The 139,625-nt window shown below is 45.4% G+C and overlaps 1 protein-coding gene and 2 pseudogenes across 1 annotated transcript; 1 reads left to right on the plus strand and 2 right to left on the minus strand.

Annotated features, from left to right (window-relative positions):
* Nucleotides 1-34,390: 34,390 nt before the first annotated feature.
* Nucleotides 34,391-116,172, minus strand: FGF1 (fibroblast growth factor 1). Its single transcript, XM_008140918.3, has 4 exons — nt 116,109-116,172; nt 57,625-57,827; nt 42,066-42,169; nt 34,391-37,641 (listed from the first exon to the last, which is right to left on the minus strand). Exons 2-4 carry the CDS (start codon nt 57,791-57,793, stop codon nt 37,447-37,449), a joined length of 468 nt encoding a protein of 155 aa, XP_008139140.1. The 5' UTR covers nt 57,794-57,827; nt 116,109-116,172; the 3' UTR covers nt 34,391-37,446.
* On the minus strand, nt 68,169-68,293 carry LOC114233536 (small nucleolar RNA SNORA36 family; annotated as a pseudogene).
* On the plus strand, nt 84,533-85,091 carry LOC114231779 (60S ribosomal protein L9-like; annotated as a pseudogene).
* Nucleotides 116,173-139,625: the final 23,453 nt, after the last annotated feature.

The raw sequence follows: 139,625 nt of genomic DNA on the forward strand, positions 1-139,625 counted from the left end.
ACAACAAATACCTTAAGTCTACATCTATATATTATATTTTTAAAATAACTTCTACTTGGAGCTATATATATTTTTGGATTAAAGAACCTGGGCAGTTAACAGTTTGACAGATGTTGTCAGATTGTCCTTCAAAAAGTTTATGTCATTTTAAACTCCAGAGGGAATGTGGGCAAATGCTTGGTTTTGCACACCATCGCATATACCTGTACAACCAAACTTTTAACTTTGCCAAGCTTAAAATAAGTGCATTCTATTATTATTTAAATTAATATTTCCTGAAGAGTGAGCTTCCGATCTTATTCCCAAATAATCACCTTTTTTTTTTTCTGTGAACTTTCTACTCGTGTACATGCAACCATTTTTCGATTGTATTATTTACCTATGTCTTATAGATTTGAAGATCTCTTTATATATAAAGGAAAAGAGCCCTTTTCTGTTATAGGTATTTTCAATAGTTCCCCACTTTATCACTCATCATTTGGTTTTATTTATGATGTTTTTCCCATATAATGTTTGAAATTTTATTTTAATAGCAAATTTCTCTCTCTCTCTTTGCTTCTGGACATGCTTAGAAAGTCTCTCATAAACTAATTGTTTTTTGGTTTTGTTTTTAAGTGACCCATGTTTTCTATTTTTTTATATTTAGATCTTTAATCCAACTAAAATTTTGGGGGAAGAATAGATCATGCAATAGAGGTCAACTTTATTTCTCACTCACCTAATCAGTTGTCCTCATACTGTTTATTAACTAGTGCATCTTTTTTGGGTACTTTAAAAATGAAACTTCTTACCCTGGCCAGTGGGTTCAGTGGTTAGTGTGTTGGCCTGTGTACCGAAGGGTCTCAGGTTTGACTCCCAGTCAAGGGCATGTACCTGGGTTTCAGGTTCGATCCCTGTCCCTGGCTGGGGCTCATGTGGGAGGCAACCAATAGCTGTGTCTCTCTCACATCAGTGTTTCTCTCACTCTCTAAAAATCAATGGGAAAAATATCCTCAGGGGAGGATTAACAAAAAAAAAAAGAAACTTCTTAATATAAACAAAACACTTACTTATCATGATGGCTTCCCCACTCTGTGAAGCTCTTTAGAGAAGAAAGTAATGTGATCCTCAACTGACTAACCTTTTGCACTTGGATGTCGAGTGTGACTCGACACGGTTAGCATTAGAATAAAGGAATCGAGAAAAAATCAAGCGAGTGCAAAGGGTTAAAGATGCTGAGACCCATCTTCCAGAAAGAAGCAGAAATTCATTGCTGGTATTTGACATGTCTTTGGGAAATGCGTGAATCATAAGATGGATTCCGGAGGCCGTTTTCCATTCACTCAGGAAAGGAGCTCTCATGGCCTCTGTGTGCAGTGGCCTGTGGATCTCAGAAATGATTATAAACAAGATGTGCCCTCAGGGAGGTTATAATCTAATGGGGGAAGCGGCAGGTCTTTCGCTTTGTGATGGCATGCGTGCCTTTACAGCTCTTTAATGTGCCCTGCTTCCTGGGGCCTTGAAAATATAAGAAAAGGAGATCCAAGATTGTTGAATGGATTCTTTCGAGAAATGAGCTATTGCCGAAACCGGTTTGGCTCAGTGGATAGAGCGTCGGCCTGCGGACTGAAAGGTCCCAGGTTCGATTCTGGTCAAGGGCATGTACCTTGGTTGCGGGCACATCCCCAGTGGGGGTTGTGCAAGAGGCAGCTGATCGATGTTTCTCTATCATCGATGTTTCTAACTCTCTATCCCTCTCTCTTCCTCTCTGTGAAAAATCAATAAAATATATTTTTTAAAAAATGAGCTATTGAATAATTTAAAGTTGCAACAGGACATTAGAAAATATTTTGAGGTACCCGTATTTTAGGAAAGTATACGCTGCGTTTATTCCTGTGTCTTAGAAACAGTCTTTCTGAGGAGAGCACCCCTTGGGGTTAGAACCTCAGAGTTGGGGGAACAGGAAGGAGAATAACCATGCATTATTATCCCATTTCACTGAACTAAAGCTCTGTATTTCCCCCAATCCGAAGTAGCAGAGGTAGAATTGTGATCCAGCTCTTCCTTCAGGTGTCGTCAGGACTGTCTTCTCCTGAGGCCTGTCCCTTGGCTTACAGATGGTGGCTTTCTTGCTATGTCCTCATAGGGTCTTTCCTCTGTGTGCATGCATCCCCGATGTTTCTCTCTGTGTCCACATTTCCTCTTATAAGGACACCAGTCACATTGGATGGATCAGGGCACACCCTAATGGCATCATTTTAACTTAATCCCCTCTTTAAAGACCATGTCTCAAAATATAATGACATTCTGAGGTACTGGGGTTTTAAGGCTTTAACATATGAATTTGCAGGGGAGAGGGGGAGGCGGGCAGGGTAGACACCATTCAGTTCATAACAAAAACCAAACCTAGTTTGGCCATTGAAACCTGAGAGGAGATTTAAACGGAGTGCTACTCGGATGGATTTTCTTCCCAGATCCACAGGCCCTTGTGAAGAGAGAGCTTTTATCCTCCTGCCTGCCTCTTCAGCTTAGGATGCTGATGTCTGGCGCTGTGGCAGCTGTCTTGTGATCATGAAGTGGGAAAAAAAAAGTGCATAAAACGCCTCTGTGCTGGGTATGATTAAACAGAAGGATGGAAAGACCTGCAACCTTCACAAAATTGCTCAGTTGCTGAATGAATCCCGAGATCATCCATTTCCAGACTTTTTGTTAAGTAAAGAAAAAAAAAATGTCCTTATGGTAATTCTGCCATTGTTTATTAGGTTTTCTGTTATTTGCCATGGGAAACATTCCCAACTAATATGTACTTTATTATTTCCTTCACTGAACTATACTGATTCCCAGGGAAAGCATGGCTGCCCTGTCTCATGTCAATTTCAAAATACTGGGATGCTGCCGAAACCTCTCCAGCTTCCCTCCACAGCCTGCTGGTACTCATCAGCCAAGAATTCATCTTCAACCTTCCTGAGCCCTTTTACCTTTTCTGTTCATGCCAACTCCCCCGAGAGAGAGTTTTAGGAGTTCACTTCGTGCTAAGTAGAGTATGGCTTTTGTTTATTTCTGAAACTTCTCCAAAAGAGTTCTAAGGCCATCGGGATTCTCAAGTTCAAGATTTGATGAACAAATCTATATTCTCTCTGTACATTAACACTGTTTTTTAAAAATATATATATTTTTATTGATTTCAGAGAGGAAGGGAGAGGAAAAGAGAGAGAGAAGCATCAATGATGAGAGAGAATTGAGTGATGGGCTGCCTCCTGCACGCCCCCCACTGGGGATCGAACATATAACCTGGGCATGTGCCCTGACTGGGAATCGAACCATGACCTCCTGGTTCCTAGATCGATGCTCAGCCACAGAACCATGCCAGCTGGGCTGAACATTAACTGCGATTTTTATGGACCTTAAACATAGCCCTTCTTACTCTGATCATTAGAACTAGAGGTTGTGTATTCTGGGAGGGTTTTTATTTTCATTTTAGGTCCTTCTTTATAGTGTTATCATGTTCAGTTATTACTTTTATAATTTAAGATATGAATATAAATTGTGATAACTTGGAAAGGGGGGAACAGAGCCTATCTCTCCATCTCCCTCTTTCTAAATGAGCTCTTACATGTTTACTCCTTTATTAGATGTTCTTTCATCTCTTTGAGTTAGTGTCCAAGTAAGTGTTTCCCCATATTGTGAGGCGAAGAAATGGTGGAACAGTAGGTGCTATGGCATGGCAAGTAAGAAGCAGTCTTTGGAGTTACTCTGTCTAGGTCTGAGGTCTACCCCTGCTCCTACCAGTTTTGTGATTGGACTGGTTACCTAGCCTTTCTAAGCTTCAGTTTTCTCATCAAAGAAATGGGGATGTAATTAGGATTCATGTCGTAGAGTTGTTGAGAGGATTTGATATCCACTGTCAGTCAAGGGCTTGGCTCAGTGCCTAACATATCATAAATGCTTGCTAAATATCTGCTATTCCTCTTGCTATTAGGTTTTTATGCTGTGCCATCATCATGGGTTTTCTTTTTTTCAGATTTGCATTTTTAAAACATTTTATTTTGGTATAATTTTAGGTTTAAAGAAGAGTCACAAAAAAGTACAGATAACTTTTGTGTACCCATTATTAACTTTTGTATGCCTCATTTTTAAATCTTACATTACCAAGGTGCATTTGTCAAAACTACGAGACGTCGGTACATTCCTGCGAACTGAACTCCAGGATCCAGCCCAGGCTAGCACACTGCCTTCAGCTGCCATGTCTCCCCAGGCTCCTCTGGTCTGAGAGCTGCTCAGTCTTTTCTTGCTTTTTATGACCACAGTTTTAAGGAATGAGTCCTGGACTTTTTCTGCGGGTAGAAGTAGAACAATCCAAACCAATTCTCCTCTTTCCGGAGTGTTTGGAGCCCACAGACGAGAGTAGAGAACACTGACCAAAGGAGGTGAACTGGGTCCTTTCCTCTGAAGGTGCACATCTGCCTTTGGAGGAGATCCTCTGAGAAGACTCCGCTTGCCGATAGGTTCTGTATATCAATGGAGGGCAGAATGGAGATATGTGGGCAAGATGGAGAGTCCCTGGGGGAAACTTGGATGTATTTGTGGTAAGCTTGGTAACAGGTAACTCTTGCTTCTTATTTCTGTTATGTCCTGGGCAATGTCAGAAGCTCTGTCCACCATCACTTCTCCCCACCCCACTCCTGCCTTTGCCCCTCTTGGATAGCCCTACAGCTATTCCCTTTCAGTTGTAGGTGTGCAGAGGGCAGAATTTGTCCCTAAAGGAAGAAGAAAGTCTCCCATTGAGCAGATCCACAGCCATGAACACTACTACCTTCTGGGGCTTAGTACTTTTCCATTCATGGTCATGTTCAGACAGCCCTGAAAGACATCTGAGGCCCATTAAGTCCAGATTTACATTCTTCTCCAACAAATGGCAGTGATTCAGAAAGTTTGTTTATTTAACATAGAGTGCAATTTAAAAAAAGTGTTAGCCCCTAGGGTATAGGACTTGATGTGACTTTATGGTCCTCTTTCCGGGGTAGAATAAACAAGACAGGGGAATGGCAAAGTCTACAGGGTTTTTCCTCCTTCCTTGTGGATGGCTGGCCTTTTTTGTTTATGGTACTGTGGGGCAAAACTCCCATATAGGAAGGAAAAGGAAAGATTGTTTTCTCTTGAGCAGAGTTGTTTGTGTTCATATTTATGGAAGCTGATTAGTTTTGGAAAACCTAATTCTTTCCTTATCACTTTTCAGTTAACTTTATTGTTTCTACTTCAAGTTGGGCAATTTTCTTGCCTGTGTTTGTGTAAAGTCTTGGGATGGATCTTAGAACTGGTGGAACCGAATTATTTAAAGCTCTTCCTGGTGCACTCATACACACATGCTTGACTTGTTCTTCTCACTGGGGTTCTGTCATAGCTGCAGGGTTATCCGTTCCAGCAGAGCTTTTTACTTAACCAAACCCAGAGTAAAGAGATATCCCTGCAGTCAGACAATCCTTGCCAAAGTGAATTTCAGAGATTTAAGAAAAGTTTTGGACAGCTTTATTGAGGCATAATTTATATAACATAAATTCACTTTTAAAAATTGAGTTACAATCAACATATAACATTATATTAGTTGTACAACATAATGATTTGATATTTGTGTATATTGTGAAGTGATCGCCACAATAAATCTAGTTAACATCTGTTACCCAGAGCTTTTTTAAAAGAGTCTTTGAGCCAAGAGATGCCATTTTGGGATGGATCGGTGATCAAGATAGAGGAACAGAGAGATGGCATGTAAATAACAAATGATCATAATGGTATTTAAAAGAGAAGTAGGTCTTGATATTAAATGTCTCCAAGTGCTATACAATTATCAGTCATTGATGAGACTAATGTGTTAAAATTATTCAATATCTGAGTAGAGAGTTTTTCTCCTCAGTATTAATAGGTCAAATTTAACATTTAAAAAACTCCAAGGAATTATCAGACTCCTGGGTGGTACCAGAGTTACGTGGTATTAAATGGTGCCAGAAATGAGCGGGTCCTGGGAAGAGCTGGGGATTGTGTCTGTTGCAGTTGTACTACAGTATTGGGATTTGGTCTATGTGGAACCAAAACTTCCTGCCAACACAGCTTCGTTAAAATTCACACATCTGTCCAAGGTTTTATAATAATATGAACAATTGTCTAGTTCTCCCTGCAGAGATGCGGGGCACAGATTGAGAGGCGTGGCGTGAAGTCACGTAGCAAATTGTTGACAGGCACAATTCCTGGCCACAGCCCCTTTACAGGGCTCCGAGAAGCCGTGTTCTGAGCTGCTTTCCTACTCTCGAGCCTGCTGTCCTTCATACATAGCACGAGGAGCGAGACTGGGGACCTACGGGTCCTGGAGGATGAGCCATGATTGCTCTTGGAATAAGCAGTTGGGGCAGGTGAGGTATGTGGAGGGAAGAGCAGGTCCTAGTGTGAAAGTGGTCAGCCTGGAGGTGGGTCCTCACTGCCCCCATCCCCGACCTCAAGGTTCTAGGCGAGGGTGTAAAAGAGCCTCCACCCTTTAACATCCTTGCCATGGAGACTCGCAGTCTTGTTTTCTTGCTGCTTTCTCTAATGTCTTTCGTTGTGATTCTAATACCATTATGCCAACAAATTATCTTTGAGAGTCGTCAGAAAGGCACCACTTTTGGAGAGTGTTCCACGGGAGAGCAAGGGTGTCTCCTCATGCCACCCCAGGCCCCGTGGCTCCTTTCCCTAAATGAATCTGTTTAATGAGTCAGAAATATTCCATTAACCAAATGGGTGCGGTTGCCAACAGGACTGTTCCAAAGAAAATAAATGAAAACTTGTCTACTTTGTACTGTTTTGATGGGCAGTCTCTTTTTAAAATCATGGTGCCCGGCTGTTTCTTCTCAGGTTGTAGCATATTAGAACAAACTTACACTGAAAGGCCTGGAAATGTTTTTATTCAGTGATAATTCACAGTTCAACATTTACAGTACTTTATACTCCTCTTTTCTTAGTGCCGAGAACACTGCTAGGTAAGAAACTAAACATTGAAGAAGGTGCCTTAACTCTTGGAGTCACTGGCTTAAAAATCTAAACACTGAATGCAATTACAACAGCAACAACAAAACACTAACAACAATTATTATTTAAAGATGTTATCTGTTGATCAGACCTTATATAAATGCTCTCATATCTTTTAAAATGACAAGTCCTTGTCAACTAAGTTGGAAGGAGCGGAGAAAACTCCATCAAATGACCAATGACATACTTTTCTCCACTTTAGAGAATATGGGATTCTCTTGGTAGGAATTGATGACTCTAAAGCTGTAATGTTGGAGGGACTCATGCTCCTCTTCAAGCTCCAAACTCTCCTGCTTAGTATTATCCCTACTTTTCAGACAAGGAACCTACTTATATTTAGCTAATTAGTCATGAGAGCCCATGTGGTGAAGTGGCTATGAGTCTTGAGTTGGTCTCAGGCAGACCTGAGTTCAAGCCCCAGCTCCGTCACCCCCATCTTATGTGGTCTTGAACAAATTATTTCACCTCTATGAGCAAGCATTTCTCCACCTATAAAGGGCACAGCTATGAGAATTAAACAAGGTCATATATGTGGACTTCCTGGTTCATGGGTTGAACCTCAACCACTGAGCCACACTGGTCTGGCCCTGGTCTGTAATTTTCTGAAAGGTCTGGTTTTGGTATCAAAGTAATACTGGTCTCATAAATTGAGTTGGGAAGTATTTGGGACATTTTGTTGCTATTTTCAGATGACTTTTCTTGTCAATTTTTGGGCATTGTTTCCCCAAGAGGTCCAAAGAAGTCCTTCAACAAGTTTTTGTACTGGGAGGGCCCTCGGAGTTTTGTGGCTTAGCAGCAATTCTTCATTCCTGTTTGGGGTATGGCACGTCAGTAGGGCACAGATGGTCCAACACCAAATCTCAAAAACCCGCACCTTTCAGAGAACTTCAGCCACCCTCGAGTCTGGCTGCTTCTGCTTCTCTGGTGCAAGGCAGAGGCCTACATCCTGCCTCTGGGATGATCGAATACAATCCTCCTAAATGAAAAAAGCAGTGTAGTTGTAGGAGGAAGAGGAAGAGAGAGGGGAGGGTAGTGGGAAAGGATGACGAGAGGGATAGGATGCTCACACCTTTAAGAAACAAATTCAGGCCCTGTCCAGGTGGCTCAGTTGGAGCACCATCCCATACACCAAAAGTTTCAGGTTTGATCCCCAGTTGGGGTGTACACGGACGGCAACTGATTGATGTTTCTCTCTGTCTCTCCCTTCCTAGCTCTCTAAAAATCAGTAAAAACATATCCTTGGGTGAGGATTAAAAAAATAAATAAAGAAGCAAGTCCAGGCCTGGACTGAGAGTAATGGGGAAAGGAGACACTTAATGCTCCATTGTAAGTACCCGGAAGCAAAAATTCAAGAAAAAGTTACTCCTCCTCTGAAACATTCTCTGTCAAACCAAGGACAATTTAGATCCCTATATAAACTTCCAGGAAAGGAATTTTACATATCATATAATGCCCCTCCTCAGACATTTATTCTTTACAAATGTGGAGGCTGTCCCTCATCTCCATCCCTCAGACATAGCCAGAGATATTTGAACTACTGTTTTATGAGGTTTTGGGGGCTCCAGGCAAATAAAATTCCTGCTGACCTAGGCTGATTCCCCAGATATCCTGAGCTGGCATGCAGATTGGGCTCTGAGTCTGGCTAACAAAATCAGGACAAGGAACACATTATGATGACTGACAGCCCAGGATGGAGTTTACTGCATCATGCTGTGTCAATCCCATGATCTTCAAGTGCCTTTGTTGATATTTTTGGCCAAATATTACAGCAAGAGTCATCATCCTCAATATATAAGTTCTAATTCTTTTTAAAGATTTTTTATTGAGAGAGAGAGAAGGAGAGAGAGAGAGAGAAACATCCATGTGAGAGCAAAACATCCATCAGCTGCCTCCTGCATGCCCCCTACTGGGGATGGAGCCCATAACCCGGGCATGTGCCCTCACCAAGAATTAAACCAGCAATCTTTTGGTGCATGGGATGATGCCCAACCAACTGAGCCACACTGGCCAGGGCAGGTTGCAATTCTTACTGTGTGAGTTTGTGTGTGCATAAACACACATACATGTGCATATAATTAAGGCATACATTTCTTGAGAATGTTGTTTGGGAGACTCACCTTAGAGTCCTACAGAGGCTGGAACAAGTTACCTGAACCATGGCCATTCTTAGAGACTCAAGGATGTCAGTCCCCATTACCAGGTAACTCCACTGTACACCAGGCATGTTGCTTAGATAGGAAGCCAGAACTGAGCGGCAAGTTTATCGGATTCATTTGTTAGAGGGGGTGGGATCTGATTGTGAATATAGCAAGATATTTGGGTGAACCAGTTCTCAGGAGCCAAGGAACCAAGATGGTGCTGGGAGGCCATGTAGTAGAGAGGCCGGGAGCCGGGAGCCTTAGGCTGGAGGGAAGGAACAAGGCCTTCTTTTTAATAGCAGTAGCTTGAGAGAATGAAAAGTATATAAGATGGGGAGGTAAGTCACCAGGTTCAGGTCTGCCTTTGCCACACTGCAGTTTTGTGGCCGTGGGCCTTCTCTACTTACTCTCGCTGGGCATTCGTTTCCTCATTTAGAAAAAGAAAGTTAGAGAGGCTGGTGATTAGATTATGTCTAGATTTCAAGTTCTAAGACTGTGTGTGAGGACATGTGTTCTTTATTATTGTTTGCTTGTTTGTTTTAGCATTTTCTTTATAAAGTTGTCAACTGGGTTGAGATGTTATAAGTGGAAACAAAGGAGAATTTTGTCTGTGCTTCAATTAGAGGCAGGGGCCATGCACAGCAGAAGACCCTCAAAGAGGGGGCAAGAGTCAGAGGCTGTTCCACATTCATTTCATCTGGAGGATTTTTCTCACTTTCTTTAGAAGATTTTGTATTTTATTTAAGCATATGGTGACTTTACTGAAGAAAGCTAGACATCCCAATACTTAAGCAAATTCCATATAAATGTTGTAATTTTCCTTATAACCAATAAGGTAGGTCCTATAAACAATTAGTACTGAACAGAAATATTGACAGCTCTTAGAGTTTGCAACATAACATTCCATCAACCTTCCCAACTTTCATGGAATCATGTCTGTCTCCTGGGAACTGCTCCCTAACCCATGTCCCCCTAGCCTCCCCACACCCATCAGGGAGAGCAGGCATATCTAATACAATGCGGTCACCCTCTGGCCACCTTCCTGCTGGAAATCTGTTTGTTTTGAGACTGAGCAAGCATCTCAGGAATCATTCTGGAGTAATTTTTCCTCCAGAGCTCAGAATTTTAATATCTGAATACAAGAGGAGGAATGGATTTGGGTCTGAAGAAGGGACAGCTGATGACTTTCAGGATGTTTGCCGATCATCCACCTGGCAATGTCCAGTGGGCAGTTGAACTTACTGACCCATAGCCCCCAACAGAAGTACAGACACCGCTTGGGAGTCATCAGGGAGCAGGCTCTCTTGTCAAGCGAGGGAGCAGCTATAGTGACCCAAGGAGAATGGAAGAAGCCAAGAGCAGACCCTTCTGCAAGAGAAGAGGAGAAAAAAACAGCCAAAAGAGATTGCAAAAGATGGTCAGGGCTGTGGGCCAGGCCTGGGTCACTGTCCTTTACTCTCTGAGGAGCCAGCCTCTGTCTCACTCGTGTGCCCTCTGTTTGTTCTACAGTCACCAGTTTTTGATATTTTGTGTCTAGGATGTCAATGTTTCCAGGATATGTTAGTGTTCCTGCTTGTCTAGCAATCTGTCCACATGCACCATTAATTGCTAACGAGGTGAGATAAATATCTGGCCTTGCTGTGTTGGCCACATTTAGCATCCTTCTGTCCTGTGCAGATTGAAAGGTACCCATTAGACGTTTTGGAAGGGATCCAAGTGACTGGACAGCCCTGGTAACTTGCTCTAGGCCAAAGATAATAGGTAAGCATTAGAATCTATCTTTTAGACTCTTAATTTTTTATTGTGATTGGAAAAAATGGGCTCTGTAACTTTCTTCTTTAAAAAAAATATATTTTTTATTGATTTCAGAGAGGAAGGAAGAGGGAGAGAGAAACATCAATGATGAGAGAGAATTGATTGGCTGCCTTCTGCATGCCCCACACTGGGTATCGAGCCCACAATCTGGGCATGTGCCCTGATGGGGAATGAACACTTCTGGTTCATAGGCCGACGCTCAACCAATGAGCCACGCCAGCTGGGCTACAACTTTCTTCTTGTAGGGAACCAACAAAGGAAGAGATTCTGGTTCTTGTGATTAAGTGAGAATGTCAGAGATTCAGATAAGACCTAGGTCCTGCCCTTGGCCTTTGTGAGACCCATTGAGACGATGTCCCTAAGTCTCAGCAGATTCTACCAGGAACAAGATGGAGTTGGATGCCTTGCTCTGATAGAGCCAAGTATTTGCCTCCCATTTCCACGATACCGGCAGACTCAAACACATAGAAAATACTGGTTTGGTTGGGTGAATATTTTTATATTTCAGTTCACCAGTCAGGAAAAATAAATGGACATGGTTTCAGTTTGAACCGTACCCCTAGGGCTTATTTATGCGTATAAAATAAGTTTAGTGTGCCCTTGAGTCAAAAATAAAAGGAATACTTGGACTCAGTTCAAAAATTCAAAAAATGTGCCATTTGGGGTACACAGTATGGTTCAAATCCCAAGGTGTCTCCTTCAGGGAGAAGTTGGGTAACATCTTTCCCTTTACTACAAAGGCCTATGAAAAACAGCTTACTTATTATTCCTACTGCATTTTCCTCTGGGTAAAGGTGCATACAGGCAGTCCTCGGGTTACGTCGGACTCGACGTACATTGTTTCGTGGTTACATCGCCATCTCCCATTTATTTATTTTTTAAAAAGTTCCATCATTTTGACATATGTACATATGTACTTTATGTTTTCTATTATTTATTTACCACAAGTAAAGGTCAGGAATTGTTATCTCTTTTTAAATTTTTTTTACTCTTTCACATCATTACTGCTGTGTATGTGCTCCTTGTGAGGGACATAGGTGCTTATGTAGGTGGGTTCTGACTTACGGCGAAAATCGCGTTATGTGTCGCCATAGGAACGGATCTCCTATGTAACCCGAGGGCCTACTGTATTCCTAAATTTAGTAAGTCTAAGTAGATCTTCTCCTTGTCTTGTCCTTCCTGTTTTGTTCGTGATCTGGCACAACTCTTGAGGTCAGATGGGGGGTTATTTTTCAGGCGCAAAGTTGCTATCTCTTTTTTCTGCTTAAGGGTTCAGGACACAACCTGTGTGGTAATTCCTGAGACTCCTGCCTTCAACAGAACAGTGACGAGGTTAACGAGGCGTCAGAAGATGGCAAGACCAGCTCCCGTGCTACGTACGCCTTTCAACTTTTTAATTAGGAGTCCTGATGAATGGCTCGCTTATAAAATATTCTTTCACTGGGTGACCCCCCAGCAAGGAGAGGTGAGGAAACACATGATGAGATAAAGCAGGGCCGTCCATCTTTGTCTGCTTTCTCCCAAGTTTGCCCAGGGCCTGGAGCTGCCATAAATAATGTCCTGGGGGCTTCCAGAGGCTTTCAAAGGCCACCGCTGCCAGTGTGACCGGAATTACCATGGAAACATGAGATAGCTGGGAGCTCACCGTTTTTCTCCTGCAGACCATTGGTTTGGATACAGAGTTTCCCCACAGCGTGATTGTGTGTTTATTCGATGAAGCCTTGCATTTGGACCTTTGTGGGACTGGCTGCTTCCAGGTACTCACAGGCATGAAACCAGAAGGTTTTCTGGGGCCATTATTATTAAACGACCGAGGGGACTTTCACTGGGAGGACACACATTTTGCCAAGTTTATTCCTCAGAGGAAGCACTCTGAGTGTTCCCCTCATTGTGCTGTGATGGATGTGTGTTCCAGTAATTCCCAGGACCCCAGGGACGTTATCACTGGGACACAGCCAGGTTTCTTTTTCCCAAGTGAGTCAAGGTTTTTCCAGGAAAGGCATCAAGGCTAGAAAGACACCCAGAGTGATTATATGTGCATGGATGAAGTGCAGGGAAAAGGAGCCCTCCTAGGAATAGAAATATGGACCTTTCTTCATCATTTTACAAAACATGTTTTCCAGACTGATCTTTGGACATTTTAAGAGCTAGAGAAATCCATGGGAAACGCAAGGGGGCTTGAAGGAGGAAGATGTAACCAGTGGGGATGGAACAGCGATAGTCTTAGTGTCATTTCTCCTCTCCCACATCTTTGACTTTTAGGAATTTTGATTAGTTCTGAAGTTTCACATATGTATGGATTAATGTAACCACCAGCACAATCAGGGTACAGAATAGTCCCAGCACCCCCAAAATCTCCTTGTGCTGTCTCTGCATAAGCACACCCTCCCCTGCACCCCAACCCCTAGCAACTACTCATCTGTTCTCCATCCCTGTAGTTTTGTGTTTCTGAGAATGTCATACAAATACAATCATACAGTATGTCACCTTTGGAGCCTGGTTTCTTTCATTCAGCATAATGCCCTTGGGATTAATCCAAGTTGTTATATGTGTCAATAGTTTGCTCCATTTCATTACAACATATGGCTGGATGCACCATCATTTGTTGAAGGTCATTTGGGTTATTTCTAGGGATTTCAGTACATCATTTAAAAAAATTGACATAAAATATGTATAACATAAAAGTGGTCCCATTAACCATTTTAAGTGTATAGTTCTATTGTATGAATTACATTCACAGTGTTGTGCAGCCCTCACTACTATCCGTTTCCAAAGTGTTTAGTCACTATACACAGAAACTGTGTAGCCATGAAGCAATAACTCAGCATTCCCTCCAGCCTCGCGTAACTTCTAATCTACTTCCTGTCTCTATGGATTTGGCTATTCCAGATATCTCATAAGAATGAAATATACCGTATTTGTCATGCTGTGTCTGGATGATTTCACTTTGTACAATGTTTTCAAGTGCCGTAGCATGTGTCAGCACTCTGTTCCTTTCTATGGCCAAATAACACGTGTCCATGGTATGTATATGCCACGTTGTGTTTAGGCACTCACTTGGGTTGCTTCCACTTTTTGGCTAATGCAAATAATACTACTATGAACATGGGTGTGCAAGTATCTAAGTCCCTGCTTTCAATTTTTTGGCCACCTTCCCTTTTTGATTGGGCGGGGGGTGGGGGGAGGATATGTGTCTGTAAATTCCATTTTCTAAGAATCCGGTATTTTGTCTGAATCTTGTCATTGTTCTTTGTACTTGATGTTCCTCGAGATCTGAGGAATCCCACCAGTTTTTTGTTTATTAGTCTCCTCAGTATCCCGGGAGAAGGAGAAAGGCAGTCACAATTCGGGAATGGGGAAAGTGGGCTCCGAATGGGCTAAGCCCGTCTGTGGAGCTATCCTCTGTGCGTGCAGCTTTCTCGGGGAGGTGGTAGAGTGGCCTGCTTGGGTTGCAGTGGTCTTTGGTGTTTCACATGGTCTGCTTTATCTGGCCTTGGCTACATTTCACCACAGAGCTTGCTGTGCCATCAGACGAAGACTTAAGGATAGGGCCAACGAGTAGCAAGTGAGAAGTAACTCTCTCACTCGGCAGGATCTGCTTTTTGTAGAATATGCCCGAACCTACCCAGACTCAGGCAACCCAGCTGATCCCTCACCCACTTAGAATAATTGGAAATAGGCCAAGTCTGAACTATAAGAAATTTATGATTATGTTCAAGGATACATCTTTGGGACCAAGAGCTTAATAGACTTTCCTTAATTAAGAGCTATCTCAGATTTATTTCTATTTTTTTTTTTTTTTTTTTTTTAAATTTCTTTATTGATTAAGGTGTCACATATTTGTCCTCATCCCCCCATTCCCATCCCACCCCTCTCCCCACGCATGCCCCAATCCCCTGTTGAACTTAACCGTTGGATAGGCTTATATGCATGCATACAGGTCCTTTGGTTGAACTCTCCCCCTCCCCCCACCTTCCCCCTACCCTCCCCTATCCTCCCTCTGAGGCCCGATAGTCCGATCGATGCCTCCTTGCTTCTGGTTCTGTTCTTGTTCCTCAGTCTATGTTGTTCATCATTTCCCCTAGATGAGCGAGATCATATGTCACTAGATATATACTAATAAGAACTGAATGCGAGACGAGCGATGATAGTGATGCTGACAGGCAAATGAATCAATCTGTAGCGAGCTTCCCCCTGGACCAACAGTTCTTTTGAGACCCAATTTCAATGTCCAGTAGTTCCTTATGTGTACATGTCAGCACTGACCCCTCAGCTCTGGATGGTGGACAAATGGTGGTAATGGAGGTCCGACTCCCTCTGGTTTGGTCTCGGCCGAACCCAGGGGCACGGCGTCACCCAGACTAAGGGGCACGTGGCCTCACCCTTACCCAAGGGGCGCGTGGTCACACCCGGGCCTGGGACCCAGCCTCACCCGGATGGATCCAGGGGCGCACGGCCTCACCCGGACCCAGGATCTGGCTTCACCCGTACCCAGGGACGCTTGGCCTCTCCCAGACCCAGGGGCACGTGGCCTCACCCGGGCCTAGGTGCACGAGGCCTCATCCGGATCCAGGGACACATGGTCGCACCCGGACCCAGGGACGCTTGGCCTCTCCCAGACCCAGGGCCACTTGGGCTCACCCGGGCCTAGGTGTACGAGGCCTCACCCGGATCCAGGGACACATGGTCTCACCCGGACCCAGGGACGCTTGGCCTCTCCCAGACCCAGGGCCACTTGGGCTCACCCGGGCCTAGGTGCACGCGGCCTCACCCGGATCCAGGGACACATGGTCTCACCCGGACCCAGGGACGCTTGGCCTCTCCCAGACCCAGGGCCACTTGGGCTCACCCGGGCCTAGGTGCACGAGGCCTCACCCGGATCCAGGGACACATGGTCGCACCCGGACCCAGGGACGCTTGGCCTCTCCCAGACCCAGGGCCACTTGGGCTCACCCGGGCCTAGGTGCACGCGGCCTCATCCGGATCCAGGGACACATGGTCGCACCCGGACCCAGGGACGCTTGGCCTCTCCCAGACCCAGGGCCACTTGGGCTCACCCGGGCCTAGGTGCATGCGGCCTCACCCGGATCCAGGGACACATGGTCTCACCCGGACCGAGGGACGCTTGGCCTCTCCCAGACCCAGGGCCACTTGGGCTCACCCGGGCCTAGGTGCACGAGGCCTCACCCGGATCCAGGGACACATGGTCTCACCCGGACCGAGGGACGCTTGGCCTCTCCCAGACCCAGGGCCACTTGGGCTCACCCGGGCCTAGGTGCACGAGGCCTCACCCGGATCCAGGGACACATGGTTGCACCCGGACCCAGGGACGCTTGGCCTCTCCCAGACCCAGGGCCACTTGGGCTCACCCGGGCCTAGGTGCACGAGGCCTCACCCGGATCCAGGGACACATGGTCGCACCCGGACCCAGGGACGCTTGGCCTCTCCCAGACCCAGGGCCACTTGGGCTCACCCGGGCCTAGGTGCACGAGGCCTCACCCGGATCCAGGGACACATGGTCGCACCCGGACCCAGGGACGCTTGGCCTCTCCCAGACCCAGGGCCACTTGGGCTCACCCGGGCCTAGGTGCACGCGGCCTCACCCGGATCCAGGGACACATGGTCTCACCCGGACCCAGGGACGCTTGGCCTCTCAGACCCCGGGGCACGTGACCTCACCCATGCCTGGGTGCACGAGGTCTCACCCGGATCCAGGGACACATGGTCTCACCCGGACCCAGGGATGCCTGGCCTCCCCCAGACCCAGGGGCACGTGGCCTCACCCGGGCCTAGGCGCACGAGGCCTCACCCGGATCCAGGGACACACGGTCTCACCCGGACCCAGGGGCGCCTGGCCTCCCCCAGACCCAGGGGCACGCGGCCCCACCCGGACCTAGGTGCACGAGGCCCCACCCGGATCCAGGGACACATGGTCTCGCCCGGACCTAGGGGTGCGTGGCCTCTCTCAGACCCAGGGGCACGTGGCCTCACCTGGACCTAGGTGCACGAAGCCACCCGGACCCAGGGGCGCGTTACCTCTCTCAGACCCCTGGTCGCGTGGTCTCACCCGGATCCAGGGGCTCACGGCCTCACCTGTACTCGGGACCCAGCCTTACCCGGATCTAGGGGCCCACGGCCTCACCCGGACCCAGGGTTCAGATTCGCCCGGACCCAGGGGCACATGGCCTCACCCAAACCCGGAATCCAGCTTCACCTGGACCCAGGGGCGCGTGGCCTCACCCAAACCCAGGGGCGTGAGGCCTCACCTAGACCCAGGGGCGTGTGACCACATCTGAGCCCAGAGGCTCGCAGGCTCTCCTGGACTCGGGTCTCAGCGGGGTTTCGTCTTCTTGATCCCAATTCCTGTTGGTCAATTCCCTCTCAGCAATTCCTTCGGTCATTTTCTCAGAGCTCCAGGGCGGCTGCCGCAGAACTCGTTGGGCGGCGGGCTCGGCAAGGCTCCGGTGTGCCCGGTACCCGGCGGTGGGCTGGTCCGGTGTCGCTGCGTCGGCCCTTGGGTCTGCAACGGTGGCCAGTCGCTGAGCGTGCGCACCTGGCCACTTCGGGGCATTGAGATTCTTGAAGGACTCGGAGGTCAGCAAGCACGGAGTCTCCCACCCCATGTCTCCCAGGGGCTCGTCTGTCCGTGCTCGGCAGCGAGTGGAGCCGTCCCCTCAGCCGGAGACCGCCGGGGGAACTGCGCCGAGCACGTTCCTGGCCACCATTGTGTCGCCTGAGCCATAGTTCTTAAAGTGTGGACTTTGGGTCACCGGCATCAGCATCATCCTGCGTACCCCTCTCTTTTATTCTAGTTGTAGAGCATCTGCTCAGCCAGCCCCCCGGTCTTTCTGGCTGGTGTCTGCTCTGCTCTCCCGTCGTAGTCTCAATATTGTTGTGGTAGGCAACGATCAGGCTGCCGCCCTATGTCTCCATCTTGGTCCTCCTTTGTACAGTTAAGTCTTGATTGTTGTTGGTGTCACTGGGAGGAATTGTCCTCCAGGCCAATTGGCCGTGAGGACCCTCTTTGTCCATATAGGAAGAGTTGCTGTGCAGGAGACATGTTTGTGGGCCGGGTCTTGATGCAGCAATGCCTTGGCACTCACTGAGTCTGCCTCTAGAATGCCTCCCTTATGCAAGTGATTGAAATCTGGTGTCATCTCCCACCAACCACTAGATGCCCTCGTTTCTGGGTCTCCAATGAAGTGTGGGTCAGCCACTACCTGAGGCACTCAGCAGGAAAAAGCTTCTGCTCAGCTTGGCTGGGGCGGAGCTACAGGGTGGAGCCTACAACCTTGGCTTCCTGTCCGCCCCGCCCTATGAGGCTCCTGTGTCTGTGTCCCTCTGTATTCCTTGCAAACACCTCTGAGAGAAACGCGCCCTGGAGTTTCGCCCACTGCCAAACAGTCCAGTCCCTCCCCCAATGAATCTGGACTCCCAGATTCTCGCCTGGAACTGGGCCTCAGTGCAGTTGGAACTGGGTCTCAGCGCAGTCTGGCGTCCCTGTCTCCTTCCCAGCAGGGCCACCCAGTGGCGCAGGCAAAAGTTCGTCCTCTGCGCACCTTCCAGTGCGCGCGTCTGGAGCCGCCGCTTCTCTGTGCCTCCGCCACCACAGCCCAAATTCATTCCCCCAGCGTGCGCCTGGCTTCCCAGGGATTCGCCCGGAACTGGGGTTCAGTGCAGTCGGAACTGGGGTTCAGCACGGTCCTGAGCTTATGTCTCCTTCCCGCTAGGGCAGTTCAGTGGCGCAGGCAACAGTCCGTCCTTTGCGCCCCTTCCCGTGCGCGCCTCTGGAGCTCTGCCTTCCCCCGCTCCTCTGTGCCTGCGCCCCACAGCCCAGATTCATTCCCCCAGCCTGCGCCTGGTTTCCCAGGGTTTCGCCCGGAACTGGCGCTCAGTGCAGTCGGAGCCGGCGCTTAGCGCACTCCGGAGCCTTTATCTCCTTCCTGCCAGTGAACGCCGGCCAGGCCGTCAGCCGCCCCTTCCTCTCCGGCTCCATCCTCCCCGCAGGCGCGCGTGCTCGTGTCTCCGCCAGTTTCTCCATACCTCAGGCTTTTACGGCTCCCCCGACCGTCCCCGTGGCCTTCTCCTTCCCCCCATCTGTGGGCATTTCAGTCCGCCAGCTCTCCTGTGGCTCTGGACGATGTCCGTTCTGACCTCTAGTTGTGCCTTTGAAATTGTTGTGCCCGGCTGCAGGCTAGGTGTTTCACCTATGCCGCCATCTTGGTTTATCTCAGATTTATTTCTAAGTAGCTGCCTTTGTATACAGTAGGGGCTAACGTCGTTTAAAAATGGCTGTATTTTTAGGCAGTGAAAAGTTTCTCCTTCGGTGTTGCTCATTTGTTCGTTAAATTTCTCTTGATAAACATTGTAGAGATAGTTCAGCCCAACCTTTCTTATCCTAAATTGCCATCCCATAAAACGAATAAGGCTTTATTCTGTACAGACTGGCTTGCCCTCTGTGTAGATTGAATATATAGTGGATTTTTAAACAAATGTTATAAGCATTCTGTTGTTCCTAAAGGTTGACAAGCTCTACCCTTCACCCGCCTCCTTCCACAGCCCGCCGCTCAGATAATTCTCACCCCGGGAGTAACCCCTTTGGCTTAAAACCCTTCACATTTCCAGGAAGTTGTTAAATCTAACAACCCCGTGACTCAGTCTGGCCTCACTCTTTTAGTTCCCAGGTTTGCATGGGAGTTTATGCTCACTCTGGGGCCTAGGGAAGGCCATTGCCATTCCCAGTGCAGAGCAGAATGAAGAGAAAGCATGGTGTGCAAATTGAGTCATAGGGGGCTCCCACTGACAGAGGCATTCCAACCACAAAAGCCTGGTGTGATGGGCACCTTTTTCAGTGCTCCTGAGGATGCAGCAGAGGGATAGCTTTGTAGGTCCCAAGTTCATTAGGATTTTTTTTCTTAAATGGAACTTTTGTGTTATTATGTTTGGGGGGTACCTCATCAAATTGATTAGTCTTTCAAAATAATGGAATAGAAATGAAATTAAATTTATCAAAAGGGACAAATTAAAACAATAACATATAAAGCCCTTTTTATGTGCAGGCACACTGGGCTAAGTACTTTCCTTGCATTGCTGCACTTAATCCTCACAACATCCCTATAAGTAGGTACTCACTATCTTTGTTTTACAGAGGAGGGCTGGAGACTTAGAGAGGTTAAGTCACTTGCCAAAATCACACAGTGGGATTTCAACGCAGGAAGTCTGACTCCAAACCCATCTGTCTGGGCCTCCCCCTGTGAAACAAAAGACATACACCTACATCTTTCTGCTATTAAGCACAATTGCAGTAATTTAATCTCAGCAAAATAGCATCATCTGTCACTTTTATATCAATATTTTGTATTTTATTGGCATAGTAATTTCGTTTTTAATTTTTTATAATTATATATATATATATTTGTTTTGGTTTAATAGTTGTATGAGAACTACAAGCAAACACATTTATACCTAGTTTTATATATTTGTGCATATTTACGTAATATTATAATTAAAATGGCTTAGGTCAACACTGGCAGTCCACAGTATTAAGTCATTAACACCCTCAACACATTAACACTGTTTACTTTAAATAAAATCCCTTAATAGTTTAAGAGACTGGACATATTTTGATAGACTGGGAATGACGAGGTAATGGGAAGTCTCAAAACAGAAAGCGCTGTTCAGTAATGGCTCTGCCGCTAGTTATGAGATACCAATAGGGAGCAGTTGACATTTACTTTATATCAACATTTTGAAGACCAGATTCTACTCTCTCTTGCCCACTATTGGGTTGAAAAGTCTGCTGCCAGTATAAAGGCCACTTTAAAAGGTAATTGCTCTATTTTTTTAAAATTCCCATTCCCCACTCCCCTCCCCTTTGGCAAACATCTTGTTTTCTGTATCTATGGGTCTGTTTCTGTTTTGTTTTGTTTGTTTTTTAGATTCCATATATAAGTGAAATCATACGGTATTTGTCTTTGTCTGACTTACTTCACTTAGCATAATGCTCTCTAGGTCCATCCATGTTGTTCCAAGTGGCAAGATTTCATTCTATTTTATTGCTGAATAACATTGTATATACCACATCTTCTTTATCCATTCATCTATTGTTGGACAACCAGGTTGCTTCCATATCTTGGCTATTACTAGTAATGCTGCAATGAATATAGAGGTGCACATGTATTTTTGAATTAGTGTTTTTGTTCTCTTTCTTCAGCTGTTTTTAAGATATTCTCTATGGCATTCTCCATCCTCACAACTGTGTGTCTAGATGTGGATACAGTGTAATTTATACTACATAGAACTCTATGTGCTTCCCGAACTTTAGTGTACATGTCTTTCATCAAAATTGAAAAATTCTTACTGAAAAATTTTCCCAACACCACTGGTCCACATATCCTCTCTCTCTCTTTTTTTTAATATTACAACTCCTCTCATTCTATTTTGTGTGTGTTTCTTGACCTCTCACTGCTTGCACCATGTTACACTCTGGTTAATTTCTTTCAGTTAAATTTTCTGTTTACCCTTATTCTCTCTTCAGATATATTGAATATAATTTTAACTCATCCATTAAGGTATTTTTAGTGGAAGGGATGGGTGTATTTCATCTTTCCATTTTAATCAAAGCACACCCATTTAAATTGTATAATTAGATGTGATTTGATGAATGTATACATGCTTGAAACCACAGTTAAAATACAAAACTTTTCCATCACTCTTAAGAGTTTTCTTTTGTCCCTTTGAGAAATTTTCAGTAATTATTTCTTCAAATATATATTTTTTCTCCTCTGCCTCTGGAACTCCAATTATGTATGTATTGAATATTTGGATATTGTTCCCTCAGGTTTCTGAGGTTCTCCTCATTTTCCCTCAGTCTTTATTCTGTCTCTTGTTTGGACTGGACATTTCTATTGCTCCACCTTCAAGTTCACTGATTCTTTCTTCTGCCATATCCAATATGTCATTGAGCCCATCTAGTGAACTTTTAAGTTTTAGTTTTATACTTGTCAGCTCTAGAATTTCTATTTTAAATTTTTAGTTTTCATTTATCTATTGAAAGTTTCTAACTGTTCATTCAAAATGATGCCATATTTTTCTTTAGTTCTCTGAACATATTTATAATAACTGCTTTAAACTCTTTGATAAATCCAACATCTAGAGCCAGTCGGTCAGTTTCTATTGACTGCCTTTTCACCTGAGTATAGAACACACTTTAATTTTCTGGTTGAAAATTGGGCCATGTGGATAATACATATGGCAACTCTAGATTCTGCTATCTTCTTCTGAGGTTCATTGTTTCTTTGTTCTATGTATAATTAACTTGTCTGGACTCTAATTGCAAACTTTGTCACCCTTGGATATGCAGCAGCTAATAACTCTGTCCTATGGTTTCCTATTGCTACTTTTTTTTTTTTTTAACCTGGCCCTATGGGAGTTTTCCCTGTTTCTGTGTAATTTGGGGGTTACTCAAGGATTTTAACAGATGAAAAGCACTCTTTTTTATTTTTTTGTTTCTAGAGATTCCCCCCTCTGTAATTTTTAACTGTTTGATTTTTAGTTCTGTCTTTGACAGTTCAAGCCTATAAGATGAAACTTTCTGGCACCTGACTTGTGCATGGTTGGAAAGTTTACTCAGTTTAAAAACATACAAACAAAAGGCACCCTGAGTGGTGGCTCAGTTGGTTGGAGTGTTCAGTTGGTTGGAATGTTCCATACACCAAAAGGTTGTGGGTTCAATTCCTAGGTTGCAGGTTTGATTTTCAGTCAGGGCACATATAGGAGGCAACCAATCTCTCTCGCCCTCTCTCTCCCTCCCTAAAAATCAATAAAAAACTTATCCTCAGGTCAGGATTAAAACAAAAAAGGCAGTGAATTCACAAATGGGGCAACACATAGCTCTATTATTCAATAGCTGACTTCTTTCTAATTACTGTGCACTTTTTCACCAAGCCTTCTATGGCCTCCTCCCACACATGCGTAGTTTAGCTCTTGGCCTAAGATTTGGGTAAAGTTTATACTCAGGGTTTAATATTCCTTCTGTGGGTTTTCTGCTGCTAGCACTTTTCCTGTAGATTTTTAGATATGTTTTCAGCCTTGAACTCTGATATCTGGTACCTTGGCTGGTAAGGCTGTGGTTTTCCACTGCTATTATTTTTATAGCAATAGCTGTAAGAGTTGGGCATCACTGTCAGGCCAGGAAGACATAAACTCAATTCTTACCCCTTCCTGTGGCGGATTTTTGAGATTAAACTTTCCTTCTGCTTCTGTATGAGTTTGGACCTTCTCCAGGGTCTTTCAATAGTTATTCTTTTTTTAAAAAAACAAAGACACCTTTTTAAAATCTTGTTTTTGTCATTGTTTTCTCTGGGAGGGTTTCATGACCACTTCACTCCTCTGACATTTTTGGAAGTAGTTTACCCATTAGATTTTTAATTTAAATATTTCTGTTTTTCATTTGAAGTTCTGTTTAATTCCTTTCTGATTAAATGTGCTTTGTGTTCATGATAGTCCTTTTATTTCTCACATAAGTTATTTTTGAAAAATGTATTTGATTACTTTAAATATACTTATTTTACAGTCTATGTCCAGTTAATATCCAATAATTTCAGTATGTGAAGTTCTTAGGTGTTCAGTGGTACCATTTGTTGTATCTGCTGACTCTTCTCATTCAACTTTTTATAAGTAATTTTTGGATTATGAGTGCATTAAATATGGAAACACCACTTGGGGGGTTGAATATACAGAGAGGGTTTGTTTGCTTTTACCTGGTGTCCAAAGAATATCAGAGACCATTGTCTTTTATTAATTTCTAAGGCTAGGGGTTCCTAGGCCAGGAAGGTAATGTAAATTTATAGCCCAATTCTACTCGAGGACAGATTCATGATTATACATTCTTAGAGAGAAACCTTTCCTTTCCTTTTCATGATAAAGAGCTGAGGATAGCCATATCCCTAGACCAGTGGTCGGCAAACTGCGGCTCGTGAGCCACATGTGGCTCTTTGGCCCCTTGAGTGTGGCTCTTCCACAAAATACCACGTGCGGGTGCGCACGTACAGTGCGATTGAAACTTCGTGGCCTATGCGCAGAAGTCGGTTTTCGGCCTGAGCGAGTCTATTTTGAAGAAGTGGTGTTAGAACACTCAAGGGGCAAAAGAGCCGCATGTGGCTCGCGAGCCGCGGTTTGCCGACCACTGCCCTAGACCAATGGTAGACTCCCCTCCCCTATACACACCCCTGTTCCATCCCTTCACTGATAGTGTAGCTCTGAAAATCCTGGTTAACAGTAGTCTCAATTATAGTCCGTACTTACCCTCCAACTCAAGACTTTGTCTCCTGCACCTGGGAGCTTTTAAAATCTCATTTAACGATTACCATGAGAAATGAGGTGAATGCTAAATCTGCGAGTTCTCACTTACTGCTCTGATTTTTCATTTTCTCATTTAATTTGACTCTTTATTCTGGGAAATTCTGAACATAAAGGTAAAAAGAAAAGTATCATACATACCCATACACCCATACTCTACATTTATTAGTTATTAACGTTTTGCCATATTTACTTTATCTCTGAGTGTATGTGTGCTTGCTGAACCATTGTAAAGTAAATTATATACATCATGACATTTAACTCCTAAATACTTCAACATGTAGTATCAAAAAATGAGGCTTTTTAAAAACACACACAAAAGTATTACTGTTTTTATCTTTAAAAAATTGTATTAATCTGGATTTTCCAGAGATGTGTGTGTGTGTGTGTGTGTGTGTGTGTGTGTGTGTGTGTGTGTGAGAGAGAGAGAGAGAGAGAGAGAGAGAGAGAGAGAGAGAGAGAAAGAGAGAGAAATAAGGGAGAAAATGAACTAAATAAGTGGAAAGGAGAAAATTATCCAAGAAATTTTACCAGAAAATTTCCACACTAAAAAAATCATCATCATCACCACCACCACCATCATTATCACCACCAATGCAGGTTCTTATTATCTTGAAACCAAGCTCTAACAGTAGCCTACCTACGAGATTTCTCATCTTCTTTCCACTACAGCCAGTGCTATCTGAGTTTAATATAAATGTGGAGTTATGACTTCCCTGGTTAAAGTCTCCATTGGTTTCTTCTTGCCCAAAGGCAGAGTTTAAGCCTAGTTCCGCCATACGGAACCTTACAAATTCTCCAGAGCAGTTCACTTTCCTTTAAACACACCATTCTTCTTTGCTCTTCTGCATCCTAACACATGCTGTCTCCTCTGATTGGAATAATAATAAACATCCTCCCACCTGTGCTCCTGTATGAATTTTTTTAGTGCTCTCCTATGTTGCATTTTAATGATTTGTTTATATGCCACGTTCCCCAGCTATGTGTGGACTCCTCAATAGAGCCCGTTTCATTCTTCATTCTCAGGAGTTGGATTACAGTCCCTCCTCCATAGCGGGGATTCAGGAACTATCTTCTTTGTTTGGTTGTCAGGAAGGCAGGTCCCTGTGCCTTCTAGAAAAGGGAATGAAATTAATTCAGAGTGGCTGCCAGATAGCATCAGTCATGTTTCTTACAGAATTCAGAATACTGAAAATAATCTATTCTCTCTCTATTTGCTTTCTGCCTCTTGGGTTTCTTTGTTCTTTCTAGGAGGTCACTTTTGACCATAGGACTTTAAGAAGTCAGTAACTGCAGGGCAGGGTGGGCTACTGAGTTTTCCTCATTAGGTCTGTGTAAACATGTTTATGTTATCTCTTTCATAGCCAGATTCAGACATCTCCAGCCAGCAAGATCCCTCCCCAAACCCTGAGAAGGGCACAATCTCCGAAGAGTGTCCAAGCTGCCCTTCTGTTTTTCTATCTTGTGAAGAGTCTGGCTTTGGTTGTGTGATTCTTTTTAAGCCGCTTCATTTGTTTTTGGACTGATTAATAGCATAGCTATCCAAACTTGGACAGAAATATCAAAATTCAGAATTTCTGGAAGCACAGAAATCAGAAGCTACTGAGTTCAGGTTTTCCATCTGAATGAGACTCAAATGCACAACCACTGCTTCCTTCTTTTATCTCTCACCCTTGGCTATGCTGGCAAACCTTGCTTTTCCTTTTGGATATAAGGGATTTATTGGGAGCAAAAAGCATTTTCCTGTACTCCACCTGCTGGATGGAATGAATGAAAGCCTCGGGGAAAGATCTAAATATTTAGCGAATATAACCTCAGCCCCCAAAGTTTCAAGTCTGGAATACATTTCACAGTCTCAGATTTGAACCCAAGCCAAAAACATGCATGTTGATACTGATTATTTGTGTCCTTTGGCAGAGGGTTTCGGAAAGTGTTATAATTCAGTTACATGGGGAGAGAGAGTGATTATGTACATATAGCTTCCACCTGGTTATCTATAGATGTTGGAGAATGGACTCCACCTAACTTCCCTCATCCATCACCTTGCTGTTTGGCCTTAGTTCACATCCTGCCCCCCACCCCTTGCTCTCCACATTTGAGTCTCACTGGTATTGTGTTTCTTCCTGCTATAGGGCCTTAGCATATGCTACTGCCTCTATCCAGAATGCTCTTCACAATCCATAATCCATGTCACTACCTAGCCAACTCTTACTCTTCCTTCAGATATCAGCTCATTTCCTCAGGGAAGCCCTGGAGTGAGTTCAATCCCCTATTATATATTTTGAGGACGCTGGATACTTCTCTTTTGTAAGCACCTGTCACACTTGCAGCTTTACATTTCTCTATGGGATCCTTTGTGTAAATTGCTTCCAAAGGGTAGTATATGTATATGACACAGATAATATGCAGGTGTTCATTTTTTTATTTTAAAGTTATATGTTTATTTTAATGGGTATTAAAAAATATTTCTAGAGTAAGTGGTCGATCCTTTTGTGAACATTTTTACTTACAATGGGCCTAACGTAGATTAAACTGTGAATCTGCCTTCCATAAGCCATATGAATGAGAAGTACCATGGTCAGGCAATGGGAATATAGGCAACCATTTTAGAGGCAATATGCAAATGACTGAAATTTGGGAAATAATATGTTCATATATTTCCCTTCACTAGATTGTAAGCTCCAGGAAAGAGCTTTTTTTTTGTGTACCATTCTACCCACTAGGCCTGGTACATATTTGGGCCTTAATAAATATTTGTTGAAAGACTGGACAAGTGATGGAATAAACAGTCTAATGACTCAACAAGGCCCCCTCTCAAGTGACACCAGGCCAGTCATAGGTCAGATCATTAGAACGAAGGGTGAGGTTTCTTTTGAGGATCATCCACATGGATTGCACACAGTAGAGACAGGTTGGAACTTTGTAGACTTAAAACATTCAGCTCCAGATACCCAAAGACTTTGTGGAATCGTAAGGCCGTAGGGGACCTTTGCAGTTATCTTGCTCAGAGTAGTGCCTCCAGCAGCCCCGACAGGTATTGTCACTGGCTAGGCTCCCTGGGAAGCAGACTCTGAGATGAAGATTAGCATGCAGGACGTTTATTAGAAATCTTGAGATCACACTTGTGGAAGAGAAGATAGCAGGATGGGGCAGAAAGAGAAGTTGAGGCAGTTTTAATAGAGGCCTCAGTGGACATTATGAGAAATTCTGAAACTGGAAAGATCCTTAGAACTGTCCAAAGTTGAGGCAAAGGGACCAGGCTGTAATGCATCTGTGCAGACTACCCAGAGGGGCGTGCAGCTGTCCTGACCAAGGACATCACTGAAGGGTGCTGATGGCAAAGGCCTTTGCAGGAGGTAGTCTCAGCAGCTGGGAGGGTCACTTCTGAAGGGGGAGTGGAGGACACTTCACAGAGTCTACCACAGGTGTCCTTTCAGGCTCTGTATGAAAAACTCCCAATCACACTACCTGTGGCTGGGCCTCCACCACAGTTGGAATGCTCTAGTTGTTAGAAATATTTTTTCTTCATATTAAACCAAAATATATTGCCTTGACAAGTTCCAAATACCTATACTCATTTTGACTACCAGAGCAAGAAAAACAGAGTGACTCGAGCTATCTGAAGAGAGCTCTGGTATCTCATTTAAAATTTTCTCTGAACTAAATACACCCAATTTCTTCAGTTGTTTGTTTTGTGTATATGCTTTTCTACCTCTTATATTCAGCTGTTACCCTCCACATAACATTTTTCTTTATTTGTAAAACTTCATTTAATATGCTAGAATGAAGTACAATGGCCTATATGAGGCCTAGACAGTTTAAACGACAGCAGGACAATTACATCCCATAAGCTGAGCCTTATAGAAGGGAGCTTGGAGTCAACCAAGATCTGTATATCTCTTTCAAAGGAATTGCTGTGAAGCAAGATCTCTCCAAATATGGATTTATAAAATAGATCACTGGGAACCTAAATGGAAAATCTAAAAGATCATTTTTAGCCATAACTTATTATATAATATGCATAATTATTTTTTTCTAAAAAATAGCAAATGTTTAGTTAACCCTTATCATATCTAGGTATTGTGCTAAAAATACTTGCATATCGCTGTAGCTGGTTTCATTCAGTGAATAGAGCATTGACCTGGATACTGAAAGGTCCTGGGTTCAATTCCAGTCAAGGGCACATGCCCAGGTTCTGGACTCGATCCCCTGTAGGGGGCATGCAGGAGGCAGCCGATCAATGATTCTCTCTTATTATTGATGTTTCTCTATCTCTTTTCCTTTGCCTTCCTCTCTGAAATCAATAAAAATATATTAAAAAAATACTTGCATACCATCATTTTATTTGATGCTCCCAATAACCCTGTGGGGTTGGGACTATTTGTATCCTTATTTTGTAGAGGAGAAAATGGAGGACAGATAGACTAAGTAACTTGCCCAAAGTTACAAGATCAGTAAGTGGAGGAACCAGGATTTCAACTCAGCCAGTGTGGCTCCAGGGCTATCTTCTTATGTATATGTATATTACATGGATTTGGGTTCATTTAAATCAGGGAATGACTTAGCAATATGTACTTGACCATACATGGTGGTTTTCAGAGAAGCTCAGAGGGCTTAGAAAGACAGTAGCTTTTCAAAACAGGAAACAAAACCAAAAATACTTGATCCTGAATTTCATGTAGAGACTTTCTTCACCGCAATAAGCTTTTAAAGGGAAAAGGACCACATTTATTTATCTTTTAATACTGTGTCTAGCAGAATATCTAAATCATGGTTATGCCCGTTATGTATTGCCTATGCTCCAAATCCATTCTTCTTGGCCACATTTTGTGACACTGGACCTGGACCCTCCTTTGCCAGCTGATGCAACTTCAGGTTTGTCAGTAGAGGGCACTGGAGGGACACTGCGAGAGCAAGGGGCTTTTCTTCGGGGTTCTTGTGCTTCTCTTCTTGCTCCTGTGACACAGTGGCCAGGGGCAGCTTCCTGTGGGAGACCTAGTGGTCCACAACCCCAGCAAGTTGCTTCCGGAGAGTTTCGCTGGTGCTGCAGTGGGAAGCTCCTGGAAGCACTGCAGTGAGATCCTCCCCTGGCCTGTGGGCCACAGCCATACCTTCTCCCATGAAGTCTGCATCTCATCCTCGAGAGGAGACCAGCTCTCAAGCTTTCCTAAGCCTTGGGGATACTACCTGCTTCCCTACACCTGCTGTTCCAAGATCTTTAGAGAGCTCTTTACCCCTCTTAGTAGTTAACCATTCTTCCCATTAAAGTTTCTCCACTCACTGCCCTGGCTGGTTTTGTTCAATGATTAGAGTGTTGGCCCGCAGACCGAAGGGTTGCAGGTTCAAGTCCCAGTCAAGGACACGTACCTGGGTTGCAGGTTTGATCCCCGGGCCCCTGGATGCAGGAAGCAACATCAATATTTTTTTCTCTCTCCCCCCACTTTCCTTCCTTCCTCCCTTCAACTCTCTCTAAAAATCAATAGAAAAAGAGTACCCTTGGGTGAGGATTGACACACATACACTCACAAAAAATTTCCCCATTCAAATTGTTGGTGTGGTTTCTATCTCCTGATTGGACCCTGACTGACACAATGGTAGACACTCAATAAATGATGGATGGATGGATGCGTTAGTGAGGGAACTGAGGAAAGAGGCTTCTTTTTCACTTTATTGATGCTGACTGTTCTGGAGGTCTAGACTGTTCAGTGTAGCCCTCTGCCCTGTCATACTCTTCCCAGATGTTCAGGTTGCTTGGGAGTTACACATTTTCAAGCAATCTATAAAATCCATCTCTCTTCTTCACTTCAATTAAACATCATGTGACAGATTCCAGTAGCACCAAGAATAGAGAAACAAGTTTTTCCTCTCTGCACAGCTGTCCTGGATTTGAGATTTTGTCCCATATTATGAGAAACAATCTGGCCAGCCCTAAAACCTGCACCACTTCCCAGGTCAGAGTCAAGGCTTCTAATGCAGGTGTTCTATTTTGAGAAAGCCATATATTTTACTGTTCATTTCTACAGGAAATTGCTGAATTCTTCACAGTTGACATTCCCAGGCTACAAATAGTCCTACTTTTGCAATGCTCACAAAACAAGTTAGTATATAACAACATTCCTGTAACTTATTTTGGAGAAAAAGTTTTGGGCTAAGGCATATCCTACCTAATAATAGAGTAATATGCAAATTGACCATACCTTCGCTACACCCACAAGCCACACCCACTAGCCATGCCCACCAGCCACACCCACCAGGAAACCGTTGCAGGGACGCTGGGGTGCGGCCAAGCCCAAGGCCGGGAAAGCCTCGGGCAGAGGCTTTCCCGGCCTTGGGCACCAGCGGGGAGCCTGCATGGATCGCAGGCAACCTCCGGGGGTCGGCTCCTAAGATCCGTAGCAGGGAGGCTGGGGTGCAGCCAAGCCCAAGGCAGCCGCCCGGGGCCAAGCCCCGACCCTGAAAGAAGGCAGAAGGCGGTGGCCACAGCCAAGGCCTGGGTCCCCGGTGCCAGCAGAAAACTGGTGCAGGCAGCCAGGTGAATGAAGGTCTATTGCACGAATCTTCGTGCAAACAGGCTGCTAGTTAGTAAAATAACCTAACATCTTGCCCTTATGTATCTCTGTGTCAGACCAAAAAAAAAAAAAAAAAAAAGTTTTCCTAAGGCAGGAAAACATGAAATATGAAAATCACAATGAAGTGTGTTTCTGTGATGATTTGCACAAATCGCCTGCCTACAGCTACCCACCGCCCTCCCTCCCCCGCCCCCAAACAGCAGCCAAGTGACCCAAACCTGAAGCTGAACACAGTTACACACAGGGAATGCTCAACCCTTCATTAAGGTTGTTAGAAAAGCGCATCAAAGACACGGTGAGGTTTTGCTTGTTTATGTAATAAAACAGACACCAATGTTTAGTTGCCGAATGTGTAAATTTAGCCTGTGTGATAGTGGGAAGCTAAGGGAGAAGGAAGAAATTTGGGAAATGCCTCCTCCTCACATCACAAACATCCTCAGACCCATCAGAAGACCCCAAAACCAGATCCTGCAATATATGCATTTCATAAAGCAAAACCACCCTCTCTAGCTTCAGGCCACGTGTGACCTGGTTTCTCTTTTTAATTTTTTAACTAGGGCAGAAAGCTAACAGTGTAGTATATACAGTCAATATGTCAACCGCAAAGTAGGTACAATATTACAGAAGGATCCCATAGTCGTTAAGTAAATTTCCCTTCTAACTTGAGAGAATGTTGGGTGAATCCCTGGGATCTAGAGCGCCTGCTGTCAGATCCCCACACCTCAGGTTCTGAGTTCTTGAGATTTTAGAGTCAATTTTAAGTACAATGGCAAAGGGAGTTTCTTTCCAGGGGTGGAGGGCAGGTTTAAGGAGCAGAGTAGGAAGGGCGAGCACCACTCATTATGAGCCGTCATTTTAATTTGAACAGTAGTTGTCAAACCCCTAGTAATTTTGAAATGGAGAACATACAAATCCCACTGCTGGGTTGGGCTTAAGCATTCCTACATTGCACTACTGTTCCTGAAAGTAATTTCTGTTAATTTGTGAAAGTGCAGTTGAAGGCACATCTTCGTTTGACGTGTCATTATTCCCATACTTGTTAATATATCAACCCCTAGTGCTAAGGGTTCAGGATCGCCCTCCCCTGCCCACCCCATGGCTGACAGGACATCTCCCGGATAAAAAGTGATGACTTCATTTCTGTTTTTCTCTTCGTGGCCCAACTCACCTATAAGAGGCCAATGCTCAATTACCCTAAGCCCCTCAAACATTTAGGGCATGGAGTTACTCTTTTTAGTTGATTGAGCAAAGATGATAATTTTTAAATCCCTGGCTGGCTAAGATACATTCCAGTAGTAATGGCATTTATCTTATGACTGAGTCATGGATGGTAAAACCTCTTCTTTGGGTAGATAGAAAGGTAATTTCCAGAAAGTGACGGAGGCTGGTTTTCTAGCCTTTTTTCTGGCTCAGTCTACTTTTCATGTCTTATTTAGAAACTAGAGGCCTGATGCACGAAATTCGTGCACAGGGGTGGGGTGTCGCTCAGCCCGGCCTGAGCCCTCTTGCAATCCGGGACCCCTCGGGAGAAGTCTGACTGCCGGCTTAGGCCTGATTGGGCCTAAATCAGCAGTTGGACATCCCTCTCGCTCCTAACTGCCCACATGCTCACTCCTTACCGCTTGGCTCGCTGCTCCTTAGTGCTGCCGCGTAGGCGGGAGAGGCTCCTGCCACCCACACTACTCTCACCAGCTGTGAGCCGGGCTTCTGGCTGAGCAGCGCTCCAGCTGTGAGAGCGCACTATCCACCAGGGGGGCAGCTCCTGCATTGAGCATCTGCCCCCTGGTGGTCAGTGTGCATCACAGTGACCAGTCATTCTCGACGTTCTGCCATAACAGTCACTGGGCTTTTATTATATAGATGGTTGTGAAGTAGGAATTTTGGGGGGGAAACGAAGAAATGACATGAAGATTGTGGGAGTTAGGGAGGGAATGGCCCAAAGTGATGACAATTCCAAAGGAGTTAAAGTCCCCAGGGCTGTGAGAGCAGAATTCTGCCAGGACCAGCAGTAGAGGCAGCAGCAGTATCTGTGGAATCTGCGACAGTGCATTCATTTTGCATGATTCGCAGAAAACCAGCTAAGAGAATTCACCGAACCCTTAGGACAGATGGTTTCTGGGTAGCAGGGTGTTTCCTTGTCTTGTTTCTTCAAGAACAAACTGTGTCTTTGAAAACACTAACATCATCACATAGGATTCTAATTGAGTCTCATTGTCTTTGGGAAGGAGTATGTTTACTTTAAGCCACGTTTCAAACTTTCATTGTGACCCAAACTGTTGTGTCTCAATTTAATTGATCTTGACCAGCATATTTTAGTGGAATGTAATAGAAAAATCTGAGTGCATCTCATATATGTAGCTTTGTGACATTTTTTGTTTCAGTTGTAAGTATGTACAAGAGTATGTATGTGCTGGGTTGTGATGGAAAAAGTCATTCTTAGTGTGGATCAAGCTCTAAAAGGAAGAAAAATACTGCTTTAGGCAACTTGAAAAAGAAACAGAGGGATTGATTGTGGTGTGTAATTAGCAGAGTGAGCAAACACTGCTCATCTTTTGTTGTTGTTAATCCTCACCTGAGGACATTTTTCCATTGATTTTTAGAGAGTGTAGAAGGGAAGGGGAGAGACAAAGAGAAAAACATCAATGTCAGAGAGACACATCAATTGGTTGCCTCCCACATGCATCCCAACCAGGGCAGGGGATCAAGCCTGTAACCAAGGTACATGCCTTTGACCAGAATCGAACCTGGGAGTCCTTCAGTCCGTGGGCCAATGCTCTTACCCACTTAGCCAAGCCGGCTAGGGCTGCTCACCTTTCTTTTATTGGTTCACATGCATGTGTGCGTATGGGTGTGTTTGCACATGTGTAAGTGCAAATGTGTATGTGCGTGTATATACATGTGAGTGAGTGTGCATGTGTGTGATCTGATCCTGCCATGATGTTTAGGCGACTGAACTTTCTCCTAAGAATAAGGAGTTATACGATTCAGAAGTTTAAGGAGACGTTGCTTAGTATAATAATTTCAGAAAATCTGCTGGGGGAATAGATGATCTCACATCAAGGCTCTTGAGACGTAAGAGATGCGCTTCTGACCATTGACTTAAAATTGTAAATACATCCTTGAATTTTTTTCAGGTGACAGTACCTTTGCCTAAGCATAAGCTGGTCAACTCTACAATAGGTAGGAGCATAATTTTGCATGACTTATACTATGAAGCTAAAATGTCAACTGAGTTACTTATGGTGCTTGGCTCTTCAGGGGGCAAATTTCCTGAATATATTTCTCTAATGGGTCCCTAGGAAAGCACCAGTATTGCCTTAGGTTTCCAAACAAAATGAAAAATGTTGCTGCCTTACCTTTTCCTATCAGCCTTAAAGTTTCTGGCGAAAGAGCAGCCACACCTCAGGGATGCCAGGGAAGTCCTTCCGTAGGGAGATGAGACACGTGATGCAGAGAAACTCAGAGACATTATTACCTATTAGAACATTTATTAATACTTGTAAGGTGCACACACAAAAAAAGGAGACAGTGATGTAAAATGACAGGCATCTTCTTCATCAGAGGTCTGCTTTGCAGCCTAGGATGGTCTCGGCATCGTGTTCTATAAGGCTGAGGGCTTGGGCTCCATCGCCTCCGACGCAGAGCAAGTACCCAATCTTCAGTAACACAAGATGCTCTGGTCAGTTTTTGTAAGTGCACACTGTTGGCCATAGGAGGCTTGGCTATCATCCATTCCAAGGAAACAGATCACCACCACCTCCACCAGCACTGAACAGCCCCGAGCACACACACTCCTGATGCTTTGTACAGAATGTCAGGCAACTCATAACAGCTGGCCTGAAGGTGAACCCACGCAAGAGGCACGTGACAGACAGAGGGCCACAAAACGGACTCCAGAAAGAGAGAGAGCAGCAGGGATGCTCCATGTTTAAGGAACTAGAGCGTGTTCAGACGGAGTGGGGAACTGCTAACCACTCGCTTCCTACCAGATCTGACAGGCTCTTTGCCTGACATGGTCCTACAGGTGCAAATGTTAGGTTTACCTTGCCAGGTCCTCTGACACTTTGATAGTCGCTTATCTTATGCTGGGGGTTGCTAATTCTTCCCAAACCTGGGTTTCTGGGACTAACTGTTTATTCAGCAGGAACCTACAAAAGTCTGTTTTTACTTGATGGATGGAAATGAACCCACAGCATCTTTCATCCTACATCTAATGCCCTGGAGAGAACACAGCAGCAAACCAGGCAGACAAGGTGCTTTGAGGCCTCAGTAGCCTGTACAGTGCCAGGCACACAGTGGCACTTAAGTAATCATTGAACGAATACACGAGCGATGACTGGCCTTGTGGGGGTCGAGGTCACAGTAGTGTTTCTTCTACAATGCTTTGGGTCTCTGAAACCACAGACATCTGCCTCACCTGTTAGCAACAGTATTTACATGTTCTTGGCCAATGTTATACTTGAATTTGATTCACATACTAAAAATTATGGACCGTTATAAATATCTTGGATTTCCTCTCTGGGTACCTTTTTCTGGCCAAATCTTCATAGTAAATAGATGTTAAGCCACACTGTACTACCCCCAACTTGCCTGCAAAGATTTACTAATATAAAATGGAATCGTCTTATCCAAGTTACAAAAAAAAAAAAAAAAAAAAAAGCAATCATTTTGCTGTAGAAACAAACGGAGGATGGTATTATTCACAATCGTTTTAACCCGGTTCAGTTCTCAATTCCACTACTGCTTCGAACCTTCACAAATTGTCATTTTTCTTCCATTCTCCATATGATGGAATTGTTTTTCAATTAATAATCCCTTCCATTCCTTATAAAACATGAGCTAACACTCTCATCAGTTTTCATTCACAATGGTCACATCATTGCTTAAGAAATTCCCATTTTCAAAGGAAAATGTCTAACAGCACAGTGGGAAATAAAGGAAAATCTCATTTTACAGGTAAATGGAGTATAAGTGGTAGATAATTGAGTAGCTTATACATCGTATCCTATTATTGTCATTCTCAATGGCTGGATGCTAATCAGTTTAACTGCCTTTGCGCTATATATTTTTAAATGTGATTAAAACATACAGTCTCACAGTAAATTTAAATGGCTTATTAAAGGCATTTACAGGGCAACGGTATCATATGTCAAAGATGAATGGTGTTTCTAATTTGCTAGCCACTTGGGTCAGGTTTACTTTAAGCAGGAAGCATATTTATACAAGTAATCGTAACACAAATGGTCTCTTGGGAAAAGCTGTTGGTGAGGGTTTAACATTTTTGAAGTATGCTTTTGTTTATCTTCTAAACGGGCATTTTATAGGCAATGGGCCAAAGCGCCTTAAATACCTGCTCCGTAACAACTGCGCCGATGTGCCTGAATGCTACAGTGTTTTTAAGGATGAGGAGAGGGGGTGGGGGAGGGAAGGTTGAGCCACCTTCACTTGACTGACATTCTCTCAGGACCACGACGTAACGTACGGTGGGCGTCAGCAGCAGCATCGACACACCCGGAGCTTGTTAGAAATGCCAAAACCGCACCCCAGTCCCACTGAACCAGAATCTGCATTCAAACAACTGCCCTGGGACCCCAGAGCCTCTGCCTCCAGGTGGCCAAGCACACCTCCTGGCGTCCCTTTCTCTTTCTTTCTCACTTCTAGAATCATCCTCTTTAGAGGACAACCACCCCTCGGCCCCGTTTCCCTTTCTTTCTCATCACTCCCACACCCACTCCCAGGACCCAAATGAATGTCCCAACATCCGATGCCCTTGAACCAAGAACCCACTTCTCACGCTGGCCACCTGACCTCACCCAGGGGCTCCCTGTTGCCTAATCGCCTTCGGAAAGTCAGGGCATCGTCAGGACTTTCAAGGCGCTGCGTTCATCTGCTTTCCCGTGCCTGAGCCCCCCATCCTTCATCGATTCCGCACTGAGATCCCTTCCTTCTCAGCCGTCACCAGCATGCAGTCTCCCCTTGCCAGTGCAATCCCTTCCGTTCTCCTGAAAGGACTTCTTCATCCCTGTTTCTACTCAGGGGGCACTGCCTTCCTCTAACCTAGCCATAAGCTTCTCTCTAATATTCGTGGGGGGTCGAAAGGATGGAAGGGAGTCCTGCCCGCTATTTGGGGGAACTGCTTCGGACAGGGTTTACTCGGTGGAGGGAACCGGATGCAGTTACTAAATGACCCACTCGGCAGCCCCCAGAACACACTTCCTTTTGGCCCCACTTTTGCCTTGAGAGGCTCAGCCTGCAGCAGGTGCCCAGAGGCAACTGGACCTCCAAACCAGACCAAGACTGGCCAGCCGATTGGCCCCTAGAAGCAATTTGGTCCCCTCTGTTCCAAACTGGTTGGGGGTAAAGGGCTCTGCAAGAAAACGAACTGGGCATTTTAGAAGCGCGTTGCTTACAAAGTCAGGCTCTGTGGGCCAGGGGTTAGCGCAGCCAATGGTCAAGGGAACAATCTGGGGTCAGCCGGCGAGGACCCCTTCAGGCTCCTCTGGCGTGGTCAGCACCCAGAACAGACCTCTTTAATCAGAGGAGACTGGCAGGGGGAGAAACAAGATCGCTTTCTGTCCATAATGAGTCCGAGGACCACGCTTGCAGCTTCCGTTCTTCTTGAGCCCAACGAACCAATTCTTCTCTGCGTGCTTCTTGGACGTGTAGGTGTTGTAATGGTTCTCCTCCAGCCTTTCCAGGAACAAACACTCCTCGCTGGGTGTTTGCTACAAAGATACAACCAAAAGAGAGGAGGACTGTTAGTGAGTGGTTTAGGCAGGGTTCCTCTGCTTAAAGCTGTGTGACCTTGGGCAAATTACCCAGGCTCTCTGGGCCTCAGTTTCTTCTTCAGTAACATTGGGGTAATAATAGAGCCTATCTTTGGGGATGGTAATGAGGACTTAAAACAGGACTCAGCACACCTTCAATGCACACCTGCTGTTATTGTAAGGTCCCCTTCCATTTGTTGTCCTCAGGATCCTATAGTCTGCCCCTGGGGAGTTCCTGAATGACTATAGGCACCCCAAGGGGGGAGGGGGCTGGGCTTTTGTCTCTGTAGAGGCCTGGCACCTAGATAGGCATGGCCATGAAAAACGTCTCAAACAAGTAAAAGCAGATGGCGATGCAGTGAGAGCTGTTAAGTTTGGACTTAAAGAATAAATGAAAGATTGCTAATATTATTTTTCATCCTGGTGATTTTCATTAACAATAGCAGGATAGTACCTTAACGTTGTTAAGACCATCAATGCTTGCACAAAATGTGCCCTAAGCCCAAAACCTATCCTGAGATCTAACGTGTGTGTGTGTGTGTGTGTGTGTGTTTTTTAAATGAAAATAGCTTTATCTTCTATTATTTATAAAAAGAATTGTACTTTTTAAAACTTAAAATTTTACTTAAGGGGAGGTGGGGGGAAGAGATCAACCAATGAACTCATATGCGTATATGCATAACCCATGGACACAGACAGTGGGGTGGTGAAGGCCTGGGATGGGGGGTGGGGACAGGATAGGAGAGATCAATGGGGGGTAAAAGGGGGGCATATGTAATACTTCCAACAATAAAGATTTTAAAAGTTTGTTGGGTTTTTTTTTTGTTTTTTTTTACTTAAAAGAAAGAAAGAAGAAAAGATAAAAACCGCCCAAAGCCCGCCACCCAGATATAGACAAGGGTTAACAGGTGATAAGCATCCTTCCTTGCATCCTTATGTACGTAGGCACAGAGAGTAGATAAGACTGGATGGATATAGACTTAGGATGCTATCAAAATGGCACACTATGTCTGCTGTTTCAAAAACTGGCAATAAGCCTATGAAAACATTCAATTTCGCTAGCAAGAAAACGCAAATTTAAAAAATGATTTAACATGTTGGCAATGATATCTGCAAGGAGAAAAAAGACAAGTCTGAGTATTGGTGAGAAACACGCATGCTCCTGCGCTGTTGGTGAGACGCATTGGTGGAGACTTGCTGAGGGTAGTTTGACAATGTGTATCAAAGGTTTAAATATGCACTACCTTTGACCCAGCAATTTCACTCCTCGGAACAGTTAGGAGATAGTTAGCAAGTGTAAAACTATATTTTCAAGGATGTTCATTGGATATAATGGTAACGAATTGGAAGCAACCTAAATATGCATAGAAAGGTGATTGGCTAAGTAGGTAGTAGTACATACACACAGTGGAATCCAATTCAGTTGTAAATTTATTAAGGTGGAAAAGAGTTCCAATATATTCAATAGGCCAGTCATTATCAATAATTGTTTTTTCACTTGGAATGCATCTGTTAGAGAGTGGGAGGAACCCCAGTTATTTGAACTTCCTATTTGTCAGGATTGTAGAAAACATTTATTATATTTGGATAGAAACCAGTTAGGTGTACTAAAATACTTATGCTGTATATTGACTTGGCTCCAATTCCGAGTCGCAGGGTCTCCATATTATCTCTTCACCCACAGTGGTTGGGGAGCCCCTTTCTGTTGTGCAGTGTTGCCTGTTTGTGGGCACGTTTGCCTATGAGACTGTAAGCCCTCCTGAGGGAAGAGATGGGACCTTGTCAGCCCTCTGTCTACAGCCAGACTTAGAACCTTGCAAGTAGTAGGTGCTCGCCAACGAGGTGGTGCATCGAACTGGACTCCTGAGATCAGGTAGAGGCCTCAGGAAAGTTATCTTTGATTAGCAAGGAACTCCGTAACCGGAAGCCCACTGCTGCTTATTCATCTGTGGTCTAGAGCAGTGACAACTGCTAGGGGTGAGACACTGGATCACGTTAGAACAAGGTGGGACATAGACGGAATAGTTAATTGGGTGACTCTGATGCCTCTGAAGGAACGTACCCAGACATTGGTGTTTGATGCACATTGTCAGGGGTGGGAGGAGGTTGGCAGTTTGGGATCTGTGTGGGTTGCCCACTCCCCCGTAGGGAGGGCTCACCCCATGACACCCCTCAGTGGGCATCAGGCCCCTGATCTGTGACAAAGTAGAGGACGGCCACACCCCGCACCTGATGTCTCTATTCCACCACAGCAGTAGACACACAGAACAGCTGAGTCAGAGGCTGAGTCAGCAGGCCAAATCGGAGGTGCTGCCTCTGGCCTCCAAACAGGATTTGTCAGCTCTCGTTATGCATCTGGAGCAACGCCAAGGGCCTGGGGAGTGACAGCTGATTCATGGCAATTGTTTTCATTATTTTCTTTTTTATATTTAGCATGCTTTCCTCCCAGTTACATAGGTGACATATACCCACTGGAGAAAATTTGGAAAACACAGGAAGGCATTCACATATTATAAAGTTAGCCTTTTGCCACTTCCAGAGATAAGTGAATGAATGTTTTGGGATATAGCCCTTTGAAGTTATTTTTAAAAATAAATATGTCCTTTCCACACACACATAAATTTGTACCAGGATGGACTGATGCCAAATATCGGTTAAGAGTACGAGGCAGAGCTCTGAGATATGTTAGAACTTGTCCTTATCAATGGGAAATACAAAAACGTTGAGGCCTCATATATTAAGATCACCGCCTGAATATTTCAGGTGAATTACAGTGACGGCCAGGATGATGGGGGTTGGGGATGTTTGGAGCCTAGAGAAAATCAGATTTGAGCAGTCTCCCCCAATATTTTTATATGAGTAAAAGGAAGTTATAAACTTCAAAACTGATTTAAAGGAGGAAAAAGCCACAAAACTAATATATAACCTATGAAATAATGAGGGCAAGGGATGTATAAACTGAATGTTTCATAGCCCTATTGATGGAGCGTCTTCCGTGAGCCAGCCACGCTGGTGGGCGGGTCTGTTCATTGTCTCCCTGCGGCCTCTCAGCCCTGTATGCGGGTCGGTACTGTCCATTACTGTCCTCATCTTAGACAAGGCTCAAAAGGGGAGTAACTTGCCAAAGTGGCAGAGGCATGAGATTCAATTATGAGCCTGCAAGTGAATGACTGATTGGTCAATTGATTTCATTACCAATTGGAAGAACTACCTTAAAACACACACCACCTACTCCCTATGTAGCAGCCACTGCCTGGCTCCAAACCCTTTAAAGTTGTCCCACTTGGTCTGTATTTCAGTAAACAGCTTAGTAGAGGCTATCTATAACTGATGATCCCATCTCCTGACCCCTAGTGGGGAGCATGAAAAAAGCTGAACTTCATTCACATCCCAAATTCTGGCTGATGATGGCTTCAGAGAGGGTTTCCTGTGCCCACTGCCTCTTGACAATTCAGTATAAGTTAAAGGGAGCCCCAGACTACCCCCCCGCCCACAGCTGCCTTCCTGTAGACATGCATCTTACTAAAAAGGAAGAAAGGAGTTTGGCTTGGGCTATGAGTTACAGCCAAGCCTTAATTATCAGTTGTTAGGATACAGAGAAAGGGTCATTGAAATCCAGAAATAATTTCAGGACCTGGGGCCATTGGCTTCAGCTCTCTTTCTCATCAAATTTTTTTACCAGAGACACCAGTAAGGGAAAAAAAATCAGATTTCCTCTGTTTCTGTTCTTTTCTCACAAAGACCACCATTAACAGAGTCAAACCTATATAAAGCACTAACCAGAAGAGGGCTGGAGAAGGCGATGCAGAGGATGTTAGCTACTGAATAAATTCTTTGTGCCTCTCGAGGGCAGGGATGTGGTTCATTCACCTTCACCTCCCTGTCGGTACCTAACTGTACTTAGACACAGGAGGCATTTGATAAATGTTTGCACAATTGGGCTATGAAATGTTTTATTTAGGAGACCCTTTCCAAGTGTTGTGCGTGACATGTTCACTACTAGGATCTGGGCTCTGCAGTTCTTATAAAAAGCACAGGGGACACACCTATAACGTGCAGTGGGGACTCAAGAAAGATTTCTGGAATGCGTGAGTGAAGTGGAGCTAGGTATTCTGGGATGAGTGATGGATGACTTACCAAAATTTCAATCAATGTCTCCTCTATGTGATAATACGTTTGAGTATTTTGAGAGAATACCACAAGAAACTCTTTTATGTTTGTGCCTAAAATAAGGCAGGGTAGAGGGCGGGAACCCTACTGGGGGAAAAAAATAACAAACAGAGACTAATTGTTGCTTTATAGTGTGTATCACTCAACGTAACAAGATTTCTGGAAACCTCAAACCTTGGCCGAGTCGGGAAGCTTGTCAGCCTCATACTTACCGAGCCGTACAAAAGCCCGTCGGCGTCCATGGCCAAGTACTGGCCACTCTCGGTGCTCTTTATATACACCTCCCCCACGCTCTCCGCACTGAGCTGCAGCTGAACTGGAATAAAAATAACACGAGCAAAAGTAAATAAACGCGAGGCCTTTGCCAACAGGGCCTGGCGGCCAGGACAGTTAGCCACGGAAAATTCTGCTCATTCATTTCAGGGCCTCAAGGATGAGCCTCAGATTAATCAAAACATAGAAATACAGTCCCTTTTTCTTTGCCCTCCAAAGAAAGCTGTCCACTGGGAATTATGTTCTTGAGAGAAGGAGAGATGAAGTCGGGGTGCCCGCCCATCCCCGTTTGTTACAAAATCACCTGGGGCGCACTTTTCACGGAGCCTCGCTCCTGTCTCTCTCTTTGTCACCTGGAGGGAGATAACCACGGGAGGAAGCCGCATTCACTTCCCTGGGCTCCTGGTGTGGGGTGCTGTAGTGTGGGCAACTGGGCAGCCTGAGTGTGTTCTGCCTCAGATGTCAACCTGCTTTGGGGGTGTCTTTTTACAGCCTGGGCCTTCTAGGAATAGGAGCTGCTTGTGGACAGGTTGAGTCAACCCCCCATCCTCTGAGACAGTCCAACGGGGTAGAGGCAGAGGGAAACCCTGGCTTCTCATTGGGAGAATGACCCACTTACCTGGAATTGCAGGGATACAAAACAGTGGTTCTTACCTGGGGGAGATTTTGGTATGGGGGGGGGTGGAGAGGGACATTTGGCCATGTGTGGAGACCTTTTTGGTTGTCCGACCTGGAGTGGGATGGTACTGTTAGCATCCAGAAGGCAGAAGTTTAGCAGCATCCCACAATGCACAGGGAAGCCCTTCTCAATAAGGAATTATTCAGCCCCAAAAAGTCACTAGTGCCGAGGTTGAGAAACCTCGAGGTTGAGGGCAAGGATGTGAATTACCCTGAGTTACTCTCTCCCCATTTACACCAACTGCCCACTGCTGGGTACCTAAATGGAGTCCAATGTCATCTGATCATTATTCATTTGTCCATGGTGGCTGTGATGGTTCACACGTGGGAATCAGAATTAATTTTGGACTCTTCTGGACAATTCTTTGGTCATCAAAACCATCGTTATGACTAGGAGTGGAGTCTAGACCAGGGACCAGTGAGCACTCAGTGGTTGCACCAGAGGATGAGCTGGCCTCTCTGAGGCTCAGTTTTGTCAGAGGCCAAGGGGCAGGGGGAGCTGGAAAGAACACAGGGCTTTGGTTGGCCCATGTAGACCCCTCATTACTTTTTCTTTATTTTCCCTTTTTATTTAATTTCTTTGAATAAGAATTATATTCCCATGTTTCAAATCTGGAAACAATATAAGAGGAGACTGTGAAAAGCCTCCCCTACCCTGTCCTAGTCTCCCATTTGCAACCAATGGGGGTGCAGCAGTAAATAGGACAGATGAGACCCTTGTCCTTCCTCCCAGAACCTTCTCCTGGGGAGACAAAGACAACAAGGAAACCCCTCCTAGATATATTTGAGGTGAATCCTTCTACTCAAATTTGGTGAATATATGAGCAAATACATGTTTTGTCTCCTGCTTTTTTTTTTTTTTTTTACACAAGTGGTAAGATCCTAGACGCACAGTTCTACAGGTTGGGTTTTTGTTTGTTTGGTTGGTTGGTTGATTTCCGGCTAACAGCTAATTGGAAATCTTTCCATTTCAATACTGAAGGATTTAACCTCACTCTTTTTTTTACCAGTTGAATTGTGTTCCATTATGTGGCTATACCACGACCATTTAACCACATCCCTATTAACATGCCTGTATTTTCTCATGTCCCTCTGTTTCCACTTCAAGGGCGATACGTAGTTACATTACCCTACTGAAGATGCAACTTTCTTGTCCCTGGAAGTCTTTGCTACAGAGACTCAGGTAAATGTAGTTTATCTAATTCATAGGAAGGAAAATGGAAGCCACCGGCCTTCTTTCCCTCAGGCCCTCCTAACGTCAGTTAGCTCTGAGAGAACAGGCCGAAGGATCTCCATTGTGACCTGGGCCCTCCCTGTTTTAGCTTCAGATCACAGCACTCGCTTCATCCATCAACTCCTTCAACACACCCAGCTTTTTGCCACTTCAGGATCTCTGCACGTGCTCTACCCTATGTCTGGCACCTTCTGCGCCCTGATACTCATAAAGTTGGTCCTTCTCCTCTTCCAGGCCTCAGCCTAACAACACCCTCTCCTCAGAGAGGGCTTTCCCACCCAAATACCCTATGACACTCTATGATACCCTTCCCACCCCCACCTCACTATTCCTGCCACTGCCACTGCCATTGCCACCTCGGTCCCCACATCATCATCTCTTTCTGCCCCTTGTTTGTTTTTTTTTTTTTTTTTTTTTTTCATGGCACTTTATACAAAGTACAATTTTTAAAAATTACTTAGAGGGTTACTCATTTATTTCTACCTCCCCAGGAGAATGTGCAGAAATCTTGTGTGGGAGAAAGGGCAGGGCTCTTGTCTGTCCTGTTCCCAACTAGGTCTTCAGCACCTCAGGCAGTGCCCTGCCCTCTGGGGACAGCCAGTATATATTTGTTGAATGAATAATGTTTTGCCAATATTTACAGAGACGACTCTGCTGGTCCATCACCAATAAGCTGTGAGCTTTGAATTATGTTTCCAACAACGCCTTGTAGAGTGAAGTAAGACAGGACCAAGTTGAGAGTTGTGAGTCTCAAGGCTTCTACCACCCACCCTCCGTGTGACCTTGGCCAAGCTATTTAACCTCTAGGCCACAGTCTCCTTACCAGTAAAATGGGAGGTATATGGATTCAGTCTCTACAGTTTTTCTAGCTCTAACAGTCTACGAAGCAAGTAAATATGGTTGATAGCAATACTGTATACAATAGGATATTATTGGCAATAAAAAGGAACAAAGTACTGATGCATGCCACAATGTGGATGAACCTTGAAAACATGCTAAGTGAAAGAAGCCAGTCACAAAGGACCACAGATTTTATGAGTCCATGTGAATGAGATGTCCTAATAGGGAAACCCACAGAGACAGGAAGTAGATAGTGGTAGCCAGGGACTGGGGAGGGGAGTGGGGAGAGAGAAGGGAGAATTATGGTTAGGAGGTAAAGGGCTTCTTTCTGAAGTGACAAAAATGTCCTCAAATTGATTGTGGAGATGGTTGAATACTTTGAATGTAAAAAAAACCAACTGAATTGTTTACGTTAAATGGGTGAATTGTATGGTATGTGAGTTTAATCTCAATAAAGCATTTAAATAAATTCCCTACGTTTTCATTTATGGTTTTCAGAGAGCTTGCTATCAATTTCTCAGCATAATCCTGTACGTTTAAGAGAGACCAAAGGAGGGGGGTAACCATTTTTGCAGCTGCAAGGTGCCAGGCAGCAAGCATCCACGTTTCTATCTTGGTATAGATAGTGTCAAATTAGAGTGTAGGCTCCATAGTCAAACTGCATGGATTTAAATTCTGGCTCGGCTGTGTGTTAGCTGTGTGTTACCTCTGTTTCCTTATCTATAATGATAGAACCTGCTTCATGGGGTTGTGAGGATGAAATGATCCAATGCATGGACAGTGCCCAGTACTAACTGTCATTTTCACTGTGCTTAGGTGACTTCATCGCTCCTCACAGCATCCCCTGGAGGAAGGTGGCACTGCTCTGTCCTACAGGTGAGAAGACTTAAGCTTGGTTGCAGCATGGTTTATCCAATGTGATACTTATAATTAGGGGTAAAACCATGACCCAGGTCTAAGCATTCCAAGTATCCTGCTTTATCCTCCCTTTCATAAAACTCATTGAGCTCCAGGTCTGGGAAACATTTGTCCAAATGAAGCTGTACTCATTCCCCTCATGGACTCCCTTGTGTTCAGGGTCAGACATGTGCAAGATGGCGGTGGTCATCCATGATCCCTTTTGTAGCCATAGCACATGGAGTGACATTAGTCCCTGGGACTTTTTTCCATCGAGCATCTCCATTTGTCAGTATTTAGTTAAACACGTTATAGATGCAACAGAAACCCCAAGGAGCAAACCCTTTGAGGCAATCAAAGAAGATGTTTTCTTAAAATAGACTTTATCTTTCAGAGCAGTGTTAGGTTCACAGCAAAACTGAGCAGAAGGTACAGAGATTTCCCATATACTCCCTGCCCCACAAATGCATAGCCTCCACCACGATCAACGTTCCCCACCAGAGTGGTACATTTGTCATGACTGATGAACCTGCATTGACACATGTTATCACCTAGGAAGATTTTTATAAAGCTCTTGATTTCCTAGTTCATTTCTGTTCTATGCCCTAAATAGTTCCCATTCATCTTGCTGTGAGGTGAGCGAGTTGACTTTGCCGTCTGTGGAGTCCCCTTCTGGCTGTGTGAAGGCCTCACAGAGCATGAGCCAGCACTGCTTGGCACACGAGCCAGTTCTCAGCCATGAGCCTCAGCACCAGGGTTGTTACACTGGTGAGAGTTCGTCTCAAGAGTTTCCTCTGTAAATATTATTTCTCCAGGATGTCCAAGTTTCATAGCTCATTTTCACTGAATTTCTTTCTGGCTAAGTTTCCTAAACATATATCCTTCTGCAAGCAGGGCTGGCAGGAAGGAGTAACACCCAGCCCGAGCTGCTCGTGTAACCGACTAGGTGTCCAGCTCCCTAGTGTGACTTCATTCCAGTTTTCCAAGCCTACATCCTCCTGCAGTTGCTGCCAAGGAAGAGTGGGAAGGAGAGAGCATGAGAAAGGGGCTCAGAAAGAGGGAGGAGCTGGCCACACAGCCTGGCTGTAGCCAACTGGAGCTCCTCCCTCTTGGAGCCAAGGGGAAAGCCATTCAGTTAACACGTATTCATTAACTTCTGTGGTGTGCTGGGAACTGAGCTCAATGTCGGACAATGGCCCTGCCTTCAGGAGCTGATGCCTAGTTGGTACAGATGACCCTATGATAAAGCAACACAATAGCAAAAATACCACTTGTTTTTTAGCTAAAAGCAAACAAAAGTACAGCAACTACAACAAAAACTCTCTCCTTTTCTCTCATTTTTACATACACACACACACACACACACACACACACACACTAGAGGCTCGGTGCACGAATTCATGCACGGGTAAGGTCCAGCTGGCACTAATTGGGACCGATCAGGTCAGGTCGGCTGGGGGTAGGGGCCTTGGGTGGTTGGCAGGCCTGCCTGCCCCCTGGTTGAACTCTGGTTGAACTCCCAGTAGAGGGGACAATTTGCATATTACTCTTTTATTATATAGGATATAATTTTCCTTCAAGGAGAAGCAGAAAATAATATACAGTGAAAAGAGCAAATTACAAAATAATATTTAGCACTGGCTAGTGTGGATCACTGGTTGGTTGGGCATTGCTCCATGCACCAAAAGGTTTCCAGTTCAATTCCCAGTTAGGGCACATGACCAGGTTGCAGCTCAATCCCTGGTAGGGGGCGTGCAGGAGGCAGCCGATTGATGTTTTTCTCTCTCTCCCTTTCCCTCCCTCTCTCTATAAAAATCAATAAAAATATTTTTAAAAATAATATTTGTAGTAAATCCTTAATGAAAATTTTATGAAAAATACAAAACAATGTGCATAACTCATGAATATATAGGGAGTGAAATAGAAAAATGTACCCCAGTACAGACCAAGTTCATATAGCAGCAGCTCTGGGAAGGATGAGAAGGATAAGACTGGGGAGGGGAGTAGAGGGAACTTCCCCTTCATCCTAACTCTTCATTTCTTTTGTTTGTTTGTTAATCCTCACCCAAGGATATTTTTCCATTGATTTTTTTGGAGAGAGTAGAAGGGAGGGGAAGAGACAGAGAGAGAAACATCGATGTGAGAGAAACACATCAATTGGTTGCCTCCCGCATGTGCCTGGACAGAGGCCGAGGATTGAGCCTGCAACCGAGGTATGTGCTTTTGACCAGAATCGAACCCAAGACCCTTCAGTCCTTGGGCCGAAGCTCTAGCCACTGAGCCAAACCAGCCAGGGCCTAACTCTTCATGTCTTTAAAAACACAATTCTGAGGCAAGAACAGCCAGCTGGTAACACTGGTTAACTCTGGGTGATGGGCTGCTGGTGTTGGTAGAATTCTCCTTTGTACTTTTGGGGGGATGATGAACATAGCCCAGTTCTAGGCAATGGGCAAATACTGAGCTCTGGCCAAGACGTCCATTTCTTGCTCCTGATAACCCCCGTGATGCTCTAGGACTCAGCTCAGGCTTGACCCCCGGGACCATCTAGTTCTAAACATAGGAATCCATAAAGGTGAGTCTTGTGCAGGCAGGCAGGGGCCCAGGAAGGCTGGTGAGGCAGGACTGGCGTGAGGGACCACTTTCCTTTTCAGCCTCTTCCCCCAGGTTAGCACCAGAGCAGGGCGGAGCAGCCCCTCTTTATCCCGTCGGGGAAGCTAGGACTTGCTATCTGTGCGCAGGAAGGTCAGTGGCTTTAAACCACCCCAAGCCTGAAGGGGCGAGTACTTTTTGAAAAAGGATATGTCGCTGAGTCCATAGGGTCCTTATTGTTCCCCAGTTCTGAACCGGGGACCGCGACTTTTGACTTAGCTGAAGAAATGCAAAGCACTATTTGAAAAGGTGGTACTCTTGTGTTAGACATAAATTTCTTAAAGGAATCCCATTTACAAAGCATTGCAACAACGTGCCGTAAGAAGGCTGGAGATGTTTGCTTGGTGGATTTGTGACCGTATCGTCAATAGAATCCAGAGGCCTGCTCCCTTACTAGGAATAAATACATGCGGGTGTGCAGGCGTGGGAATGGCCTGTTTGTCAAAAATAAATGTCAGTTTACTGAAATGTGCACGATCGCCTCGTGGATCGCGCTCCTCCCTGTCCCCTGCCCATCGTTGGGACCGCTTCCTGGGTCTTTACTTAGAGGAACCTACATGAAGGGGAGCCGAGCCCTTTGAGTGGCTATGCCGGCCCCTAACGAGGTGTTCTACCTTTTCTTCTGAGCAACCGTGAGCCTGTCTCTCTGGTTTTCTCTTCTGCTCCCCAGAGCCTTCCATTAGCTCTTAGCCGTGGTTTATTTGCAGTAAGATATGTGACTCCTACTTTCCAAGGACAGAAAGGAAAAGGTGTTAGGAGCCTGTCGGCGCCTAGAGAGGTGAGCTTTTGGGACCCTGCGCCTGGTATCTCAGCCCCAGGCCACCCTCACGCTCCTCTTCCTGCTCCGTTCTAGACATTTTTAAAAATGAGATCACAGCTGGTGCGTTTAGTGAGACAAACGCGCCGAGGGAAGTTTTGCTTCTGTAGCTCCGTGGCCTTTGAGCCGCTTTCCACTCCTGCTCTCCAACCAGAGGCCAAAAGAGATTATGTGCCTGGTTTATTCTGGGTCGAGACTTCCTGTCCTTTGCCGTGTTTACCCAAAGTGAGGTCAGCCTCATTCAGAGCTCTGTGAGGTTGTTTTATGTCAGTGGCATTTATAATTAAAGCGTAGCCACAAGCCGGGCTCCGCAAAACATTAGAGAAAGATGGTGAAGGAAAAAAAAAAAAAAAAAAAAGGAGTTGATGGAAAAAAAATTCCAGTGGTTTGGAATACATATATATCTGAAAAAGACTTTTCTTAGAGTGTGTCAAGGCGTCTGCTTCCCCTTTAGGGTCTGAAAGAGGTGCCTGGAAAATTTTGTTACAGTCCATGGACTGTGCGTTATTAAAAAATAAGAAAAGTTTATCTAGAAAAATCCCTCCTGCGTAACCAGATAAGGGGTGCACGGGAGGAGGGGCAGGGAGCCTTCTGGCATCACATGGACCAAGGTGAGAACCCCGCTGGGAGAGCTCCCTGCCTGGCCGGAGGGTCTGCTGTGTCCACCCGAAAAGCTGTCTTGATTTCCAGCCGGATCTGGTGGGGAGCAAAGTGCCTTTCCCGGTAGGTAGGTGGCGGTCCCGGCAAACCCGAGGAAGGAAGTCTGGCTGCCTGGAAAAGAGGGGCGGGCGGACTTCACCAGAGAGAGGGAGTCTGCCCTTTGGAAAGGGCTGCACAGTAAAGTAGCATTCTTTGGACCTGCCAACTACCCTAGCGCCTTTAGGATGTGGTTTGATTTATAAATATTTGATTGGCACACACTTTGCTCAGAACATTTCCATCTGTGTGGTGAGCGGTGCCGGTAAGCCTGCTCCCCACGCAGCCTCTGCGGGGCTTGGGAGGTGAGGGGTGCAGGCTGCAGGCGGAGGCGGCGGCTTTGGGGCTCGCGTGAGCTGACGATCTCCAGTTAGCGTTCCCGTTAGGAATCCCATCCAGGACGAAGTCAGGGTCCCCGTCACCAGACAGGAAACTCTAGAAGGAGGAGTGGAATCAGACACGGAGCTTTCCCTGCTTTCACAGAGATGCTTGCTCTGCGGGGCAGAGTTACCCGGGCAGAGCTTGCTGGGCCAGTGCTTGGCACAGGAGACCCACATGCCAGGCCTTGGGAGTGCCGAACCTAGAGAGTCTCAGACACTGAGAGGAAGAGTCACCCTCGGCCTAGCGAGCAAACACAGCAGTTACTTCACTTAACAGTCTGCAACCATCAGATGGTGAGAGGAGGAAGGCCAGAGGCCCTTAGGGATGAGGGCGAGGAGGGTGAACAATGTGCCCGGTGGTGTGTTAAACACTTGTACAAACATTATCACACTTAAAACTCCTACTTTCTTATGAGATGGGTACCTTGTCATCCTTGTTCTTTTAAAATTTAAATTGGTTAATTTAAGTATAGTTTCTATACAATATTACATTAGTTGTATTATTTTGAGGTGTACAATATAGCGATGTGACATTTTTAGACCTTACAATGTGATCACCCCACGAATTCTAGTGATCATCTGGCACTGTATAAGCGTATCACAACAGTATTGATTATATTCCCCTTTACCTTTTTCACCCATCCTGCCATCCCCCTCTTTTCTGGTAACCGTCTCTTTCCTCTCTTTTTCAATGAGTCTGTTTTTGCTTTGTTTATTCATTTGGTTTTTTGATGTTGTTGATTGCACATATAAGTGAAACCATACAGTATTTGCCTTTCCTTGTCTGACTTATTTCACTTAGCATGATACTTTCTAGATTCATCTATGTTGTCACAAATGGCAAGGTTTCATTCTTTTTTGTTGCAATGTAATATTCCATTGCACATATGTACCATATCTTTATCCATTCATCTATCTGTGGGCACCTAGCTTGCCTCCGTACCATGGCTATGGTGAATAATGCTGCAATGAACATGGGGGCGCATGTATCTTTTTGAATTAGTGCTTTTGTTTTCCTTCGGATAAAAACCTGGAAGTGGAATTGCTGGGTCATACGGTATATCTATTTTTAGTTTTTTGAGGAACCTCAATACTTTTCCTTCGTGGCTGCACCAATTTACACCACCATCGGTGCATAAGGGTTCTCTTTTCTTTACATCCTCGCTAATGCATGTTATTTGTTGACTTTTTGATTACAGCCATTCTGACTGGTGTGAAATGACACCTCATTGTGGTTTTAATTTGCATTTCTCTGGTGATTAGTGATGTTGAGCATCTTTTCACATGTCTGTTGGCCATCTACATGTCTTCTTTGGAGAAATGTCTATTCGTGTCCTCTGCCCATTTTTTCTATCATATTGTTTATTTTTTGTTATTGAGTTATATGAGTTTCTTATATATTTTGGATATCTACCCTTATCAAATATAATATTAGTGAATATATTCTCCCATTCAGTGGGTTGTCTTTTAGTTTTGCTGATGGTTTTGTCATCCTTGTTTTTAAAATGGAAACTGAGGAACGTGGAGAGGAGATGACACCCTCAAGGTGACATGGAACTAGTAAGTGGTGATGGGACCTGCGCCTACATCCATCTGACCCACATGACAGGTTGTGTGAACCCAGTATGTTTATTTAATATGTTTGTGGGGGGAAACCAGAGTCATGGTGTTGATGTTGGGGCAGCAGTAGCATATGGAGAGAGCCTTAGTCATAAAGAAGCTGGGGATTCTGTGTGGAGCTTTCCCAGTTGCTTGCTGGTCATGGGCCCTGTTAGCTCTGTGTTCACTGAATGATGATAATTTGTAACCTCACGGGCTTGTAGCTAGGCAGAAATGGAAGAATCTAGTGCAGAGCCTGGCCCTTCCAGGTGCTCAGTTGGCATTTATATAATACTAGAGGCCTGGTGCACGAAATCCATGCATGGGTAGGGTCCCTAGACCTGGCTGGCGATCAGGGCCAATCAGGGCCTTCCAGCTGCTGGCAGGGGCCTTCCTTCATTTCACGCTGCCCCCTGGTGGTCAGCACACACCATAGTGAGTGATCGAATTCCCGGTCTTCTGGTCGAGCTTCCGAGGGGACACATGTCATATTAGCCTTTTATATATAGACTAGTGGCCCAGTGCACGAATTCATGCACATTGAAAGGAAATTAATTAGCCCTGACTAGTTTGGCTCAGTGGATAGAGCATTGGACTCTGGACTCAAGGGTCCCAGGTTCGATTCCGGTCAAGGGCATGTACCTTGGTTGTGGGCACATCCCCTGTGGGGAGTGTGCAGGAGGCAGCTGAATCGATGTTTCTCTCTCATCGATGTTTCTAACTCTCTATCCCTCTCCCTTCCTCTCTGTAAAAAATCAATAAAAAATATTTTTTTAAAAAAAGAAAGGAAATTAATTAGAAGAAATGTTTTAATATCGCTATTTGCCCTTTCTCTATAATAGAAGTGTCAACCAAATTCACAAACAACAATGACAGATGGAAACACATGCGTGCGATTGGCGCCAGTGAGAGCTTTATATGTATTGTGCCTGTGCAAGTCAACTTAGCCTTTTATAGATATAGAATAAACTTGCTTAATTAGACCTGCTTTCTGATTTAGCTAAACTTTTTCCAGCCCAGTGAAGCAGCCCAACTTCTCTTTCAGGTAATTGTCAGCAACACAACAGTAAATATCAATACGAAGTAGATTATTATTATATATCATGCAGGAAGAACAAAGGGCAAAATACTTAACTGCAGCAGTGTTTGACTATATTCTGCACAGTGAGAAAACCTTAGGTCGTTTTCAAGGTCCACCATTTCTTACTTCTTTTCAGTCAGGTGAAGTTTCTAAGCTTTCTAAACCTCTGCTTTCCAGCTAATGAAAAGAAAATAGGATTCCACTGAGTCTCCTATCTACCTACTCCAGGACTTCTGTGAGGATCAAATGAGATGAGGCACGTGAAAACGTTTCACAGACATTTGGTTAAAGTGTAAAATGTTTGCACCTGGCTATAAAGCAAGTTGTGTTCCTGGGCTGAAGAAACTCCAAGGAGGCGAGTCACTAGGGAGAGTAAGATGGGCATTGCTACATGATGTCATTACCTGGAGCCCACAGCAACCATTTCCGGGCTGGGCTGGGCTGTGGGCTGCATTTTGTGCCATGGGGTCTTGGCAGTGTTGGTTGAGATTTGGCGGGGTGTCACTCTGGGGTGATGGTGGGGCCTGTGTCCCACTTGGAGGAAGCCAAGTGTTGGTTAGTTGGTGCCAGGTCCGTAGTGCCAACCAGTGCACGTCATGGCAGCTCCTGCATTGAGCATCTGCCCCCTGGTGGTCCATGCACATCATAGCAACTGGTCAGATGGCAGGAGGGACACTTAGCATATTAGCCTTTTATATATATAGATATTGTGGAATTTGGATCTATCTACCACCAATGCAGTTCATTCACTAATCAAATTAATGTTTATTGGACATTATATCAACTGTCAGGCAATGTGCTAGCCACTAAAATTGCATTGTTGGACTCTAAGTCCTCATCCACATGGGGGAGAAAACCATTAAATAGCCACACAGTTAAATGTGGAATTACAACTCTAAGGAGAGCTGCCTGGTGCACAAGGCACTCCTCAAATGTCTTTCCCTACACCTGCTCCTCTTCCAGGATCCTCTCTCTCATGGTGACATCTCCATTTACCCGTCTCCCAAAGGGAAGTCCTGAGAGTCAACATGAATTTTCTGACAACCAGCACCCATGCCCCTTCTCACAATGGGCAGCTCTTGCTCTCTGCATTTCCTGGCATTTGGAAAATGGTAATGGAACAAGTGCTCACAGCCCATAGTGGTACTGCCCACCATGTAATGCGAGGAGTTGTAAAGGGGCAAACCAAAACATCTTCTCTACAGGCCCGAGATCCCCACCAGTGGAGACATTCCACTTAGGGCTGCATTACAAAGGCCTGTGCACAAGCATCCCTTGTAGGGTCATGCCACTCCAGGAGGGGTCCTGTGTGAGTACTTGGGGACTTATTCTCCTGGAGGTAGAAGACCAATTTTGAAAACTTCCCAATTTTGCCCAAGGCAAATCCGCTGGTTGGGGATAAAGAGAAGCCATGAAAGGAGTTGTTGTTTTTTTTACATCGGAGAGCTGGCAGGCATACAGTTCTATCGTGCATGATTTATGTAGATTTATTTAAGTATTTGATTGGCTTTTAGAAATCATTCTTCCTGAAGGAAGTCATAGAATGTGACTCTACTTGTGACCACAATCTCTAATTGTACTCAAACTAATGACCAAGGGATATTAATCATCCCCTCACTAGACTGTGCTAATCAGTTAGTCAGGGATCACACACTCCATGCCTCTCCAGGTTAATTATGTTTCTGAATAATAATCCTTGCAATTCACAAGGGTTGTGGCAGTACTGCCACTGGGCAGAAGAGGGCGACGTAACCACATACAGTGGGTGCATTCAAGCCGGGGAGTCCTCTGGGCTGCTGGACCTCATGAGTTTTCAGCCTTGTCAAGTACCCATGGCAGTGCTATGATTCCCATTCTATAGGTGGGGAAACTGAGTCTCAATATGTTCCACAAGGTCAGACAGCTGGAAACACCAAAGATATCTAAAGTTCCAGATGGGAGGGGATGTTTGGAAGGGTCATGGGGCTGGGGGCCCAAAGCTGCCTTTGCAGAGCACTTGATGCAAAAGGAGAGAATGGTAACTTCCCAGGGCTGCTCCAGTTAAGGGGCAACGCAGGAATGTGAACTCGGCTTTCTGACTCTTAATCCCAGGCCCCTGGCTCTGCCAAGCGCGTGTAGATTACCCAGTTCTCCCGGCACTGATAGGCACAGAACCACTCACCCCACTGACTCTGATTTCTGTCCTCCTTGACCTTTGTTCTTAGTCCTAGAATCAGTAAATAGACCAACACACCAACTCTGCATGTTGCCAGAAAGGCATTGAAGCAAAACCTGAAATTAGACTCCCTGGCCTTCCTATAAGGCAGTATGTTTGAAGAGAAAAAACGAGGGGAGGCCCTAAGTATTATACTGGATTTCTATATGCTGGGTCGAATATACGTAAATCTCGATGATGACAACAATAGCAATATTAACCAACATGTGCTTACTCTCAGCCAAGGGACTGTGCTGAGAACTTTCACCATATTATCTCATTTAACCCTCTCAGGAAACCTGTGAGGCAAGAAATATTATTTTATAAATGAGAAAACTGAGGCAGAAAGTTCAAGTAACTTGCCCTTGTTCACTTGCCAAATAGTTAACCAAGCATTACTTGTATACAGACCTCCTCATACACATCCTAAGGCTCCTTTATGCTGCATTCCAAGGGCCCTGGCATCTTAGGTGAGGTGACTCAGCACTATTCAGAAGTCCCAGTATTACCCACTCAGAGTGCAGTCTCTATGTGGATGATGGAATGACAACAATGAAGACATATGCCATTTGCACAGAAATTCCAGTACATGGAAATTGGCATTGTCACCTCTTGTTACCCCAGAATTCAAGGTTTCCCGAAACAGACAGCTTAACCCAGAGGACTGTTTCACCAAGGTTATCTTTCCCCTGAGAGTCCGAGCACCAGAGAACATTTCCATTGGTTCAGAAAACTGGTAAGACTTATTAGAAATGTTTAAAACTTCAGAGAAATTAAAGCTCATTTCCCTTATGTTGAGTGGGGCAGATCACACAAATTGTGTGACTTGCCTTACACAACAGACTCCAGTCTAAGTCGATTTATTGTCAGTAAATGTTGCTTCTGTACAGTTGGCATACTAAATAGAGTCGTTTTCGCCTCACTCTGGTGCCTATGTTTCATCGAGGATCAGGCATTCAGAAGGCCCATTTGAAGACAAGCCATCAAAACAAGGCCCAATACATCTAACTCTGCAGCTGCAAGCCCCAACCTCAGCCTTCCTGCTCCTCACCTCAAGGTGGCTGGGAGGGAAGGGACAATGCCAGTCGGTTCATAAACGCCAGCTCCCCTCCCCACTGCCTGTGCATCTGAGGGTAGAGAGTGAGCACAGTGCGGTGGTCATTTGTACTTAGATCCTGCTGCATGGGTATATTCCATGAATAATGAAGACTATCTGATATATACACCATCACATTGAAACCAGTGATGTGCGTTCCAAAATTTTATTTTTCCTTTTAAAGATTTTTAATTGATTTTTAGAGAGAGGAAGGGAGAGAAAGAGAAACATCAATGTGAGAGAGAAACATCGATCAGCTGCCTCCTGCACACCCTGCTGCTGGGGATTGAGCAACTCCAGCATGTGTCCTGACCAGAAATCTAACCAGCAACCTTTCAGTGCACAGGACAATGCCCAACCCACTGAGTCACCTGGGCTAAACCTGTGCATTCCATGTAAAAGCCATCCTATGGAACACGACTCTCTACCTGTGCTATATTCTGTGTCTCCTAATTTCATCCATACTCTCCTTCTCCTGACTCGTGACACGTTTGGCCCATTTGACCCTCTTTGCAGGGACCAGATCTGACTTTTGCCTTCTCTGCAACATCTAGTGCCTCAGTGGTAACTCAGGGAGTTCCCGGTTACATCACAGAGGACCCAGACACCTAATATCAACACACACCAACACCTGAAGTACTAAAGCAGAAGGAAGACATTTTTATTCCAAGGTAGTCAAGAAGATTCTTTTCTCCGAAGTTATAACTCCATTTATCAATACCGTCTGAGAGCTGGGCTGGCAGGAAAGCCCGGAAGAGATGCTCTGCTTTTGGCTCGAATCTCTCCGGCTCTAATTTCTATAAGGTCTGGAGAATGACTTTACCCCTCCCGTTACCACAACCACGTCTGCACGATATGCAGAGCGGAAGCTGCATAATTTATGATGTGCAAGCTGCGATTCAAACCAGGATTTCACAAACCAGTCCCAGTGGAAAGGTAACCTGGAGAGTCAGTAAACTTGAACCTGAGCCCATGTCTTTGTGGGAAGGTTTACCCACCCCGCCCCATGCAGCTCTTCCCCGCATGGAGCTAACAGGACCCTGACCAGCCTGGAGGAACAGACCTCTCACTACTTACAGAAATCTGAACACTGGCCGCCACATCTGATCTCGAGGCAGTTGTGTAAGTCAACAGAGAGTTTCCTTTAGGCAGCCTGTGGCCCTCACAACTCGAGTTTCCACACCCAGACCCTTCCCACATTTCCGTTGCCCTGCCTTTGAGAGTGTCATGCCTGGAGAAGAAGGTACCAATGTTTACATGTCCTCCCTTCCCCGACCCTTGACTAAGGGAGACACCAGAAAGGGGAGGGGCTCCAAGAAGGATGCACGGGTGCTTACTGTGCTGGTCGCTCCTGTCCCTTGTCCCGTCCACGGTGCCATCTGGGAGGATCCGCAGGAAGTGGCCCCCGTTGCTGCAGTAGAGAAGCTTGGGCTTCTTGTAGTTCTCCAGAGGCAGATTGAACCTCTCGGTCAGGGCCGTGAACGTGGTGACTTCCCCCTCAGCCATGGCTCAGCAGCGGCCGGTTAGGGTGCTCTCAGGGCTGTAAGGAATTGAACAAACCTGTAGAATGTCCTTCCAGCAAAGGTGCAACGTACAAGCAGGGTAAGAGAGCCTGGGGTGCAGGGCTCTGGTCGGCTGGGAACCACAGACTGGCCAGGTGATGCCCACAGTAATGGGCCCGTGCGGGGGCCGGCGGCTAAGGAAGGATAGTCCTGGCAGGGGAGGGATTGTCTGGCCATTTCTCATTTCCAATTGGACACGGCTCTGGATCAAGCTGTGTGTTTTTTAGAACTTTAAATTTAATCATTTGGCCAAGGGAAAAGAAAATAATGTGTTGGTCCCTCCTTCTGATCCACACACATCCTCAAATTAAATACCGAAGTTGCACTAAAATAACACCCGGGTCCTGGCTGGAACCCACAAAAGCCGAGAGGCCGGCGCTGAGGTTTTGCCCTCTATCCTCCCACGGTTTTGACTGGACACCGCCAGGCCCAGGTGCAGAGATAGCAGAGAGCCCAGGCTCAAGGCCTGGAGGACTTGCATGGCGGCCTCCCACAATAGTGACAGCCAAGAGTTAATGTGTAAAGGAAAATTCTGGGTTTGCTGGTGGGAACAGAACAGGAACTGGGGAGCAGCACGTGGGGGTGTTACATGGGGTTTTTAAAGGGCAAACGCTGTGCCAAGGGAAGTTTTTTGAGACAGATCATTATGAAGGCTATGCCAGTTGTTGCCTGCTTCCACAGCTCTCCACACATCCTCATGACACACAGAGAAGGTGTCCCTGTGCAAGGCCATCTTCATCCTAATTACTGTCTAATGAGACATACTTATGACACAGAAACCACCACATTGCATATTATAATCCTCTAAGGTCCTCCATGCCCCTATATACAAATTTGTAACATATTAGTGTAAAAATGTGTCAATTATGCCTCTAAGGATTAAAAAGCAAAGCCAATAGACACTAGAATTTTAAAGCATCTACTTGTCCCCACCATTTAGGAGAATGACGTGCTGGTGACTCAAGGACTGTACAAGGCAGAGGCGAAGAGACCAGGATCCTGACATGGAACCCTCGTAAGTGTGAGTAGATGCTGTTTGTACACATTGGTTATCAGGTGGCCTTATAATAATAATGATCATCATCATTATCATTGTATTCTGGGCTACAAGCTGATTCATATAGTCCTCACTACCACCCTTTGAAACAGACAATAATATCACCCCCATTTTGTAAATAAAATGTAGCCAAACCGTAGAGCTGTTCAGTGGTCTGTCCAAGGTCAACAGCTGGTAAGCGGTGTCCCTGAGCCTCCAGATGGGGTTCTTGAAACAAAGCCCTAATGTGCCCTTACTCACCAGGAAAAGGTTCAGTGACCTCACTGATACTGCAGTGTTATAGTCATCCCGCCCCCTCCACAGTTTCCCTCTCTGTGGCTTCAGTTACCCAGGGTCAACCGTGGTCTAAAAATATTAAATGAAAAATTCCAGGAATAAACAATTCCTAAGTTTTAAATTGCGCAGAGCTCAGAGTAGCCTGGTGAAATCTCACGTGTCCCGCTCCGTCCCTCCCAGGACATGACTCTCCCTTTGTCCAGCATATTCATGCTGGATACACACCCACCTGTTGTCTCTTAGTGGTCGTCTCAGTTATCAGATCGATTGTTGTGGTATCAGTGCTTGTGTTCAAGTCACCCTTACGTTATGGCCATTCACCTCACTTCCACTACAGGATATTGGTATAATTGTTCTATATTATTCTTCATTATTGTTGTTAGTCTCTTACTGTGCCCAATTTAGATATTAAACTTTATCATAGGTATGTATATGTAGGAAAACGTAGTATATAAGGTGTGGTGCTGTCTGTGGTTTCAGGCAAAAATTATTTATTTGTGACCCAGACATTGGTTATCACCATCACCAACAGCCTCGGCTTTTGCCCCCATGCCAACCTTGCAGTGGGACTCCGGTGTCTCTCATTCCCCAGCAGAACCCACATCACTAGGTGTTAAGGAGCCCTGGGAATGTCACAGAAAGCTAGCCAGCCCCCAGCATTCTCCACACTCACCATCCATCCATCCATCCATCCATCCATCCATCCATCCCTGGAACAGCCTCATGGAGCTGCTCCACAGAAATTAATTCCGCTGCAAATGGAGGCAACAATGTGGATAATTTGTCCTGGCGACTTTGGAATTAGGAATCATTTTGGAAGCGTCCATTTGTTTTCTCTGCTCTAGGCATTTTAGTGTTTCTGGTACATCTCTTGCTATCTGCAGCCACATGGGCCAGTCACACTATCCCCACTTCCAGTTAATAGTTTGATGTCCCTCCACAAACCCCCAAAGAGAATTTTGCATATACCATATAAACACATATTTAAAGTCAGAGCATCCCAAATATGCTCTTCTCATATGGTAAAACTCTGTCCAGCCCTTTCACATAGGACAATAACAGATAGAAACTTAATTCTGTTGACATTGATTTCACAGGGAAGACGGCAGATTTTACCTTGCACAGCACATTGTGTTTCCTTCTCAAACCCCCATTCTTTCTTCCAGATCCTTTGCTTTCATCCGCTAACCTCTACGTCTCTGTGTCCACCTCTGTTTTGTTTTTGTTTTTTCTCTCTCTCTCTGTCTCTCTCAGCCCTTTTCCCACCCAGCCTCTTCATCTCCCTCTCACTCCGCTTGCTTCTGGATCCCTTCTGATATAAAGCACTTTGGTTCTTCCAAACATGGCCCTCTTCACCCATCACCTCCCCATTAGCATAGAATAGATGCCCCTTCCTTCAAATACAACTAAGAGATCATTAATATTCTTTGTTTTACCCATTTTTTTTCCAAGCACTTACTAAGTTATGTCCTCAATTTGTTGCAGGAGATAATAATTATATACTAGTGTTGTCATTTAACTGTACAAATAGCCACTTGTCACGTCAGTCTTTAGTGGGCAGACTTTTGTTTCTTGTTGTGCCTGGGTTTTCTCAAATGGAAGTCCCATGTGCCCCTGATTGTGCATGTTAAGGAGGCTGCCCTTCTAGATCCAGCACTCATGGAGAGTCTCCATTAGGACATTTTCTAAGTGTTGGGTATGGATTTGGCTCTATTTGCATTCTTGCTTCCATCCCATTGGGATGAAGGGGAACAGATGCACAGAAGGCAGACTGAGGCTGGAGGCAGCAGCTCTGGCCAAGGACTGTACTAATGCTCCCCCTCCCAGACTTCCTCACTGCGGGGCTCTCTCCAGCTAAACACCCTCTGCAGGTTCCAGCAGGCACCAGGCACCCCTCCTTCCTGATTACAGGGCAGCCTACGGTTATGCAAGGCTGAGACACTGCTCTCTGCCTGCTCCCCCAGGAGGAGGGTCGGTAATGGGGTGATTGTACTGACTTCAGATTGCTCCCATCACCCCTCAGTGCAGATCCATACCTGGAAACCCGATGGGGACCTGCTGACTCCTGAAAATAAGCCTTGAGTCAATGTGAAATTGATAGACTATGGAAGCAGCATTTATGAATCAGCTGACACTTAAAAAAAAAAAAAGAAATCCCTTTTGTTGCTAAGGAAACCCCAGAGACATGAAAAGCCCTCATTTTTATTTTTTTGCCTTTTATTACAGTTTACCAGTATTTTAAGCAGTGGTTGGTCCACGGTTCCTTGCCAATCCAGTATTTGTTAGAGGATAGGAATAAAGGAAGTCTATGAGGTGATAAAACCATTAGGCAGCAGCCTTAGCAAGCCCTTGGGGATTTACACAAATTGCTCTAATAAATGAATCCATTAACTACATGAAATCAGGCATTAAGCATAATGGAAATTTATAAGCTCTGCTTCTTGTTATTACTATCTTTTTGTTGGCTGTCAGGGGAAGGAGTTCTCTCTCTCCCTCCCCCTCTCTCTCTCCCTCTCTGTCCTTCTGTATGTGTGTGTGTGTGTGTGTGTGTGTGTGTGTGTGTGTGTGTTTGGGAGATGTCAGAGATCAAGTGGACTCCATGCCATTGTTGTGTGCTAAGCCCAGCCCTTTGAAATTTGGGGCACTGGTGAGATTTTGGGAAAACCTGAAGATTGTCTTGACTTATTAGTGACACCAAAGTGAAGAGAACACCAAGCCTTTTGGAACATCCGTGTTAAAGGCTGACATATTTTGTCAGCTGTAGCTTCTGGAGGAGAGTGTGAACTCTGACACACGAACAGGATGCTAAGTGTACACCCTTGCCCAGGAATACACAGTCACTTTTCAATGTGGTACAGTGAGCAACACCCTACAGCCCCTTCGATGCACTAATCGGCTCTGGGAACCTGGGCGAGTCATTCACTCCTTCCAAGATGTGTCCTGTAACAGTCCCCACCCTGCCTGGGCTCAATAGTCATGACAGCACTTGGAAAGAAAAGAACTGTGACCTGACCGGTAGGAGATATGATTGTGTTGAACCAGTCAAGGCTTGATGTGGTCTAGGTCAGCTCTGATTGAATGCTTAATTTAAAGTAATTTTTAAATTGGTATGAAACTATAATTTTTTAGTCCCTCTCATATTTGGCAGAAATTAGCTAAGCCCCTCCCCCCTAATCATTTAAGCCACCGAGATAGCAGAGAAATGAAGGAGGCAAAGGGAAAGCAGTGTTATGTGTGGCAGAATCCAGGTCACCATTTCAGGCTCAGTCCTCAGTTTATCCAGTTATTGAAGTGACATTTGTGAAGCCTGCTATCTGAACAAGACATTTGTGCTCAGTTTGACCCTGGCCACTAAGCTGGAAGGGAATACTCACAGTTCTAAGAATCAGGGGAAAACAAGCGCTGATTTTTTGTTTTTGCTTTTATCCCCTGTCACTGCTTACACAGTGCAGAATGCCCATGAAGGGAGATATTTTGCAAAGTGTATAAAGCCACTGAAGGTAGATGCACAGGCATCTGTTAAGGTGGTAATTGGCTGTGTCCGCAAACCCAGCATATGTAAAACAGGCCTCACCTTTGGTTCCAAATACACTTTAAGTCTTCCCTCCCTATCTCTGTGAATGGCATCACCTCATAACCTAACTATTCCTTATAGATATTAATTAACCTAGATCTTATTAACTCAGAATGTGAGCTAATATTAAATATTAAACGTAATATCAAATATTAAAGGTAATTACTAAAAGAAAAGAAATAGAATTCATTAATTCCAACCAGCAACTGGCAAGGATAAGGGAAATGAAACAAAATAAATAAAACTGTACTTATTCAAAAGAATCCAGGAAAAGAAAGAAATAGAAAAATTGCTCAAGATTAGTTGGTAGAAATAAATCCAAATGTATTATGATCACAATAAATGTAAATGGGCTAAATTTACTAGCTACTGGATTTTTAAAAAATTAATCTTCACTGATTTCAGGAGACATATTTAAGACATAAAGATACAGAAAAGTTAAAAACAAACGGGTGAAAAGTAGATACCAAATGTTAGCAAAATTTAAAGTTGTATGGCTATAGTAATATCATATAAAGTAAGTCTAAGGCCAAAAGAATGATCAAAGTAGGTCAAAGGCCAAAAGAATGATTAAGGGTAAAAGGCATCACTGCATAGAGATAAGTAGAATAATCAACAGAAAGATATAAAAAGTCTAAGCTTGTGGAATAATGACAGAGCCTGAACATATATAAACAAAAATTGTCAAATACATAAGGAGAAGTTGACAAATCCACAATGGTGGTGGAAGATTTTAATATATTTCTCTCATAAATAATAGAGCAAACAGACAAAAAAATATTAAGGACATAGAAGATTGAAATACACAACAAGCGCAATTGAATGAACACGAGAGAACTCTGCACCCCAAAATTAATGAACACCATTCTTCTCAAGGACACTAGAGCATTTATAAAAATTGGTCATGTATCAGGTCATAAGGCAAGACTCAACACAAATAGAAGAATCCATTTTGTTCAGATTATTCTTTGGGTGGAGTAGAAATCACTCACACCCCTCCTATTGGTGTCAAAACCCTTTCAATTGTACCTTTTTAATGTCTCCTAAAATCCTCCTCCTCATTCCCACTGTGGCTGCTTTAGTTCAGACGCAACACCTTCTCTCACCTGGGCTGCTGAGACAGGCAGCAGTGGTCCCCTTCTCCAGCACGGCTCCCTTTCAGTCCCCTTTGACCCTGCTGCTCGTGGCCTTTTAACACATGAATCTGACCATCCGTCTCCTGCTAAAGATCTCTGACTGTGTCAGTGGGTTCCCTGCCACCGTCAGGATAAGTATAAAACCAGACCCCATCATGATGTATGAGGCTTTCATCATCTGCTCCTTGCCTAACCCCGTTGCCTTTTCTCTTACTGACCTGTTTTTCTTCTAGTCCCCCCACAGCCTCACACCAGCAGCATTCTTTCTCGCTCCCTTCCTCCACCCTTCACCCATGGCCTGGCTAAGTCATACTCACCCTTCAAAAATTTATCTCCGATATTCTCTCCTCCAGAAAGCCTGTCTGACACATCCCCCAACCTGACCTCCCTACTCTTCCTCCACACCACACGTACCAGTTTAGATGAGTCGATTCCCTAATGCTTCCATAGCCACACTGTATTGACTCTCGGACAGCACTGGGTGCAACTGCCATACAGAGTCCCTGTTTAAACTCGTTCGTGGCGTCCCAACAAGGCCTGCAGGGCTCTGTGAGAGCCAGCCCTGGCTTCCTCCCCTGCCTCATCTCCCACCACACTCGCTCTCTAAACTAGCCTTTCATTTCCTGGAAATCACTGCCTCCCTCTGCCCCCTAACCCTTACCCATGCTCTTCTCTCTCTCTAGAGCACTGTTCCTCTTCATCTTCTCTCTACCCCACCCACCCTGTTATCTCCTACTTTTTCTTCAAGTCTTAGATCATTTGCCAGAATCCTCTAGGAAGCCTTTCCTGACTTTCCTTAACTGGGTCAGGTTCCTCCACTTCTCATAAGACCATTTAATATTTCCTCAGAGCTCTTACTTCAGTTTTTAATTACACATTCATTCTTTTCATTATTTAATTAATGTCTCCCTTTACGACGGGGCTGTCAGTTCCATGATAGTATAAATCAATGTCTTACTCACTATGGTATCCCCGTGTCTGGCAAAATGCCTGGTGTCTAATAGGCACTTGGTAAATATTTGTTGAATGAGCGAATGAATATAATTTAACTATGTTTACTTGACTGTCTCCTTCACTCGTCTCTAAGACCTTGGGCGATTCCTTTTTTCCCCCTAGACCCAGCACTTAGCAAATGCTTGCACATCATCAGTGTCCTGTGGGTGACTGAATACCAGGCCAGTTCCTTCTCAGGATCCTCTAGTGCAGTGGTCGGCAAACTGCGGCTCGCGAGCCACATGCGGCTCTTTGGCCCTTTGAGTGTGGCTCTTCCACAAAATACACGGCCTGGGTGAGTCTATTTTGAAGAAGTGGCGTTAGAGGAAGTTTAAGTTTAAAAAATTTGGCTCTCAAGAGAAATTTCAGTCGTTGTACTGTTGATATTTGGCTCTGTTGACTAATGAGTTTGCCGACCGCTGCTCTAGTGGAAGCCTGTTATCAGGAGACTTAATCCTCAGGTGTTAATAGAAAAACTGAGCCAAGAGCCTAAGTGCATTTTAATTGGGTTAAAATTAGGCTAGAATATCCCATCCTCGGTTAAAAATAGGCCCAACCCTGGTTCCCATCTTGTAGAAGATACTTCCTTACATCTTCGAAAGAAGTATTATGAAAATTAAGAACCTAAAGGAAGATTTCAGACCTTTGGTCTCAAGGCTAACCTTCTTATCTGACCCAGAGAGCGTCTGTGTGGTCTGGTTTTACTATTTTTGCCAGGGAGCGTCAGGCTGGCAGGGACCCACTTTACACCCTCTGGTGAAGGCAGGTCTGCCTGAAGAAGGGGAGACAGTGTGTTCTTCTTCCTCTTTTTCCTCTACTCCACCCTCCGTGATCTGTATCAGGTCTGAGGTAGGAACATAACCATGGCTGACTGGCCTGGGATAGCATCTCAGCGTGCTGTTCCCAAGCCAGTTCTGTTCCCCGAGCTGAAATCTCATCTTCCAAAGTTGGCAGTAAACCATGGATGTGGCCTGGGATGGACTTGATAGTGGTGTGCACGTTTGTAAAAGCCAATTATTAAATACTCAGGAATTTTGCGAGCCACTTGTTAAACCATTAGTAGCTTGATATCAGCCCTGGTAAGACTATTTACACCACAAAAATCGGCAAATACTACAAATCAAGGCTTTTTTTTTTCTTCTCTATTTCTATGCTTTCTTTCCCTTCTGTTCTTCACCCTCCTCCACCACCCCTCTTCTTTCTTTTCTCTGGTAGCTGGTGTACTGTACCAACTTACTACTGAACTATGGTGTGAGTCCTGGCCAGACACTTGCTAGCAAATTACTCAGTCTTACAGTCTCAGTTTCCTCATCTGCAGAATGAGGTTTCATAACAGCAGCTATTGCACAGAATTGCTTTAATTGTTAAGTGATAATACACAAAAAGTGCTGAGCCCTATACTTGAAAACTTGTAAGGATTCCGTAGATGTTAGTTTGGTTACCATACTCCATGTATCATATTGTTTAGTTTTGTCAATCTGCACTATTCATTTTGGGTTGGACACACTTGACTTTAAACATTGAGTAATGTTTTGGCAATATTTAAAAATATCGTTTTCTATATATAGGCTAGAAATTTCATGATCACTTGTATGTAATGATGGTCTCTTTTCATTTGCTTGGGTGCTAACGAGGATATACTAGGAAAAACGATATTTCATCATTTTGTGTGTGTTAGTGTCCAGGATGACAGAGAACCTAGGGTTCAATAGTCCTTCTTGTCTGTTCTTTAATTTCAGATCCTTTTAATTCTAAAGAATCCCAAGTCACTGTTAAACTGTGCCCTGGCTTCCAGAATCAAATATTATTTGAGGGAGATCAATATGTCATACTTAGAATGCCAACAACTTATATTCAGTACCTGCCATGGGTAGAATCCTGCAGATGTCCTGGAAATTTAAAAAAGAAAAGAAAGAAAAGGAAAAAGGAAGGCCCGAAATCCCTAGTCCACAATTATAATATGCAAAAGGCTCTGAACACTAGAAGTTCTTTCCTAACTCAAATTGTGGCAAAACTTGACCCAAACTCTCCTCCGACTAAAACCTGTATTCCACTTTGTGTTAATATTTCTATAATCCAGTGCAGAATTAGTAACGTGTTTGATTGATTATAGGGTACTGTCCCAAACCTCACTGGAGTTGTTCCATAATACACAATATATGTACCATACTGCCTTTCTAAAATCTCCAAAATTCTGATTTGAAAATATATCTACCCCCAAGGCTTTTCAGATAAAGGGATTCTAGACCTGTAGCAAAAATCACAGTGTCTGCCTTGAAGGAGTTTACACTCTGGCCATACGAGATTCATCAAGACATGCTTCAGAAGCCTGGACCAAGTAGCTGGCAGGAGCGGGGGTGGTTATAATCCAACTGCAGCACCCAGCAGCTCTCCTACCCTTAGCTCTCACACCCCTTAATGAAGAGCAGAAAATCTGAGCAGACAACTCCCACCCTTTAAGGATCTCCTCCAATACCCTGTATTTCCTCCCTTGATTCTGGATCTTTAATTCTCTGCAGTCTGGCTTATCTACTCTCAAAGCACTTCTCCCCATGGAGCATCGCTCAATCGGAGGTCAGGAATTCTTTCAAGTGCTTAGAGAAAACAGCCTCCACTCTGAGAGGAAAAATGGTGTACTCCCTGGCAGTGGCGTGTGTGCTCTGTTCTGTCTGAACTTTAATGCTCCCCCCCCACCCCGCCCCCTTCCAAAGCATCCTGCAGGCTCTCCGCCATCCTGAAGAGCTGCGCACATCTTAATGGAAATATCCTTCCTGCCGACCCCGAGCCTCGGGGCCTCGGGCCAAATGCAAAGTGATTCTGCAGAGACACTAGCAGCACTCGCCCCTTCTTCCAACCTCTCTTACTGATGTGGCGCCAACAATCTTTTGAGTCTGTTGCACAGGTTACAATCTCCAGAACCAGCCCAGCAAGGACATTTCTTTCTTGGAGTCTGCAGACCTTCCAGCTCATAGGAAGATGGTCAGTTTTCTGGGTCTTTCTTATTTTTCTTATCTCCTGACCCAGAAATTTTGGCTTCTCCAAACTCAGTCTTTTGAAGCATGTGTTTGCTATCTCTCTGAAAATGCCAAGAGCTTGTTCTTCCTCATGTGTCCCAATAGCCCGCTTTGGACATACCAGAAATAATAAAATGTGTCCATAAATAATGAAATAGTAACCTTTTCTTGAACGTTTACCATGTGTCTCATACATTACTTTAATTCTCAAATAAATTCTGTTAGGTAGGCATTGCTTTTTATTTTTTTCTTTCTCTGTTTTGTTTTTGTTTTTTAGTCTGGGAGGTAAATGAATAGAGTAAAATTTTCTATTCAGTCACCTACCCTAGCTGGTTCAATGTCCCAGCGTGTAGTGAACAGAACAGAGATGCTGCCCTGGACTGAACTTGAGGCATTTGCTTTCTCAGCCCTCACTCTGCAGCTCAGGACCAGAGGCACAGAGAGCTTCATTTCCCTAAGGTCACACAGCGAAATGAATGTTAGCGCTGAGATATAAAGGGACGGTTTTCCGACTCTAGAGTCCATGATTTTAATTGCCAAGAAGCGTGGGAAAGAGAAGAGAAAGTCCATTGGACTGAGTAATCCTTAGCTTCTCTATTCTTTTTGCCCCACCAGCCTCCATAACTCACATAGTCCTGTTGATGGCGTTCTAAAGGAGATACTTGTTGTCATTGAATGGAGTCTGCATGTTCCTACCTTGGCACACGACCATCCTCTTTCACAGCGGTACAGTGACCTCTGGATTGCCACTCTCTTGCTTCCCCTGAATGACCCAGTGTCACCCGAGTCCATCTTGACCTTGGTCACACTAGAGTCACTTGCCATTGATCATAAAAGAGCTGGGGCCAGGCCAGGGACCACTGGAGGTGTGTGTGTGGGTATACTATGTGAATGGTCCTACTAGGATGGAAACACCAGGAAAAAGGCAAGTTCTCAGAACCTGAGAGTCATAGGCCTGGGTTTTGGCTTCTGCTGTTTCATGAACTCCTTGTGTGACCAGGCAAGTCATTTAATGTTTCTGACCCTCTGCTGCCTCAAATGAAGCTGCTACGAGTGCTGATGTGGTCATGGGCCACGAGGAAAGAACGAGGGAGGCCCAGGAAGGGCCCTGCATACAGAGAGTGTCTAGGAAATCGAAGGAATTGTTGTTAATGTTTCAGTGTGTTGAATATTGACATTTTGATAGCAGTTGGGCTTTTACAAAGCATTTTATGTGAGTAAACAAGCCTCTGTGGGTGCCTGTTGTGTAGACAGTACCTTCAGCGCTTTATAATCATTTTGTATTTGCTATTCCTTCTGGTATACGGATAGATGCACACGTTCCCTTTTGCTCCAGCCGAGAGAACTGTCAGCCGAGAGGCTGAGCAAATCTGTGGTTTAGCCGCGCAGGAAATCCTCAGCCATGAGACATCAGGTTGTTGTGTCGCCCTCTGTAGGGCAGCCTCATTTCCAGGAGCCCCAGCCTCACCAAAACATTAAAAAATAAAGAGGACGGAACTCACATTTCTGCCAGACAGATGATAGCCAGGCGTCTCTGGAAGAATGGTTAGCAGTCCTGGCGTGCAGTTTCGGGTTTAAGGTGCTTGGATACGAAGGAGGAATGTAAACTCCACAGAGCTTATTTCACACGTCAGAGTCTATTCTGGTTCTTGAAAGTGGGCCCAGAGGCCCCGCTTCGGGCCCGGCAGCCACATTCCTGCAGAGGCATTTAGCAGCATGCAGCAATCCAGCGGGGGCAGGGCCCCGGGTTGCATAGGGACCCAGTGAGAGCCACAGCCAAAGGGCAGGAAGAAAATAGTCACCTGCCCCAGAGCCAGCCTTCTAGTGACTAGTTTCTGGAGCGTCTACGTTAGACTAGTATAAAGCTTGCTTCCTTTTACATTTTTTCTTTTTAAGGACTTCGGCTAATTTTAGAGCGTTTTACTTGCCAACTCTCTCTGATCTCACATGGAAAGTCCAAAAGCGGCCATTCTCCCATCCGCACTGTTTGCCCTGTCTCAGCACGCCCGGTGGCTCATGCGGTCCTGTGGCCACATCATTGGTAGTTCACACACAGCTCTGCACACACCCCAGGTGTTGGCAGGAACCAGGTGGGTTTTATGGAAAGGAGATGGTGTTTGATAAGGGATGAGCTGAAATCTTGCATCCAAGAAGCTAAATAAGAAATAAATCTAGCATCTCCAGGGTGGTGCACATTGCAGACAGGATGACATTTATCAGAAAAGCCACTGGGATAGGTAAATGCTGATAAGCACGACAGTACACTCAATCTGTCAAACTTGGCCTCTTGGGGAGTTTTCCTTAGTTTTGGCAGGTAGCTCCAAGCATGGTTTCAACTCCTCGTGATTTCCCTCCTGGTTTATTTCTTTTTTTCCTCACTGACCTTTCCAAGCCATTTATATTCCGCACTGTCCACTACTCCTCTCTCATGTTTTCTATATCAAAGCACCACTATATTGGGTGGGGTTGTTTGAAAAATGGAGAATTTTTACGTTATTGGCCTTCGAAAGCAGATTAGGCAACAAAAGTGAGGAGAAATGTCAGGGTGACTTCTGCCATGCTTTTGCACATAATTGCTCTCAGCTTTTAAAGCTTCTACATTCCTGGGCTCCTCCTTAGTTCAAAGGGCTCCTCTGGAATTTGATAAACCTGGACATTTCGATGGGCCCATGGGGTAGGGCAGGGCATTTCTCAATGTTTTTCTTGGTGTTGTATTCTTGAGCCCTCAGTGGCATAAATAACTTTTCTATAGGTCTGTTCAGTAAATAAATCAGTAAATAAATAAATAGGTGTTGCTCTTCAAAATCGCCCTCCATAGCAGTTGTGAAAGTTCACTTTCTGTAGGGAGTTTAATTGATTTGACTTTCAAAAATAATGTTTAGCACTGAATTTTCAGCAATGTGACTATTATGAGCTTCCCTGAGTCTATGTCGGACCCACCGTATCTAGGATAGTTCTCATCATTTCCCCATCCTCTACCTCAGACCCGAATTGTATCTTGTGTAACATTTGTGATTCCACTTATGTGTTTACTTGTTACTGTTTGTCTTGCTCCACTACACCACACACACACACACACACACACACACACACACACACACACACACACAGATCTGTAAGCCTCATGAGGACCCAAATCAGGTTTGTTTTGCTCACATTATATATCACCACCTAGATCTGTGCCTGACACATAGTAATTGCTCAATAAATAATGGGGAACAAATGAATTTAAAACGTCTGTTCTCAAAAAGCTGTTGGGTTTTAAAAAAGTAATTTACCAAAAAATTAACCCCTATGGAAAAGGGTAATAATTAAGGTTAGTTTTCCTTTTCTGCAGATCCTTTTCAGTTTGTTGAATAGTGTTTGTCTGAGAATTGTGTTTGCCAGAGGAGGGGGTTGGAATCACTGGTTATCCATATAGTGTGGAGAAGGAATAGTGTGAGGCCTGCCACTTTCCCCCCTCTCTTTACCCATCCTTTCTTTCTTCGTGTATTTACTAAATGTTACTCAAGTATATGCCAGGCATAGTAAAACAGGGGTAATAGTATACCTACCTCACGGATTGCTGTGAGGATCAAATGAAATCATTGTATTTAACAGTTCTTGGCAAAGTACCTGACGTATTAAGAGCATGGAAAATGCTAGCCGTTAACATTATCATCAGAAATATTTATGGGAGCAACTCTTATGCACTTTTCTGTTTCAGACTCTCCAGAATAAGGAGAGAAGATACTGTCTAAACCACCAGGGGCTTGTGGTGATTTATGTCATCAGCTTTCTTTCCATAAGATCTGTTTTCAGAGCAGAGGGTTATATGGTGGCCTCTTCATTTTACAGGTGGGGAGGGTCAGCTAGCCAAGGACAAGAGTGAGGAAAGTTTTGAATAAAGACACAATGCATATTGCTGATTTTTTCCCTTTTACCCCAGGCTCATTGTTTGACTTGGCCCAGCACTGTTACTGATCCTGTCTTTTTTTTTCTTTTTTAATTTGATATTTGTTCGTCATGGGTGTTTGGTTTTTATTTCCGCATGAAATTTGACTTTTAAAAAATATTGCATTGAAATACCATTTCTGAGTAAATTTTGCACCTGAAGCAAGTGCCTCCCTCATCTCACCCTAGTCCCCGCCCTTTTAACTAGTCTAAGTTTCTCTAACCTTTCAATATTGAGCCCTTCGACTCTATTAGAGTTAGCAAATTTGGGTACTTATTATCCACTTATTATCTCTGTGCAGTTCACCATCAGCTCCTGTCTGAACTTCTGAAACAGCCCCCTCTTTTGTTCTGGGCCCCTCTGATCATTTCTATACTCAAAGCCAGAGGGATTTTTAAGAAGCTTACATCAGATTGGCCACTTCCTATTTTATTTTATTTTATTTTATTTTATTTTTTGTTTGAAAAGGTATTTTATTTTTATTTTTTTAAATTTCTTTATTGATTAAGGTGTCACATATTTGTCCTCATCCCCCCGTTCCCATCCCACACCCCTCCCCACGGATGCCCCAACCCCCTGTTGAACTTAACCGTTGGATAGGCTCATATGCATGCACACAAGTCCTTTGGTTGATCTCTCCCCCCTCCCCGCAACCTCCCCTATCCACCCTCTGAGGCCCGCTAGTCCGATCGATGCCTCCTTGTTTCTGGTTCTGTTCTTGTTCCTCAGTCTATGTTGTTCATCATTTCCCCTAGATGAGCGAGATCATATGTCACTAGAGATATACTTATAAGAACTGAATGTGAGACGAGCAATAATAGTTATGCTGATAGGCAAATGAATCAGTCTGTAGTGAGTTTCTTTCTGGACCAACAGTTCTTTTGAGACCCAATTTCAATGTCCACCAGTTCCTTATGTGTACATGTCAGCACTGACCCCTCTGCTCTGGATGGTGGACAAATGGTGGTAACGGAGGTCCGACTCCCTCTGGTTTGGTCTCGGCCGGACCCAGGGGTACGGCTTCACCTGGACTAAGGGGCACGTGGCCTCACCCAGACCCAAGGGGCGCATGGCCTCACCCGGGCCCAGGACCCAGCCTCACCCGGATGGATCCAGGGGCACACGGCCTCACCCGTACCCAGGGGCGCAAGGCCTCACCCGGACCCAGGGGCACATGGCCTCACCCGGGCCCAGGGACCCAGCCTCATCTGGGTCCAGTATCGCATGGTCTCACCCGGACCCAGGGGCGCGTGGCCTCACCCGGGCCCAGGGACCCAGCCTCACCTGGGTCCAGGGGCGCAAGGCCTCACCTGGACCCAGGGGCGCCTGGCCGGCCACTCCCTATTTTGAATCCTCCTGTGGCTTTCCATTTTCATAAACCCTTACCATGGCCTACAAGACACCGTCTGGTCTGGCATTACGTCCTGCCACTCCCTCCCTTTGCCCACTGCATACCAGCCACTGCTGTCTTCCCTGGGATCCTTGACCCAGTGTGGTCTTCTCCACAGGGCTGCCTTTATACAAACTGCTCGCCTTCCAGCAATGCCTTTCCCCAGCACGGTCCACTGCCTTGGCTCCTACTCACCTTTCAGATGGCAGCTGATGTACCACATCCTCAGGTCTACCCTGACCTCCTGATCTAAGTTCTGTCCCTGCTCTGCCTTCATTATTCTGTTTTGTTGCCTCCTGTTCTCTTCCTTTCCAACACGTCCCATCATTTGAAATTAATTAAATATCCACCCATGTGTTTACTTGTTTGATGTCTATCTCCCTCACTAGACTGTCAGTTTCCGGAGGGCCATGTTTAGCGCCATCTTCTCCTCGGCCCCTACGCGATGCCTGGCACAGAGGAGTTGCTCACACATCTGTTGAATGAATGAGGGAGGGAAGGGAATGAGTGAACAAATCCGTCTTCAGCCTGTAACGTCATGACCTAAGGACGCTGCCACACACTAAGAGACTTACTTTCATGTCCCCTTCTGCTCTCTGTCGCAATGAACTTTGCTCTTCTAAAGCAAGTGTTTTTCCCCTAGATTATTTTTATAGAAAAAAAGTGAAGCAAATATAGAGATAATTATTGATTCTCACTCACGAAGTTCCTGCTTCCTATCACCAACATCCTCCTGAGAGCCTGCTGCAGGATTCCCCGGGACCACAGGAAATAAGTCCGCTAAGCACTGGAAATGCCGTTACGAAAATAGACCAGACTTGACCTTCCTCCTGTGGAAGGGCCTCTCTCCTCAGGGAAAACCTTGCAAAGAAATTCACCTGCTCTTAGGTGCTTCCTTCTTCAGTCATCCTCCCAGCAGCATTATCTGCACATTCATATATATATATATATAGCAAATATATATATATATATATATATATATATATATATATATATTTTTTTTTTTTTCTGATCATTTATATCCTGACTTTACTCAATACATTAGGATTTTTCCTTATTAGTAAACATAAATTTATACCTCCATTTGTAATGGCTGCATAGGGTTACCCTATGTGGACATGCAAAACTATGTTCATTAATCCCCTTTCATTGAGCATCTAGGTGGGGGACTGTTTGTCAGTATTATAGACATGGGTCTGGCACCTGCAGCCTCAACACGCCTCCTGGGGGATTCTGATGCATACCCGAGTGTGAGAGCCCTGGTCTGGGGTAGCCTTGTTTTCTTCATCAAGATAGAGGAAAGGAATTCAGCTTGGAAGGGAAGGGCCAGCTTGATTATTTTTGTCCCTTTAGCAGAGTCACTGAAATATCTCCAAATCTACTCTCCTTGTTTTCTTTAAAAGCAGGAGCCCAGGGGACACTGCCCATTTTGATATGTTTATTTTTTTTTCTCTTTCTTTCCATTACTCATATTTCCTTTACTGAATTATTGTTTGTCCCTGCTGGGGGGAAGGAAAGAAAACAGGTGAGGCGACATGGGTGCAGGCTCCAGGTGCTCCTCGCCCTGCTCTGCCGTGTGAGGCAGGGGCAGGGGGCTTCCTGTCTCTGCAGCGAGAGGCCCCGGCCTCCGGCAGGCACCCCAATGCATCTTGACTTAATTTGGGTGGCTCCAAGGCTCTGGTTTGCCGTGTATAGTGGCACCTGATGGGAAGGCCCAAATCTCTCTAAACTGAGCTAGAAACCAGTTCAGGAGAATTAATGGGCATCTAATCACAATATTCAAGCCCATGATAAGATGAAATCAGGCCTCCAGGGTGAGGAAGGTCACATGGCTCAGAATTTCAATGAGGTTCTGTTATGTTTGTGTTTCTCTCTGTCTCTTATTTTATTGGTAAAGTTGTTCCCAGCTTTTCAAAGATCTGAGTACTCATTCATTCACTTGACACATATTTAATGAGCACCTACTATGTGCCAGGCATGAGGAATATAGTGGGGAACAGGACAGACTGAATGAGGCCCTCTTGAAGTTCATATTCCAGTGGGGAAGACCCACCATAAAGGGATTCCCAGTGAATGGAATGTCACCGCGGTCAAGTCCAGGGCACCATGGGAGCCAGAAAATATGTGACCTATAAAGCCTGGGAGATGGGAAGACTTCCTGGAGGAAAAGACATTTATATTCCCACTGAAGAGGGAGCAGTTATCAGGAAGAGCATGTGCAAAGGCCCTGAGCCTAGAAAGAGCATGTTTCGTTTGGGGAACTGAAAATGATCCACCAGGGATGAGAAGAGAGGGCTGTGGCTGGAGATGAGGGCAGGGACATATGCAGAGCCCTATGGGTCTTTATCTCCAGGACAGTGGAAAACCACTGAACAATGCAGGCTGGGGTGAGACATGGTCAGAACTGCATTTTAAAAAAGTCACTCTGGCTGCTGCATGGGGAAGTATTGGAGGAGAGGTGAAAGCAGGGAAACTAGATGCAATGGTCCAAGGAAGAGGTAGCGGGACGTTAGATAAGACAGTAGATGTGAGTGTGGGCCAAATGTGCTGGCCACTCTGCACAGCCTCCACCAGGGTATCTTGGGTAGACTGGCCCAGGGGCCTTCTCTCAGACAGACAGCAGCATTCAGCCAGTGCACAGTCCCAGGAGAAGAGCTAAACTGGGATTTAAAAATCCCACCTCCCACCAAATATGCCGGGAAATAGAATTTCCAGGTGAGATGGTGCTGCTTTGGGGGAATGTGGGCGTCTTCCTCTTCAATAGTCGGGTTGGAAGTGAGGCACCAGGCATCTTAGTAGATAACAAATAGTGCTATGGAGCCGGAGTTCCTCTCTGCCTGACCTGCCGGGCTGGGCACTAAGGACTCTTGTCCCTGCTCTTCTGCATCCTGTCCTGACTCACCAGATGACTGGACAAGTCGTCTGTCCCTCAGCTGCATGTGTCTGACCTTAAGAACTGAATTTCCGAGTCATGCTATCTACAAGACGGTGTCATCTCTGGGAGGTTTGAGGGCAGGTCAGACACTCGGAGGAAAGGGAGGGCAACAGCAGGCTCTCAATATGCCTCCTGGCCTTATGATTCGATGGGGCTTGGTGACACCAGAGGAGATGGCTGAGGTCCTCTTCAGGGCACTTCATTCATTCACTCAACAAATGGTTATTAAGAGTCTATGTTCCTGTCCCCATTCTCAGATGGTGAACAAAGTCCGCAGTCTTACCGCCGTGGAGCTTATATCCCAGCCATTTCCTGAGGCACGACCAGTGGCCCACCTGCCTCCAAGCTCTCCTGGGCTTAGTATTGAGTAAGAAGGCCCAAGAGTTCCCCGGCATTGAATCCACCTGGCCTCTAACAGAACTGAACGTCCAGTTTGAAAATGTGCCAGGTTCGCTCTCACCTCCAGGCTTTGGGACTTGCTGTTCCCTTGGCCTGGACCTCCCTTGGCCGACATTGCCACCTGCCCTATCAGCCCCCAGGATATTCCTGCTTCTTCAGACTTCACCTCAGATTTCCTCAGACATAACTTCCCATCCACCGGCCCCAGGTCTGGCCCAGCGCCCCAGCCAAGTTCCCCTAACCCCTCTGTATTTCACTGGAGCTTTTACTGAACCGTTTCTCCCCCTTGACTTTGCTTCATTAGGACAGAGTCCTTGTCCATTTTTTTCTCTCCAGTGTCCTGCACAGGCTTGGAACATAATATGTGTTTAATAAATATTTGTTGAAAGAAAGGAGGGTGGGCAGGGGGAGTGCTGATCCATGCCATGCCGTGCAGCTTATTAGTTTTGCTGGAAAGACACGCTCTACACTTAGAAGTCGCTTCAGAAACAAAAGCCTGGGGAAACCATACTAATTTGCCAATTGCCACACTGAACCCAAGTATGAGTATCTTTTTTTTTTTTTTTAAAGATCCTTAAATTAATTTTTAGGGAAAGAGAGAGAAAAACATCAGTGTGATAGTGCAACATTGATTGGCTTCCTCCTGCACGCCCCCTAATTAGAACTGAGCCTGTGACTCAGGCATGTGCCCTGCCTGGGAATCGAACCAGCAGTCTTTTGGTGCATGGGCCAATGCCCAACCAAAGGAGCCACACCAGCCAGGGAGAGATTATTAACTTTTATCATAGACACTTATGTATTGTTTAACTGTTTACTTTGTAAGTAGAGATATAATCTAAAGAAGAATGAAAAAACAGAGCAAAAAAGCAAGGGTAGAAGGAGCTCTGAACTAGGGGTATGAGGTAGAGCATCTACTGTTACCCCTTGGCTTCCTGGGTCACCACATGGATGCACTTGGCAATGACATCACCTCAGTTCAGGATGAGGAATGGCCCGGTAAGAAAAGGGTTGCGTGGAGACAGGGAAGGAAAGAGAGGAACCAGGTGCTTTGCTTTCCTCTTGGCTATAACTTATTAACTAAATTCAAGTTCGTTTTCCTTGTCCCCTGGACTGAGGGTAAAGTCCTGCTGGAGGCCTGAGTATAGTTCTTTGGGGCCTTTTCAGGGTCAGAAAACTCACATGCAAGCAACTTTGTTTACATCAGCAAATCCAGCTGCGTTGTGCAAGCACTTGACCGGCCCCTGACTCCCAACACAAAACAGATGTCTGGGCAGCACAGAGAAAGCACACGGGGCTCCTGAACTGGTAGGACTTTGTTTTGATGAGCTGGGAAAACGACAGGAGATGGCTGGCACTGGATGTGCCAAGAGTTGACAACAGCAGTGACCAAATAGACCTAGCTTTGTGCTGGCTTCAGTCACATGGGCTCCGAGAAGAGACGTTCAGAGGGGACTGTAAAGGCCAGATTTCATTCCTCCTGGAGAAAGCCAAGTCACTGTGTGTCGGACCATGGGGTTTTGAGCTGCCTTTTGACCGGGATGTGGAAAGAGTTGCGGTCCCCTAGGCCAGAGAAGGGGAAGTGGGATCAGAACCAAGATTCCACTTGATGCTCGGTCCTAGAAATTGCATAACTTGTTGAATATCACCCACATGGTAGAATGTGGAATAAATCTCTCCCTAATAAGTAAATGATTGCTTGATTAGGTTTATCATTATGTTCAACATTTTTTCAGATAATGTTTACCAGCTAGAAATATTAATAAATAATGAAAAACCAAGTCCTCCTTAAAGAACCAGGCACATACCCTATCTCCAGTGCACCCCCAGGCGCATCATGTCATCTGCCCACTCATTTGAACAAACTAACTTGCATTCCCTATAATGCTCTACTCTACTGATGTTCATTTAGTACATTTGCAAAATTGCATACGGTGGTAAATTCTCCCTTAAGGAAAGGGATGAAATTAAAACAACAGTTATTTAAGATATTCCAAACTGTGAATTTAAAATATAATACCTATACATATGCATTGGAAAAAGACTACAGATTACACACATGCACCCAAAAATTTGACAATAGCCATCATTGGCTGGTAAAGTCACAAGGATTTTTATTTTCTTCTTTATATTTTTCCATATTTCCCTATTTTTTTAACCAGTAGCATATATTATTTGTGTAGTCAGAGACATTTTTATTTTAAAAATCCATTCAAAATTACAATAGCTAGGATCTGGAAACAGCCCAAGTGTCCATCAGTACATGAGTGGATAAAAAAGTTGTGGTACATTTACACAATGGAATACTATGCAGCCTTATAAAAGACATGGAGGGACCTTTGAGACAACATGGAAGGACCTAGAGAGTATTATGCTAAGTGAAATAAGCCAGTCAGAGAAAGATAAGTATCACAAGATCCCATTCATATGTGCAATCCAATGAACAAAATTAACTGACAAACAAAACAGATCCAGAGACATGGAGGCATGCAATAGACTGATGAATCTCAGTGGGAAGAGAGGGTGGGGGGCAGCAGGAAGAGATTAACTGAAGAACTTATATGCATATATGCATAACTCATAGACACAGACAATAGTGTGGTGAAGGCCTGGGGGGAAAAGGGGACATCTGTAATACTTTCAACAATAAAAAATAAATTTTAAAAATACTATATATACACCTCTTGCTGCAGTCTAGGGGTCAATAGCCTGAGTTAATGCTAAAAGTTTCTCACTTAAGGCTCCCTCTAGGAAAACAGGGCTTTTTTTTTTCCTTGGATAGAATTGGAAATTTCTCAGTAGGGAGCAATAGCTGACCTTAAGATTCAAAATGGTGCCCATGAGAGAGGTAATAGCTGGGGGATTAGGCTTCCAGTCCCTCATCATGTACTTAGCATAGAAACAATAGTTTTCTCCCTCTCTAATGACCGTTTTTAAAATCTGATCCTCACTTCTTGTCTTCTGTCATCAGACTCTTAGTTACAATAAAGTAGGTCTCCATTTGCATCCCAGCTCTACAATTTGCTAAGATCTTGGCCAAGTCATTTCTAATCTTTGTGCTTCTGTCTGCTTGTCTGACAGGCTTATTATGAGGATTAACTGAAATAATGCATCTAAGTGCACGTGAGCACAGCAATAAAAGTTGGCTATTATCATTATCCCAAACATCTTTTCCAACTATTACGTGGAGAACATCTCTTCTGACTGAGGTGGGCCCTGTAATATAAAGGCAAATACTGAAAACTATGGCCTTCCAGAAAAGCCTCAGGAACACTGGCATGAAAGGAAAGACTTAAAACATTGTTTCTACTTACCTGCTGTCACACAGCTGGTTTCCCCACAGAGGCCTCGAAGTCTTTGGTTGAGCAGCAAACCTCACTCACCAAGGAAACCCCTGCGAGCCTGGCTGCCTGCCTCAGCTGCTTGCCTCAGTAAGTCAGCACTCTCTTTTAGCTGTTCCTTTTGGTTTCTCTGACTCAGAAGATCTTAGGTCATTCTGAGACAGCCTCCCCACATTCCTTACTTCTACCTGCTGTCCTGGACATTTGTCATCCTTTGACTGCTCAGCATCTGAAGCCCCCCTCCCATATTTGAAGGATACCCACCACTGCAACACACACACACACACACACACACACACACACACGCACACACACACACACGTACATGTCTAGTTCTGTCTGGATCATTCCTGCAGTGTGATGCTAGGCCACTACACCTTCCCAGTGATGCTGTGGGCAACCCAGGTTCTCTAAACTCTCTTTCTGCTTATATCAGTCAAAGTCAATTTTGGCTGTTTATAATTAAGAAACCTAGCCTAGCCAGTTCCTACTTGTCCTTCTTACCTCCTTTGGCATAAATCCTTAGCTGTTGGTTCCCCAAACTTGCTGAGCTTCCCATGTCATATCATTTATTACACTGGTTATAGCATTTTATTATAATTGTCTGCTTATCCTCCCCTAGACTGTTAGCCCCCACAGCCATTTAGATCACTGTAGTATATCCATCGTGGAGCAGAGTGCCTGGCACATAGTAGGCCCTCTGCCAATATTAAATTAGTGAATGAGCCATTAAACCTTACTATACAGGCGGGAACCAGAACAACCACAGTAGTTCCACATGGAGAACCAGTTAACTCGCCAGCTTCTTGATAACCTGGCACCATTCCTAGTCTGATTCTAGGGAAACTAGATTTCCTTTAGCTTTTGGCAAGGAATAAGATATTCCAGTGGCGTCTTGAGTGGGAGAGTGTGATGTTGGCCCCGTCTTGAAGTGGGTGAGTAATCCCCCAGGCAGCACTTAGCTTTAAATCCTGGCTTATAACGTGGTCATCTCATGAAGCTCCCGGCTTAAAATGGAAAGTGGCATTACTCATGGCAAAGAGCAGACAATAAAAAAACATTTAGGTGGGGCCTGACACAATGGAGTGAGTATTCTCTAGCGGTGATGAGCATCTCTGCTCTGAGTGCTCGACGGACTAGCAGACAGCTCAGTCATAGCTGGGCTTTTGAACTACACCTCTGACTTAGTTCATCACCCACCACCTCACCCCTTGGGGGTGTTGAGAGACATTGAGTTTCTCACCCTCCAGCAGGCATGGTGGTAGGAAATGTCCCTGAATCAACATCAGAAGGTGGCATAAAATGATGATTATAAACATAGACTTTGGCATCCAACAGAACTGGGTCAGAATCCCAGCTCTTCTACTTACGAGCTCCATCACCCTGAGCAAGTTACTTAACCTCTCTGATCCTAAGTTCCTTATATGCAAAATGGGTTAAATAATAGTACCTACTCTAAGGTCATGGGAAAAGTGAATCAGATAATCTGTATAAAGCCCTTATCACAATTCCTGGCAAGTAACCAACAGTTAGTAGGTGCTAAGCACTGGTATTTTATTGTTGTTGTTGTTAATCCTTACCCGAGGATATTTTTCCATTGATCTTTTAGAGAGAGGGAAAGACAGAGAGAAATATCTATGTGAGAGAAACACATTGATTGGTTGCCTCCTGCACTTGCTCCAACCAGGGCCCAGGCCAGGGAGGAGCCTGCAACCAAGGTGCGTGCCCTTGTCTAGAATTGAACCCTGGACCCTTTGGTCTGCAGGCCAATGCTCTATCCATTGAGCCAAACCCGGTAGGGCCTAAGTGCTGGTATTGATAATGTTATTTTACCATCCTCCTGCAATAGCCTCCATTACTTCTCTATCCTTTATGTTTATACAAATGCTCCTCAACTTCTGATGGGGTTACATTGTAAGATGAAAATATCGTCAGTCGAAAATATACCTAATCTACTGAACATTCATAGCTCAGCCTAGCCTACCTTAAATGTGCTCAGAACACTTATATTGGCCTACAGTTGGGTAGAATCATCACACACACTGAATACGCTGTAGAGTATCAGTGTTGACTCTCGTGATCACATAGCTGACAGAGCTGTACTCACTGCTGCTACCCCACATCATGAGAAAGTATTGTACTGGATATCCCTGGGCCCAGAAAAGATCAAAATACAAAATTTGAAGTACAGTTTCTACTGAATGCATATCACTTTCACACCATCATAAAGTTGAAAAGTCATAAGTCAAACCACTGTAAGTCAGGGACCGTCTGTATTACTCTGTTAATCTCCCTCAGCCTTCATACCCTTCCTTCTTCATCCTTTCCCTCTCACACCCTTCTGAGCTGAGGTCACACCCCGGCCTCCTTCCTAAGTCACTACTCTCCATTTCTATCTTGTCTTTCTCTCGTGTTCTAGGTGCCTGTCAGCTTGCGTACAAAGACCCCACTACCCAATATCTGATCATTCATTGTCTCTTCCCTACTTCAGAATCCATGACCTGGTACATGGTGAAGCAAAACGCACGAGAATAAATCAGTCTGATTTTAATAAAGCCTCATGGACAGATGGGGCACAAGGGTGTAAAATGATCAGGATTCAACACCAGTTTCTGGTGCCCCAGCATAACGTACATGCACAAACAGAAAGCAAAGTGGATCAAAGTGCAGCTGATCAAAATTGGGCATGGAGCAGCAGTGATGCTGATTACACTGTAAGCATTTTTCTTAGGAAAGGATATACTACCAGCTTTTCTAATAAGGGGCTTCTTTAGTGAGTTCATAAATAAGATTCAGATATTTTATAAAAGAATATACCTTGGCCCCAAGCAGATTATGGACATTACTATATGGAGATACACAATGACGTACATGTGCCAAGGCTCTTAGCATTGCACTAGGTGGTTTCATGCCAATGACCCAGAGACTCAGCAATCAACAGGTCCGCCAGGGTTAAGAAAACTTCCCACCTTTGATCACCAATTTCTAGGTTAACCTCAGACTATCATCTCAGGACATGTCATAGTCACTCATTTATTCAAGATATTTAATGAATAGCCTTTTATGTGCTGGGCACGTTTGTGGATATCATGAAAGATGTCCTAAAGGACAGGATGCCAGTCCTGCCCTCCAGGAACTTATAGCCCAGCAGGGGAGGTAAATATACATTGGGTGGGGAGGTGTGATGAATTTTGCAAATAAGACATCACATTTTAATGGGAGTTCCCAGGAGGCACAAAGCACTGAGGATGGAGATAATAGGGGAGGAGCGGTTATTTGAGATGGTTTGTATACATGATTAGGGTCTCAAAAGACCGAGATTGACAGGTACACTGGACAGGGGACACTACATGGGCAAGGAACAGAGTTGGGGAAATGCAAGGTGAGAAGAGGAAGCAGTACACCTTGAATTAAGGATGGCTTATATATGATGAGTTCATGGGAGAGGGAGGTAAGGCTGGAAAGATAATTTATAGCCAGGTCTTACAACACACTTCCTGCTCAACATCTCCACATGGATGCCCAATAATTATCTTAAACTTAAGATGGCCCAGGCAGAACAGTTGATTCCTTCTACCCAATTTCCCAGCTTTTCTTTCTCAAAAATTTCAAAACAATAAATGCCCCCAGTGCCTCAGCCCCCAAACAGAGAAGTCATTCTTTTTCTCTCCTTCTCACTCCATTCAATTCACCAGCAAGTCCTATTAGTTCTATCTCCAAAACATATCCTGTCTGACTTCTTCTATCATCTCCATTACTGCCACCTTGTTCCAAACCATCGTTATTTCTTATCTGCCTCCTTGTTTCAAATTTTTGCCCTCCTACAGCAGATTTCTTAAGTCAGCTCACACCCCTTGCTGCTTAAAAACTTCTCATGACTTCCTGTTGCTCTATCCATAGGAAGACTGTGTCCTACAGGCTCATGATCAGGTTCCAGCCTCTTCATGGCCTCCTCCCACTCATTTCCTCCCTTGTTCATTGTGCTCCACCTACATCATTGGCTTTCCTTCTCTTCCTTGAACTCACCAAGCATGGACCTGCCACAGCATTTTGCATTTGCTGTTCCTCTGCCTGAAACATTGTTCCCTCAGCCTGAAATGCTTCTCTTTTCTTAGACCTTTGTGTGTCCATCTCCTCAGTGTTCATATTTCAGCTCCGATGTCATCTCTGCAGAAGGATCTTTCCTGAAATTCTGATTAAGCTGCCCCTTCTCAGATTTTCTCTATCTTAGAACTCAAAATTTTCCTTCATAGCACTTGCTGGAAATGTTCTCCGATATTTGTTTATTTTTCTATTTTATCACCACCACTTCCATTAACATGTAAGTTCCATAAGGCTTTGTCTTGTTAACTACCATCTCTTCAGTCTTGGGCACAATGCTAGCCCAACAGAAACTCAATAGTTATTTATGGAATTCTGATGCCTGGACCACATACCCAGAAATTCTGATTCATTTGTCTAGGTTGGGACAAGGCAGAAAAAAGAGGTAATTTATTTGAAAAAAAAAAAAATTTGCCATCTACACATTTTTGCTTGCCCCAACCTCCTAATATTCTGTTTATTTATGCCAAATAACATTATCCAGAAAGTCAGTCAGTTTAAAAATATGACAGTAAGCTTTACCACATCTATTGTGAATGAAGACCACTCTCAGCAATCCAACTGTCGAGGTCCCAGAAAATGGGATGGGACACACAGTTATTGCGAAGGGCCCCAGAGGCACCCCACGGAGGAACTTCAATCACATCAATGTAGAACTCAGTCTCCTTGGAAAGAAAAAGAAGAGGCTCCGGTTGACAAATGGTGGGGAAATAGGAAGGAACTGGCTACCATTCACACTATCTGCAGTCATGTACAGAGCATGATCAAGGGTGTCACACTGGGCTTCCATTACAAGGTGAGGTCTGTGTACGCTCACTTCGCCATCATTGTCATAATCCCAGAGAATGTTTCTCTTGTTGAAATCAGAAATTTCTTGAGTGAAAAATACGTCCACAGGGTTTGGATGAGGTCAGATATTGCGTGTTCAGTTACTCAAGCCCAAAAAGATGAGTTAATTCTTGAAGGAAATGATATTGAATAAATGCAGCTGCTTTGATTCAGCAAGCCACAACAGTTAAAAACAAGGATATCAGAAAATTTTTGGATAGCATGTCTATTTCTGAAAAAGGGACAGTTCAGCAGCCTGATGAATAAGGTCTAAGTTGTCCAGTTAAAGCAAGAGCAAGATGCCAGGTGATTCCTCATACTTATTTGTGATATTTTATTTTATTATTTTTTAAGTTAAATTTATTGGGGTGACATCGGTTAATTTAGATCATATAGGTTTCAAGTGTATGTTTCTATGATACATGATCTATATAGTGCCTTGTGTGCCCATCACCCAAAGTAAAATAATCTCCCATCACCATATATTTGCCCCCCTTTACCCTTTACTACTCCTACCCCCTTCCCTCTGGTAACCACCATACTGTTGTCTGTGTCTATAAGTTTCAGTTTCATATCCCACAAATGAGTGAAATCATATGGTTCTTAGCTTTTTCTGACCCACTTATTTCGCTTAGCATAATATTCTCCAGGTCCATCCATGTTGTTTCAAAAGGCAGTATTTCACCTTTTCTTATGGTTGGACAGTATTCTATATTGTATATGTACTACGTCTTCTTTATCCAATCATCTATTGAAGGACATGTTGGTCGTCCCCATGTCTTGGCCACTGTGAATAATGCTGCAATGAACATAGGGGTGCATATATCTTTGCCAATAAATGTTTTTGAGTTTTTCGGGTAGAAAAGAAGAAGGGTTACTGGGTCATATGGTAACTCTATTCTTAGTATTTTCAGGAACCACCAAACTGTTTTCCGTGGCCATATGCACATTTATTAAACCATGCTATAACTAGCGCAATCCCCAGTTGGTTCTGATTTGCAGAGTTAACCCTTGACCTGGAGAACGGAAATCTCTCTAGCATGTTGCTACCCAAAGTGGGGTCCTTGGACCAGCAGCATAGACATCACCCAGGTACTTGTTATAAATGCAGAATCTCAGGCCCCACCCCAGGCTTACAGAATCAGAAGCTTCATCTAGCAAGATACCCCAGGTGATCCATATGCATATTATTAAATTTGAGATGCACTGAAATACAGAATTCCCGAAGGGTAAGTGCGTTGAATTTGGCAGGCTGAGCTTGCTGTATGCAGGACATTGAGGTGGGTGTGCTCCTCAGACAGTTGGAAATGTGGTTCTGAAGCCACTTAGGAAGAGAACTCAAGAGGAAATGAGTATCTTCACCAAAATGCTCATTGTGGTTGGAGCAGGGGCTTGGTGAGGTCATCAGTGGAGAGAAGAGGACAGAATTGGTGGGCGTGGGGGAGTCCCAATATGGCTGCGAGAGAAGGGGAGCTGAGTCAAAGAAGAAAAGAAAAAGACTGATGAAGAATGCTTACGGAAGTCAGAGCAGGAAACAGGGTCAAGAAAGGGGTGACCAAAAGTATCAGAGTGCAAAAGAGTCAAGAAACATAAAGATCAAGAAATGATCATTGAGTTCTGCTCCCACAGATGGGTGGATGGGGAATCCAGAAGAGGGGAGGAAATGCTTTAGTCAGTGATGAGGAATCGGAGGCAGCGAGTCCACACCACCCTCCCGGGAGGACTGTGGTCACACCAAGAGAAAATCATTTCTTGAGGAAGTAAGAATGGAGAGAACTGGAGAATGGAGAATTTTCTCAAATGAGAGACCTGAGGATGTTTGTCAATAAGAAGAAACCTACAGGAAAGGGACTGGAACAATTGAAGATCAAAAGATAATTTAATTAATAAGACCAGGTCCTAGAGAGGGTGGGGGAGAATCAGATTAGATTTCCATGCTTGTTAAGGTACAGACTGACCTTGGCAAGTACAAATAAAATAACATCAGGCTGCCTTCAGGGAAGGAAACGATGCCCAGGGACGACAGAGTCGGCTTTCCTTTTATTTAAGAAAAACAAAAAAGAAGTAGCAAGAAACACCTGTGTGAACTCTACCCAGGTGTAACCAGTGTTAACATTTTCTCAAATTTAGTTCAGATTTTTTTATGGAAAAGAAATAGAACATTAGAGAGAAAGTTGAAGTTCCCTTTGTTTCTCTTCATAATATTTCTATCTCCTCCTCCAAGACAACTACTATTATGATTTGTGTGTGTGTGTGTGTGTGTGTGTGTGTGTGTGTGTGTGTGTGGCCAAGACAGACACACAAGCAGTGTGCTCTGTATATATAGTTCCACAATTTGCTTTTATTCACTCAACATTGTATCTGAGACTATCCATTTTGATGTATTATCTGTAATATTTGTTGAATAAGTAAATTATGTAAGTTCTGACCATTCCAATTGCCTACATTGTATTTGCCTGTATTCTCTAGGGATGGACACTTATGCTGCCTTTAGCTTTTCACTATTATCCAAACTGCTGCCACGAACACCCTTGCACATGGAGAGACATACTTTTTACTGTCCACTCTTTTGAACTATCTGGTTTTTTTCTTTTTACCACATTCATTTATTTTATTGTATTTTTAAAAATAATTCTTTATTGTTGAAAGTATTACATATACCCCTTATTTTCCCCCTTTGCCCCCCTCCAGCTGCCCTCGTCCTCCCTCCTCCTCACTCCAGGCCTTCAGTACCCTATTGTCTGTGTCCATGGGTTATGCATACATGCATTCAAGGTCTTTGGTTGATTACCTCCCACCTACCCACCCTCCCCCGCCTTCCCTCTGAGATTCCACACTCTGTTCCATGCTTCCATGTCTCTGGATCCACGCCTTCATCAGTTTATTTTGTTACTTAGATTCCACATATGAGTGTGATCATGTAATACTTGTCTTTCTCTGACTGACTTATTTCACTTTTTAACAGGTGATTTAAATACGAAAAATTGATTTTCTTTTAAAGCCCACAGAATAATGAATGTTTCTCAAAGTATGATCCAGGGAACACCAACATCAGAATTATGTGGGACATTTGTTATAAAATGCAAATTCCTTGGCCCTGGCTCAGACCTACTGAATCTACATGGTAATAAACCTTCCCAGGTGATTCTTAGGCATCCTCCAGTTTGGGAAGCAGATAGGTGGTGGGAGGAGGAGTGTACAAGGGGAGGGATGGAGCGCAGCATTGATTGACAGCTCCACTCTGCCAGGCACTGAGCTAGGCATGACATTTAAAGTAGGAGAGAGAGGGAATCCATGAGGATTTATCAAGATAACATGTGCAAAAGGTTCAAAAGGTCAGCAAAGGTGAACAGTCTATGGAGTCCACTACTTAGTGGCTGTGTGCCCTTGGGAAGTCACATCACCTCTCTGAGCTTCAGTTTCCTCATCTACAAAATGATGATATAATACTCCCCACCTCAAAAACAAACAAACAAAAAACAAAAAAACCACAACACTCTGTGAGGATCAAATTACTTAAGGCACATAACTTGCATATACATTTTATAGTTTGGCTCCTAGCCTCATTATTTGAAACTAAGACAGAGGTTTATAGTCACTAGATTTTGCTTTAATATCACATTACTGATAGAGATCCTAAATAGGTAGCCCTCAATCACTCTGCTCTTCACATGGGAAAATATGATCAACACATACCATCAGCTACAAGACACAAGTTCTGAAATGTACTAAAGTGGCAAATGGGAATTTCTTATGTTGTTGGGGGTGGAGGGGGACTGAGTCAGAAGGATCAACATTTTAAAGTGTAAATATGTAGCTGAACACACACACGCTCATTCCTAGGGGTCACACAGCCCAAGCTATCCCCACTGGGAGCTGAGTGTGTGTCAGTGGAGGGGCCGTGGTGCATCACTGTCCATGCCTCCTTCCCACAGACACCTCCATTCAGGCAGGCCCCGGGCTCAGAGAGGTGAGGGGACCAGAGGCGAAGGGAAGCTGCTGGGCGGGCTGGGGATGGCCTGTAGACCAATGAACACACCAAGATAACCAGAGGTGTCCAGCGCCCTTCCTTCCTGAGTCTCCACCTGCTTCCTTCCTGTGACTTGCTTCCGCCAGCAGGAGCCTGATGTGTCCCTGCCACTGAGGGGAGTGGGAAAGAGCCTGGCTGAGCTCACACACAGCGAGCTCCAAGTCCCAGCTCCGCCTCCCGGAACTGTGCCACTTAACCTTATTTTTTAAAAATTAATAGACTTTGCCAAAACCGGTTTGGCTCAGTGGATAGAGCGTCAGCCTGCGGACTCAAGGATCCCAGGTTCGATTTGGGTCAAGGGCACGTACCTGGGTTGCGGGCACATCCCCGGTAGGAGGTGTGCAGGAGGCAGCTGATCGATGTTTCTCTCTCATCGATGTTTCTAACTCTCTATCCCTCTCCCTTCTTCTCTGTAAAAAATCAATAAAATATATATATTTTAAAAAGATGAGGATTTAAAAAAAATTAATAGACTTTATTTTTTAGAGCTCTTTTAGCTCACAGCAAAATTAAGAGGAAGGTAGAGAATTCCCATATGCCCCCCCTCCCCCGCGTTCCACATATGCACAGCCTCGCCATGATCAACATCCCCACCAGAGGGATGCATCTGTTACAGTTGATAAACCTACACTGACACCTCAGGATCACCCATACTTGACATCAGGGTTCACTCTTGGTGTTGTACATTCTAAGGGTTTGGACATGTGTGTACCATTTAGCATCATTCAGAGAAGTTTCACTGCCCTAAAATCCTCCTTGCTCCACCTATTCTCCCCTTCTCCTCCCGCACCCCCACTCCCCGCCACCCCCGCCCAGGAACCCACTAATCTTTTTACTGTCTTCATAGTTTTGCTGTTTCCAGAATGTCATCCAGGTGAAATCATACACTATGTCGCCTTCTCAGATTGTCTTCTTTCATTGAGTAATATGGGTTTAAGTTTCTTCCATGTCTTTTCATGGCTTGAGAGTTTGTTTATTTATTTATTTTATCACTGAATGATATTTCATTGTGGGGACATGTAACCATTTTTTAGCCTCAGTCTCCTGGGCTGTAATACAGGGTACTGGGTAGTACAGACGGGGAGAATTCGTGATAATGCTCATCGTGAAGGGTCAGTAAGCGCTCTCAGTACCGGACACTGTACTAGATGCCTCTTCCTGAGCTACCTAATCCAGTCTTTCCGGAACCCTGTGACATGGGTACTATGACCAAACCCAATTCACAGATGAAGAAACCAGATCCCAGGGAGGTTAAGGAATTGCTCAAAGCCACGGATCCTGGAAGGGATCCGTCTGGGATTCGAACCCAGACCTTCTGACTCCAAGTCTGAGTACCGGGGCTCTAACCTCCCAGGAAGGTTCTTAACAGTGTCTGGCACATAGTGAAGCATGTCACCAAATGTTGCCCTTTATTATGGTTAACTTTTTGAAGTAGAGCCATTGAAATGGGAAGGTCACAGTTCTTTTCAAATGAGAAATATTAGGCACTGACATGTTCAGAAATTACCCAGTGCCACCCAGCAAATGGGTTGTAGAACTGGCACTGAAAGCCGAGGGTAATGGAGCCTCCAAGTTGCTCGGAAGAGAGTACTGATTAATTTATAAGCTAACATTTATTCAGCGCTTACTGGATCTGCTATCTCACTCAGTGCTGCGACAAGTCCTTTTAGGAAACAGAAGTGGCCCAGGAACGCCAGCCCTGCTCCCCATACTCCCCTGCGGCTTCTCCCATGTTGCCTTTTCCCAGCCTAGCTCCCGCTCCCCATGTCAGCTGTGGGCCAACATTGAGCCCTGGGCACATGTCACAGCCCAGAAGCAGTCCAGGAGCCCAGGGTCTGTTCAGCGTCTGGCATGAGGTGTGGGTGCCGTGGCAGCTGCTGCAGCCCTTCCTCATTGTCCCCGGGCAGGCAGCCTCGGCCTGGGCACCCGTGCTCACCCCTGTCCCCTCCACTTCCTTCTGCCCTGGATTTCCAGACAGAGTCAAAAATGGGTTCACATCAAATAAGATGTGTTTTCTCCCAGGGTAATTTTCCATTTATAGTCAGCCTTCTTCGGGAGGCGCTGTCCTTCCTCTGTCTCGGTTTTTTTCTGGGTATTTGGGGATAAACTCTTGGTGGTTGTTTTTGAGCCTTGTGGTCAGCAGCCCAGCCGGTCACTCATTCAGAATGTCTCCAGAAAGCCCATGGTTACTCTTACAGGAGTTTATGCTAATTTCTGTGGCCTCTGAGACCTCATATCTGACCTGGGCCAGCGTGGCCCTCATTCACAGACTCATCCTGGTGCGATGATGAGGATGATAATTACAGCTGATACTGAAAGCACACGCCTTGGTGCTAAAGGGATGCACTCACTCCCACAGGGTAGACGATGCTCTGATCCCCTTCACACTGATGGGAAATGAGTACACAGAAGTGAAGGCCGTGGCTGACGAGGCCTTACATGGGATTGGCCCTGCTGACCTCTCTGGCCCAGCCACCCAGCTCTCCCCCTCCAGTCCCAGGCTCTGGCCCCAGCTTTGCTTTGGTCCCTTGATTACAGTCTGTGATCTCCTGCCACAGTTCCTTTGCACATGCTCTCCCCCCGGCCTCGACCACTGTTCCCTCCACCCTACTGCTAATTTGCCCTGACCCATCTTTCAGTCACGACTGCAACTTCTTCAAGGATGTCCTACTGGACCCCCTGGCCAGATGCCCCATTAAAACTCAGGTGACAGTTATCATCTGGTTCTTTTTCCAGACCATAACTCCATGAGAGCAGAGGCTGTCAAGCGCCGCCTTGTACATGATTCTATCATTGCGCTTACCACACTGGACTGAAGGGATTTATTTATTCATCCGTCTCATCCCTTGGTCTGTGAATTTCCTGAGCGCATGTCTGGGTCTTTTTCTAACACAGTGCTCAGGTCAGTAAATATTTGTTGAGTTGAGTTGAATGAACTGGATTTAATTGAACAGTGTCACTGGGGAAAGAGCACCTGAAAATTCAGGACTTTTGATGGAGTGAGCCCATAAAATACAATCGTTCAGAACCATCGCTTTGGAAATCAGGAGTGGTTTTGGGGAGGTTAGCTTTTTTAAAAGCCGAGTTCGCATGTACTTTGGAGAGCAGGCTAGAAGGATCCATGACTTTCCAAAGAAGCATCGTATTACAGTTATAAATCCAAGAGAAGCGAGGAAGAAAGGATGTCTGCCTCTCCAAGGTTCATCTAAAGTTTAGTAAAAGTCAGAGAGAATATAAATAACGAGTGGATCTCATTGGGAGCTGTGTTGGGACTTGACTTTTCACAGCCCTTGGCCTTGCGTCATCCCCTTATCAGTCTGGGATGACCTTGCCTGGCTCCCCAGCTGTCATTGATGTCTTCAACTCCACAAATGCGGTGATCTGGTTGCAGGAAGCACCCCTTCTTGGGGCCAGCCTTTTCCAGGACCTGATGCCCCTCTGTCTGGGAAATGGCTCCCATAACCCAATGCGAGAGAGAAGGGGCCGCTCTTGCCTGGAGGATGGGCAGGGTGAGGATGGAGCTGTGGGCTGCAGGCTGGGTTCCCCCAGCAGGGTTTGCGAAGCCAGTGCCAGGTGACCACAGGCTGCCACATCCAAACAGGGCCCGGCCTCAGCTCTGCCCACCCTGGCTCCAAGCAAAACAGGCAGTTATTTGGAAAAGCTGTTTTCTTTCATCCTTCCTCCTCCTTCCTATCCTAACAGATTATGAGCGTGTTTCTTGGAGGATTGAATAGCCCCTTTTAAGAAGTGAGAAAGAAGCCATTTCTGAATTGAGAGGAATAAGCTAGTTAAATTTAATGGGAGCAGGACGTGATAGATTAACAGGTAATTTGAAAACACCTCATTGAGGCTCCAGTAACCCATTATGACGCGCTTAGATTTCCAAGCATTTTGCAATAAGTACACCACCTAGTTATTACACACGATGGATTAAAGCGACACTGTCGTCATCTTGTCCCTTACCGTGATCCTGCTCCTAGCACATTCCCTGGCACATAGTAGGTGCTCAGCAAACATTTGTTAAATGGATAGAGGAAATATGAGGATGACTTAAGGTTCTGACTGCATTCTAGAGTGAAATAGAAAACCTCATTCTTAACCATGTTTTGCCCAAATGCATTGGGTGAGGACACCTAGAACTGTCTGCCCTTCTCCTGTGGCTTCCAGACCTAGTTCCCAACTACCCAAAACCATGAATGTATTCCCGACAGTTAAACGTAACTGGAATCCAATGACTTAACTCAGATCTAAGGAGGCTATTTTTTGAAAACAGTAACCAAGGAGTCATTTTTAAAGAGGAGACAGAGTTCTGTGAGACCTGAAAAGATAGCACACATATTGAAGAAGACCATCTTGGGGTTTCAGTGGCTAAGGCAGAAGAAACTCAAAGATGTGTTGAAGTTAGAATTGGAGCAGCTTTCTGGACACTAAAAATCAGACTTGTCATGGTCTTGGTGGGCTAGGCCCGGGCAGGTGCAGTGGAGCCCGAGTCCAGAAGAGGGCGCTCTGAGCTAAGTGTGCCGTCTGCGGGGCTGAAACACAGGGCCCCTGCAGAGAGGCTGGTGAGGCCTCCTCTTAGTTTCTCCTGCGTGTTTTTGTGTTCTCTGTAGGATGAGAGAGGGGTTTTCCCCTCTCAGGTGGCAAAGAATGATCTTCTGAAAATATAATTAAACCGATGATTTCACAGATTAAATACCAAATCCCAGGGGTATAATCATGTTTAAAAAAATAAATTTAATGGACTTCAACCTTTGATCTCCCTGAAATCTGTGAACAAGTTTCCCACACCAGGACTCTTTTCACATGTTTCATTGGGCCCTAGGGAGTAACTGCCTTCTTCAAATATTGACTCTAGGCCTAGAAGATGGATGACCAAAGGAGAGTAGAAGTAAAAGTTTTCTCTCTCTAGTTATTTGATTCATGACTAAGAGTTACTTATTCATAAATACAACCCTACCCACAGCATCTTGATTAAAAAGAAAGCTGTACAGGGTGGGGCAATAGTAGGTTTACAGTTGTGAGTATGCAAAACACAGAGTTTATTCTTGTATTATTATTTATTAATTATTGTATTCGTTTCCACATGAACAACTGTAAACCTACGTTTGCCCCACCCGGTATATTTGTCAGGTGGAGATCCTTTAAAGCTTTGTTTTCCATTTACAAGCTTCCTTAGTCATACATCTTCCCTGCATTTTTCATTCCCAGCCTCGAGGGAAGAGCAACTTCAACAAGTCCTTTGAAAAAACAGCACACTATGTGCCGATCTGTGACTGGCAGATCTAGTGTTAAGAATGTGTCCTGTGGAAGGACTCACCAGCGTCCAGAGATCAATGAATGCGCTTCACGGCAGCACGGTGTGCAATAACAACAACCTGGAAACCATGTGGCATCACTAATGAAATGATAAAGTGAATGATACAGCCAAGCAAATACTGGGCAGCCGTAAAAAAGAGCTAGGTGTATATGTACATAGATGAGTGTGGGGGGGAAGAAGCTCTAGAATAATATGCATGGATTATCCCTTAACTGATACTAAAATCTCTCCTTGGAAAAGCTAGGCCATGATCTCTGACAAAACCAGGGTTGTAAACATATGACCCAGGAGCCGGATGTGGCCGGAGGCTATCTGGTTTGCTGGAGCCACCACTGGTTGTGGTTGTTCTTAATAGATTTGACATTTACCATTTGGGAGATTTTGCCTAGAACTCCTGCTGTCTGGCTTCTCTTTAAGCACCAGAATATCTGGCCCATTGCACCCACCTTCCTCATGGCTGGAGATGCTGCAGCCTGAACCGGGTCTCCACAGCCCTCTCTCATGGACTTTCCTGCTTTTAATCCCATTCTAGGCTGTTCTCCTCTATCTGGTTTCAACAATAGCACTGGCTTCTGGGTCTTCTGTCTCTTTAACTGCCCTTGGTTGGCATCCTGTCCCGGCTTCTTTTCCTTTAGCCACCCTTTGCAGTCCAGCATCCCTCCGAGCGTGTCCTCTCAACAGTGTGTGCACTCTCTTTGTCTCCCTGGTTCCCTTGACTACCTCAGATTCTACCCATGTCTCCCAAATCCCAAATTGCCTCTGCCTTAATTAATGACAGGACAGTGGTTACAGAGTATCCCAAACAACTGACCTTAGTCATATTCCCTTTCCCTTCCTGCCCTCAGGCATCTCCTAATGATTCAACCTAAATATTCTTTATATTTTTTATTCCTTTCCTTCCCTACCATCAATGTCTTGGGTCAGGCCAACAAAATCTTGACCCCAATCCCAGGCAAGTGCTTCTAATTTTTCTCTGTGTAGCTTATTCTCCTCACCTCATCCACAACATCTCCAGCCTTGTCCTCCTAAACCACAAATCTGATCGTGTCCTTTTCTTGCTCAAGCATTCTTCATTATTCCTCACTGCCTGCAGGCCAAAGTACAAACCTTCATTCATTCAGTGAACAAACAGAGCGCCCACCCTATGTCAGGCCTTGGAGATATTTTTGTGAAAAACGTTGCAGTCCCTGTCCTAATGGAACCGCATTGTACCTGGGACTTTACAGACCACACCACCGAATTAAAGGACAAAGAAAGACAAATACAGTGTCAAGGAGCCAAGAGAGGGAATAAAAAGTAAAGGCAACTTTAGAATAAATGGTCAGGTAAGATGCCTTGAAAAGGCAACATTTAAGTTGAGACATTTAAGAAGAGAGACGGAGAGAGATCTGGGGTAGTTCATTCCCTCCTTCTCATGCCGAACTCTCTCCACTCCCCTTCCCTATCTACTCTCACTGCACACCTGCTGAACCAATGTCTAGTACCTGTATATACTGTACTAAGGGGGTGCTTCTGCCCCAAGTGTGAACTTGTCAAAGGAAAGAACCACCTGGTTTATTTGGGTCCCTAGTGCCTGGTATGTGGCAGGCTCAATAATTGTGAAATGAAAAACTAAATGGATGGATGGATGGATGGATGGATGGATAGATGGATGGATGAGTAGATGGATGGATGGGTGGGTGGATGGACGGATGGATGGATGGATGGATGGATGGATGGATGGACAGATGGATGGATGGATGAACAGACGGATGGATGGGTGGGTGGGTGGGTGGATGGATGGATGGATGGATGGATGGATGGATGGATGGACGGATGGATGGATGGATGGATGGATGAGTGGATGGATGGGTGGATGGATGGGTGGATGAATGGGTAGAGAGTTGGGTTGGCAAATGGATGAGTGGAAGCACACATGCTTTGGGCTGAGCTGAGTATAATGTCTTTGGAAACAATTGCATAACTAGCAAAGCTGAGGCCTTGAGTTCACTGGAGCTGGCTTGTGCTGGGGGAAGACTGGCCATGCAGAGTTCTCACTCGGGTTTCCTACTTTGGTTACATGTCATGTTTCTATTTAACCATCCTTATTATTGTGAAATGGGAGAGTTTGTTTTTTCTACAAACACAGAACAATAACATTGAAAACTTTTTCTTCAATGAAAGCTCTTAGCCAGCTCTTGCTTAGATTCTAAGGGGAAGTTTTAGGCAGGAAAAGCGAGAGGCAGCGTACACAGTGCCACAAGCCCAGCCTCAGCAGCTAGATCACATGTTCACATACTTCTAACCACGGACCCACAGAAGATCCTGGAAGCTTCACCAAGCCCTCGATCCTTATCTATGAAATATGACTAACAGCGGATGGTTGTTGGAGGATTCATTGGCACGTGTAAGAGTGAGTACAGCACCTAAAACAAAGTAAGGGCTCCAAAACTGGTGGTGCCACTGTTAGAGGAGTGATGTTACTCTAGCCTGGCCCACCCAAATGCCTCCAAACGCTTCTTAAAAATCATAGCCAGCCCAGCCTGCTTGGCTCAGTGATTGAGCATCCACCTATGAACCAGGAGGTCATGGTTGGATTCCCAATCGGGTTGCAGGTTTGTTCCCAGGTGGGGGGTGTGCAGGAGGCAGCCGATCAATGATTCTCTCTCATCATTGATGTTTCTATCTCTCTCTCCCTCTCCTTTCCTCTCTAAAATAAATAAAAATATTTTTTTAAAAATCATAGCCAAAGGTGACAAAGGAATGCACTTTGAGCTGTTTTTCTGATTAAAGGAGAGACATTCTCTTGGATGCCCTAGAATTGGACACAGACACAGCCACACTCTTAGGCTGAGGTCAGGTTCCAACCATGTCCCTGCTCCCACTGCCCTGTGTTGGGCTAGTTCACTGCTGTGCTAACCAGCCCAAAACAGGCCCAAGTGGTGGGGCACTGGCTTTCTCACACAACATAACTGCAGGTCCTCTTTGCTTGTCTGTAATCTGGGCTTTCTCACAAGACCTCACCTGTTAGGTAGCTGAGAAACAGCTTCAGTTTTATTCAATGCAAGAATTTAAAAAGCCTGTTAAGTCCTGCTCTGCCCCTGAGAGCCCTCCATCTGCGGCCTCCCTCCCGGCTCCTCTTCTGAGTATCATCTTGCTGTAAGAGCAGTGGGGTAACTCAACCTCTCCCTGAAGGAGTCGAGACCCTCACTCAGAGGCCTCTGGGGCCCAAGGTCTTGGTGTGGAGCCCTTGACTGCCCACCGCAGCCTTCATGGCTCAAGTTGAGGTCCTGGTCTCTCATGGCTTGGTCAGGGCCCAGGGCGGCTTCTTGGCTGACCAGCATTTGCTGGCTGTGGGCCTCACTGTGTCTCTGCCTCCCCACCCAGGTCTGCCCCTGGCCTCTGGCTCTTGTCTCAGCATCCGCATCACACAGGAACAGCAGGAACCCACGTGCCACCAGATCATATCCATCCACCCTCTCGACTCTCTGGGACTCCCCATGTTGCAGGGCCAGCTGCCCTGCCCTCAAATGCCCCCACACAGTGGTAGAAACTGCAGAGTCTGTCTGCCAGATTCGCCCTCACTATGCTAAAGGGGAGCTCAAGCAATTTCGCAAATCTCTCCACAAATCTGGGTGGTTGAGCCAACTGTCCTCTCTCTTTATTCTATGTTCCCCTTCCTTCTCAGGCTCCAGGCAACAGGCCTCTTGGCCCAGCCTCTAGGAAGGGAGGCTCCAAATGGAACATGGTTTAAAGGCAGCAGGATAGAGTGGGAGGGATCAAAATACATTGCTTCATATTTGCAAAATATTCTCCCTCATACAACCATTCCCTTTCCAGGCCTGTCATAGCTAATAGAACCAATGTCCTTCCAGGCACGTTTCTTGCTTCATTCTTGGTTATGTTCATTCAACAATGGTTATGATATGCAGGCACTGTCTGGGAATAAGGCATAATACGGATGTTGTAATCTGTACATGAAAAGATGTTTAGCATCATTATCCATCAGAAAAATGCAGATCAACTGTGAGAAATTTCACATCCACTAGGATGGCTATAATCAAAAGATGGATAATAACAAGTGTTGGCAAGGATGTAGGGAAATCAGAGTCCTCAAATTGCTGATGGTAATGTAAAATTGGTGAAGCCACTTTGGAAAATAGTTTTGGAGTTTCTCAAATGATTATTCATAGAGTTACATATGACCCAACAAACCCAGTCCTATGGATAGACCCTAGAAAAATGAAAACATATCATACAAAAACATGTGCACTGATGTTCATAGCAACAGTATTCGTAATAGTCAAAGGGTGCAAACAACTCAAATGTCCATCAATGGATAAACAAAATGTGGTATAGCCATACAGTGGAATATTACTCAGCTATTAAAAGGAATGAAGTACGAAGAACATGCTACAGCATGGATGAACCTTGAAAACATTATGCTAAGTAAACGAAGCTGGTCACAAAATACTATATATTGTATGATTAATTTATATAAAACATCCAAAATAGGCAAATCCATAGAGACAGAAAGTAAACTAGTAGTTGCCAGAGGCTGGAAGAGGAGAGAATGAGATATGACTACTTAGAGAGTGTGGGTTTTTTTTAGCGTGATGCAAATGTCCTGAGAACAGATAGTGGCAATAGTTGTACACCTCTGAATATATTAAAGGCCATTGAATTATACACTTTAAATGGGTGAATTGTATGATATGTACATTATATCTCAATAAAGCTCTTAAAAATGTTCTCATCTCATTCTCTACCCAACTCTTCTTTCCAGTTTCTTAGTGCTTCTAGGACAAATATGAATTCAACTTTTAGTCATTTCAAGATTTCCTTCAACACACTTAAAATCCAAGAAGAGACATCAATTTAATAATTTTTTATACAGTCATTTTGTAGGAGAAGGTACGCTCCAAGAGAGCTTGAATTTTTGTTTTGTTTATTATTCTATCTGTCATGCTTAACCGAGGGGCTGGCACACAGTAGGGTCTCAGTAAATATTTGTTGAATGGGTGCCTTCATGGAGCTCCCATCCCAAATGGACACAAAAGCCCAGCAATGCCTGCTAGTCATTCATTCACAGAGCATATCTTTATGACAATAGCCTTGCCGTGTAAGGAGTGAATGAGTGAAGCAGACATATCTGCCCTGGGGGAACTTAGAGCAAAGAAATCGGTACTGAGCTGGTTAGCACTGAGATCAAACACTGAAAAGAAACATCCAATAGGGTTTACAGATACTGAAAGTGGGAATTTTGTCGAAGTTCCCCTTAGTGGGGCTTTGTGGGAAGTTAGGCTGAGTCGAGACAGTCATGCAAAGAAAAAGAAGAGAGATTGTGAAGGATAGAAGAGGAGTGAGAAGAAGGGTCATGGGGGGAAAAAGAGAGTGGGCGTGTTCCAATAGAATAAGTTTGCCCTTTAAGAGGCATTTCCAAGCTGTGATTTTAATTTCCCATTGAAGTGGGGAGTAATATTGGGAAAGGCGAAAGTGCCAAGTCCCATCCTTCATCTCCAGTGCCGGGAAGTCTTTGAGAAGAGATGTGAAGGGAAAGAGTGACTCAGTGGCTGGGAGGGGAGGGAGCAAGGGTGTTTCCAAGAGATGGGGAAGGTTTTGTTAAGTACAACTGCCTTCTTCACGATGGAAAACTATGGGAAGGTTAGCCAAGCAGTCAAGACAGAGGGCGAGGGGATGTGCGATGATGACATAAATTGGAAACTAAGAGGCCAGCTTGTAGATACAGAGCCCACAGTGGATGATGGCGATTTTGAGGTTAAAAATTAAAGCAAGAAAACTTGTCCAGTTGGCTTTTCCCACACATACAACGTCCCTGTCCCACCTTGTTTGCCCCTTACTTTTATTTTATCCCGCAAGGATGCTAGAAGGACTTTAATGAGGAAGAAGAGTGAAATAGGGCTGGGAAGTGATTAATACACAAAGATGGTTCTTGAACAAGCCAGGGTGGAGCCAGAGTTAAGACATGGGAGGAGGCAAGGAAGATGTGGGAGAAGAAAGTTCAGGGTCAAGGATGATGTTACAAAATCTGGCACAAATCACCAACTACAGTTTGGAAAAGGGGAGAAATGGGTCAAAGAAGCTTATAAATTAGGAAATGAATGGGCAGAGCTGAAAAGATCATCCTGAACTTGTAACCTGAAGATGCATCCCCGGAGTTCAGGGGGAGCTTGAGATGCAGAGTGAACCCAATCGCAGATGAGGCTGTGAAGAGGAACAAGGCAAGGTTTTGTGTTCTCTGGAAGTCGGGTGCCTCCATTGTGTTTCTGCTTGGCCCCGCTGGCTGTCCACCAAAAGGAACAAATGACAAAGGTGTCCTCCCATCTCTTTCAATGGCAACATGGTTAAGGACAGGAATTTTGGTGCAGGAGGTTGCCGAGAACAGGTCCAGGCTCGCAGCTCTCTAGCTCTGTATCATTGACCTCGGGCACAAGCTCTGCTGCTCTGAGCCCTGTGTTCTCATCTGTATTGTGGGGGTGATGAGAAAGGGCTGTTGTTGGGAGGAAATGAGATTGTAGAGGCAGACCTCTTGGCACAGAATAGCACTTAAAATATTTCACCAAGCCTCAGAGGCAATTTTCTTTTGGTATTTTAACATCTCTAAAACCAGGATGCGCAGTATTTTTTTTCTTAGTGGTACATAAAATAATGGTGTACCTTACATATCTTACAATTTATGGTGTCGTAGATTTGATAAAATATGGAAGCAGACATCCAGTAAGTGGCAGTTGAGGTGTTGTGTGATTGTGTTTCCTGTGCTAGATTCCTGGCTCACGTCTGGGGTTTCCTTCTGCTCTTTAGGCTGGTTGGGCCTTTCCTCTGGGGGACAGGAGCCTGGGCCCTGGGGTCAACCCCACTGAGGACAAGTCTTGACTCGGCTACTACTTGCCATGAGACCTGAGCTAGGCAAGGCACGTTTTTCTCTTAGAACGTCATTTTCCTCCCCTCCACAAGGGGGAATAACAACTCATAGGATTATTGTGAAGATAAATGAGATAAAGTTATGTAAATTGCTTACTTAGCATGGTGCTGCATTGTATAAACATTAAATGAGGATGATACAAGTAAATAATAAGATTACATAATAAGATGACATTTCCTAAAGAGGGGTATTATTATTGCTGAGGCACCTCAGAGCCCCACTATAAAATATCCTCTGATTCTCAATGGGGAGGGTCCTGAGAACCCAAATGAGCCCTCGTGAGCTCATTGGTGTCTAGGACTGCAGCCTCCCCTGCCTCCCCTTGAGCCCCTCCCCCTTCCCCACCCTTCACCTCCCCACCTCTGCCCTGCCACCCTCCTTTCTGAGCTAGCTTTCCATCTGCCCAGCACTCTCCTCCTCAGGACTCTGGACACTTTCCTTCAGGAACTATTTACCTTGGAAAGAAGTTTGGCTACTGCCCCTGGAAAAGGCCACCACAAACCCAGCCTGGGGTTTTCTCAAGCAACGAATGTCCCAAGACCTCCCCCAACAAGGCTTTTCTCTGTCCCTTCATCTTCCTGTCTCCTCTGGTGCCTTTGATGGCTCTCCCCAACCTTCTGCCTCTGTTCTTGCTGGAGTCCCCTGTACACACACGTGACCTAAATGCAAATGGCATGTTTTTCTCAAAGCCTCTTACCTCTACCTAATAAGTCTGTGTGTCAAAATCGATCAAGCTTTCTGTTTGTAACATTAACGACTCACACACCCACAGCCTCACCATTTCTTCAGATTCCCCTGGTCTTTCCCTCCCAAAGCTCTCCGTGGTCCTGAGAGCATTGCCCAGCCTTTCTTGGCAAGCACAGCACACAGGCGACAGGCTTTTCTTGGGGAAACTGCAGAGTCTCATGGGTAAACGGGCTTTGCCAAGTCCATCCTTGAGCGTCAATCGTACTCACCATTTCGTGAGCACCGAAGATGGAGCTCCCGACTTTTCCCCAGGTTGGCTCTCTGGCAAACCTTGCTTTTCTGAGGTGAGACCCCCGCTTCTACAACCTACCTTTCATAACTGTCCTGCCTTGCCACATCAAGCCCAGTGTCAGCAGAACCCAGACTTTCATCTGTAACTTTGCTGGCTCACCTTCAAGGTCTGGTGTCACGTGGTTGGATCAGGAGCAGCATTTGGGCCCTGCCCCTTGGGGAGGATGTGGAAATAGGACTTGTCGCTGGATTTGTAACACAACAGAGTGACTCTCATGGCCGAAGGAACATGCCCAAAACTCTCAGCTTCTCAAAACTCATTTCTGCTCACTTAAAAATCTTAAGGACATGATGCAAAGTGCTGGATGGGGTGGTGTAAGGTTTCATGAAAAGCAGCAACAGCGTGGCACCGTTGAATCAGACGGTAGAAAGCATGGCACATTAGACAAGATCCCCCACAATCACTTAATTATCGGTCTGTCCATCTGCCTGTCTGTATGTCCTCTGACCTATTCAGAAAATAACATGGGGAATTTAAGCCAGGATATGGAGGACTAGGTGGCATATAAAGATATCTACATGATCGCAAGACAAGCCAAACTCCAGCCAAGTGAAGAAATGAAGAGAGAAAAGGCCATCCTTCCTTGTCCCTCCTGAGTCACTGGGGAGAAGCAATCAGATGGCAGGCGTGGGCATTCTCCCACTACCAACTGTTCCACACTACGGATGTGTTCTTTTGGGGGTCTCTGGAAGGTCAAAGTGCCTGATGCGGTCAGGCTTTGGAACCTGGCCATCACTCCTACAGGCTCTCTGGGCATAGCCCCTGCCTCGTTCATGCCCAGAAAGGAATGGAGGAAGCACCCTGGCTGGCCTGGTGGTGGCTGCCTGGGTACAGCCGCCTGGGCAACCAGCCCTTTCCCCTTGCCAACCTTCCCATCTCAGCTCTCCCCTCTGGCTCTCTCCTACCTCCTTGGGATGCCACAGAGGTCCTGCCCACCTGAGCTCACAAAGGCAGGTCTGTCTGGAGCAGAGCAGGGCAGGCCCAGGGGGAGGGCCTGGACTCCACACCACTTTCCTTCCTTAAGGAAATGAATGGGTCCAGTCCAGTGAGGCGGAGAGAGGGTGTTCCCCTCATTAACTAGCTCCTCGCAGGCGCAGGCAGAGGCAGTGGCTGTGTGCGAAAGGAAAGTTTTCTGCTTTGGACTCCTGGTCCGACAGGGTGGTGTGCTTGAGGCACGTCACCACCCAGATCAAATCAGATTACATTAATCTGGATTCAACTAGCCTCCACCTAATCCTTTGCCACTGACTCAGCCTGACATGTTTAGCTTTCTTTTGAGAAGTGCCTCTGTTTCCTAGTTAATATGTGTAAGGAAACAAGCGGCCACCTCTCAGCAATTGCGATTTGCAGTATGACCTTGAGGAGCCTGCTCTGGGCTTCATTGTCCCCATTACTCCATGGAGCCACCCCTATTAAGGACGTCCAGTACAAGGGACCTGAGGAGACACAGTAAGGAAATAAAGGGGGAGCTGTGGTCAAAAGCGTGGGCTCTGACGTCAGGCTTCCTGGACATAAGTCCAGAAAGTCAGTTCACCTCTCTGAGCTTCAATGACTCCATCTGTAAAATGAGGCCCGTGGCACTGCCTGCCCCACATGTAGGGCATCAGGATGCAACAAAGCAACTTAAGTAGAGCACTTAGCGTGCCACCTGGCATTCACAGGTGCCTATGCTGGGTTGCCTTACAATGACATGTGATCTGTTATTTTTTAGAGCCATTTTTATACACTGTTACACATATACTCAGATTTTTCTGAACATTTTCTGGAGTTAGACAGAAATGGAAAAACCTGGCCTGGCCGTCAGAAGTACTTTCTCATATAGGCTCCCCATGATGGCAGTTTAGAGAAATCCCTACACAGTTCCACTAAGATCATACACATATTTCAAGAGCCATGAATTAGGAGGGAAATGTTTCCCAACACTCAACTTACAAACTCAAAGAGCATCTGGTCACTTAATCATCTAACATATTTTTCTGACCCTCTGAACAGGCCCCGACAGTATTTAGATTAAATGAATATACTGATTTATTTCTCACCAGCCTGCTGTTTGTAAGGAAAACATATATTCAAGAAATGTAGTCAACATGGTTCAATGAGCACCTACTATGCACCAGTAGGGAATCTGTGTTAACAAACGGCGTATGCTACGTGAGTCAGATTAGTTCCTTCTGTGGTCTCTGTTTTCGGGGTTATATATTTCTTACTTTGTTATATAAAACTGAGAGCAATTTAGAATTGATGTAGACAGCCCTGCTTTCTTTGCCTGCTTTGTTTTTATTTTAGGGTAGACAGTTATAAAACACAGCTGGCTAAATGGAAAGAAAGGCTACATTTCTTATGCAGCTGTGAACAAAAGAATTTAAATATAGTCTCTCTACTCCAACAAACCTGGTTCTTGGCAAGAAAGGGGAAAAAAAAAAGACTTAATTGGTTTTTTTTAAACACTTTAGACTTCAACACACACACACAAAGGTAATATAGCCAGAGCATATGTTGAGTGATTTTTAAATTCATTTTCCTTAGACCCCACAGTTAGGTTGGGAGGGATTTGTCCAAAGCACTGTGCTTGTGAGGAAGTCTCCCTTCACCTTCATAATAATAGTAATGAATGTTTCTGAGCATTTGTTCCGTGCTGGGCAGGTACTCAGGAGAGCTGTAAGGTTTTTACCTCATTACATCCTCTGAGGCATGTGCCATTTACACATGGGGAAACTGAGGCTCAGAAAAATGAACTTGCCTAAGGTCACACACTGCTTAGAGGTAGGATTGGAATTTAAACCCAGTTGTATAACTTCAGGACCCATATTTCAGCCACAAGTGGGATTTTTCTTAACTCAGTTCCATTGTGGTAGAATCGCACCAAAAATATATGTGAAAAATGAGGAATGACAAGGAGCTGGGGAAATGGGAAGTACTCTAAATGACATCTCTTAAGATGTAAGTGATACCGAAGGATACATGCAAGAAACATGCTAGTTGGCCTACCCAAAAGAACCCTAAAATTAAGTGACTTTCTCCTTTTTGTATTTCAGTATATTATTTAATGTTCTTTTGTCCTTGATAGTGGTATAACTATGCATAAATGATTTGAGGATATTCAATACAGCATTATTAATAACTAGAGGCCCAATGCACAAAATTCGTGCAAGAGTAGACTTTCCTTTCCCTGGCTGCCAGCACCAGCTTCCTACTGGCACCCAGGACCCAGGCTTCCCTCGCAGCCCCAGCTTCATCTGGAAGGTTGTCCGGAAGGATGACTGGTCTAATTAGCATATTACACTTTTATTATTATAGATAGTGACTATAAACTGAATATCCAATAATAGAGGAGTTACTAAATACATTATAGAGGAATGTGCTGCCACCATTAAAATTTCTTAGAAGAATTTTTAGAAGAATGGAGCCCACCCATGACATACTGCTAAATGAGGAAGTAAGTTAAAGTCTATAAATACAGTATGATTCTACTTTTTTGTATATACACACACACACACACCTATGCATAGATAGGGAGGTAGACAGACAGACAGACATAAACACAAGAGGAATAACTGGAAAGGCATCAATATTACCATTTTAACAATGATTATCTCTGGATGATGGATAAATTTTCATTTTTTTTTAATTTCTTAAATTTTATTTTCATTATTGCTTACATATCCTATAATGAAATGTTACTTGAGCATGTAAAATAATTTTTAAGTAACACATACTCATGAACTCAACAATGTCATTAAACAAATCATCTTTAAATATCTACTTTGTACCAAGCACCATGTAGTCAAGACATTAAAAAAACTAAAACATATCCCTGCTCTGCTAACATGTTGGATGATCTCCTTCAGGTCTTTTCTGTGCAGGTTTAAAAACAGAGAAGTGATGAAAGCAGACAGCAGCCCAGCCTGGTACATAGTGCGGCGTCCCTCCCGTGGAGGCCAACTGACTTCGCCTCTTTCACCACTGATGTCATTGACTTCCCTCTCAGCCTCAGCTCTGACATCAGTAAAAAGGATTAAGAGTGGTACCTACCTTATCAGCTTTGTGGAGGATTAAATGAATTACTTCAAGTAAAGTGCCTCAAAGTACACAGCAATATTAGCTATTATTATTATCATCATCATAATCATTATTATTACTCTATGTAGAATGGCTACATTGCTGGACTAGTTCGTGTTCCATCTCCTTCCTTCGGAATAGCAATAGCACAGTTGTATTTCTCTTGGGGAGCCAGGACCACTGTTCAGGTCATCCAGGCACATACAGTCACCTGTGAGTTTTGCACGTAGGTGAGATGACTCAGTCACAGCCATTTGGCTTCATACCCCAGCCAAAGCCATAAAGGACAGAGAGAGCTGCCGTGGTTCAAAGAGAGAGTGGAGTGTTTATGCACCTTTAGAAAATCTGGGGAGCCAACATTGGATAAAGATCTTAATTGTGTTTGGAAACCTAATAAACATGATGAGTTTCAGGCAATAGGATAGCTACACTCTATTGCTTATACTGGCCAATGCTATAACTCTGGGCCTGAGTGTTCTATTCTGTTTATAAGCGTGAAATACTGTGCTATGAGCTCTTTGGAAGGAGAATGTCTAATAGCAGGCGAATTCCTGAAAGAGCCAGCCTGTTTCTAGTTGTGGCACTGCTTCCTCCAGCCTCTGCCACCATCACCTCCTTTCTGCATGACTCCAAAGCCTCCCAACTCAGGTCTCTGCCATCCTCCTGACCTCTTAGAGTCAACCCTCTGCTCGAGACCAAATGAGGCTCTTCACATGTCAATCCTTGCACGTCCCCTCCGGATTCTAATCCCCCAATGGCTTTTCACTGCACTCAGAACACATTCCAAACTCTGCACACCTCCTCACCCCCATCTTGACACCCCCTCACCCCGCCCACTCTGCTTGAGGTATCCTGGCCTTCTGTTGGATTCCAGCACATACACTCATGTCCACTTCAGGGCCTTGTCACATGTTCTTTCCTCCACGAAGATCGTCTGCATCCCTCCTCTCTGCAGGCAGGGCGCCCCTCATTATCCTGGTCTTCAGTCTGTCACCTTAGAGAGGCTCTCTCTCTCCACCTATTTCTAACAGCTTCTCTTGTCCCAGTGCCTTGTTTGTTACCTTTAGAGACTAAATCTTATCACAAGTTCTACTTATTTTATTTACTTGTTGGCTTACTTCGTGTGTGTGTGTGTGTGTGTGTGTGTGTGTGTGTGTGTGTGTGTGTGTGTGTGTCCCCTCTCCATTGCCCCAGTAGAATGTAAGCTCCTCTAGGGCAAGGACCATATCTGTCCTTTGTCTTTGTTCTTGGGGCAGGGCCCCTCAAGGGGAAGGTGCCCAATAAATATGAAAGGAAGAGAGGGAGGGAGAAAGGAAGTCTTCGAAAGGGGTCTACTTTTCCAGGCTGCCCAGTTTCCTGTGAGTGTGGGCAGTGTGTCCTGCTCAGCCCTAGCATTACTGTGCAAGTTTAAAAATAAAACCCCTGGCTGGAGTGGGAAGCCTTTAAAGAAGATGGGAGAGAGGTAATGAGAAACATGAGCGGCCAACGCCGGCCCAGCAGGATGTGGGACTGGCCAGGAAGGGAAAGGAACCTGACTAGGGGGAAAATACTGACTTGGGGCTGCGATTATCTGACAAATGTCAGATGTGCTTAGAGGTTGTTGTTGTTGTTGTTTTTTGTGTGTGTGTGTGTTTTAAAAAGGTGTTCTTTACAATTCCTAAAACAGGGGCCTCTGCACCGACATCTGACTGCTATGCTGTCAGAAGAAGAGGGAGAGGCCTGGAGGTAACAGAGGTGACGCGGCCTGATTTGGCTCAGCCTGCCCTGACCTTCCCCAGGGTCCATCTCAGCGTGGGATCCGAACCTCCCACCACAGCAGGGCCCCAGCCAGACATCCCAAGGTGTAGCCGCCTTCCAAGGGCTTGGCTCAGTTCTGGGGCAGTGCAAGGCGGGGAGGGTCAGGTCAATGGGTCAGCAGAAACAACTGGGACATCGCCTTGGAAACGCTCTCCCCCACTTGCACTGCCTGTACTCGGACCCACCCAGAACCAGCTGTGTGCTTAACCCTCAGGCCTCACTGGGAGGTGGGGAGGCGCCTGGGAAGGGTCAGATGGGTTGGGAAGGGGTCCACCTCCTTGATGGGAGACCATCAACCTTCACGCTTTACTTAGTAAGAGGTCTGACGACACAGGCGGGCAGCAGGTGACAACCCATATTCTGAGCCTGACCCTGGTGGTGCAGGGAGGGGCAGAGTGGAGTGTGGGGCGGCCAGCATCCCCTCTGCAGACTGTGACAGGGACCCCTTCCCACACAGCTCTCTGTGCTGCTCTAGAAGCCAGGGGATCTGCTCGTGGTCACCTGGTGCAGGGAATATTCACAGCCTCTAAACCAGCGGTCACCACCAGGTTCTCCCCACATCCGCAGCTATGTGATGGTCAGGAGGGCCACAAGGGAAGGGAAGGAAATAAACAAGTATCTTGAGAGAGACAGCTGGAGCCTTCACACCACCTCTGGTGAACCTCCACAACCACCCCCTAGGAAGGCACTCTCCACTCTCCCTAGAGAAGGAAACCAAAGCGCCAGAGGACCAGTTCCTTACCCAAGGTCACTGGGGGCGGGGGGCGGGGGGGTGGGGGGGGGGCGGAACACAGTGCAGCTACATGCTAAATGTCGGTGCAGTTTCTACAACCCACAGCCGGCCATCCCTTTCATCCCGGCAGTCAGTTTTCAAATGATTTAAACTCAAAGCCCAGGGCTAGGGCCGGGGTGAGAGTCTGAAGAGCTGCACCCATCCTCCTGGATGGGTGGGTGGGAATCCCGAGCCTTTTTGTGAACCCAGCGAGAGAGCCCGCTGAAGTTCACGCTGCTTTACTTGGGGTTGGAAACGCCTGCATTTAAAGCTGCTGCACAAGGAGCCTGTGTCTGCTCCGCGCTTAAACTCTTTAAGGGGCTTTTGCGATTTTGCTAGTTCGAGGTTCCTGACATGAGGATTTTAAGTGCTGGAAAAGCACAGGCTGGTCATTGTCCTTTGGAACAAAAAAGACTAACAAGGGACAGCAGGACAGTGGGTGACCTTCATGTTGCAGGATCGTTTTTTGTTTGTTTGTTCAAATGCACTCATGTGGAGGCTTCCAAACAACATTAGCCAGACTGCAAAGCTTGACCGTAGTAATAACAATTACTACTTTATTGATAAAATACCATGCGCTATGCATTGTGTACTAAAACATTTTGGGTGCTTTACATGTCTTATCTCACTAAATTCTTAGACCAACCCTGTGGGATAGCAGCATCTAACACTGATAACATGACACTTACATGCATTATAGACTTCACCTGTATAAACTCACACCTGTATCCTAGGGTTGTTCCTGTCAACAACCCTAGGACACAGGTACCATATTATCTCTATTTTATAGAAATGGAGAGGCTTTTTATGGAAATGGAGAGGCTTTGCAACTTGGCCAGGGCTGTGTAGCTACTGAGTGTCAGAATTCGAACCCAGTCTTACCCCAGGGCCCATGCTCTCAGTTCTATGCTGTCCTGCCAATACATCCCACACACTGTCACTCTGAAATCAGGACAGGGTAATGGGAGATGGGTCAGAACTGGAACTGTCAGAAGAATTCCTGGTCTCCCTTGTCAGCTCTCTTTCCAAACTTGGCTGCTGCTTCCTGAGTCCTCAGCAAAGACATCCAGGACCGACCTGGGAGAAGGGCACCAAGTTTTGTGTGGCCAACCCAGTGGGGAGTTTATCCTTGGGAAGAAGCTCTTCTGAAGCCGACCTGCATCTCCATTATCACCTCAAATACCAACAAACAAACAAACACAAAAACCCTCGGTTGGAGGTTTTAAGGAGGAACACTGGCTCCTGTGGACACTGCCCTGTCACTGCAGGCCAGGAAACCTGAGCCCACTCCGCCTGTGACTCCTAACCAGGGAGATGTTCTCCTGCTGTGTAGACTCCGGGGACTGATTCTGGAACATTCTCAGCTTTCCCCCAGTTGCCAGTTTCTAAATTCTGATGGAAATTCTGAGGGAGGACAGGAAGAGCCTCGTTTTCTAGAAGCTCTTTATGTCCCCAGAGGTATCGGTGCAGCACTTTGCACACATTGATTAATCAATGCCAACTGCCTCTGCTATTCCCATCAGACTGATGATGGGGGCGGAGGCGAGCCCTCTGTCTGCCTCCAGGGGCGTGAGGGCTGGAACACCCGACATCAATGACTCCCTGCTGGGTTCTCGGCATCACTTCTTTGCCTTTGATGCCCATCAGCCACACCTTGGAGAAGAGAGGTGACTTTCAAGAAGGTGAGAAAGCTGCCAGGAGGCCTCTTTGGAAACAAGTTATTCATCTCTCAGCATGAATAAATATAACTGAGCAGATCATGGCGTCCTGGGGGCTGTAGCTGCCATGGTATGGCCCTCACCTGTCCCTAGAGCTCTGACTACCCGCCCCCACCCACACACATGCACACACCTGCTTCCTCGGGGATGCCACACTTCCTCACACCATGTAACCTTTGCACGTGCTCTTCCCTCCAACTGAAACAGTCTGCCCTCACCCAGTAGATGCCTGCTGACCCTCCAGATCTCAACTCTCCTCTCCAAAGCTTTTCAGACCCCCTGACTGTGCCGGGCCCTCAGCATATGCTACTATGGACCACTCAGGAGAGGTACTGTGTGATTGATGTTGGCATCCCCATCTGGCCTCAAACTTTCATTAGATTGGGACTAACAGTTCCAGTCTCTGTTGCAGCCCAGAGTTTAGCATGCTCCCTGGCATGTAGGAGGTGCCCCACAAAAGAGCTGAATGAACCTGAAGTGGTCATTAATGGCCCTCAAGTATCCCAGACCCCACTCTCTCTCCTCTTCCTCCTCCTACCTCTTTTTTTCCCTTTATTTGCCCTTCCTTCCTCCCTCTTCACTCTTTCTATTCATTCCTTCTTCCTTCCTAGGCCTTAGGCCTACCTGTAGCTCCAAAGAACATTGTTTAAGCCAACAGAAAAGCACTGAAAGTTAAAGAAAAAGAAAAGTTGCCACAATTTGGCATAATGCCTTCAACTTCATTGCCCCAAAGTGAGGGCCTAGAGAGGGAACCCATGTTCCTCCTGTAGTAGTTTTTTCTAGGGCTGCCATAACGAGTACCACAGATCCATCTTCTTCCTGCATCTTTTCACGTCATCTACCCTCTATGTGCGTCTCTGTGTCCCAATTTCCCCTTTTCATACGGACACCAGTCATCCCTAATGGTCTCATGTAAGCTTGATTACCTCTTATCTCCAAATAAGGTCACATTCGGAAATACTGCGGGGTTAGGGCTTTAACATGAATTTGAGAGGGGACACCATTCAACCCATAATACCTACCTTCCACTGCCCATTGCCCCAATCCTTTTTGACTTCCTGAGTGAGGTAAAGGTAGGGAAGCACAGGGACACGTCATCTTCTGAAGAAATTGCATGGGCGTCTGGGAACTGGGGTGGACAAGTTAGGAATGTGAACTGGAGAAACACCCACAAGTGAGAAAGAAGAGTTGACTGGACAAAGAACAAAAACTACTCTCATAGACTAGTCTAGGGGCTGCGTGCCTGCGCCTTGGTAATCTGCCAGTCCTGAGTTCATATCCCAGATCCGCCAGTCACTAGCAGTAGGACCTTTCCCCTCCCATGTAAAATGTGGATAATAACAGCACCCATCTCATGGGATGGTTGTGAAGATGGAATGAGAGGATAGCATATGTGAAGGGCTTAGTGCTGTGCCAGGTACATGATACCTCAGTATGCAGTAGGTGTGCTGTCACTCTTATTATTATAAGTAGAGGTCTAATCCAAGAAAAGTGGTAACTCAGGACAAACGTGATGACAACGAAGAGGCTAACTGCTATGTATTCAGGCCACGCGACTCTGTGTTCTCATTAACAGTAATGAAGACAAGAAAACCAGAACAACTGTCAGACCTGGGCGTCCACAATGGTGGTCTGTGGACCAAAGCATCAGAGACACCTCCCCCTACCCAGGAAATGCAGAATCCTGGGTCCCTCAGGAACCTAGCTGAATTAGGACTTCTATGGCAGGACCCAGAAACCTAAGTTTTAAGCAAGCTCCCCTATGATTCTTATGCAGATTAAAGTTTGAAAACCCCCAGAGTGGACCACAGGTCCTAGAGGGGCAAAGGTGAGTCTTGTCCACTAGAAACCCCCACATCTACACAGCCCTAGTGCAAGGTGGGAGCGCCTTTCTGATGGAGTCAGAGAAGTGGTCTTGAGCAATTATGCATAAAACAAATTTCTGTAAATCACATTTTGAATGTTCTCCTTTCGGGGATTGAATTGGCAAGTCAAGTCTTTTATATCAGTGTAAACCTCTCTGCACCCAGGCACTAAGTTCTGGATTGTCTGTTTCTCCTCTCTCCACAACTGGAGTCATCCAGTCTTGACCTCAAGCTTAGCTCAAGATGACCTCCGACCTTAGGCCTGAGGGATAAGGAGCCCTGGCCCAGCACCCTCTGTACCTCTGTCTCTTGTTAGGCACCATTTCCTCTCTTCTTGGACACCATCACTGTTTGGTTCAGGAGGGCCTGAGGCCACCTTGCCTGCATTCATGCCTTGTTCCTGAAGACCTGGTCCCAAAGGCCATAGGTCCTCAAGGTGGAGATTCTGCCCATGGGCCAAGCTGATGTCCTGCACCTCCAGGCAGAGCTTCAAATCCTGGCCTACTTTCTAGATCTTCAAATATCATCTGCTGTTGAAGTCCTGTCACCAAACTCCACCTACCTCTCAAGACACCTCCGGTGATTCCCCCAGAACACAGATGGCATACCGGTTAGGAACACAGCCTGGTGTGAGGTGTGGCTCTGCCACTTGGTGACTGTGTGACCTTAGGCAAATGGCCCAGCCCACCACGCCTCGATTCCTGCAGCTACAACACCCCTACTTCATAGGGTTGTTATGAGAATTTGGTGAGGTCATACATGTAAAGCCAAACATAGTGCTTGGCACAAAATAAGGGCTCAAGAAGTGCTGGTAATCAGCACAAAGTTCTTTTGTTTCTGGATGTTTAGAGATGCAAGCAAATCTCCCCACAAAGCCATAGCACCTCCAGGCTGCCCAAAATGTGGCTCTAGTGGTCACTCACAGAGTGTCATTTTGGACTTTGGAACAAATCCACCTGTGGGCAGCCTCTTCAGTGCTCACCTTTCAATAATATATATATATTTATATATAGCCTAATATGCAAATTGTCCCCATGGGAGTTCGACCGGGAGACCGATCGCTTGCTATGATGTACGCTGACCACCAGGGGGCAGCGTGGAATGAAGGGAGGCCCCAGCCGGAAGCTGGAAGGCCCAGATCTGCCCTGATCACCGGCCAGGCCTAGGGACTCTACCCGTGCACAAATTTCATGCACTAGGCCTCTGGTAATAACAATAATAATAATAGCAAATACATAGTAATCACTACAAACTAGGCACTGTGCTAAGAGCATTACTTATTTGGTCCTTTCAACAACAAGGTTGGTACTTTATTACCCCATTTACAGACGAGGAAACTGAGGCACAAAGTCACAGAACTAATAAGTGTCAGAATCTGAATTTGAACCTCAGAGAGTCTGGCTGCAGACTCTGTACACTCAGCCACTATGTTATGCTGCCTTTCTTAAATAATAAAATTTAGGAATCAAAATAATTAGTATTCGTACTCACCCTCTTCTCTCCCTGTAGGCCACTGGTCCGGTGCTTGTCTTTACTCCTATAGTTTGGACACCTTCACTTCCCACCTGAGTTGGACATTCTGCCAGCCCAGCTCATTCTCTGTTACCTATCCTCCCAGGTAGGTCCCCTCCCTTCTCTAAGGTTGAGTGGGCTGGTGCTGTCACATCTTGAGTTGGGACACCTTGTCAGTACTCAATAAATATTTGTTGATTAGCAGATCCTTTCTTGAGGAGAAAATACTCATTCCCGTTCAATTTATGTGTCATGTAAAGGTGTTAAATTTACCTAAACCAGGGTATGTCTGTGGCAGAAATGACTGAATATTATCTTTCCCATATCTTAAACTGAGGATATTGCATTCGCCAGGCATGCCTGTTACATGAGGATCTTCCACTCTGCAGGATCCCTCATCCCGGTAGCTAGCACTGCCGGGCTGGCTGCTCCATGAGCCTTAGTAGTTGATTCAGGGTCCGCAGAATGCTTGTCAGCAAAGTGAACAAGCACACACTCTGTCCTGGGATCAGACGTCTGTCTGTACCTTTGCTAGGCGTGGAAGGAGCATATGGGTGTCCATCCACCATCATCACTGAAAATATGATCCTCATGGTTGGTGCTGCCATAAACTCAAACCACTTAACTGAATTCTGCTTCCTTAAATCCTTTTTTTGAACCAGGCAAGCCACATATGGGTAATTGCACACCAGATTTAGGAGGGAGTTTACAAGAAACTCAGTGTTTCCTCCCTTCATTTTTTGGGTATTAACTTCGCCGTTGATCAAGGACTTCATTTGCAAATCCATCTACTCCTGTAATAAAGGCAGGCCCTGCAGAGGAAGGGCAGCCTGCCAGCTGCCCTCAGCAGCAGGTTCAGTGATCTTCCTTCAGGATATACAATCTCAGAAGGGGACTTTCCTAGGAAGCCCTCAATGACCAACACAAAGAAAACAAAGGAAAAGGGAATTTGTGACGATGAATCACAGTCTGAACCAAAATCCACACTTGTTCACACTAATGGCCCCAGTAAACAGCTGGCCAGCCCTTCACTAGCCACCGCTCTGCAAAGCCCATTTCTCTTCAGCCCTTTGCCACCCCTCAGGCTGGCTCATCCCCATGCAGAGCCCGGCTCGCCCTCTGCCCAGACGCTCGTGTCCTCCCACTGGTGTTTGTGGAGTGAACTCATAAACAATCCAGTCCCTGTAGCGAAGGGAAGGGAAAGTGCTAGTCACCAAAGCAGAAAGGAAGGCACAGCAGTGGGCGGTGGATACACACAGCGGGAGAAAGCACCGTGCTTGCGTTTTGCTGGGGCACAGAGAGAGCTCTTGGACCTGAGAGGTGGGATCAGGTGGGTGCCTGCCCTCTTGGGTCTCCGAAAACTGTGTACTTGATCAAATGCCTGGCATTCCCACCCCAGCACCCGGAGGTCTGAATTTTTCGAGCTCTCCTGTCTGGAAGCCTTGCATACTTTGGTCATGTAATCGCGATGTGGGTGTGGCTTGGCGTACGTGCCAGAGAATGTGCCCACTGGCTTAGCCATTCCTGCTCCTTCTCTGCCAGTGCCTATCTCAAATGAGGATGTGATTTTCCAAGAAGATCAGAAGGCCAGGTGAGAAGTAATGCAGGTGACCGGTGGGGCCCTCAGAATACCACCCTATCGAAATACATGCAGATAATCCTACATGTCAGCCAGGTTTTCATAGGAACAGGTGGATTACAATCGAAGGCGCCCACCCAGTGGACAAGCTTTCTGAGGCAGCTGAATTTCCAGGCTCCCCGAGCGGGTGAGTGTGATACACCAGGAGAATGCCAGCCACTCGCTAAGGCCACAGCTTTCGACTCTGCCAACCACAAGGGCCGCATCCAGCACTTGAAGTAAATGAGAACATTCCGCCCCCTCCAGTCATCGGCCTGGCAGTCGGGGGAACGGAGATAATGGGGCAGCCTGGTGCAGGATCGTTTTGACAGTCTCTGAACTGCAAGTGCTGTTTTTGCATGCCGGTGCCATTGCAGGCCCTCCCCACAGAGCAGTCTGTACCACGGTTAAACCCAGCCAGAGGGGAGCCCCTGGGTGCTCACTTGCAGGCATGCTCTTTGCAGTGGTATTTGCTTAAAACATCTTACTGCCTTCATTTCCCCCTTTTATCTTCCCTCTCCATGTAGCCTTATACTTGCACTCGGATGGACACACACACACACACACACACACACACACCCTCACATTTGGATATAACCTGCTCTTGTTCCCCAGAACAGAAGCCTGATTCTTACCTGAGGGCTTGCAGGCTGAGGGCTGTGCCTCTCTCCCTCTGAGGGGAAGGGAATCCGCCTGGCGTCCTCTGCTGTGTTTGTCACTGTCACTGCGCTGCAGTGCTTCCCTGGCAGGCTCAAGCCGACGCTCGCTCTCTCTCTCTCTCTCTCTCTCTCTCTCTCTCTCTCTCTCTGCAGTTCTGTGTGGGGAGAGGGAACGGGCCGTGGCACGCACACCGGGTTGCTGGTCCGCCTCCAGACACCATGCCACAGAGCCGGCTACCAGTCCGCGGGGCTGTGTGGGAGGCAGGGAGGCAGTTGGGGGTGGGGGGAGGGCTGAGATGTCAGCCTTTAGGTCTCTCCCTGGCCTTGTTTATCAGCAGAGGGGACCTGTCTTTAGACAACCACCCACAGAAACGTACACAGAGCTCTCAGCGCTCCCCACTCTGGACAGCTAGCAGCAGGCCCAGGAACGCGGAGCTATTGGCCAGCAGGGAAGGGAGGCCGAGACAGCAGACAGTGGCAGCAACTATCCGGGTGTTGTTTTAGCGTGGTTTGTCTAGGGGCAAATGGCTGAACCGAATGGACTACTGGCCCGTCTGAGCAGAATCCTGTTTATTTTGAGGCCTCGGTTGCCAGGGAAACAGCAGGTCGTGGCTCAGAGATGCTTCTCTGGAATCAGAAGGCTGCTCTGTCATCTGGCATCCCTGCACAGGGTGTAGGTGTCTGTGTGTGGCAGAGTGTGTGTGTCTGTCTGTCTGTGGCGTTCCCAGAGCCAAGCCTTGCCGAGGATGTTTTGCAAAGCCACGCGAGGCAGTGGCCATCTCGGTTAGGGCTGCAGAGAGACTGTTCTGCACCAGTGGTCAAGCCTGTCCCTGCTGCACGAGGCGGACCATCAGGTGAGCCCAGCTTCAGGGGTGGGGATTCAGGGGTGGGGATTTCTTCAGAGGACCATGCACACCATCTTTATGCCATGGCCAGGAATGGGGTAAGGAAGGCAGGAAGCGGCCTGTGCAAATCATTCTTTGGCTAGTAGGTGGGGACTGAAGATGGGCTGAAAGGCATGGATCAGGAAGTGTCCTTGAAGAGACCAAATGGAAACAGGATGAAGAGTCCCCTCCTTGTTCATGTGAGCCCGGGAGGTGTGAGTGTGAGAGTGTGTGTGTGTGCCTGCGTGTGGGCAAGCCTCCCCACCTGATGAGTCAGATAGACAGGTACAGCTTGACCTGTTGGAACTGGAAACATGCTCTCTGGTCTCTCCCTCCTCTGGGAAGCTGGAGGGGAAAGCTTGTTCTCCACACTCATCAGGGTCACCCGGGGAGCCTTTCCTGTGCCCTCAGCAGGGCTGAGCCTCGGAGAAGCTCGTCTCACCTCCTGTGACAGAGAGCTAAAGGCACACCCGTCACATGACTCGGATCATGACGAGCAGCAGCTCTCCTAAAAGGGACCTGAAGGAGCAGAAAAAGGTTGTTTCTCCAAACTTTATTAACTGGAACCTCCATGAACTGCCAGTTACTTCCACATAGTCAGGTACTGACAGTTTACTTTGAAAAAATATTAATCTTGCCCTGGCCGAGTGACTCAGTTGGTTGGAGTGTTTTCTTATGCACTGGAAGGTTGCAGGTTCGATTCCCGGTCAGGGCACATACTCAGGTTGTGGGTTCGATCCCCGGTTGGGGTGCTTATGGGAGGCATCCAATCAAGGTTTTTCTCTCACATCAATTATTCCCTCTCCCTTCCTCTCTCTCTAGAATCAATGAAAAAACATACCCTCAGGTGAGGTTTTTTTAAAAAAAAAAAATCTCCCTGAGTCTCTGCATGATTCCCATGGGCCTTCTGAATGATAGAAAGATAAAAATATTTCGGATAATTGTCTTCTCAGTATTGGAGAATTCTGCTGCATTGGTGTGTGTGTGTTAACTCTTTTTCACCACGTGGAATGATAGATTTTTAAGTTAGGAAACACCCTAAAAGTCCGAGGCCAGAGATGTGGTTGAGTGTCTCCAGGGTGCACCCCTGGTTAAAGTGCTCCCTGTGCCTGAAACCAGGTTAACACCCTTGAACCCGCCCACTCTGTGGGGTTGACCATTCCTGGGCAGCTCAGCTCTTCAGGACTTGGAATTTCCTCCCTCTTCACAGAGATGAACAAGATGCTCGTAACCACGCCTTCCCTGCAAGCTGGCAGGAGTATTGTGACAATCAAACGTGCTAAAGTGTGAGAGCACCTTGAAACTGCCAGGCAGTGTAAGTCATTACTGCAGTTTTGTTTCTCCATTACACACAGTTGCGAGACGCTGTTAAACACAAACAAACTGCGCAGCTCTTGGGCAAAGGATCGTCCCCTCACTACTGAGAGAAGTGAATTTCCTTACTGCATATCAGGTGTTCGGAAATGTTCCTGTCCAAATGCTGGGAAAGAATGGTGCCTAGGGTCCTTAAAGTATTTACTGTAATAGAATTCCCTTCAGTGTTGAAATGTCTTAAAATTGCAGTTTAACATCCCTCAGGTTCCCTATTTATTTCAACTTCCAGATCAAGTATCTAGATTTATCTTTTCAATAATATACATTCAGATGGTTTGAGTCATGAAATATGTTAATGCTTTTTGGCCTCATTTAGTGTGGGAAGGGACATGGAGATGGCTAGTTTAAAGTCTGGCCTCAGAATAGCTCCAGCTCCGGGCCAGGAAATAGTCGATTGAAATAATAGCTGTGGAAGCCATGTATTAGGCACCCACAGAACGCTAGACCCAATACACAGAATGTAACAGAAACCCCATCTTCCCTCAAAGTTCTGAGACCACTTTTAATGATCTTTCTGCCGTGATTAAAACCTTATAATCAAGTCTGCTAGCGCTGCAGAGGCTGGGTCAGAGCAAGGAAATAAATGACAGATTTGGAGGACCAACAAAAGTCCTAGTAGAAGCCCGGTGGGTGTATACAGAGGTGTGGCCTTGGCCAGAGTCATCCACATCGGAGATGTGGCTGCTGCCGAAGGTGAGATTTTGTCCTTCCGCGTCCTAAGAGACTGACTCACTCCCGAGCATTTCCACAGTTGCTATTTTAGAAAGTGGCTCTAAACCTCTCATAAGCACTTTAGAAGGATAATAAAAGAGAATGTGGCATTTCCACGATTTTACTTATTCTTTGCTCAGTGCCTCTGAAAATCAAGACATAAAACAATCATTTCAAAATTTTTTTGTTGTTAATCCTCGCCCAAGGATATTTCCCCCCCTCCCCCCCCCGCCATTGACTTTTAGAGAGACTGGAAGGGAGAGGTAGAGACAGAGAGAGAGAGAGAAACATGGATGTGAGAGAGAGACATCGATCGGTTGCCTGCCTCTCCCCTGCACTGGACCCGGGTGGCGATGTATCCTGCAATCAAGGTATGTGCCCCTGATTAGAATAGAAACCAAGACCCTTCAGTCTGCAGGCCAACACTCTAACCACTGAGCCAAACTGGTCGGGGCAAACAATCACTTTTTAACTGCACCAACAAGAAAAAGGAATCAGAGCATGAGAGAATCAGCAGGGTTCAACATGTCCCCAATAAATACATTTTCTTTCTCTTCAGGTATAACATATAAGCCCTGGCTTCTTGTCCTTGAATCTTAAAGCTGACAGTCAATATTTGCTGTAAAATTTCTCCTTTGTTCATCCTGTTTACATAAGTGATACAGTTAGGTGGAATGCACACCAGACACACTGCATTTTCTTTCTAATCTCATTTGACCTTGACGGGACTCAACAAATCCTCATCAGCTGATAGGATAAATCAGATGCTGCATGCCACTCTCTCCCTCCAGCGAAGAATTTCCTTCTGTTTATGCCTAATCATGCAATTAGATGAAGGGCATGCTGGCCTCATGGTGAACCAGCTGCCAAGAAGAAGGAGGGGAGCGATTTGACAAACAGGCAAAGGGAAATGCAGCAGACGTCCACGGGAAATTGTATTATTTGCCCAAGGAGACCTCATAACCACAAATATCACCGGAGCTGCAGGACTGAAGCAGGGTCCAGCGGTTTCCAGTGGGAAGATGCCTCGCCCTGTCCCCATTATAATACAAGAACTGGAGTCACACCCCTTTGTCAGCCTGACTCTCCGTCACCCTTTGGACAGGATGCTTGCAAAGAGTCATACCCATGGGAGGTGGGCTTCCTCTCTCTGACATTGATCACCCATCACTTATTCTATTTTATGTTTCCCTCTATCTCAGTTTTTCAATCTTTATTTTAAAATATTTTATCTTTAAAGAATAGTAATGCTTTGTGCACATCATAAAAATGTACAATATACTGAAAGGTATAAAATGACCCTCACTAATCCCCTTTTCCCCAAAGTTAACCACTATTAACTTTCTTTTCTGGATCCTTTCAAGGGAAAAAAAATGTCTTTGTACTCCTGAATGTGTGTATGCTTAAAAACAATTTCCTATGCACAATGTCCTGCATTGCTGTTTGTTTTTCATTTACTAATGGATCTTTGCGCATTGGTCTAGTCCATCCAAGCATCAATATTCCTTGTCTTAATTATTGCAATATCCTCCTCGCTGCCTTCCCTTACCCCCTACAGTTCATGCCAGAGGGATCCTGCTAAAAGGTAAACAGATCATGTCCCAACTTGCTCAAAACTGTCTGGTGCCTTTCCCTTGCACTAAGAACAAGAGCTGAGCTTGCTACCACCACCTGCCTCTCCAAGTCCATCCCCTACTCACCCCTTGCTCATGGTGCTCAGTCACCCTGTTCCTCATATAAGCCAAGCATGGTCCTACCTCCGAGCCTTTGCACTTGCTGTTCCCTCTGTCTAAAGTGTATGCATTTATTTTCTGCCCCTTTATTCTTTGCATAGCTGGCTCTTGCTTACCACTCTGGTCTCATTTTAGACTATCTCCTCCATGGCCACCTGTTCTAAATCAGCCCCTCTCCACTGTCCTTCACATAGATCTTTTTCTTCATAGATCCTACTACTATCTGAAAATTACTGTATTCAGTTATTAGTTTTCTGTCTCCCTCTACCACACACTCACTGGGATGTAAACTTCATGAGGAGACAGGAATTGTATCTGTCTTATCATCATTATAGTCCCAGTCCCTAGATCAGTACTTCTCAAACTCGAATGTGCATCAGAACCACCTGCATTGCTGGGCCCCAATCCCAGAGTATCTAATTCAATAGGTCTTAGGTGGGCCTGGAAATTTGCATGTCTAACAAATTCCCAGGTAATGCTGATGTTGCTGGTCCAGGGACCACGCCTTGAGAACCATCTGTCTAGATATTGCCTATCAGACACACAGTGGGTGTTGCATATATATTTATTACACGAAGGCATGAGTCTGAATATAGGCTCTGCCACCTTCTTTATAGGGGCATTTCCACTTTGTAGTTCTATTTCCATTTTTATATTTATTTATACTTACTGCACTGTGAGCCTCCTCACATTCTTTGTGATAGGAGGGCCCCCAGTTTTTTTCAGCTCCATTGATTTGTCAGCGGATGATTAGAAACCTACAGTTTGGTCCACGGGGAGCCAGTTAGAGTTGCATCTGGTTCTCCGTCTCAGTAAAATGTCAAACTGAAAGGTGGTGTGACCCTCACCTGACACGTGACAGAGAACTTGACCCAGGAGTCATCGATCAGGCCTCCCCTATAATTGTTTAACAACAGATCTGTTGGCTTGGACTCTGTGTCAGTCGCTGGGAGGTGCTCAGCTGGTCTACATGGACCCCAGGTTATGAAATACAGAGAGCACGGTGGCTTTTTGTAAGTCGCAAAAAAAACCTTGAGACTCTCACAAGGTCTATAACCATTTCCCTGGGCTCGCTCGCTCGCTCGCTCTCTCTCTCTCTCTCTCTCTCTCTTCACTCTCTCTCTCTCTCACAGTTGTTGTTTTTTTTACATTTAATTTCAGAAAGTTATAAGATACCCTAAACTCATTTTAAGCCCAAATTTAAAACTCTCAATCTAATCATTAGTTAGCTATTTGGCAAAACAACAACACATGCACACAAAAAAACCCGGGTCCCCATTTGTTGCTTAAATTCCCGAGGAATTGCAGCTTTAACTATAATAAGACAAACCTGAAAGGAAAACATTACAGGAAAGCATGAGAGGAACTCATCGTTATCATCGTCGAATGGGGAATGCTGTTGGAAGCATGATTGGAAACGCAGAAATGGAAACAGAATAGTGAGACTGAGCCCATAAAATGTTAAATGATCTGTACAAAGAAGAAGGAAAAAACTCCTCCTAGATTAGACTGTGGAGAAATCTATGGATCCTATGTTTTCCGTCTATATATTTTCCACTTGAAGTGTCTGGGTGGCCCATGGCCAATGCAGTGAGTCAAGACAGAAGCTCATTGGGGCAGACAGGGTGAGACCCCATCTTTCAGTGAAGCCCTATCACTGGGTTCATCATCTCATTAGCCATGGTTTGGGTTTTCCACAACTTTATTGTGATATAATTCATATAGCATGCAGTTCACCCATTCAAAGTATACAACTAAGTGGTCTTGGTATATTCACAAAGTTGTACAGCCCTCACCACTAATTTTAGAAGATTTTTGTCATCCCCGAAAGAAACCCCAGGCACATTAGCACCATTCCCCTTTTCCCCCTCCAGCCAGACCCAGGCAACCACTAATCTACTTTTTGTCTTAATAGATTTGTCTGTTCTGGACATTTCAGATAAATGAAATCATACCGTATGGGTTTCTTTCCCTTAAAAAGCGTAATGTCCTTAAGGTTCATCTGTGTTGTATCATGTATCCAAACGTCCTTCCTTTTTATTGCTGAGTAATATTTCATTGCATGGATATGCCACATTTTATTTATCCACTCACCGTGAATGGACATTTGGCACCTTTCCTCTGGCTGTCATGCACAGCGCTGCTACGAACATTAGTGTGCAAGTGTTGGTGTGGGCATGTGTTCGTTTCTCTTGGGTTTATCAGTGGTTTTGCTCTTAAAAGGTTTATCCAAAGAATTGTTCTTACTTTTGGTTTTCACTTTTTTCTGTTATAACCCCCTGGAGAAGCAAGCGGGCTTGGATCCTAAAGACTCAGAGCTCCTCTATCCCCAGTCCGGGCCCTTCTCTGCTCCTGTGTGATCCGGATGTGACTCAGCTTTGCGCACCAGCTCTCGGACCCTCTCACGGGGTATTGTGAGGACTCCCGACATCAGTCAGAGAGGATCTGCTCTTGAGAAGAGGCTCACCCACAGGTTAGTATGCAGACACCTTCAGCACCACTGATGCCTGCACCAGCCTTGAGGCCAGTGTCTGGGTGTAGAGGCATCGATAGTATAAAAAAGCAGTGACCGTTTTCTCAAGAGTGTGGCTTTCTTTGAGATCAGAATTTGGTTGCTTTCAGAATCCTACAAACCCCTGGTCCCCCTGGTCTGGGGGGCAAGAGAAAGGTCAGGGTCATGCCTAATGATGGGCAGCCAGAGGGGCAAGCTCGCATTCTAAGGCCCACGCTCCAGCTACTGTTTCCCAAAGACTAGTCTACCCTCATCTAATTACAAAGCACCTTGCTCTCTACAGACCCCCGAGGCACCTCCTTTTGTACAGTCGCTGTGCTCTTGACCTTTTTGTTGGCTCTGGGGTAGGGTGTGACCCTGCACCATTGGGTACAATCTAATACGGACCCCTTGTGGAGGCACTGGGAGCACAGGGGGCAGAAGGGGGATCTAAAATATCTGAGCTTCCTCATGCTTCCTGACCAATCACTTGTGCCTCTTGCTCTTTAAAATCAGGCACCAGGAAGCTCCACTGATAAACATGTAAACGATGAATTTAATAGAAAATGAGATGGCAGGCATGCCTGCCTGGGCTCTAACTCCCATGTCACCAATTACTAGCTGTATGATCTAGAATAAATCTGTTCTCTCAGACTCAGTCTTCCCACCCAGTAAATGGGAAAAATGGCAGTAATTGCGCCTTAGGGTCATTATGAGGATTATCTGACACAATGCCTATAGGGACTCCAGCACACCTTCAGAGTTCAATGTTTGCTATAATTATTATATTACTTTTAAAATCAGAATTAAGGACCTCAAGAAATCTAGCCATCCTCTCTAAGCTGTTCAGTAAGGCTGGTTTTCTGTTGCTCAGTTAATTGGTAGCACTTAATCGGGCACCTACTATGTGTTAGACACCACAGAGAGGGCTGGGGACAAAATTTAATTTTCCCCCAGAAATGTAAAATTCAAGCTGCAAGAGAAACTTAGATGCATGAAGTTCTTAAAGAACATGTGCACAGATAATGCTGAGAGTCAGTGCCGTCATGCTCAGAGAGGGAGACAGCAGAAAGGCAGACAGGCCAGATGAGGCCTCGGGGAGGCAGCACCCCTTCCCTTGAAAGGCAAGATGGGTTCACAGCAGCAGAGCAGAGGGAGACAGGAGTGGGGAGGGGAGACCTGCATGAGCACAGGGTGTCCAGTGGGTCTGGACATGGTGACTCAGTCTGGGCACTGAGCCAGAGTCACTTCACACTGTCAGGGGTCTCTAGAAATGCCATGCCATGGGTTCTTCTACTCACCTGCTTTGATCATTGTCCTTACATTGCAACCTCTGTCACTAATAAGCGTGTGTGGGCTATAAGGGAGAAAAGGAGGAGCAGCTGTGTTGGAAGAGCTCTGACTCTTGATGGAGACCATCGCACAGAGCAGCGGAGAGACAGCCCTGGCTGTCCTGCCCCCTTCTCCGGGACCAGCACCTTCAGCATCTGTGGGGACCCAGCCCTTCATGGCCTTCAGTCCATGTGGTTTTTGGACGGGGATGATTACAGCCCCAGGGAGGGGTGGGCACAGGACCCACATTGGTGCAATGAAATGTGCCTCTGAGACGGCAGCTAGAACTGCTGTAGGGTGGCCGTGCCAGTAGAGTGTCAGCCTGGACTTGGCTGCCAGCCGTCTCGCCACCATGATAGATAAGTCTTCCTGAGAATAGAATAGGACACAGGGAAGCAAAGCCAAAAAATAGGGAAAGATGGATTCGAGATGCCACTGTCTGCACAGCTGGATCTTACCACACCAAAGCCCTGGCAGTTTCAGTTACACAAGGGGGAACGTTTCCTTTTTGTTTTGCCTTCATCCCCACAGACTAGGTTTCAGTCCATTGTTACTAAAAGAATCCTGACTTATTCAGGTAGTTGTCTTGTTCCCACCAGCATTGTGTTGGCCTATCCCTAGGATAGATATTTGTAGTACATAGCTGAGGGGCGGTGTGTGACCAGGAATAATGGTGCCTGTGTACGAGTGATGGAGACCTCCATACATGTCCCTAAATGCGCACAGGTACATGCATGTCACGTGTTTGGGAGTGCGCAGATGTTAGAAGGAGAAACCAAGACTCTGCAAAATACATTTCTCTTCTTTGTGCTTTGACTCTGCTTACAGAATAATTCTCCCCGAACCTTTGATTTTGTTCCTCTTGTTCTCAAACAAGAAAGCATTCCTTGGATCTGTTAGGTACATTCTGCAGGGCCCTAAGAAGCCAGGAAGAGATGGAGAAGGGGCTGAGGGGAAAGGAAGCTCCACATATCCCATTTCCGTGTTTTCCCCTTTTGCCCAATTACCAAGACTCAGCTGGCATCCTTTCATCTCCTACTTCATGCAGGGCTTTTAAAAACGAAGCATTAACTCTACTGCAATGGGATTTGTCTAACGATTTCCTGCGAAACGTCTTCGTGGGTCTCAGCAAAGATAATTCACTCGGTAGGAATCGCTTCCTGCTTCCCCCGCTAGGAACTAGACCTACCCCATTCTTTCCGGGAGCCAATGGGCCTCCGAATGCAAGAAGGGAGTACAGGGATATTTATTCTAGCATCCATCACGGACTCAAGCCTGCCGCGGAGACTCAGATCAGGGAGGAGAGGGGGGAGGGGGTGGGGAGAGCATTCATGCTGAGGCAAGCCTGAAGCCAGGCAGAGTCCAGGGCAGTCTGAGCCCCTTGGAGAAACGGATGTACTCACCTCTGTGCTTTGGCTCTGGGGCACTTTCTCTCTGGGGCCACGGCAGCTGCAACAGTCTACAGCGTCCACCCTGTCCTACCAGGACCAGGGCAGGCCGGCCGCTGCAGCAGGAAGGGAGTTTCCAGTCGCCATCAGAAGGGAGTGTCCTTCAACAAAAGGAGGATTCCAGGCTGTTGGATCCGCTTGTCTTCTCCCTCCTGCTCCTTCTCTGGTGTGAATGGAGCTCAAGGGAGCCCCAAGAGATGGGCTGGGTGCCAACCACACACCACACCCTCCCTGGCACAGGTTGTTTTCCCAGTCTTGGAGCCTGGAGAGGAGGCGGCAGAGGGGTCCCCAGGCCACCCTCCTGGGGTGCCTGTTGGTGCGGCCAATGCTGGTGCGCCCACGGGAAGCCCAAGGACACGCACTTGCGTATTTATTTCTCCCCCTCCCATGTGATCTTATTTTTGGACTGGACACGAGAGCTATTTGGGGGCTGGCCAGCTGCCAGGTGAAAGGACAGTTATCTCGTCCAAGTTGTCTCCGTGCCTCTCGGAACTAGTCCCTGGTACCTTTCCCCACGTAAGGCAGTGGGGAGGGGTCTCGCTCGGAGCCTTACTTTGAATATATCCAAGCAATTAGTCCAAATGACTAACTTTATTTGCACTAGTTTACCCCCACTCTTGGAGGTTTCACAGAGGATAAATGCAGTGAACAAAGCAATTGCTTTTATGTCGGAGGCTGGAGGCACATCATCTAGTCCACATACATAGGGTTGTCACGGACACACTGTTTTAGACACACAGACCCTCTTACCAACATCGGGGTGGGACCCCGGCCCTGGGAGGCACAGTGTCAAGGAGCTAGGATCCAACATTGAATCCCCCGACTCTGTGTTCCTCCTCCGGCTGCTTCTGCTTCAAGCTCATAGGCTTGTAAAACCTAAGGCACTTATTGGATAACCTGATTCAGATCCTTCCTCTTCAGACTTGAATGGAAAGTTCGGAGACACTCCTGCCTGGCACATTGCCAATGGAGTGTCATGCTCTTCGCCATCATCACCTTGACTTACTGAGCTCCTGCTACATGTCCGTCATATGCTGCCCACCTTTCCTGCATTGTGCCCCTCATCCTCACCACAGCCCGTGAAGGCTACCTTGTTCTGATTGACATCAGGAAGGCAGAGGCTGGCTCCAAAGGTGAGCCTCCCTCTGTCCGACTCCAGGGCAGACAATTTCCACCCTTGGCTCACTGTCTCCCGAAGCAACACATTATTGAGATGTCACTGTTACTTTCATTAGAGGAAAAGCAAAAACCTCACGGTTGACTCAGTCCCATGACTTCAGTCCTCAATATTTTCCCCCCAAACTCAATTCTTGAAGGGGAGGAAGAGTGAATGAGGTTTGCATCTGTTTATAGTCCCAGACGGTGATTCTAGGTACAGAATGGAGAGTCTCTGGCCTCCTCCTCCTGGTTTCCTGTGAATAATTCACTGTGCAAACAACACACAGTGGAGAGGACAGGGCTGGGCCGCCCAGCCTGGGCTCCCTACTGCGTTCAAAGCTAGTTGCCCTTTCTCTCTGCTAACCTGAGGGCGAGCTTGAGATGGAGCCCAACGGCTTGTCCAACACTGCCCTCTGCAGGCCACTAGGCTGCATTACCCCCAGGATGATGGTTTTGAAGACTTTCCAAGGGGCGCACCAGGGATTCGTTTTAGAGAATCACTGTCCAGGTTCTCAATTTCTATGGGGACTCTTCCCTCAAACGGGCTTGCTTGCGAATGTGTCTGGGTTCACACCCTTCACAAATCTTGCCAAGTTGCCATTGCACCAAATGTAAAAATCCCCAGGTCCAGGCCCCCAAACTGGAAGCTTTAATTATTTAATTCAGCTCCCCTTAGTAATTATTTAAGGAATTTTTTTATTTAACAACCTTGTTTCTTCCATCCCTTGAACTTGAGGAACAGTATTGTGAAAGCAAATGGTAGAAAATATTGGAAAGGACAATAAATTAATAGGCACATTTAGAGAATGATGTCACAGTTTAATTTTTAAATCCCAATATTACAATATGCTGGAAGTTACCTTGAATATATATGGACTTAATGATGAACGTTTAACGTATCAACTTGTAAATGTTGGTATAGGTAACATTGTCTTTCAAAATTCTTTTAAAAGGCACGGGAGCAAAAGTGGGTAAATACTGCTATACCCTAGTGCTAATTACAGCCTGCCATCCATCCATCCATCCATTCATCCACCCAACACACACTGAACACCTAATATGTGTCAGGCATTGTTTCGAGCACTAGATATAAAAATGGTGAACAAAAAATGATAGGTAACATGCCAAATTCTAGGAAGTTGAGTGGAGAGACACAGAATAATTTAATAATTACTGCAATAAATGTAAGAATTCACTTTGATAAGTACTTCCAAGGAGGGGTGTTTGGTAATTAGAGAATGCATAACGGGGATTTACAATGTACAATGAGGTTGACCTAACTCATGGAGGACGTGCCAGGTGGGCCTAGAGAAGTGAAATCTGGACCAAGAATAAGACATCCAGAAATCTCTGTGAAAATCCATGAAGAGAGGTCATTTTAATGTGGGAGGATTGGGTAGAAATGGGATCAAACTTTGTAGTCAGTTGTTTTTAGAAAGGGCCTTTGTCCTTAGACAAATACAACCCATATTATAAATCAGTGGTTCTCAACCAGGAGCAATGTTTCCCCAGGGGACCCTTGGCAGTTTCTGGATACATTCTTATTGCTGTAACTGGGATTGTACCAGTGGCGCCTACTGGGTCAGGGCCAGAATGCTGCTAAACATTCCACAACATACAAGACAGCCCCACAATGAAGAAGAGTCCAGCCCTAAAAGTCAGTAGAGCTTAGGTTGAGAAATCCTGTTACAGATGAGGGCAGGGCAGGCCCAACAAGTGTCTACAGTGGATGTGGATTCATTTGTTCATTCATTCATTCATCCAACAAATCCTTATTCAGTGCCCACTGTGTTTAAGATACTATTCTGGGCATAATCCAGCCATACAAGGCACCCCCTAACTAAAACCGTGGCTTCAAATGGCCTGTCTTAGTTGTGTTTCTGTCACCAGCCTAAAATTTCCACCATTAGAATGGTAGCAAAACTGGTCTTATTGTCTATAGAAAGAAGACATTAAAATGTATTAGTATCATTCACAAAATGGTCACCAAAGCATTGTTTGTACTAGTGAAAACAGCCTAAAGGTCTATTAACAGGGAATGGTTACTTAATTATGGTACAGCTATACAATGACAGCCAATAAAAAGGAAAGAGGCAAATCTCTTTGAGATGCTGCTGAAAATAACCACAAAGTACTATTAATTGGAAAAAATTTCAGAATAGCAGGTAGAATACAATTGATCTGATCTGTGTTTTTAAAATTGGCTTATGTGTGTGTTTGCATGTACATGCAGTTCCTGGAGAAATTCTTAAGAACAGCTACCTCTACGGGGCAGAAGAAAACCCTATAACCGTGGTCGGCAAACTGCAGCTCTCGAGCCACATGCGGCTCTTTGGCCCCTTGAGAGTGGCTCTTCCACAAAATACCACGGCCTGGGCGAGTCTATTTTGAAGAAGTGGCGTTAGATGAAGTTTAAGTTTAAAAAATTTGGCTCTCAAAAGACATTTCAATCGTTGTACTGTTGATATTTGGCTCTGTTGACTAATGAGTTTGCCGACCACTGCCCTATAACATGTTCATTGAGAATAGCTCTCTACCCAACTTCTTCCTTTCACCTGGCTAGATTCTCCCCAGCTCATCCTCTCCATTACTACCGATATTCATCCATCACCCCTTCTAGAAGTCCTTGAACTTCCAGCACAATATCCATGTCTTATTAAGTCCAAGGCTCTTCCAAACTTTCCAAACTTGTCTCTAGCCAGTCTTCACAGGCTCTTCTTGGGAGCTGCTCTCACTGCCTCAGCCCCGTTTCCACCTCACCTCCCTGGAGCGTAAGCCACGGTGAACTCACCAGAACTCTTCACTCTTTCAAAACTGGGTCACCTCTGTGGCTGGAAAAAAGTCCTTCTCTTTTTGTACCAGTACTAGTCAGGACAGACGGGGTTATACTGTGGTTATAAATAATCCCCAAATGACAGTGACTTAAAATAACAAAGGTTTGTTTCTCACTCATTGACATTAACATGTCCATTGACAGGTTGGCTGGCAAGCTCTGCTCCATGTCATTCTCAATCAAGGACCCAGACTGAGGGAAAGGGGAGATACGTTTACTAACACACCAGCACATGGAGGTTACCTGTACTCACATTTCATTGGCCAAAATAAGTTTGATGGCCACACATATCATTCAATGGGGTGGAGAATTTCAATCCTCTTGTTTGCTTGGAAAGTGGGGAGTGATAAATATTTGGGGAAGGTGAATTCCGTGATTGTTGGGTGCAATATTCTATATATGTCCAGGAGGTAAAGTTTGCTAATCTTGTTCTCATAATCTACATCCTTACTCAGTTGTCTGGTCACTTCTGCTTATGGTTTTTGTCGATCTTAGCTTCAGATTTCTAAAGCAGCCTTATAAGGTATGTACAATTGAACTTTTTATCATTATGTATCCCTCGTTAGCTGTAGTAATGCTTTTTGCCTTAAAATCTACTTTGATATTAACATGTACTATTAATATATTTTCCACCATTTATTTACTTTCAACATTTTTAAAACTGTAGATGTTTCTTATAAAGAGTATATAGATTCTTTTATTCAGTTCAATACTTTTGGACTTTTAATTGAAGTATTTTGTTAACTTACATTTAATATAATTACTGATATATTTGGATTTAAATCTACCAACTTGTTAAATGTTTTCATTTATCTCACATGCTCTGTGTTCTTTTTATTCTACTTTGCTGCCTGCTTTTGGAATGGTTGGATATTCTATTTTCCCCTCTATAATCTTAGAAGTTGTATCCTTTTTATTTTTTTTTTTTACTATTCTTTTAGAGGTTATCCTAGATATCAAAATATGTATCTTTGATTTATCAAAGTTTAATGCCAATTGGTATTTTTATCTTCTTTTGTAGTAAAACAAGGTCCTTAGAACATTTTAATTCCATGTATCCCCCCGCTCCTGACTTATATGTACTTGTGTATATTTATATATTTTTTAACCCGGGTAGACATGGTTATGTTGGTGGTTTTTTTTACAGTCTAATGCTTTTGAATTCCCTTAAACCAACCTTTGCATTGCTCTTCCTTTCTTCCTGCATCTATACCCTATCATCTTAAATAATTTTCCTTCTGCTTAAAGAACACCCTATAGTATTTATTTCTGGTAAACAATCCTGAACAGCCCTAACCGGTTTGGCTCAGTGACTAGAGCGTCGGCCTATGGACTGAAAGGTCCCAGGTTGGATTCCGGTCGAGGGCATGTACCTTGGTTGGGGACATATCCCCAGTAGGGGGTGTGCAGGAGGCAGCTGATCGATGTTTAGCTTCTTAGTGGTCCTTCCAGAAGCAGTAAATGTACTAAAGGGAAAAGAATCCCCAGTTGTTGGACTCACCTCCCTGAATGCCCATCTTTTCCCAGATCTTGGTTTGGCAAGTTTTTCATTATATTTTTAACTTTTTGAGGCCTTCAAGTTGATTTTAATTTTTTTTTTTTTTTGTCCAGCTTTTCTTACTGTCCTCAGCAGGAGAGCAAGCCCTAATTATCTTACCTGCCATTACCAGATGGCAGGAAATACAAATGCAAGAAGGCCAGGTGCATGCGCAAGTGCACACCTTACGTGGGTGGTGGGTACGGGGTTAACTAGAGAGCACGAGCTATTTTTGCCTTAGGAGAATGAGAGTCTTATGTTGCCAGATTTTTCAATTTTTTTTTTTAGGAGAAGTAGGAAATTCAGGCTTTTAAAATGTGAAATCCCAATTTTCAATGGTGCCTTTTGAAAAAATTTACTCTCAATAAACCAAACAAGACATATCTGCTGTCTAACCAGCGGTCGCCAACCTTTCGGACCTCACGGACCACCAGTGGTCTGCGGACCACCGGTTGGCGACCGCTGCTAAACCCAGCCTTCGGATACCAGTTTGAAATATTTGGCTACAGTCTGTGCTAGTGGGAGAAGAGGAGTGAAGGTTGATTCTCCCTCATCATGAAACTTTAGCCTTCGTAGTTTGGATGAGAGAGTAAATCCAGTCCCTCAGACAAAAAATAGCACTGAAACCAATTTATGTCTTTACTGAAATTTCCAAGATGCCAAGGGGGAGGGTGGATTCCATTCATAGCACCAACAGCATTTCTGAAAAATCTCCCATATCCTCCTCGTGATAGCTCAGCGGCTACTCCAATCCCATTTAATTTATCTCTTGAATTCCCTCAAGTTCAACCCATCCCTGGCTCTGTCTGTCACCTTCTGATCTATTTTGCTTTAGTAGGTAATGCCCTTCTTCTTCTTCTTCTTCTTCTTCTTCTTCTTCTTCTTCTTCTTCTTCTTCTTCTTTTTTTTTTTTTTGTGGACCCACCAAGCCATCCCACCCACAGCACTGCACAATTCAGAATCCCTTCCCACGTTTTCCTACATTCTGCACAGGAAAAGCTTCAGAAGTTAGCTGGCCAAGACGAAATCCTCCTTCACAGGAAGTGGGGGTGGGAGGAACAATGCTGTAAAGACTCTGAAATATGTATTTTTTCCTGTCTCCTCAGCTCTGCCATCTGGGATGGGGTGAAGCCAGGACCGGACGAGTCGTCATTTGCAAAGGAGGCAGAGCCCATTTCTGGATGCTTCGGCACCAACGTGAGTTCTCAGATGGCTGAAGCTTACACTCTGTTGAAAGGACAGGGACCCTTGCCTAAACCACCACCCCTCCCACAAATGGGGGGTGAGGAGACAGAAAGAAGAGAAATCCAATGTGGACTTTTCCTGACTTGTCTAATAAAAACACGTAAGCAAAGCATGTCACAGAATAGAAAGCATTTGATAAAAATAGCATCTGTTAAGCTTGGGACTCAAGCTGGAGGTTCTTCCTTGAGTATTTCCACACTAGTATCACAGTTATGTCTTTCTCATTAATGAGAGAGCTTTAAAATGCTGCGTTTCTCCAACCAAAATACATTTCTTTCCCAAGGTCTGATGGAGGAGGTGCCAGCACAAGGCTGAGAGTGCCCCCCACCCCAACCAACCCTGCTGGTTGTGGGTGTGACTTCACCATTCTCACCTGCCCTTGACTTTGAGACAAGGGTTGGGCCCCTCTTACACCAGCTTGTGAGAGGAGAGACCTGGGAGAAGGTTTTCTAAACAAGTCAGTGTTGCTGAGTCATGAGGCCTAATTAGTAATAAGTGTGCAATCTTATTACTCCATGGAGGGGGGGCTCTAGTCCAGCAACCCTCAGGCAAAGAGTAAAGTAGGCAGAGGCTGCTGTCTCCCCTCCTCCCTCAAGCAGCTCCCAAAGTGTCTGGGGAGGGGGGAGGGATTTCCTTCCTTCACCTTCTCCTCCTGCTACTGAGGAGCCAGCAGGGGGTCCCCTTTAGGTTAAGATGGGAGCCTAGGACCTGGGCTTTCTCAAAGCACAGCCTAGAGCCCAGGGGATTACTGTCCTCATGACTGTCGTCTCTATCACCCACTCTTCCAGATCCCAGCTCCTCAATGCCCTGCTCTCGGTTGAGCTTCCTTTACAGAAAAGCAAAGCTGAGCCAAACTAATTCTAGATGAGAACAAGTGACCAAGAGTCCCCTTTTAAATGGCCTGGGTTGTTATTTTTTATTGTTTTTCTTTAAATCGTGGTAAGATACACGCAACATAAAATTTACCATTGTAGCCATTTTAAGTATAGAGTTCAATGGCATTAAGTACATTCACACTGTGCAACCGTCACCACCCTCCATCCACAGAACTCTTTCATTTTGCAAAACTGAAACTCTGTGCCCATTAGACAGTAACTCCTCCTCTCAGCCCTCCCCTCCCCTCAGCTCTCCCCTCCCCTCAGCCCTTGGCAACCACCATTTTACTTTCTGTCTCTCAGAGTTTGACTGCTCTAGGTACCTCATGTGGGTAGAATCAGACACTATTTGTATTTTTGTGACTGGCTTATTTCACTTAGCACAATGTCCTCGAGGTTCGTCCACGTTGTAGCAGGTGTCAGAACTGCCTTCCTTTTTAAGGCTGAATAACATTCCATTGCATGGCCATGCTGCCTTCTGTGTATCCGCTCATCCAGCAGCGCACACTGGGGTGCTTCACCTTTTGACCATTGTGAATATGCTGCTATGAGCACAGCTGCTCTTTTCAATGGCTTTGACCTGTTTATATTTAACAGGGTGCTTTAGGAAGGTCACCTATATCGTGAGCGATTTCAGGGGCCTGAAGCAAGCTGGTGGGAGCTGTTTTAGGTGGAAACAGACTTAGTGTCCCTTGCATCAAACCATGCCATGTGGTACATGGGGCTGCCCCACGATATGTGTTCTGGAATCATGTGTTTTATATTTCCTCAATGGAAAAGGATACGAAGTTATGCTTAGTAGGGAGAAAATGTTTCTGACTATAAAGACATGGCCGTGGGAACTCTGACAGCGGCGAACTGTGAGTCAGTGACAGCAGGAGGTGAGTGAAGCAGGTATAAGGCTTTGGCACCAAACCTGGCAAACATGTTCCCCCCACATGGGCTTCAAATGCCTTCCTGTCCTGATTCTTTAGGGCCCTTGCTGATTCCATCTAACCCCTCCCCAAGCTCTCCTGTGTCTTCAACTGTCTTAGCTTTCCCTCCATCAGAACAAAATTACAAAGCAAAAGCATAGCCCCTCCCTGATCCCTGGCTGGCTCTCACTCCCACCTTCTCTCCCTCTCCTCTCCTGGAGGCTTGTCTTCACTCTCCGATTCTACACCCCCCTCCCACTCTGGCTTCTGCCCTCAGTTGACCTGGTCTGTGTTCTACTGTGACCTTACTGGCCTGCTGCTGCTGGGGGCTCCTGGTGGACCTGATTCCAGCCCCTGTTCAAGATAAGAGCCTGGCATCCTGAGAGTTGAGACAGCTTGCTTCAGAGGCAGCCCCTAGAATACCAAGAATACATAAATATTTCTTCCTCATCAAAAGAAAGCATATGGTATTATCCTGGGGAAGGTGTATAATTTATGAAACCACATCCTTAAAAACATGTGCAAATCATCTTTCAGATAGTGGAGCAGAGAGATTAGGAGATCAACTCTATTACCAGACCTCGATGCCATTCCCAGCTCTGCCGGTTGCTAGCTGGGAGACCTTGGGCATCTTACTTAAACTCTGTTCCGCCTCACCTCACCTTGCCTCTAAAACGGGCAGGTATAACAGCACCTACCTCATAGGACTGTTCGGAGAAATGAGTAAGATAACCTGTGCCAAGTGCTGAGCCTGTGCACGGCTGAGAAGCAATATATAAGGAGTAGCTCTCATTTCTACCTTTCATTGGTGTAAGTTGACCTAGTATTTAAGTCTTCCTTGATTTCCATACCAATAAAACTTTAATGAGCAAATGTGGTAAGATGAAGGGGTTTATTGAAAATTCTCTAGAGATCATTGGTTTCCTAATCAGAAACCCATCATATGGACAGCATGAGGAACTACAGGGAGAAACATGGCATAGGGCTAAAGAAAAGGCAGAATCCTCGAATGAGGATGGGCACTTGTAGATGTTGGAGATAAACCAAAAGACACAGAGAGGATTAGATGTTTGCCTCGGTGGTGAGCCTCAGATGGGATGAGTGATCTCTGCTATTGCAAGGACATTCACAGACTCTGGGAAGATAGCCACGGGGAAATCTCTCGGAACTAAAATGAGATAATAGTCCACAGTCTGGCCACCAGAGGAGGTGTCTGCTGTTTGATGAATCTGATAAAACTGTCGACCTCATTTTAAAATAAGCAGAACTACCCCAAGAACAGATTGCAGAGGAGACGAGTAGGTATGTGGGTCTGATAAAAGGGCTGACATGCGGGCAGAAAGGGGAGGGCATTGCAGTAGAATTGGCACCTGCTGTTCCTCCTCTAAAGGCAGCTGGGCAGAGGCAGAGTCTCGGCCTGCGCTATCCAGAGGGGAGCCCGGAGCGCGTGTGGCTCTGGAGCACCTGAAATGTGGCTAGTGGGAACTGAGGTATGCTGTAAGTGTAAAATACAGATTTCAAAGACTGAGCACAAAAAAAAAGTAAATTATATCAGCAATTTTTTAAAAACCTCTTTCTAGAGGAGGCTGCCAGGTGCTGGAGACATTCTGCATATTGAGCTGGGTGTTGGCAACAGATGTGTTTATATTGATAAGGAACCATAAAGCTTTACACTTCAGATCTGGGTACTTTACAAGAAGTAAACATCAATTAGAAAACAAAAAATGCAAAATATTTTTTTCCACAAAGCAACCTTCAGACCCAGGTGGTTTCCTCTGATTTCTACCAAATATTTCAGAAATCATTCCAGCCTCCTACACGGTCTTCCAGAGAACACCCCCGCTGCTTTCCCTGGATCGGGAGAATCTTGATGCCACCCAACAGCAGATATGACAGGAAAGGAAAATCACAGGTCAACCCAGCTGGCGTAAATGTCACCATCTGAAACCAAACGTGAGCAGCCAGAGATTTTAGAAAGGAGAGAAGCTTGGGTTTCATGGCAGGATTTCTGTGGGTTGATGTGCCGCCCGGAGAGGCGGGGGAAGGGACAGTGTCATCGGGTAGGTGGGATACTAGTACACATCTGGTGACAGAGGTTAGAGGGTCTGGATGACTGTCAGTGAGGGTCCTGGGCTGGGGTCACAGGCTATGGGTAAGGGGAGGTCCCTCTATGAGGACATGCATCTCTGTCTCCTGCCACTGCAAGGTCTGGGAGGGATGAGGAGTTTGTAAACACCGGCTTGTAGTGAGGAAGGAATGAGCAGGGAAGGTGCACGTTCAGAGCTAGTGCAGCCACCGCCTGCTCTCAGCCAGGCCTTCGCCCAGGCTGCTCAGGCAGGTGCTCACATCACTAGCCAGCAGACAGCAGAGCACGCCAGCCTCATCCATCAAACCCCGAAGCACCAGCCCAGCAGCTCACCTTCCACATGAATTAGCACTAACTGTTCACCAGGGTTTGTCACTGAAGGTCAAGCTAATTCATTAGAGAGCTGCCATGTGGACAGTTGGTATATCAGCGATTTTTAAAAAACTGATTATATGTTAACATGGTAACAGTTTGAATATAAATGTTGGGCAGAATACTAAAATTTAAGTTCTCTTATATTTTTTGCTTTTTTAATGTGGCTGCTAGATAATGTAAAATTACACACATGGTTCATATTTGTGGCTTGCTTTATATTTTTGTTGGACTACTCAAGTCCAGACAGCCCCGCATTCCCCTTGCCCCACCCAGATCCAATAGGTTTTAACCATGACCTTGGACAAGTGATTTAACCTGTCTAAGTCTCTGTTTCCTCATCAGCAAAAGAGTGGTTGTGAGAATGAAAGTATTTAAAAGGCATTAATAGAGTACCTGGCACATAGTAGGTATTGAACAAATGTAAGTGAGTTTTCCTGGTGTTATTTAAACCCAGTGAGCCAGGAGATTACCGAATGTCAGTAGCATGATGTACTTAAGGCGGTGCCTGAGGAAGCCTTCAGCCTACTCGACGGGAGAGGGAAGTCTGCCCACCTTTAAGGGCAGCGGTTCTCGGCTGGGGGCAGTTTTGCCTTCCAGGGCCATCTGGTGATTTCGGAGACATGTTTGCTTGTCCAAACCTGGGGGGAGAGGTTGCTACTGGCATCTAGTGGGTAGAGGCCAGAGATGCTGCTGAACATCCTATAGTGTACAGGTGCCTACACGTGCCTACACGTGCCATTTGAAGTGGTGCACCTCCACCGAGCAGCATCAGCATCACCCAGGACCGTGGTCGGCAAACTGCGGCTCGAGAGCCACATGCGGCTCTTTGGCCCCTTGAGTGTGGCTCTTCCACAAAATACCACGGCCTGGGCGAGTCTATTTTGAAGAAGTGGCATTAGAAGAAGTTTAAGTTTTAAAAATTTGGCTCTCAAAAGACATTTCAATCGTTGTACTGTTGATATTTGGCTCTGTTGACTAATGAGTTTGCTGACCACTGACCCAGGACATTGTTAGAAAAGCAAATTCTTAGGCCCTACCCCAGTCCTGTTGAATCAGAGCCTCTAGGGGTGGAGCTCAGAAATCTGTGGTTTAACAAGCCCTTCAGGTAATTCTAAGGCGCTCAAGTTTGAGAGGCCTGCTTAGATGTTTTCTAGTTACCAACTCCTGCACATTCCAGGTCTGAGCAGTAGGTGGCAGCAAATCATATGACATTATTGCAACACCCGCTATAAGCTGAGAAGTAGGCTTGCTCCAAATCTACTGGCAACAAAACTGGGTGCGAGGGTGCTTTTGCACTACTAGACCGCAGTTAATGCCAGCTTTCTAATGTCAGGATGGGGTGAGGGGGGGTGGGAAGATATGGTTCGAAGTCATTCAAGGTTTCTTCTTGTCACCTGAGGGTTTTGAAATTGTTCAGTTGTAGCTTGTTACAAAGGCATAGTCTCCAACAGGGAATTTAGTGAGTAATTCAGTTTGGATTATTTTTTCTAAAACATGTCTCACCCTATAAAGTCCAGTCCCCAAAGCATGAGAATAAATCATTTCTGCTGTCCCTAGGCACTTTGGACCTGAATAGCCCCTTGGCCCCTTGTCTGCATGTGGACCAAACCTGGTGAATGATGACATCTCAGGTTTCCTTGGATCTTCTGTCAGGCGGATACAATTAAATTAGTTCTGCAAACCTTGCTAAGGGTAAGCAAGTGTATTACAGTTCAGGTAATTTTGCATTCCAACCACAAGGAGGCATTCTCCACTACACCTTGGGCATCTATGGTGCAGTAAAGGCACTGAAAGATGAGTGATAGCAAAGGGTGGCTTGGAGGGGACTGTTACTCTCCCCTCCCCCCCTTAAAGTGGCTGAGTGATGTGGCTTTGCAGTTAGACCTCAGCCTTGGACTCTAGAATGGGGGTTCTGAAAGTGTGACCCCCATTCATCACCCGCAGCAGCTCCTGGGAAGTTGTTAGAAAAGCAGAATCTTGGACCTATCCCAGACGAGCTGCATCAGAGCCTCTGGGGTGGATCCCAGTGATCTCTGCTTTAACAAGTGTCACCTCCTTGCCCTCCTCTTCGGGTAACGGCGGCACAGGCTCAAGCTTGAGAACCACTGCTCTCTAGAGCATCTTCCTGGTTAATGGCCCAGGACACAAAACCATGTTGCTATCTAATCTCATCACACTTCTGCCAAGAGGTGAAATCGAAGAGCCCAGGTTCTTGATGCCCAACATCTTATTCAGGCCACTTACCTGAGAACACCTGAGGACACTGAGGTCAGTCACTCTGCATGACCCTGTGCAGTCCCTGAGCCCTGAGCGACAGAAAGGAGCGCTCGGTAAGGTGTCAGCCCTCTTGAGTCTCCACTCTCCTGCAGAAGGAGGTATTGCCCCAGGGGACCAAAGACCAAGAGGGCTGAATGGTGTGGTTCTGACTGCAGTGGAAGCACACTGACTGCAACTTCCCCTTCCTGTCCTTGCTCTTCCCGTCTCTCACCCAACTGCT

This window comes from Eptesicus fuscus, chromosome 6, assembly GCF_027574615.1.
Source record: "Eptesicus fuscus isolate TK198812 chromosome 6, DD_ASM_mEF_20220401, whole genome shotgun sequence".
Lineage (NCBI taxonomy): Eukaryota > Metazoa > Chordata > Mammalia > Chiroptera > Vespertilionidae > Eptesicus > Eptesicus fuscus.

Excerpts from the sequence above, each read along its gene's own strand:
- FGF1 (XM_008140918.3), bottom strand. The coding sequence starts at position 57,793 with ATGGCTGAGGGGGAAGTCACCACGTTCACGGCCCTGACCGAGAGGTTC. Across the intron at positions 42,170-57,624 it reads GGACAGGAGCGACCAGCACA|TTCAGCTGCAGCTCAGTGCG; the intron begins GTAAGCACCCGT and ends TTTTTATTCCAG. Across the intron at positions 37,642-42,065 it reads ACGGGCTTTTGTACGGCTCG|CAAACACCCAGCGAGGAGTG; the intron begins GTAAGTATGAGG and ends GTATCTTTGTAG.